This window comes from Leucoraja erinacea, chromosome 4, assembly GCF_028641065.1.
Source record: "Leucoraja erinacea ecotype New England chromosome 4, Leri_hhj_1, whole genome shotgun sequence".
In the NCBI taxonomy this organism is placed as follows: Eukaryota; Metazoa; Chordata; class Chondrichthyes; order Rajiformes; family Rajidae; genus Leucoraja; species Leucoraja erinaceus.
In genome coordinates this window covers 93,163,395-93,277,745 of record NC_073380.1, presented here as the reverse complement: position 1 = coordinate 93,277,745, position 114,351 = coordinate 93,163,395, and the positions used below count along the sequence as shown (strand labels likewise).

Here is a 114,351-nt window from a genome sequence, read left to right as displayed (position 1 = left end):
CAGCCTCTACTTTGACTGATAAGAGTAGTTAATCAATCAAAGGGTCCCAATTTGAAACGTCATCACTCCACTTCCCTGCACAGATGCTATCTAATCCACTAGTTCCACCAGAACTTTGTTTCCAGCATCTGCAATCTCTCATGTCGTCATTCCATTGTCAAGAGGTTTAATTATCATGTAACAAAATGGAACATTAAAATTGTTTTTAGGCCTGGTCAGATATTTCCGAGGACACTGGGAATCTAGAAAATAAATTTTAGGCTTCTGAGCCTTGGCTGAGGTTTACAAGTCACTGTTAAATACGGATGAGGTGCTGGAAGATGAGGGTGGCAAATGTGCCTCTATTTAAGAAGGGCTCCAAGAAAAAGCTAAGGAACTATAGGCCAGTGAGCCTAACATCTAGTTAGGGAATGGTTGGGAAGTTACTAGAGTATTCTTAGGGATAAGATATACATGCATTTAGATAGACAAGAACTGATTAGGAATAGTCAGCATGATTTTGTACTTGGAAGATCATTTACAAAAGTGATTAAGTATTTGAAGATGTAGGATGGACCAGCAGATTCTGGTTTACACCGAAGATGGTTGAATATTGCATTGAGGGGAAGAGGTTGCGTTAGGGGCACATTTTAAGCTTTACAAAACCCCACTTCGACAAAATCAATTTGCATGCACTGACAATTAGCAGCTTATGATGCCACAATGGGATCCCGAATCTCATTTACATAAAAGTTTGCTCTTTTCAAAAAAAATCTGTTACAATGTTAACAAAGACAAGAAAAAATACACAAAAGACTATCATAACATGCCTCCAGACTTATTGGATGAAGCAATGAAGACAAAGGCTGAATCAGCAAATCTAAATCATACTTATACAACATTATTTTAAATATAGAAATACCTACAACTGATGGTATTAGAAGAGACTGGGAACAAGAACTAGCTATAAAAATTTCAAAAGAGAGCTGGGATAAACACTATATGTGCATAAATGCTCGATCAACGTACGACATACTCTAATTCAATTCAAAACATTACATAGGCTATATTATTCAAAAACCAAAATAAATAAACTCTTCCCCAATGTCTCACCCACTTGTGATAAATGTCAGTCTCAAGAAGCTACCATAGCGCACTCTTTTATTTTTTGTATAAAAATCCAAAAATTCTGGAACAAAATATTTGAAATCTTCACAAAATTAATTAAAATAAAACTTGTACCAAAAGCAGAATGGATAATTTTTGGAATATCGGAAGGTAACCCCGAACTAAACGTGTTTCAAAAGAACTTACTTAATTACGGGCTAATAATGGGGAAAAAAAGCTTATACTCAAATTCTGGAAAAACTCTCCAATACCAACAATAAAAATGTGGATTTCAAACATGTTCGAAACATTACACCTGGAAGAGATGAGACTCCTAGCAGGCAAAGCAGACCACTTCCAAAAGACGTGGTCTGCATTTATGGAACTATTACAAGCATAAGGTGCAATAGTAATTTAAAAAAATAAATGGTACCAGGATCTGGTAACGGGGGTAAAAAAAACACGGTTGGTATATCCTTTTTTGCGGAGTTTTGTGTTATAATAGAGCGATTGTTTCTCCTTTTTTTTCTTTTCTTTCCAGGGTCTATTTCCTTTTTTTACTTCTCTAACTTCTTCTCTAAGGGGCTTTCTTTTCCCAACACTTTCCTGCACCTTCACGACTATTGCTCACTTTCCTTACTTCTTTTAGTTCTACCTTTTTTAAAGCTCGAAAAATGAAGTGGTACAACAAATGTAATAAGATATATGTGATCTGTATTACTGTCATTTACTGTACTTCTAATAAAAATAAATTAAAAAAAATCTGTTCCGATGTTAACAAAGACAAGACTCCCAGTGCAATGAGAGATTTGTTGCATTGTTGTAAGCAGAGGGAGGGAGTGGACATTTAATGTTATTTAAACAGATAGAAGGTGAGGAGGGTTATGGAGGGAGGGAGTGATTGAGGGGGTTATGGAGGAGAGGGATGGATAGGTGAGTGGGGGAGGGGAGGAGCAGAGGGGAAAGGAGGGTGAAGAGGAGGGAGGGCTGCAGAATGAGGGGAAATGAGCCGCGCCTGTGCAGTTGGGGGCAATGGGTGAGTGGTGGAATATTGTGTTGGGGAACGGGGCCCAACAGTCAATAGTCAATAGTCTATTTAATTGTCATTTGGACCCCTGGAGGTCCAAATGAAATGCCGTTTCTGCAGCCATACATTACACACAAATAGACCCCAGACACAACATAATTTACAATTTTACATAAACATCCATCACATAGCTGTGATGGAAGGCAAAAAAAAAAAAAAACTTATCTCTCCACTGCACTCTCCCCCCCCATGTCAGAGTCAAAGTCAAAGCCCCCGGCTGGCGATGGCAATTGTCCCGCGGCCATTAAAGCCACGCCGGGTGGTGCGAGGTCGCACACCGGGTCTTGATGTTGGAGCCCTCGGCGTGCGCTCACAGAGTCCCGCGGCCATTCTAGCCGCGCGGGGCAGTGATGTAGGCCCCGCTCCAGGAGCTCTTCAACCCCGCAACTCGGGCGGGAGAAGTCGCCGTTGCAGGAGCCCTGAAAAGCGGTCTCCCTCCAGGGACCCGTGGGCTCCCGGTGCCGCCGTCCACAGACCTGCCATTGGAGCCTCCGACTCTCCGGTAGCAGCAGCAGCAGCAGCAGCAGCAGCGCTCCTCCACCGCTCCACCCGCTCCGGACTCGGCCAGCCCCGCGACGTTGACGGTGAGTCGGCACCTGAGTCCCCGGCTTCTTCCCGTTGGAGGCCGCTCCTCGTTGCGGCCTCAACGACAACTGAGACCCGACGAGAAGAAGGTCGGGTCTCCAGTGCAGGGAGGAAGTTGAGGGGGTTTTCCCCCCCCCCTCCCACCCCCACCCCCCCACACACACACCCCCCAAAGGAAAATAACAAAAACTACATATAAACATAGAGAAAAAATAATAAAAACGCGGGCAGGCTGCAGAGGCCGCTGCTGACCAGAGTCGCGCCGCCTACCGTTGGGTCCCACTTGTTCTAGTATTTATATCAATCTACATACTTTTAAATGTATTGACTTGTTTGTCTGTGATCTTGAGCTATGCAAATACACAATAGCTCAAAATATTTTTGCAGAATCTTACTCAGCTTTTTCCTGTGGTTATTCGTGTCAAGTTTCTTCACATTTTCAAGATTCAAGAGTTTATTGTCATGTGTCCCTGATAGGACAATGAAATTCTTGACTTGCTTCAGCACAACAGAACATAGTAGGCATTGACTACAAAACAGATTAGTGTACCCATATACCATTATATAAATATATACACACATGAATAAATAAACTGATAAAGTGCAAATAACAGATAATGGGCTGTTAATGTTCAGAGTTTTGACCAAAGATCCTATAGGAGTAAGCAAGATGGCTTACTCTCACGCAAACGCGTAGTACGGTCATAGGCAGATTCATGGGTGATTATAGGACCCATTTTAGCAACGAGCCTCTGCCATCTTGTTCCGCCATCTTGCTCCGTCATCTTGATCCGCCATCTTGCTTCCGGCCAAAGATCAGATCTTTGCTTCCGCCTCCGCTCTCGTATCTTCGCTTTGGTCTTTGACTTGGGCGGGGAGAAGGGGTGCGCGGCCCAGGGAGAGGGGAGAAGGGGTGTGCGGCCCGGGCAGAGGGGGTCCGGGGCAGCGGGGAGTGCGGCTCGGGGAAAAGGGATGTGCGGCCCGGGGAGAGGGGTTGTGCGGCCCGGGGCAGGGGTTGTGCGGGGAGAGGGAGGTGCGCGAGGAGAGGGGCATAGGGGGGGGAGACATTGTAGTGTGGGGGGAGGCGAGGGAGGGGGGAGTGGGGGGGGGGGAGAGTTGAGGGGTGGGATAGGGCCTAGTGTGTGTGAAGTTGCGGGGAGGTTTACAATGTTTCTTATTTAATGTCCCTTGTCCTAGTCTGAAATAAAGTTCATCATTGGATATAAAAATCAGAAGAAATATAATTGTGTGTGTTATATGATTATATACATTTATATCACATTCATGTATGTGTGTTTATAAACATTTTATTCTTTAACAAGAATTAACAGAAGTATGAACTAACAGAATTATGAATCTAACCCTATATCACGCACAAAAACTTCCCCCGCAATGTCAATTACCCTGCGAGTCGGGTCGGGTCGGGTAGGTTCCGGTTAATACAAAATCAACTCAAACACTGCTTGGGAGCAATTTAAAAAGAAATGATTTAAAAAACATTAAAAAAGACAATCACCAGTCAAATTTTATTCTTGACAAGAATTAACAGAAGTATGAACTGACAGAATTATGAATCTAACCCTATATCACACACACAAACTGTTGCCCCGCAACGTTGATTACACTGCGAGTCGGGTCCGGTCAGGTCGGCTCCGGTTACTAAAATGGGCGGGGAACCCTTTCAACCATCGACCCGTTGATATAAACGGGACTGTGGGCCCCCATCCTACTCCTTCCAAAGTCCACAATCAGTTCATTGGTTTTGCTGGTGTTGAGGGGCAGGTTATTGCGCTGGCACCATATGGACAGCTGCTCGATCTCTCTACTATACTCTGACATCCCCATCAGTGATAAGTCCCACAACAGTGGTGTTGTCAGCGAACTTGATGATGGAGTTCGCACTATGACCGGCTACGCAGTTGTGAGTATAGAGTGAGTACAGCAGGGGGCTGAGCACGCAGCCTTGAGGTGCTCCCGTGCTGATCCCGTGACCCATTTCCACCAATATGAACAGACTGTGGTCTGTGAATGAGGAAGTCGAGGATCCAATTGCAGAGGGATGCGCAGAGACCCAGTTCTGCGAGTTTGGTAACCAGATTGGAGGGGATGATTGTATTAAATGCCGAGCTGTAATCAATGAATAACAGCCTGACATATTAATTTTTGTTGTCTAAGTGGTCCAGAGCGGAGTAGAGAGCCAGCGAGATCGCATCCACCTTTGATCTGTTGTGGCGGTACGCGAACTGCAGTGGGTCCAGGTGTTTGTCGAGGTAGGAGTTGATTTGCGCCATGATCAACCTCTCAAAGCACTTCATCACCACCGGCGTTAATGCCACTGGTCGATAGTCGTTGAGGCACGTCACCTTACTCTTCTTGGGCACTGGTATAATTGATGCCCTTTTGAAGCAGGTGGGGACCTCAGACCTCAGAAGTGAGAGGTTGAAAATGTCCGTAAAAACTCCAGCCAGTTGGTCCACACAGGTTTTTTTTTAACGCAACCAGGTATACCATCAGGTCCAGGCGCTTTTCGAGGGTTCACCCCTCTGAAGGACTTCCTGACGTCAGCCTCTGTGACTGAGACTGAAATACCATCACAGCGAATGGGGGCTCGGGAAGGCACATCAAAGGCACATTCTCCCTATCAAACCGTGCGTAAAACGCATTGAGCTAGTCAGGGAGTGATGTTTCGCCGACATTCAAGCTGCCTCCTGGTTTCGCCTTGTAGGAGGTGATTACGTTCAGGCCCCGCCACAGCTGCCGAACATCTGTCTCATCCTCCAGTTTGGAGCAGAAGTCCCTTTTGGCCTTTTTGATGGCCTTATAACCATATAACAATTACAGCACGGAAACAGGCCATCTCGGCCCTACAAGTCCGTGCCGAACAAATTTTTTTTCCCCTTAGTCCCACCTGTCTGCACTCGTACCATAACCCTCCATTCCCTTCTCATCCATATGCCTATCCAATTTATTTTTAAATGATACAAATGAACCATGCCTTACCAAGAGTCAAGAGTCAAGAGAGTCAATTTAATTGTCAATTGGACCCCTTGAGGTCCAAACGAAATGCCGTTTCTGCAGCCATACATTACAAACAAATAGACCCCAGACACAACATAATTTACATTTTACATAAACATCCATCACATGGATGGCCAAAAAAAACTTATCTTTCCACTGCACTCTCCCCCCCCCCCCCCGATGTCAGAGTCAAAGTCAAAGCCCCCGGCTGGCGATGGCGATTGTCCCGCGGCCATTAAAGCCACGCCGGGTGGTGCAAGGTCGCACACCGGGTCTTGGTGTGAGAGCCCCAGGCGTGCGCTCGCAGAGTCCCGCGGCCATTCCAAGTCACGCGGGGCGGTGATGTCAGGCCCCGCTCCAGGAGCTCTTCGACCCCGCAACTCGAGCGGGAGAAGTCGCCGCTGCAGGAGCCCTGAGAAGCGGTCTCCCTCCAGGGACCCGCGGGTTCCCGGTGCCGCCGTCCGCAGACCCGCAGTTGCAGCCTCCGCAGCAGCAACAGCAGCAGCAGCAGCAGCAGCAGCAGCAGCAGCAGCAGCGCTCCACCACCGCTCCACCCGCTCTGGACTCGGCCAGCTCCGCGACGGTGAGGTGAGTCGGCACCAGAGTCCCTGGTCTTCTTCTGTTGGAGGCCGCTCCTCATTGCAGCTCCAACGACAACGGAGACCCAACAAGAAAAGGTCGGATCTCCCATGCAGGGAGAGATTTAAAAGTTGCCCCCTCCCTCCCACCCCACCCCACCCCCGCCCCCCCACACACACACCCCAACAAAAAATATAACAAAAACTACAATATAAACATAGACAAAAAATAATAAAAACGCGGATGGGCTGCAGAGGCCGCTGCTGACGAGAGTCGCGCCGCCTACCAAGGTTGTATCTGAACTTCTTGTAGGCCACTGTAGTCATGAAGACCGTAGAAAGGCTGAAAAATATCACAATCCCTCTGCTGGACCATCTGCATTTTGCATATTTGGCCAATTGATCTGTGGATGACGCAGTCAATCTGGGCCTTCATCATATAACCATATATAACCATATAACAATTACAGCACGGAAACAGGCCATCTCGGCCCTACAAGTCCGTGCCGAACAACTTTTTTTCCCGAAGTCCTACCTGCCTGCACTCATACCATAACCCTCCATTCCCTTCTCATCCATATGCCTATCCAATTTATTTTTAAATGATACCAATGAACCTGCCTCCACCACTTCCACCGGAAGCTCATTCCACACCGCCACCACTCTGAGTAAAGAAGTTCCCCCTCATATTACCCCTAAACTTCTGTCCCTTAATTCTGAAGTCATGTCCTCTTGTTTGAATCTTCCCTATTCTCAAAGGGAAAAGCTAGTCCACATCAACTCTGTCTATCCCTCTCATCATTTTAAAGACCTCTATCAAGTCCCCCCTTAACCTTCTGCGCTCCAGAGAATAAAGACCTAACTTATTCAACCTATCTCTGTAACTTAGTTGTTGAAACCCAGGCAACATTCTAGTAAATCTCCTCTGTACTCTCTCTATTTTGTTGACATCCTTCCTATAATTGGGCGACCAAAATTGTACACCATACTCCAGATTTGGTCTCACCAATGCCTTGTACAATTTTAACATTACATCCCAGCTTCTATACTCAATGCTCTGATTTATAAAGGCTAGCATACCAAAAGCTTTCTTTACCACCCTATCTATATGAGATTCCACCTTCAAGGAACTATGCACGGTTATACCCAAATCCCTCTGTTCAACTGTATTCTTCAATTCCCTACCATTTACCATGTACATCCTATTTTGATTTGTCTTGCCAAGGTGTAGCACATCACATTTATCAGCATTAAACTCCATCTGCCATCTTTCAGCCCATTTTTCCAAATTGCCTAAATCAGTCTGTAGGCTTTGGAAATCCTCTTCATTATCCACAACACCCCCTATCTTGGTGTCATCTGCATACTTACTAATCCAATTTACCACCCCTTCATCCAGATCCAGATCATTGATGTACATGACAAACAACAAAGGACCCAACACAGATCCCTGAGGATCTTCCAGCACCTAGACCGCTAGGGGACCTATGTGAGGATTTTGGTTTATTGATTTTAGCTCTGCATACAACACCATTGTGCCAGAGCTACTACACTGCGCAGTTGGGGCTACGGGTCAGTGATGGGATATTGCCTTGGGGACGGGGCCCAAAGGTTTCCACTTGGTCTTGTATACTGTAACTCCCCCACCCTCCCCTATACCCTTCCCTTCTTTACCCCCCTAACCCCTCTCTTCCCCTATTCCAGCACCCTCTTCCCCCCTTACCCCCTCTCTCCCCCTCTCCCTGCCTCTGCCACCTCTCTCTCCACCCATCTCCCTCTTCCTCTCTCGACGTGCCTGCGAGTTGGGGGCTATGCGTGAGTGGATTGAATTGAATTGAAATGAATGTCTTTATTGTAGTTCAGACCTTACGGTCTGAACGTAATTTTGTGCCTGCAGTCATACATACAATCATACAATAATAACCAATAAACACAAATTAACATCCACCACAGTGAGTCCTCCAAGCACCTCACTGTGGTGGAGGCAAAAATCTTAGGGCTGCAGTCTCTTCCCTCCTCTTCTCCCTCTGCGCTGAGGCGCTACCCCACCGGGCGATGGTACAAACAGTCCCGCGGCTCACCGAACCCCGCAACGGGCCGGCTCAAACAATGCGGCCCGGGGTGGTCGAAGCTGCCGCCCTCCAGTCCAACGGACGCAGCCGCTGGCTTGCGGCTCAACCCCGGACTCAGGTCATAGCCACCAGAACGCCATCCCAGCCACCGGAGCACCGTTCCAGCCCCGAGTCGGATCGCCCTCCCATGAGTGCCGTTCCTCCCTCGAGCTGGGCCGCGCCGACGGGAGCGCCATTCCACCCTCGAGCTGGGTCGCTCTGACGGAAACACCGTCGACAGGGCAGGGAGGGGGTAAAAGGAGCAAATGAATAATATTAATATATCAACGGGGGTGGTTAGTGTTGGTGTGGGTGTAGGGGGGGGGGCAGTGTGTGTGTGACGCGCATTGTTCTAGTATAACTTTAAAACACTGATCTTAGATGTGTCTGTGTGTGTAATCACATAGTCGTGAAAAAACGACGTGGTAATGGTAATTTTTTTTACATATTTTACTCCAAATCGCCTCACCTGAAAAATTCATGCTTTATTTCTCGAGTTATTAATCAAAATGTTCAAAAATCTGAAAAGACTTAGAAAACAAAATGGCTGATGACAGCACAATCCCCCCCACCTCTCCCTCCTCCCACACCCCCCCCCCCCCCCCCCTCTCCCTCCTCCCCCCCGTTATTCAAAAGACGCTACCGGAGATGAAGTCGTTCGCCGCTCCTTGCTCGCTCCTCCCTCGTTTAAGACTCTGCCAGAGATTAACCCGCTCACTGCTCCCCCCACCGCAACTACATACTAGGCTAGTAACTACTAAAACCCCCCTCCTACTCCTCTCCCCTTCCTCTCCTCACCCCTCGCCCCTCTCTCTCCCCTTCTCTCCAATATCAAGGGGGTGGTTATTGTGTGAGGGGTGGTTAGTGTGTGTGTGACGCCGCAGGCCACCCCCACTGCAACCACTTCACCCCTGTTTAAGGCAAGACTCCAGTATGAAAATAGTGGACCCTTTCCCACCCCAACCAACACTTCACACCCACTCACAGCCTGACCTCAGTCTGCAAAGACTGGGCCCTTCTGCACCCACCCCACTCCAATCACCACTTCACACCCAATTACTCATTTTTAACCAGTCCCTGCAATGATGCACTGTCCGTGCCTGCTTCAAAGTCTCCACTATTGTCCCTGTACCCAAAAAGGTAAGGATTACTGGTCTTAACGACTACAGGCTTGTCGCACTGACCTCTGTAGTCATGAAGACCGTAGAAAGGCTGAAAAATATCACAATCCCTCTGCTGGACCATCTGCATTTTGCATATTTGGCCAATTGATCTGTGGATGATGCAGTCAATCTGGGCCTTCATCCTCCAGCACCTAGACCGCTAGGGGACCTATGTGAGGATTTTGTTTTATTGATTTTAGGGAAAAAGATTTAATAGGAATCTGTGGGGTATGTTTTTCACACAAAGGGTGGTAGGTGTATGGAACAAGCTGCCAGAGGAGGTAGTTGAGGCAGGGACTATCGCAACATTTAAGAAACAGATAGACAGGTACATGGATAGGACAGGTTCAGAGGGATATGGATCAAACGTGAGCAGGTGGGACTAGTGCAGATGGGACATGCTGGGCCAAAGGGCCTGTTTCCACACTGTATCACTCTATGACTCTATCTTTCCCTCTCAAACCCATTCTCCTGCCTTCTCCCCATTACCTCTGACACCCGTATCAATCAAGAATCTATCAATCTCCTGAAAAATGTATATTGACTTGACCTCCACAGCAATGAATTCCACAGTTCACCACCCTCTGACTTAAGAAATTCCTGCTCATCTCCTTCCTAAAGGAATGTCTTTTAATTCTGAGGCTGTGGCCACTGGTCCTAGACTCTCCCACTGGTGGAAACATCCTCTCCAAATCCACTACATCCAGGTGTTTACCAGGCTGGGGCAGACTGCAACAGCTTCACACCGTGTCCCAAAGCTCGTGTCCTGTCCTGCATCACCCAAGGCAGCAGAGACATTATAGGAGAGGGCAAGCACCGTAACAAAGTAGCTCACGATGGTTTGGATAACATTCAGGAATGTCTATGCATGTCACATCATGAATATTACTGAAGAACTGTCTTGACCCAAAATATAATCTATAGCTTTTTTCCAGAGATGCTGCCTGACCCACCGAGTTACTCCAGCACTCTGTGACATGTCACCAATCCATGTTCTGCAGAGATGCTGCCTGACCCGCTGAGTTACTCCAGCACTCTGTGAAACTTCGCCTATTCATATTCTCCGCAGATGCTGCCTGACCCACTGAGTTACTCCAGCACTTTGTGTCTATTTTCCCTTCACCCATCTGCCCAAGCCCACTCTCCCCCCTCCTTTCCTATGTTCCTTTCCACCCATAAACCTCTCTCTGCCTTTACATTTCACTCCTCTTTCAAATCTGCTCTACTTATCTACATGCATTTTTCTTCTTCACTTTTTAGTCATAGATTGACGCAGTGTGGAAACAGGCCCTTCAGCCCAACTTGCCCACACCGACCAACATCTCCCATCTAAACTAGTCCCACTCACACGCGTTTGGCCCATATCCATCTAAATCTGTCCTATCCATGTACGTGTCCAAATGTCTCTTAAACATTAGGATAGTCCCAGCCTTAACTACCTCCTCTGGCAGCTCGTTACATACACCTAGCACCCTTTGTGTGAAAAAGCTACCTCTCAGATTTCTGTTAATTTCTGAAATATTGGTCATAAATTTGTGCAAAAATGCTGCAAAATAAGGCTCAGAATGCATCAGAGAGCATCTAAAACCCCTGAGCTTCCAGGACCCTTAAGGGGGTCCTGGACCCTGGCATCGAGGGACTTGACACTTCGCGCTCGTGATGTGCGCAGCGCGCACATTATTTCATATTAAGTTTTTTGTAATCCTGTCATGCCACCTCCCTTTTTGGAATGCTTCGTACGGGCCTGTGGAGGTAGGGAGGGGAGTTATGGAGGTAGTGACTGAGGGTAGCGGAAAACAGTGGGATGGAGAGGTGAGGGAGTGGGGGAGGGGAGGAGGAGAGGGGAAAGAAGAGGGAGGGTGAAGAGGAGCCAAAGTCAAAAGTCAAATAATTTTATTCATCGCATACACCCGAAGGTGCAGCGATACACTTATAAAGAACACACATTACACAATAAGATTTAACACAAACATCCACCACAGCATTCTTCACTGTGGTGGAAGGCACAAAGTTCAGCCAGTCCTCCTCCCTTGTTCACCCGTGGTTGGGGCCATGAACGGTCGAACACACTCCGTGGCTTGGAGTGCCCGAATCGGCACTTTCCTACCAGAGACCGCGGCGGCTTCAATTTTAATTGATGTTATAGGCAACGAAATGCATTATGATGTTATAGGCCGCAGGCCAGCGGTCGGAGCTCTTCTCTGGTGAAGGATCCAGATGGTAAGTCCGTGCCTCGCCTGCAGCTAGAAGCTCCGTAGACCGCGGCTTCAGGATGTTATAGGCCGCAGGACGGCAGTCGGAGCTCTTCTCCGGCGAGGGATCCAAAGCTCCGCAATGGAAAGTCCACGCTGCGCCTGCGGTTAGAAGCTCCGCAGACCGTGGCTTCAGGATGTCGTAGTCCGCGGGTCAGCGATCGGAACACTCCTCTTTGGCGTCGCCCAGCAAGGGTTCGCCAGCTCTGCGATGGAAAAAGTCCACTTTGTGCCCAACTCCAGGAAAGGCCGCTCCAATCCAAGCTGTTAGGCCTCAAGAGGGGAGGCAGAGAAGCGACATGGAAAAAGTCCCCTCTCCATCGAGGGTGACTGAAGAATGGTTTCCACCCCCCCCCCACACGACACGCCGGGAAACACCCAAAACAAACACTTAGACAAACCAAAAAAAGTCGAAATAACAGACACGCTGCTGACAGGGCAGCCGAGTGCTGGGGGATGAGGGGGAATGGAGGAGGATAGGGGTTGGAAGATGGCGAGGCGCAGTTGGGGGAGGGTTGCCGTGACTCACGTCACACCAATTGTCTCTGGCATCACAACGGGAACCCGTCATCGTGCCTGCGCAGTTGGGGGCTACGGGTCAGTGATGGGATATTGCCTTGGGGACGGGGCCCAAATGTTTCCACTTGGTCTTGTATACTGTAACTCCCCCACCCTCCCCTATACCCTTCCCTTCTTTACCCCCTAACCCCTCCCTTCCCCTATTCCACCACCCTCTTCCCCCCTTACCCCCTCTCTCCCTGTCTCTGCCCCCTCTCTCTCTGCCCTCTCTCTCCACCCACCTCCCTCTTCCTCTCTAGACGTGCCTGCAAGTTGGGGGCTATGCGTGAGTGGACAGGGCAGGGATGGGGTAAAAGGAGCAAATGAATAATATTAATATAATATCAAGGGGGGTGGTTAGTGTTTGTGTGTGTGTGTGGGAGCGGGGGGGGAAGTGTATGTGTGACGCGCATTGTTCTAGTATAACACTGACCTTGGATGTGTCTGTGTGTGTAATCACATAGTCGTGAAAAAACGACGTGGTAATGGTAAATTTGTTTACATATTTTACTCCAAATCGCCTCACCTGCTTTATTTCTCGAGTTATTAATCAAAATGTTAAAAAATCTGAAATCACTTAGAAAACAAAATGGCTGATGACGGCACAATCCCCCCCACCTCTCCCTCCTCCCCCCCCCCCCCCCCCCCTCCCCCCCTCCCCCCCCCCCCCCCCCCATCTCTCCCCTCCTCCCCCCCGTTATTCAAAAGACGCTACCGGAGATGAAGTCGTTCGCCGCTCCTTGCTCGCTCCTCCCTCGTTTAAGAGTCTGCCAGAGATTAACCAGCTCACTGCTCCCCCCAACGCAATTACATACTAGACTAGTAACTACTAAAATCCCCCTCCTACTCCTCTCCTCTCCTCCTCTCCTCACCCCTCTCTCTCCCCTTCTCTCCAATATCAAGGGGGGTGGTTAGTGTGTGTGTGACGCCGCAGGCCATCCCCCCCCCCACCCCACTGCAACCGCGCGTTGAGGGGACGGGACCCAACGGGTCCCCTTAGTCTAGTAACTATAAAAACTCTGATCTTGTTTCGTTATTTGTGTGTGTGTGTTCATGTGTAATCATATATTTTCAAAAAAATCTATGCGGTAATGATAACATTTTTACATATTCCGGTAGAGATTTTTCCACTGGAGTTCAAAATCGACTTATCTGAAAATGTCAGGCTTTATTTCTCGACATTACTGAAAATGTTTAAAATACTTTGAATTTAAAATGTTTTTTCCTGTTAAAATCATTCTTCACAGCTTCTAACACGTTTCGATACAAAGTTGCAAGACAGGAACACTGGCTGCAATACTGAACTTTTCAGCTCAATGGCATCTCACAGCAAGTGCACATTTGCAACAATGTTGCCATCATAGCTCCTGGCAGACAAGAGGAGGGTCAATTGGTATTGCAATTGGGAAGATGCTATTGTGATTTTTTTTGTTCAACTCCAGTGCTGTGGGAGGCTCACGAGCTATGATGTTTGCTGAGGAGTGCTCGAATCTTCCCTTTGGCAACGGGTTGAGTTGGAGGACTACACTTCCCGTGGGGGCTACGGGTAGGGGACGGGTGCGTTGGGGGAGCAAACCCAACGGGTCTGCACTTGGATTTGTATAGGGTAAATGTCTACTCCAAATGTGGAGTATAGGGTAAATATCTCCTCTCAACTGAAACCCAGGTAATATCATGATAAATCTCTTCAGTCTCTGTGTTGCTTCCAATGGTGTAGCAACTGAACTGATCGTAAGTGCAGGGACACCGGGGGTGATGGCTGCCGACAGTCTGTTCGTCTTTTCACTCTTTTTGTTATTTTTTAGTTTGTTAAAAATTGTGTTTTAATGTTCTACGGTTTGTTTTATGAGGGGGGAGGGGATCGGGGGAAACTTTTTTTCAGGTTCTTACCTTTCCGGAGATGTGATCAATTTTAGGATCACATTCTCTGGGCTCTGCGGCCTACCATTGCTGGAGCTGGAAGTCTCCTCGGACTGTCGTGAACCCCATCACGGAGTGTGGACTTAACTTTGGAGCTGATCCCTTGCCTGGGATCACTCCCACCGCGGAATCAACATCAAGGACTCGCAGTCTCGGGTGAGGCCAAGTCGGGAGCTCCAACGTCGCGGAAGGTTCACCAGCCCCGAGGCGAGGTTCGATCGCCCGACGCGTGGGAGCTCACATCCCCCCGATGCAGGAGCAGATCACCTCGACACGGAGGGCCTGAACGCCGCCAGCTACGGGAGTTAAGATCATCCCATCTACGGGGACTTGAGGCCCACGACCGAGGAAGAACTAAGGGAAGGACTTGAACTTTATTTCGCCTTCCATCACGGAGTCACTGCGGTGGATGTTCATGTTAAAATGTGTTTTTGAAGTGATCTGTTACTTTTAATTGTATGACTGACCTGGCCAATGAAATTCCTCGTATGTTGCAAAACATACTTGGCGAATAAAGTATGATTCTGATACTCTAGTTAGAACACAATTGAATCAGAAAACTGGAATACTTATAGCAGCATAAATCTATCTATCTATCTATCTATCTATCTATCTATCTATCTATCTATCTATCTATCTATCTATCAATTTTTTTTACATATTATACTCGCCTCACCTGAATCGCCTCACCTGAAAAATTCATGCTTTATTTCTCGAGTTATTAATCCAAATGTTCAAAATTCTGAAATGACTTAGAAAAACAAAATGGCTGATGACGGCACAATCCCCCCCACCTCTCCCTCCTCCCCCCCCCCCCCCCCCCAGCTCTCCCTCCTCCCCCCCACCCCTCTCCCTCCTCCCCCCCGTTATTCAAAAGACGCTACCGGAGATGAAGTCGTTCGCCGCTCCTTGCTCGCTCCTCCCTCGTTTAAGACTCTGCCAGAGATTAACCCGCTCACTGCTCCCCCCACCGCAACTACATACTAGGCTAGTAACTACTAAAACCCCCCTCCTACTCCTACTCCTCTCCCCCTCCTCTCCTCACCCCTCGCCCCTCTCTCTCCCCTTCTCTCCAATATCAAGGGGGGTGGTTATTGTGTGAGGGGTGGTTAGTGTGTGTGTGACGCCGTAGCTCTGCATACAACACCATTGTGCCAGAGCTACTACACTCCAAACTTTGTTAGTTGACTGTGCCTGAACCCCTCTGTCGGTAGATCACCAGCTTTCTGACAGACAGGAAGCAGCATGTGAGACGGGAAAGCATATCTCGGACCCGCAAACGCTCAGCATAGGAGCACCATAAGATGCGTACTCTCCCCTCTCCTCTACTCTCGCCACACCAATAACTGCACCTCCACAGACACATCTGTCAAGCTTCTTAAGTTTGCGGATGACACAACCCCGATTGGACTGATCCAGGATGGGGATCTCTGTACTCTTTTCAGTTTGACATCTTTCCTATAACATGGTGCCCAGAACTGAACACAATATTCTAAATGCGGTCTCCCCAACGTCTTATACAACTGCAGCATGACCTCCCAACTTCTATACTCAATAGGTACACAAAAATGCTGGAGAAACTCAGCGGGTGCAGCAGCATCTATGGAGCGAAGGAAATAGGCAACGTTTTGGGCCGAAACCCTTCAGATTGATGGGGGGTGGCAGGGAGAAGAAAGGGAAAAGGAGGAGGAACCCGAGGGCTGAGGGATGGGAGGAGAGCCCGAGGGCTGAGGAAGGGGAGGAGACAGCAAGGGCTAACAAAATTGGGAGAATTCAATACTCTGATCAAGGCGAAAGTGCCAAAATACTTTTTAACCACCTAATATACCTGCGACACGACCTTCAAGGAACCATGCAACCATCAACCATTCCTCTGCCCACCTGGCTAATTGATCCAGATCCTGCTGCAATCTTTCACAAAAATCTTCACTATTTGCAAAACCACTCCTGTATCATCATCAAACTTTACCCTGTTCTGTGACGTTTCACAGAGTGCTGGAGTAACTCAGTGGGTCAGGCTGAGTATAGAGGTTGGGAGGTCATGTTGCAGTTGCATAAGAAGGTGGTGAGGCCGCATTCAGAGTATTGTGTTCAGTTCTGGGCACCATGTTATAGGAAAGATGTCATCAAACTGGAAAGGGTACAGTGAAGATTTACGAGGGTGTTGCCAGGACTAGAGGGCCAGAGCTATAGGGAGAGGTTGAGTAGGCTGGGACTCTATTTCATGGAGCACAGGAGGAAGTAGCTCCAGAAATAGTGGATGCATTAGTAATAATCTTTCAAAACTCTTTAGATTCTGGAGTAGTTCCTGAGGATTGGCGGGTAGCAAACGTAACCCCACTTTTTAAGAAGGGAGGGAGAGAGAAAATGGGGAATTACAGACCAGTTAGTCTAACATCGGTAGTGGGGAAACTGCTAGAGTCAGTTATTAAAGATGGGATAGCAGCACATTTGGAAAGTGGTGAAATCATTGGACAAAGTCAGCATGGATTTACAAAAGGTAAATCATGTCTGACGAATCTTATAGAATTTTTCGAGGATGTAACTAGTAGCGTGGATAGGGGAGAACCAGTGGATGTGGTGTATCTGGACTTCCAGAAGGCTTTCGACAAGGTCCCACATAAGAGATTAGTATACAAACTTAAAGCACACGGCATTGGGGGTTCAGTATTGATTTGGATAGAGAACTGGCTGGCAAACAGGAAGCAAAGAGTAGGAGTAAACGGGTCCTTTTCACAATGGCAAGCAGTGACTAGTGGGGTACCGCAAGGCTCAGTGCCAAGACCCCAGCTATTTACAATATATATTAATGATCTGGATGAGGGAATTGAAGGCAATATCTCCAAGTTTGCGGATGACACTAAGCTGGGGGGCAGTGGTAGCTGTGAGGAGGACTTTTTCACACAGAGAGTGGTGAATCTCTGGAACTCTCTGCCACAGAGGGTAGTCGAGGCCAGTTCATTGGCTATATTTAAGAGGGAGTTAGATGTGGCCCTTGTGGCTATGGGGATCAAGAGGGTATGGAGAGAAGGCAGGTACGGGATACTGAGTTGGATGATCAGCCATGATCATATTGAATGGCGGTGCAGGCTCGAAGGGCCGAATGGCCTACTCCTGCACCTAATTTCTATGTTTCTATGTATGAGGGATGATCTAATAGAGGTGTATAAAATCATGATTTGAATAGATATGGTTGAGTCTTTTGCCCAGAGTAAGTGAATCGAGGAGCAGAGGACATAAGTTTAAGGTGAAGGGAAAAAGATTTAATAGGAATCTGTGGGGTATGTTTTTCACACAAAGGGTGGTAGGTGTATGGAACAAGCTGCCAGAGGAGGTAGTTGAGGCAGGGACTATTGCAACATTTAAGAAACAGTTAGACAGGTACGTGGATTGGACAGGTTCAGAGGGATATGGATCAAACGTGGGCAGGTGGGACGATTGCAGATGGGACATGCTGGACCAAAGGGCCTGTTTCCACACTGTATCACTCTATGGCTCTATCTATTTTTCCCTCTCAAACACATTCTCCTGCCTTCTCCCCATTACCTCTGACACCCGTATCAATCAAGAATCTATCAATCTCCTCCTGAAAAATGTATATTGACTTGACCTCCACAGCTGTCTGTGGCAATGAATTCCACAGTTCACCGCCCTCTGACTTAAGAAATTGCTGCTCATCTCCTTCCTAAAGGAATGTCTTTTAAATCTGAGGCTGTGTCCACTGGTCCTAGACTCTCCCACTAGTGGAAATATCCACTCCATCCAGGTTTTTACCAGGCTGGGACAGATGGCAACAGCTTCACACCGTGTCCCAAAGCTTGTGTCCTGTCCTGCATCACCCAAGGCAGCAGAGGTGTTATAGGAGAGGGCAAGCACCGTCACAAAGTAGCTCACGATGGTTTGGGTAACATTCAAGAATGTCTATGCATGTCACATCATGAATATTACTGAAGAACAGTCTTGACCCAAAATATAATCTATAGCTTTTCTCCAGAGATGCTGCCTGACCCACTGAGTTACTCCAGCACTCTGTGACATGTCACCTATCCATGTTCTGCAGAGATGCTGCCTGACCCGCTGAGTTACTCCAGCACACTGTGAAACTTCGCCTATTCATATTCTCCGCAGATGCTGCCTGACCCACTGAGTTACTCCAGCACTTTGTGTCTATTTCCCTTCACCCATCTGCCCAAGTCCACTCTCCCCCCTCCTTTCCTATGTTCCTTTCCACCCATAAACCTCTCTCTGCCTTTACATTTCACTCCTCTTTCAAATTTGCTCTACTTATCTACAAGCATTTTTCTTCTTCACTTTTTAGTCATAGATTGACTCAGTGTGGAAACAGGCCCTTCAGCCTAACTTGCTCACACCGACCAACATCTCCCATCTAAACTAGTCCCACTCACGCGTTTGGCCCATATCCATCTAAATCTGTCCTATCCATGTATGTGTCCAAATGTCTCTTAAACATTAGGATAGTCCCGGCCTTAACTACCTCCTCTGGCAGCTCGTTACATACACCCAGCACTCTTTGTGTGAAAAAGCTACCTGTTAATTTCTGAAATATTGGTCATAAATTCGGTGCAAAAATGCTGCAAAATAAGGCTCAGAATGCATCAGAGAGCATCTAAAACCCCTGAGCTTCCAGGGCCCTTAAGCGGGCCCTGGACCCTGGCATCGAGGGACTTGACACTTCGCGCTCGTGATGTGCGCAGCACGCACATTATTTCATATTAAGTTTTTTGTAATCCTGTCATGCCACCCCCCTTTTTGGAAAGCTTCGTACGGGCCTGTGGAGGTAGGGAGGGGAGTTATGGAGGTAGTGACTGAGGGTAGCGGAAAACAGCGGGATGGAGAGGTGAGGGAGTGGGGGAGGGGAGGAGGAAAGGGGAAAGAAGAGGGAGGGTGAAGAGGAGCCAAAGTCAAAAGTCAATTAATTTTATTCATCACATACACCCGAAGGTGCAGCGATACACTTATAAATGACATACAATACACAATAAGATTTAACACAAACATCCACCACAGCATTCTTCACTGTGGTGGAAGGCGCAAAGTTCAGCCAGTCCTCCTCTCTTGTTCACCCGTGGTTGGGGCCATGAACGGTCGAACACACTCCGTGGCTTGGAGTGCCCGAATCGGCACTTTCCTACCAGAGACCGCGGCTTCATGATGTTATAGGCCGCAGGCCGGCGGTCGGAGCTCTTCTCTGGCGAGGGATCCAAAGCTCCGCAATGGAAAGTCCACGCTGCGCCTGCGTAGAGGCTCCGCAGACTGTGGCTTCAGGATGTCGTAGTCCGCGGGTCAGCGATCGGAACACTCCTCTTTGGCGTCACCCAGCAAGGGTTCGCCAGCTCTGCGATGGAAAAAGTTCACTTTGTGCCCAACTCCAGGAAAGGCCGCTCCAATCCAAGCTGTTAGGCCTCGAGAGGGGAGGCAGAGAAGTGACATGGAAAATGTCCCCTCTCCGTCGAGGGTGACTGAAGAATGGTTTCCACCCCCCCCCCCCCCCACACGACACGCCGGGAAACACCCAAAACAAACACTTAGACAAACCAAAAACAGTAGAAATAACAGACACGCTGCTGACAGGGCAGCCGAGTGCTGGGGGATGAGGGGGAATGGAGGAGGATAGGGGTTGGAAGATGGCGAGGCGCAGTTGGGGGAGGGTTGCCGTGACTCACGTCACACCAATTGTCTCTGGCATCACAACGGGAACCCGTCATCGTGCCTGCGCAGTTGGGGGCTACGGGTCAGTGATGGGATATTGCCTTGGGGACGGGGCCCAAATGTTTCCACTTGGTCTTGTATACTGTAACTCCCCCCCCCTCCCCTATCCCCTTCCCTTCTTTACCCCCTAACCCCTCCCTTCCCCTATTCCACCACCCTCTTCCCCCCTTACCCCCTCTCTCCCCCTCTCTCTGTCTCTGCCCCCCTCTCTCTCTGCCCTCTCTCTCCACCCACCTCCCTCTTCCTCTCTAGACGTGCCTGCAAGTTGGGGGCTATGCGTGAGTGGACAGGGCAGGGATGGGGTAAAAGGAGCAAATGAATAATATTAATATAATATCAAGGGGGGTGGTTAGTGTTTGTGTGTGTGTGGGAGCGGGGGGGGAAGTGTATGTGTGACGCGCATTGTTCTAGTATAACACTGACCTTGGATGTGTCTGTGTGTGTAATCACATAGTCGTGAAAAAAACAACGTGGTAATGGTAAATTGTTTACATATTTTACTCCAAATCGCCTCACCTGCTTTATTTCTCGAGTTATTAATCAAAATGTTTTAAAAAAATCTGAAATCACTTAGAAAACAAAATGGCTGATGACGGCACAATCCCCCCCACCTCTCCCCCTCCCCCCCCCCCCCCCCCCCCCCCCCCCTCCCTCCCCCCCCCCCCATCTCTCCCTCCTCCCCCCCGTTATTCAAAAGACGCTACCGGAGATGAAGTCGTTCGCGCCGCTCCTTGCTCGCTCCTCCCTCGTTTAAGACTCTGCCAGAGATTAACCAGCTCACTGCTCCCCCCAACGCAACTACATACTAGACTAGTAACTACTAAAACCCCCCTCCTACTCCTCTCCTCTCCTCCTCTCCTCATCCCTCTCTCTCCCCTTCTCTCCAATATCAAGGGGGGTGGTTAGTGTGTGTGTGATGCCGCAGGCCCCCCCCCCCCCCCCCCCACCCCCACTGCAACCGCGCGTTGAGGGGACGGGACCCAACGGGTCCCCTTAGTCTAGTAACTATAAAAACTCTGATCTTGTTTCGTTATTTGTGTGTGTGTGTTCATGTGTAATCATATATTTTCAAAAAAATCTATGCGGTAATGATAACATTTTTACATATTCCGGTAGAGATTTTTCCACTGGAGTTCAAAATCTACTTATCTGAAAATGTCAGGCTTTATTTCTCGACATTACTGAAAATGTTTAAAATACTTTGAATTTAAAATGTTTTTTCCTGTTAAAATCATTCTTCACAGCTTCTAACACGTTTCAATACAAAGTTGCAAGACAGGAACACTGGCTGCAATACTGAACTTTTCAGCTCAATGGCATCTCACAGCAAGTGCACATTTGCAACAATGTTGCCATCATAGCTCCTGGCAGACAAGAGGAGGGTCAATTGGTATTGCAATTGGGAAGATGCTATTGTGATTTTTTTGTTCAACTCCAGTGCTGTGGGAGGCTCACGAGCTATGATGTTTGCTGAGGAGTGCTCGAATCTTCCCTTTGGCAACGGGTTGAGTTGGAGGACTACACTTCCCGTGGGGGCTACGGGTAGGGGACGGGTGCGTTGGGGGAGCAAACCCAACGGGTCTGCACTTGGATTTGTATAGGGTAAATGTCTACTCCAAATGTGGAGTATAGGGTAAATATCTCCTCTCAACTGAAACCCAGGTAATATCATGATAAATCTCTTCAGTCTCTGTGTTGCTTCCAATGGTGTAGCAACTGAACTGATCGTAAGTGCAGGGACACCGGGGGTGATGGCTGCCGGCAGTCTGTTCGTCTTTTCACTCTTTTTGTTATTTTTTAGTTTGTTAAAAATTGTGTTTTAATGTTCTACGGTTTGTTTTATGAGGGGGGAGGGGATCGGGGGAAACTTTTTTTCAGGTTCTTACCTTTCCGGAGATGTGATCAATTTTAGGATCACATTCTCTGGGCTCTGCGGCCTACCATCGATGGAGCTGGAAGTCTCCTCGGACTGTCGTGAGCCCCATCATGGAGTGTGGACTTAACTTTGGAGCTGATCCCTTGCCTGGAAGTGATCTGTTACTTTTAATTGTATGACTGACCTGGCCAATGAAATTCCTCGTATGTTGCAAAACATACTTGGCGAATATAGTGTGATTCTGATACTCTAGTTGGAACACAGTTGAATCAGACTCAAAACGAGGGAATACTTATAGCATCACATAAATGTTTCACTATCTATCTATCTATCTATCTATCTATCTATCTATCTATCTATCAATATCTATGGAATCTATCTATCTATCTATCTATCTATCTATCTATCTATCTATCTATCTATCTATCTATCTATCTATCTATCTATCTATCTATCTATCTATCTATCTATCTATCTATCTATCTATCTATCTATCTATCTATATCTATCTATCTATCTATCTATCTTTAAAACTGTGTGCCAGCCTTTGATTTGTTGCTACGCCAACACCACACGCAGAAACGCCGAGATTTTTTCCATTTCGGTAGAGATTTCACTTTTCATTCCAAGTATCCACTCCTGATTACATTTCGTCGTGTTCATGTACGCATTTTTAATAAAATCCTTCTCCCTCCCCCCCCAAATTTTAAAATGTAAAAAAAAAACAGCTCTCACCCATAACATGTTGGTAAACGTTCCATCGTGTGATGTCACAATGCGCAATGCTCACAGATGTCCAATCGGAATGGAACCATTTACATATGCCTTTGCAGCAGCCCCAGCCCCAACTCCTTCCCCCACCCCCGCAGCCTGTGTCGAAGCACGTCATCACGTGTGTGGGAATAGAGAAAGAGGATTGGGGGTGATAGGGAATGGGGAACAGATGGACTGTCCCTACCCCTCCCCCTCCCCACTATTTCCCCTCTCCCCATCCCTCCACTCTTCCCCCTCCCTCCCCTACCCAATCTCCCTCCTCCCCTCCCTCCCCCCCTCCCCCCATCCCTCCCCTCCCCATCCCTACCTCTCTCCCCCTCCCAATCCCTCTCTCCCCCTCCCCATCCCTCACTCCTCCCCCTCCATCTCCTCACCCTCTCCTCCTCCCCTCCTCCTCTCCCACCCCCATCCCTCCCTCTCTCCACCACCCCCTTCTCCCTCCCAACTCTTCCCCCTCCCTCCACCACCCATCTCCATCCCCCCCCTCCCTCCCCCCCCTCCCCCACACCTCTCTCCCCCTCCCCTCTCTCTTCCCCTCCCCCACCCCTCTCTCCTCCCCCCTCTCCATCTCCCTTGCCAAAGACATTCTTGCCATAGAGGGAGTACAGAGAAGGTTAACCAGACTGATTCCTGGGATGTCAGGACTTTCATATGAAGAAAGACTGGGTAGACTCGGCTTGTACTGGCTAGAATTTAGAAGATCGCGGGGGGATCTTATAGAAACTTACAAAATTCTTAAGGGGTTGGACAGGCTAGATGCAGGAAGATTGTTCCTGATGTTGGGGAAGTCCAGAACAAGGGGTCACAGTTTAAGGATAAGAGGGAAATCGTTTAGGACCGAGATGAGAAAAACATTTTTCACACAGAGAGTGGTGAATCTCTGGAATTCTCCGCCACAGAAGGTAGTTGAGGCCAGTTCATTGGCTATATTTAAGAAGGAGTGAGATGTGGCCCTTGTGGCTAAATTGATCAGGTGGTATGGAGAGAAGGCAGTTACAGGATACTGAGTTGGATGATCAGCCATGATCATATTGAATGGCGGTGCAGGCTCGAAGGGCCGAATGGCCAACTCCTGCACCTAATTTCTATGTTTCCCTCTCCTCACCCCCTCTCCTCCCACCCCCCATCCCCTCTCTCCCCCACCCCCTTCCCTCTCCCCCACCACCCCACCCCCCTTTCCCCCCGCCCCCCCCTACCCTGTCTTCCACCACTACCCCCCTACCCCTCTCTCTACCCACTTTTCCACTTCTCTCACACTTACCCCACCTCCCCTCCCCTCCGTTCCCCTCTCTCTCCCCCCACCCCTTCCACCTACCCCTCTGACCCTCTTTCACCACTCCCCCTCTTCCGCACTCTTATCCTCCCCCCCCCCTCACCTCTATTCCCCCTCTCTCCCCCCTACCCCTCCCATCCCACTCTTCCCCCGCCCCCCCCTACTACTCTCCTACTCCCTCCACACTCTCCCCCTCTCCCTCCTCCTTCCCCTCCATCCTCCATCCTCTCCCCGTCCCTGACCACTCCACTCCCCCCCCCCCCACCCTACTCTCCTCCCCCCCTTCCACCCTCTCTCCTCACCCCTCTCCCTCCTCCCCTCCCCCCCCTCCCCACCACTCTTCACACCCCCATCTCCCCCCCCCACCCCCTTCCCGTCTCTTGTACCACTCCCCGCTACCCCTCTCCCACCGCCTACCCTTCCCCCCCCCTCCCCCCCTTCCTGCCTCCCACTCCCCACTCTCCTTCCCCTTCCCATCCCCCTCTCTCTCCCCCTACCCCTTGCTCTCTTCTCCCTCCCAAAACTCTCCCGTTTCCTCCTACCCCTCTCCCCTCCCTCCCCTCTTCTAACCCTCCCCTCCCCCCACCGCGTCTCCCCCTCCCCCCACCTGTGTGTTTGGGGGGTGGTTAGTGTGAGTGTGATGCCGCAGCTACTCCCCTCCCTCCCCCCCGCCCCGCAAACGCGCGCTGGGGAAACAGACCCAACGGGTCTGCACTTGGTCTAGTAGACAATAAAACAATACAGCAAAGGAACAAGCCCCCTCAACCTACAATGTCTGTACTGAACATGATGTCAAGATCACCCGTCACTCCCTCTTCACTCCCCTCAGGCCAGAGGTGCAGAAGTTTGAAAATGGATATCTCCAGGGACTGTTTCTTCCCAGTTGGCCTCCCACCAACTATTGTCCTGACCTCCCATCTACCTCATTGAAGACCATCAAACTATCTTTAATCAGAATTGATATTACACTAATCATTATATACTTCATCCTCTATCATAGAAACATAGAAATTAGGTGCAGGAGTAGGCCATTCAAGCCACTATCTGTCCACTATGGATGGCTTGATTGTAATAATGATTGTTTTTTCACTGACTAGATAACACACAAAAGGCTTTTCACTGTACCTCGGCCCACGTGACAATTATAAATCAGAATGCTATGCAGCCTACCAATTTCTACCTGCAGTTCAAGAGAGTATTCATTGATATACTGAATCTCCTCAAATGTTATAAAAGTGGTGGGAATTGTGAGCAAAAAGTGGTCTTTGCTAGTTGGACCCATTACAAACAGTGGGAGGCTTTAAATTTCGTTATGTAGAAACAAAGAACAGCAGTTGCTGGCTCATACCAAAGATAGACACAAAGTGCTGGAGTAACTCGGTGGGTCAGGCAGCATCTTGGTTCTTGGTTCTTGGTTCTTGGTCCTTGGTTCTTGGTTTCTTGGTCCTCCAAAATATTCCAAATGGAATTTAAACTGGAGGTGGTGAAGGGAGGGCTGAAGCCAGAACGGAAGGATGAGGGATATTCCAGCTCGCGACCTTTCTTCGACCAGAACAACTCTTTGCGTCAAAGATTATAGAGGATCTAGGATCTTTGCTTTACGTGAGGTTTAAAATGAAAAAAAATAACAATTGCAGCAGATCACCAGCGAGCCACGAGTGGCGCGGGTAGAGGAGAGGAGAGGAGGGGAGAGGAGGTTAGGTGAGGGGAGAGAGGTTAGGTTAGAGGAGGTTAGGGGAGGTTAGGTGGCTCCGCGCTTCCGGCGGCCGCTCCCAGGCGCGGACAAAGATCTTTGGGCGCGGAGGACGTGAGACGTGAGTGCGGCGGCGAGATGGCGGCGGCGGCGGCAGCGGCGGACGAGGAGGAGGCGGCGGCCAACATCGAGTACTCGAAGCGGCTACAGAGCCGCCTGGAGCGTGTGAGCGAACTGGCGAGGTTCACGCAGGACTGTGCCCAGGCCGTGGAGGGAGTCCTGGACGCGCTGGGCTGGAGCGCCGAGACCCACGAACGGCCGGTGAGCGGGGCCTGGGGCCTGGGGCCTAGCGCGGCGGGCACGTACTCTGGGAGACGGTCCCTAGCCTGTGTTACAGGGTGCCCACCCTTAGAGACGGTCCCTACACTGTGTTACAGGGTGCCCACCCTTAGAGACGGTCCCTAGCCTGTGTTACAGGGTGCCCACCCTTAGAGACGGTCCCTAGCCTGTGTTACAGGGTGCCCATCCTTAGAGTAGGTATGTTACAAAACGTACCTGAATCGTGGCTGAGCATCTGCCCCTCCCCTTGTGTGTGATTTTGGCGCTGTTTGGAGGGGGCGGGTTTAAAACGCGATTTTTACTAGGCTGTTCCAATCGCAGATGTTCAGCCTAGTAAATCATTAACGGAGAATCGCTGCAAGACCCGGTCCCAAAAGCTATTATTAGTTTTATAGGCCTCGAAGAGTAGATAAAATAAATTTAAAAGCTCTCGTTCATTCCGCAAGCTCTCGCAGCCCCAGGGTTTTATAAAGCAAACAATTAAAGGTATGTACCTTATTTTTACATTAAATGGGGCATGTATATAACCCTATAATTATAATTTTCTATAGCGAGTAGCTCATTTTGGGCTTTTTATATCCCCCAGTATTTTTCTCGGCACTTGAGGGCACTAATCCAGCGCGCTGTCAACATTCTAAACCTGCGCGTTCCACATGAACCCACTAGAAAACCGATTTATTTACAGCAATTGAACACTAAATTCCTTCCATTTGGCCTATAAATTAATGTAAATTAGATATAAAAATCATGTTATATTGTGAATTATTTGTGAATAATCTTTGGACACTTAGGCTATTTAAAAATGTTAATCTTTCCTTAAGAAATGTGCTTTTGACTATCTAAGATCACAGCTTTTTTGTAATGCCCATTGAAAATCAATAGGGAACAAGATGCTAATTTCCGAGTATGAAAATGGTCATAACTTTTTTAATACTTGAGATATGAAAGTGAATTTGGTGTCAAATTAAACTTATTGTTATGCTTTATCTGATGGGATAAATTGCAGACTTGATTTTTTAAATCTCAAAATTTTGTAACATTGCTACTTAGAGACGGTCCCTAGCCTGTGTTACAGGGTGCCCACCCTTAGAGACGGTCCCTACATTGTTACAGGGTGCCCACCCTTAGAGACGGTCCCTAGCCTGTGTTACAGGGTGCCCATCCTTGGAGACGGTCCCTACACTGTGTCATAGGGTGCCCACCCTTAGAGACGGTCCCTAGCCTGTGTTACAGGGTGCCCACCCTTACAGACGGTCCCTAGCCTGTGTTACAGGGTGCCCACCCTTAGAGACGGTCCCTAGCCTGTGTTACAGGGTGCCCACCCTTAGAGACGGTCCCTAGCCTGTGTTACAGGGTGCCCATCCTTAGGGACGGTCCCTAGCCTGTGTTACAAGGTGCCCACCTTAGGAGACCGTATCTACACTGTATTACAGGGTGCCCACCACAGGAAATGGACCTTACTCTGTGTCACAAGGTGCCCATCCTACGAGACGGTCTCTACACTATGTTACAGGATGTCCACCCTTAGAGACGTCCCTACACTGTGTTACAGGGTGCCTACCCTAGGAGACTGACCTGACACTGCTACAGGGTGCCTGGCACACCCAGGCTGGCTGTCCATGTTACCGAATCATTTCGGTCACATCTTTCCCTTGCAATTAATCATCACTTAGCCCCCTCCATTAATTCCTGGAATTAATTAGCTTGCTGACAGTATTAAATGTCGAAATGGTACTGTGCATTTGAAATCTCCATGTTTGTGCGCAATATAGTTGTGGCTACATAAAGTTCTTCCCCCTTACCACAAGTTGTTATTTGGGTTAAACATTGCCCCTGCAACTCAACTTCTCTCAGTCCTCAATAATTACCTGGGGTTCATTTTCTTGCTCAACTAACTGGCCACTTTTGAGGTAGACATTTGCCCTTTATATGCATTTGTTCCTGAAATTAATTTACTTACAGTATAAACTTGTGAATGGTAGTTCCATTTGGCCAGTAGCTCTGAACCTTTTCTATCATGTGCCTGTCTAAATATAATTTAAACTTTAACATTGTACCTGCTTCTGGGGTCTCCTCTGGTAACTCATTTCATATACACATTACTCTCTGAAAGAAGAAATTGCCCCTCAGGTCTCTCCTAAATCTTTCTTCTCACCTTATAAACTTCAGGTCCTCGTCTCCTCTACTTCAGGAAAAAGGATGACTATTATTTTATCGATCCTTAGAAACATAGACAATAGGTGCAGGAGGAGGCCATTCGGCCCTTTGAGCCAGCACCGCCATTCATTGTGATCATGGCTGATCATCCCCTATCAATAACCCGTGCCTGCTTTCTCCCCATATCCCTTGACTCACTAGCCCCTAGAGCTCTATCCTCGCATGATTTTGTTTGAAGGATAGGATTACCCACAGCCTCCCATGTTCCAGGGGATAAGACCCAGTATACCCAGCCTTATTTTTTTCACAAATCAAATCCTCCAACCCTGGTATTATCCTGGTTGATCTTTTCTGCATGCTTTCCAGCTTAATGATATCCTCATAGCAGAGCAAGCAGAACTATACACAACTGTACTCCAGATGTGGTCTCACAAGAGTAACATGATCCTGTACTCAATTATCTAATTGTGGGCCAAACGTTGCTGTTACCTCCCTGTTCAACTGTGTTGCCACTTTCAGGGACACGTGTCCTTAAACCTCTTGGTCTTTATGCCCCTCAATACACTCCAGTGCCCAACCATTTTTGGTGCAAGTCCCTCCCTGGTTTGACTTAATCTGCTGTTCCTGGTACATTTCCCCAGTTGATCAAGATTTGTTTACAAATATAGCCTTCCTCACTGTCCTCTGTACCACCAATTTTGGTGTAATCTATAAATTTATTAACAACTACATTCTCTAATCGTGGAGAGATACGAATGTAAACCAGTCCATAAAACACACCAGTCATCGACTCCTTGTATACTTAATGCTGCCTCGAGAAAGCAGCCAACAAAACAAAAACTATTTGCATCCCGATCATTCCCACTTCTATTTCCCATTGTCCAGAAGGTATAAAAGCTTGAAAGCATGTGCCATCAGATTCATGAACTGCTTATTACTCCCTGTTATCAGACTACTGAACAGTCTTCTCACAAGTTAAGGGCATAGTTGCGATCTCCCAATGTACCTCATTGTGGCCCTTGTACTTTATTTGCATTTTCTCTAACTGCAACACTGTATTCTGAATTTTGAAACCAGTTGGCTGACACACCCTTGATCGCGTATGGAGTAGCCTACCTTGTAGGACCTTGCCAAAGTTCTCACTGAGTCTATATAATCAGGCTCACTAGCCTACATCTCCCTGGCTTGTCCTTGCAGCCCTTCTTAAAGGTACATTAGCAACCCTCCAGTCTTCCGGTATATTCCACACCAATAGCAAATATGCAAACGGTTACCTATAGTTAACATTTTTCAATCATAAGACGTTCATAAAGATTTTATAATGAAACCAGTTAAAGGTGCAATTAAAAACGGTTTACTGGTTGTACTACAACATTTTTTGCAGTACATCAACTACTTTATTTAATTTAAAACGGTTATAAAAAAATAAAAAATAAAGAAAACGGTGATTCCCACAATAGAAAACTGCCTTGATGAGATGACAATGTTTATTTATTCTGAGCACTGAATTATTTGGTATAATTTTTTATTTGATGTTCCACCTGCAGATAATTATCCTTTTGTAGGAAAAGTATAATTGGCATGGAGTCATAAAGTACAAAAATGGGGCCTTCAGCAAACTCCATAGAAACATAGAAAATAGGTGCAGGAGGAGGCCACTCGGCCCTTCGAGCCAGCACGGCCATTCATTGTCCCCTATCAATAACCCGTGCCTGTCTTCTCCCCATATCACTTGACTCCACTAGCCAATCATCAAGTGTCTATTTACATTTCCCATTTTGATCTCCCCATTAACTTTATTTTCTTTCCACCTACAAAGATCCCATGATCCCATGGAGTAACCAAACCCCATAGTATCAGTCTGAAGAAGGGTCTCGACCCGAAATGTCGCCTATTTCCTTCGCTCCATAGATGCTGCCTCACCCGCTGAGTTTCTCCAGCATTTTCGATTTTCCAGCATCTGCAGTTCCTTCTTAAACAACCCATGGTATCAGTATTCAGTTATCTATTGATGTTGGCTGCCATACCGTAGACAATGAAATAATTTAAAATTATCATTTCTGAAGTGAAGCATTAAACAAGGGGTTTATATTATTTGAGATGTTTTGAATGGCATCCAGTCAACTATCTGCTTCTGGTTAATGGTTGTAGATTGGTGTTTTGTCTTTTCCTGCCCCCTTCTATGAGTAGTGACAAATCCATTTCTGGAGCACTTCTGGTATCTAATTAAAATTTTTAAACTGTCATTCCTTCTGTTCTCCAGTCCATGTACAACTAATACTTTGTTGATTAAAATCTCAGTGCTTGACTGAACATTCCCCATTTATCTGGATATGTTTTCCTCCACTTTTTCTTAAATGTAGGTAAACATGAATATTGTTCAGAACAAAACTATAGTTTGGAATATCTATTTAAAGCTATGCTATCTGGTTATACAGTAGATACCTCTGTTAATATGGAAATTGCTCATTATCATCTGTGCCCATGATTTTGGTGCAGTCAATCAAATCATCCCTTGGGCTTCTCCACTCCAAAGAAAACAAACTCAATTATTGCTGATAGTGAAGTGCTCTTCCTCAGAATGAAGGATCATACTGTTGAGATGTTTGAGTATTTACTTGAAAATCTATTCCAAAAGAGGTGAACAATTGTTTTTTTTTTGTTTAAACATTGGACATGGGTGGATTTATATGAAATTCCTTGCATTTTAACTGCCATTATCATCCATATTGCTTATCTTTTTAATCCTGTAAATAACTTGGCATCCCATTAAATTTTCCAGCCTGATCCAATCGCTACTTGTCCATTTGATGCAAATCACAGACTTCCGAAATCATCACTGGAGAAACATGTTGCATCCTGCAGGCTGAGAAAACTGGAATATTCTAAAGAGGAAGAGGTTGGTGTGATGTATTTTTTTTGTTAATTATGCACATTAGTTTAATATGTAACTGCTTTTATTTAATATCCTTGAAAGTTTTTTTTCATCTTTACTCTTTTTTTTCATCTTTCCGTTATTGCCAGATGGTTAGACTGGTGGGTTTTCTGTTGATTAAAGCTTTATCTGTCCAAAACTATTTTGTATGCCGTCGCGATTTCATGAAAGACATTCATATTTGAAGTTTGAACACAAATCTTACCCCAAATCCTTTTGTTAAAAAGCTATCATACTATGAATCTTCCTAATACTTGTTATTTCTGCATGTTCAATAACTGTGATTTGTTTATTGGGGTTCTTTTTCCCTCTGAATGGAACTCACAGTTCTTGGCTGCCGAGACAAATGCATTCTGACATGGCCAAACAGATTCTGTTTATCAGAAGCTCCCTGTGAAGTGGAATAGTCGTCTTAATGTAAGGAGACATTAAGTGTCATATACTGTAAATTAAGGCATTTGGCCCTGTTGCCAGTGGTTGGAAACATCTTAAATTTCCGATTTAAATAACTAAAACAGAAATGTAATTACAAACATCTTTAAAATGATAGCATATAATTAAAAACAAAGCAAAATGGGTAAACCACTTAAATAAAACACAAAGTGCTTAAGTAAAGCAATTAATCAGGCAGCATTTGTGGAAAAAATGGATAGGGGTCATTTCAGGTCTGGATCCTTCTTCAGATTGCTTAAGCTGTCTTTTTCAATGTAATCGTCCCCTTGTAATGAATAAGGCCTCAGATGTTTTTTAAGAGCCTGTTGTAGCATGACGTCAAGAGTGTGGACGTGTAGTACAATTTCCACCCATTTTCAGCCTATCAGCTGCTGGAATTAGCAGTAAGTCCAACAATGGCACCAGATCTCCAGCTTGCCTCAAATTTCTGTGTTGTCTGCACATGCAAAGAGGTTTGACGTGAGTTGATTCATAGACCAGCTAGCTTAGAAATCTTAGTGAAACTATCAGCTATAGGAATGGTCATTTTGAACCATACAACAAGACACCCAAATCTTTATCATATCTATATATGTATTTATAGTGAGTCATGAAGGCGATCAGAAAATTAATTATATTCAATATTATTTAATTTTAGATGTTTCAGGCTATTTTAAGTGAGGTCCCACTAACATTAAAATAGATGACTTTTCTCAATGCGTCAGCTGTGCGTCAAAATCCAACAATTTTTAGTTCTCGTCTTAAATGAGCAGTTAAATACTTCTGAGTTTTTATGTCAACATTTTAATTTTATAATGTTTCCTTAAATCCTGTGAAATATAGGCAGAGATGTATGACCCTGCATTTGCCTATGTGAACACTCCAGTGTCAACCTTTAAAATGGGTAAGTATATTGCCAATTTTCAAGGAAAGTAGCTTTTGCTTCAGCTGCAACTTTTAAATATTTTGCTAAAATAGTTTGCATAAGGTTAATAAGAATGTTATATTTACTGACTGCTCTTTGTATAAAATATATGATTGATACCTAACTTAAGCTGATCAGTATGCGTTTAACCCTTCTGTGAGGTCATTCCGAAGGGGCCACAGTTTAAGAATAAGGGGCAAGCCATTTAGAACAGAGACGAGTAAACACTTTTTCTCTCAGAGAGTTGTGAGTCTGTGGAATTCTCTGCCTCAGAGGGCAGTGGAGGCCGGTTCTCTCGATACTTTCAAGAGAGAGCTAGATAAGGCTCTTAAAGATAGTGGAGTCGGGGGATATGGGTAGGAGGCAGGAACAGGGTACTGATTGTGGATAATCAGCAATGATCACATGGAATGGCGGTGCTGGCTCAAAGAGCCGACTCCTGCGCCTATTGTCTTTTGTCTATTGTCATCCAGCAGTTATTTTTCTATTATGTTTGTTCGTGGAAGTTTTGTTACACCTCTAAAATGTCAGTAAATTCTTGCATTTTTCTGGGTATATCTAATTACTTTTTAGTTGGAGCAAAAAATCTGGAAGTAATACTTGATGCTATAATCTTATTAAAAACACATTTAAGCTATACTTCCTTAGCAAAAGTCAAATGAAAATCTCTGAATCAGTGTTTCTCAACCTTTTTGATGCCAAGCCTAGCTGGCTGCCCATCTGAACTGACATGGACCCCTCAGTCCAAAAAAACAACGCCTTTGCTTCTTCCGTGAAGCCAAGTCTATTTCCAGGCAGCTGAGTCTCCCTTCCAGAGCGGAGTACCATGCAGAACCTTTTCAATAGCCTTGCTAAAGTCCATACAAACAATGTCTATGGCCTTGTCCTTGTCCATCTTCATGCAAATGATAATTTGCATTTGTCGATGCAAAGGACCAGGAGGAGCAATGTTGTTGTTGTTGTATCTTCATCTGCAGTTGTTATAATTTGCAGTAGATTTTTTTTGGAATTCCACTATCTTGTGTCATTTGGAAACATTCAACATTTGCTAAATGTGGATTTTTGGTCTCAAGGTGTTGAATCATTTTGCCGGCTCTGTGTCATTGATTACAGTGGGAACACCCTATATGGAGGTTTGGTATACGCATTTTGCTTGCTTGGAATAACCTTGTATGTTGCATATTTAGTGCTCTATTTTCTGTTGAAGGTCAGTTACTTCCTTGTCGTTTCACCTATTCTTCCCTTATTACAAGGTCATTACATTCCTCATCTGTTACATATGTCCTAAATTTTTTTCGTTTGAAAAATACATCCAGTGTATTTGCTTTGCCAGAGAGTATGGGAAATAAAATCCTTGTTTAACATTAATTTATACTCCTGTTAATATCGGTTGAAAACTTTAATTTAATTTAAAAGAGTAAGTTCAAAGTCAAATCTATGGAAGATGGATCTCGAACTTTAACATTTGCTATTTGGCAATTTCTAAACTACCACTCCAGTCGAAAGTCCAATTAGTTTGTGTCATTTTTGTTTCCTTAAAATAATTCATATACTCATTATTAATCTCTTTTCAAAGATTTATGAGTACACCTGTGATTTGTGAACTGGTTGTTGAAGAAAAGTGCTATAGAGCATCCACTTTAAAATATCTTCTTTGACTTTATTTCATGATAGACATTTCCATATATGAAATGCCATTGTACAATGTTGTACAATAAGGTCTATATTATCTTGTTCTATTTAGACAAAGATGTGCAGACCCGGATAATTCAAGAAGCAAGAAGTAAAGCACCACTTGGAAAAGAAGAGAGAGTGTTTTCACAAAGTAAGTGACAATCCGCATCTGTTTTCCTAATATTTTGAAGATCACGAGTGATGTGATTGCAATGTAAATTTAATGTAGGTTCCTGGAACTGAAAACATTAGTCTTGAACTGGTTCTTGTACATAATTTGTACGACTGGAGCTTCAGTTATTTATCATATACCTTTACCAAATATTTTACTTTAATTACCAGGTATCTGTATTATTACACACAATAAAATATGAATATTAGAAATTAAAAATCCATCCGACCCATTAATGGATGCAACATACTATATGACTGTTCTCGCTTGACAACTGGGGGAGACACAAAAATGGTGGGCAAATAAATTAAACATTGGAATTTTTTCGAGAACGCAAATGACTCTTTCACACAGTATGTTATTGGATTTTCACAACATTTTCTTCATATTCCAAAAGACTATTAGGAACAGCAAAATGCTGTGCCGTTTGCACATCAAGACTGAATTTAGTAGCTTTCTTTAGGGTAAGGGTATTTAAGGATCAATTGTTTTCCATCTGAATGGCAGAGCAGGCTTAATGACTGCTTCTGCATCTATATTCCTACATGACAGCATTAGAGGCAACCAGAAGTCACCATCATCTGTTACATCGATTGCAAAGTTTGCAGATTTCTGGCTTTTTTTTTTGTAAATAATTTCAGTAGCTTTGCCTGGAACAGAGAAATGTATGTATTTTTAAACATTATAATATCTTTAGTGAAGAATTTTGTATTTGGTTATTGAGACGTGCTAATATTGAACATTAATATTAAAAATTACTCTGGTATTCTCTCTTCCCTTGTAGTCTCTATTCCCTTATTGAAGCTACCTAAAACTTCAATTATTTTATTTCCTGATGCGGAAATATTTCATTGTAACTCGTATTTCATTTATCAATCAAAAGATAACAAAAGAAACCAGGTTTAGGAATGAAAATTCATATATAGTTGCACTTTAATACAGTAGCCTGTGAAATAATTCTTCACAATTAACTTTTGTTTTAATTAAGATTGAGGTTTATCCTTGCTGCTGTCATTAAAGTGTTAAAATTGGGTAGAAAGCTAATTTATGTTTACAGGGGTAAAGGGTTGTTGAAATATTAATTGGTAATTTTGTTTCTTTAAAAAACATAGTGCATTTCAACAACGTGACCTTGTTTTCTTTATGATGTAGAACAAAATACTTTAAGTCGAATTTCTCCCTTTATTAGTCATTAATTGTGTTTAGTGTATTGGACTGATGGAGTTGAAGGTTGATATTTCTCATGGACCCTTGCAGTTTAGAAATAGGTTTCAGGAGATTCATGCAAATCTGCAACTGTGGCTCTGCTGTGGTGACGAATAAGAGTTCCTCCTTTGTTCCAAAGAAAGGTTTGCTTTATTGAAGGAGTGCACAGTTTACATGTCCATGCTAAAAATATTTCTAACAAATTGAATGATTCATTTTGTTTCGAGCTATAGAAAAATGCAAGTAACATGCAGTGTTAATTCAGGTTTTCTATGCAGTATGAGACTCCATTCCCATAATGTTTTCCAGAAAAAAAAGTATCATACTTGTAGATGTGTCATGTTAACTTTTTGAAGATCTTGAGACTGTCATACATAAACCACTGGATGCTAATCAGCATTTACTTCTACATTATGTTCCAATCTGTTCCCCTCTGGGTGACACTTGACTGCAGATTGATATTGGACCAATCTAAATGTGTTAGATTGCCTAGGTGCGGTTTAATAAATCAACATTTTGTGTAAACAAAAAAATATCAATAAACACAGTCCAATTGGCTTGTACCTTTTTTGCCCAATGTCATTGAAAGATTTTGGCCATGGGGGTGTGATTGAAGTTTGCTTGTTGTACATCAGCTGTTAAATTTTAATTCCTGGAATTTAATCTAAAATTTAGCTGATGCATAATATTTACACTGTGACAGTGAACTATACTGTAATTATGATGCACATTTCATTAAATATTTAATTTATTTTGAACATGATAATTTAAACTTTTTGGTTTTTCTCTTTCAGTAACAGGGGTGAGTATATTTGACAGAGGAATGATGAACATGAAAGAATGTTCTCCTCATGTACAGATTTGCACAGAATTTTACTTGATGTCATACAGTATCCTTTTAATATTATTATATCCTTTAAAAATGGACCATGAATGGATTGATTAAATGGAACTTCAAAGATCGTATTAAAGAATATTAATCTTTGCTTATTGTTTTCCAAGTAACCTATTTAAACCAATAAAAATCATTAAATATTTTATCCGAGCAGGCCTGCACTTTAGTGGCCTGCTGTATCTCTTTTCATTAGCTGGAGGATATAAAGTGAAAGGTGTTAACTCCTTTTCACTTTTCAAAACGTAGTTTTTAATTGTTGCATAAAGCAATTCCTGCAAGAAATACCTATTTTAACATTTCTTTATAAAGTTTATCTTTAAAGATTTTATATCTTTAAAATTTTGTGGAGTTCGTCACAGGAAATCTAAAGCAGAGTAGCATCAGCAATGTTGCATTTACGAAGATGCTTGAAGGAACAAAATTGATTGCGATCCAAAGATGACATATGATCATAGAAGCAGATTTTGGTGACTAGTTCAATTGTGAAATTTTAGGAGTGAATTCAAGAACTTGGAATCTAGACAGATGCAATATGCTAATCATTGAGTTATGCATAAAGTGCGGGATGGGCAAAAGACTATAATCGGAGAGAAATTGGATTCACATTTTATCATTACAGACTTAGAAAGATGTAGAGGTTAAGCGCATGAGTGATTTTGTTTTGAAGTTTTAAAACCAAGTAATTTGGGATCTAGGAGCCAATGATGGTCAGCAGAAGGATGGAACTGATCTTCCTGTGCTGTTACACAATGGGTGCTACAAGGTTTTGGATGAATTTATCTTCAAAGCGAGGTAGAAGTGGGAACAATGTTGGCAGCCAAATGAGCATTTAGTTGTTAAATCTGGAAATAACTTTGTTCATGAGTGCTTCAGTAGCAAATGGATTGAATAGGGTGACATGAAACAGGAAGTATCCTTTGCACTGGAGTGGTTGGGGTTCAAACTCTCTTCTAGTGCACATAGGAAGACACGGTTGGAAACTTTTTGCATTGTGCTAATTAAAGCATTCATATAGTTAATGTTTTCATAAATAATCAATACTTGAAGGGTAAGTAAGGTTTATCTGAAGTAGGGTCCAACCCGTAACGTCACCTACACGTTTGAAGAAAGGTCCCGACCCGAAACGTCACCTCTCCATGTTTTCCAGAGTTGCTGCCTGCTGAGTTACTCCAACACTTGGCTAATTTTGTAAACTAGCGTCTCCAACTAGCAACTTTGCCAGTGATTAACGGATAGTAAATGCATTTTGAGTAAGCATTAAAACACTGACTATTTTCAATTTCATGGGTGACTTTATTGGGATGGAGTAGAATTAGCATATTTGACATTATTGACTAATTTGCCATCACTGGTGCGTGTTAAACTGTCAATCTTAAATTTTAAATATAAAACCTTAATGTTTTTTTTAGAGGTAATAAACAGATTCTTTTTTTTTGTGAGTCTTTTATCCATATCTTCAGTGCTTCACAGAGACCATTATATGACTTTTAGCTTATTTTGACATTGAAATATATTGGTCACCTTTTACTCAGAATTTTTAAGCTTCAGTTATCCGATTTGTTGCGACAAGAGTTCATTGTTGTTCCACTAAATCTGTAGAACATCATTTAAATATTTGGCAAAATGACTTTTTTGTGAACCTTTTAATTACCTCAATTCATTACGTAACATGAATTGTAAAAATCTAAACTTGCCATATTTACTCATTGCATTTATTTGTAACTGCTTGTTACCCACGCTTTCTGATGCATATTCATAGCTGCCTCTTCACTGGTCCTTTACCTACAGGTGCTATGGGGCATTGTCTGAATTTGAAGTTGACTTAATTTTTAGTTAATTGTATGTGATCCAGTCAAATGTGTCAATTTATTTGGATGGTTTTTATTTAAAAATCTAGTAACTCCCAGTGTGGCAAATTGATGGATGAAACCAGGAACTTAACGCTAAATATAGTTTTGAAAACAATTCTGTCTTTATATTTCATTGTTGGATGAAAAATCCAACGGCTTTGCAAAACGTAACGACACCTTTGCTCAGTCCGCCTTGGTCTACGTGATCTCTCAGTTGCCAAATACTTTAACTTCCCTTCCCATTCCCATACTGACCTTTCTGTCCTAGGCCTCCTTCATGGTCAGAGTGAGGCCACATGCAAATTGGAGGAACAGCACCCCATATTTCGCTTGGGCCGCTTACAACCCAGCTGTATGAATATTGATTTCTCTAATTTTAAGTAAGCCTTGTATTCCCTCTCCTTCCCTCCCCCGCCCTCGTTGTCCAACTAGTTTCACTGTCGACCTGCTTAGTTTCACTGTTTGTATCCATTCGTTATCATCTTTTCCACAGCCAATGATGCACCATCCTGGGCTCCATCATGCATTGATCCCTTCCTTGCTGGTTTTGATTCGTTCTTCTCATACATTTCATTCATCTGTCCTTTGTAGCTTTTCATACCTCTATTTTCCATCTCCTTTGACTCTGCATCTGGAGAAGGGTCTCGACCCGAAAAGTCACCAATTCCTTTTTTCCAGAGATGTTGTTTGAACCGCTGAGGTACTCCAGCATTTTGTGTTTATCTTAAGTTTTTTTATGTTTGATTATTGGTAAGAGTGTATGAATGGCTCATCACTCACCAAAGCAGTCAGAACCTTGGGACAAATGTTCTGTCGAAATTATCTCCTTAATTTGCTGCTTCCAATTGGGAATGCATTGAGGAGATTGCAGGCCATGTCTAGACTTTCTAAAGATGTATTCTAGGTCTCTATTAGTTGCTGGAATGATAAAAAAACTGCGCAGTTAGTGAGTTTGGAGGAGATCTTCCAATTGAAAATAACACGCTAATTCAGGAAATCACCCTCATGACTTGGTCAAGAGGTGACAACACTGTTGTTTTAAGGATTATAACAAATGCGGGATCACCACTAAGGTTGTGATTTTAAAACTATATTCATTCAAAATGTCTATTAATGGATTACTAAATATCTTCAGAGATGTATCTATAATAAGCGAGTTGGGTATTCTGAAAAACGCAAGGAATCATGGGATTTGTCAAAGGTCATTCGCGATAAAGAAAAAGCAAATGAAGCGCTGGATTTATAAACTTGCATAAATTCTTATCTTTATTCATAATTTATGTGTAAAAATATATTTAATCTGAGGAGCGGGAGAGCGGGGTGTAACATTGAGAGGGGTGGGCAGATGCGAGTGGGAGACAGGGAGAGACTGGACCGGCGGAGAGACATTCTCGGCTGCTGCACGCACACACACCTGCGCCTCATCTGCAGCGAGGATCGAACCCGGGTCCCTGGCGCTGCAAGCGCTGCTGAACTGCCACTGGACCGCCCCCGTCTCCCACTGAGTCCCATCCCTGTCCGGAGGCAGCCGGAGATGCCCGGGGCGACCCCAGACCAACGGGACACCGGCCCGGTGCAGCGGTGGCCTCAGGCCCACAGCCATCGCAGAGAAGAAATGCCAACTCCAGCTCAACTCCACCTGCCCTGCCGGGCCAACCGACTGCCCTGTACCGACGGGACACCAGCCCGGATCAGCAGCGGTCCCAGGCCCACAGCCAGCGCGGAGAAGAAGCGCCAACTCCAGCCCAACTCCAAAGGAACCCACTCCCTAACGTGCCAGGGACCACCAGCCGCAGCTCTCGCACCATCCAGCATCGTTGGCCAAACCGCCTGCGAATGCCGAGCACCAGCCATCAACGGGGACTCACAAAAAAATGCCACAGCAACCCAGTGGGACAGTCGGCATCCTTGGAGGTAAGGAATGGGTGATGTTTCGGGTCGAAACCCTTCTCCAGAGATGTTGCTCGACCCACTGAGCCACTGTTGTACCTCCTCGGGAGCCGGAGCAGAGCCAAGCTGGAGCCAGCGCCTCCTCTCCGCATGGGCTGCAAGCCCAGGGCTACCACTGCCCCGGGCCGGCGTCCTGCCAGTCCAGGGCCGCCTGTCAACCCGGTTGCCCCCGGGCAGGGACGGAACACCCGGGTAGGGATTGGGTTAGCCCAGCAGCAACTTGACAGCGCCAGAGACCCAGGCCCGTTCCCGACCACGGACAAAACGGAGGTCTGCACACTTGCAGTAGCACAGTTGCCAAGAATGTTTATCGCGAGTGACCTATGATCTGGGCATGCGCAGTTGGAATACCGATCTCGCTTATTGTAAAGATATAAGAATTTAATTTTTTTTGTTTGCCAACACACTCTAGCCCATTTTCCAATACTTGAAGTTATACATTTGCAATATTTTTGGAAAATCTGTAAAGTTTAGAAGTAATTAAATAAATTATTGATGTACCTAGGTGATTATTCATCAATACCTATTGAAGTTCCTGAGAATCATCAACGTTCTATTTGTGACCTGACTCCGGCGGATCGCCTGGCTATTTATGAACACGTTGTCAAAGAAACCGGTCAGCAGAAAACCAACTCTAAGTCTTTTGAAAATGACAGTGATTTGTACGTGGACCTTGCGGCAAAACTCGGCAGAGGTTTGTACTTAATTTGTTATTTAACAATTGCAAAGTTCAAACTAGCTTGCTTTTTTTTAACTAATATTGTCTGCAAACAACACAAGGAAATTCTGGTTTTAAATCCAAGGTGAAGCTGACCCTAAAGTGTAAAAATAATATGAGTTTAAAATGTAAATGAGTTGTGAGTAAATGAGATGACTAAAACAAGAGTTTACAAATTAATTACATATTAATGTTAACTAATATAGTTTGTACGAGTTGAATAAAGAGCTGTACACCTATATTTGTGGTAACATCAAATTAGTTGGACACGCAAAAATGCAAAGGAGTATTAATAGAAATTGAAAGAAACTGGTGATTCCACTTTCAACCCTAATTGATGAGGGGATTTTCTAATTCAAAGGTTATTGAGATGTTTGTCTTTATCTCCAAGAAGCTAAAATACAACATGTATATCTGTATAAATCAATGGATGGGCTCCATTTAAAACCTTGCCTCTGGTTCTGGGTATTACACTTCAGGAAGTTGCATATGCGTATAATCACCAGAATACCAATTACTTAAAATATTAGGATCGGCTGCACAAGAAATACGTAGTTCTTCATCTACATCTTTCTTTTCATTAATACCTCAGTTAATGAGTGCCCCAACTGAGGTATCATGAAAGGAAATATGAAGATGAAGAACTATTTCCTTTGTGGGGGAGGGGAGTGAAGAGGTCGCCATATTGCATTTCCTAAAATTAGAAATTTTAATGGATCGAATTTGCTGTCCATGGCACCAAACAATGTTCACAGCAATCAGCTGTTCAAATTGAAGTAAGTCTCAGACTTAGACAAAGCAGACACACTGTTCAGGGGTGATGTCAAGAAGCTTTTTTTACATGGTAAAATTCTCGAAAATTCTCCCAATATCCCAGTAAGCAATTTGTCTAGGTCAGTTGAAAATGTAAATAACGTGATTGATAGGTTTTTCTTTGGCACGGAATCGCAGTAGACAGCCTTTCTCCAAAATGCTGGGTAGGTGGCAAAACCTTGCATGGAGCTTTGCTTTCTCAAGCTGTTAAAAGTTTTTTTTAATGGCATTTGGAGTCAGTGTAAGTATCTACAGTTGAAGGAAAGAATATTAAAACAAAATTAAAATACCAAGAGTCATGTACTTGTCTAAATGTAGTCTTCCAAAAAAAAATCCATTACTTTTCATGCGAGATTATGTTATATTTTAAATTGTGCTAACGATGTAAGTAACAGGTCATTCCACATTTCTGCCTTGGAGCTGGAATCACAGGTGCATTCTAATGACGCAACGCTAGTTTGTTTTTGCAGTCAGCAACTTCATTACACACAATAATTGCCTGATAAGGTATGCCATGATTCCATGTTTTGTACGTAAAATTCTCTTCATTCCGATGTAGATGACGACCAAAATGAACCAAAATCGCACCTTGAAATTCTTGCTGAAATGAGAGATTACAAGCGTAGACGCCAATCCTATAGAGCCAAGAATGTTCATATCACCAAAAAATCGTATACTGAGGTAATGTGTAAACTTATCTATTGTATTAAAAATAGTCAGTGGTATATAATTTTGCATTAAGTTTTCTATTCCAATTTTCTAATGCCATTTAATTGATTCAATTTCCATTGTCTTACACTAGGAAATAACAGGAAGACCACCAGAAAGATATTAGAAGGACAAAATGAATTGATTTTGCTGATGGTGCCGTTATTTCTAGTGTAGAACAATAGAAATTGGCAGATATTAGAGACATAGACATAGGCATAGAAAATAGGTGCAGGAGTAGGCCATTCGGCCCTTTGAGCCAGCACCGCCATTCAATCTGATCTTGGCAAATCATCCCAAATCAGTACCCCGTTCCGGCTTTTTCTTCATATCCCTTGTTTCCCTTAGCCCTAAGAGCTAAATCTAACTTTCTCTTGAAAGCATCCAGTGAATTGGCCTCCACTGCCTTATGTTGTGGAGAATTCCACAGATTCACAACTCTGGGTGAAAACGTTTCACCTCATCTCAGTCTTAAACTGTGATCCCTGGTTCTGGACTCCAACATTGTGAACATTTTTTCCTGCATCTACACTGTCCAATCCTCTAAGAACTTTATATGTTTATATAAGATCCCCTCATCCTTTTAAATTCCAGCGAATACAAGCCCAGTCGACCCATTCTTTCATCATATGTCAGTCCTACCATCCCGGGAACTAACCTGGTGAACTTCAACAGCAATAAAGTCCTTCCTCAAATTAGGAGACCAAAATTGCACACAATACTCCAGGAGCGGTCTCACCAGGGCCCTGTACAACTGCAGTAGGACCTCCTTGCTCCAAAACTCAAATCCTCTTGCAATGAAGGCCAACATGCCATTCGCTTTCTTCACTGCCTGCTGTATCTGCATGCTTACTTTCAGTGACTGATGTACAAGCACGCAGGTCTCGTTGCATCTCCCCTTCTCTTAATCTGGCACAATTCAGATAATAATCTGCCTTCCTGTTCTTGCCACCAAACCTCATATTTATCCATATTACACTGCATCTGCCATGCTTCTGCGCACTTACCCAACCTATCCAAGTCACCCTGCAGCCTCATAGCATCCTCCTCGCAGCTCACACTGCCACCCAGCTTTGTGTCATCTGCAAGCTGAGAGATGTTACATTTAATTCCCTTGTCTAAATCGTTAATATATATTGTAAACATCTGGGGTCCCAGCACCGAGCCTTACGGCATCCCATTAGTCACTGCTTGCCATTCTGAAAAGGACCCAGTAATTCCTACTCTTTGCTTCCTGTCTGCCAACCAGTTCCCTATCCATGTCAATACCAGTACCATGTGCTCTAATTTTGCACACTAATCTCTTGTGTGGGACCTTGTCAAAGAGTTTTTGAAAGTCCAGATACATCACATCCACTGGCTCTCCCTTATCCATTCTACTTGTTACATCCTCCAAAAATTCCAAAAGATTGCTCAAGCTTGATTTCACCTTCATAAACCCATGTTGACTTTGACTTCTTCCCAATAACCCTTTCTGGCTTAAGCCCTCCCTTCACCACCTCCAGTTTAAATTCCATTTGGAATATTTTGGAGGACCAAGAAACCAAGAACGAAGACCGATCCAATCACTGCTTTCCAAATGTACTGCTATAACATCTTTGATAATCAACTCCAGCATCTCCCCGCTACTGATGTAAGCCTAACTGGTCTATAATTCCTCGTTTTCTCTCTCCCTCCTTTCTTAAAAAGTGGAGTTACATTGGCTACCCTCCAGTCCACAGGAACTGATCCTGAATCGAGAGAACTTTGGGAAATGATCACCAATGCATCAACGATTTCTAGGGCCACCTCATTGAGTACTCTGTGATGCAGACCATCAGGCCCTGGGAATTTATCGGCCTTCAGTCCCAACAGTTTACCAAATACCATTTTCTGACTAATGTGGATTCCCTGCAGTTCCTCCCTCCCAACAGATCCTCGGTCCCCTAGTATTTTTGGGAGATTGTTTGTGTCTTCCTTAGTGAAGACAGAACCAAAGTACTCGTTTAACTGTTTGCCATTTCCTTGTTTTTCATTATAAATTCATCTGTCTCTGACTGTGGGGATCTACATTCGTGTTCACTAATCTTTTCCTTTTTATATACCTAAATAAACTTACAGTCAGCTTTCACAATGCACTCCATAATGTTTGGGACAAAGAACCATCATTTATTTATTTGCCCGAGTATTCCATAATTTGAGATTTGTAATAGAAAAAGACATATGTGGTTAGAGTGCACGTTGTCAAATTTTATTAAAGGTAATTTTTATACGTTTAGTTTTCACCATGTAGAAATTACAGCAGTGTTTATACATAGTTCCCCCCATTTCAGGGCACCATAATGTTTGGGACACAGCAATGTCGTGTAAATGAAAGTAGTCATGTTTAGTATTTTGTTGCATGTCCTTTGCCTGCAATGACTGCTTGAAGTCTGTGATTCATGGTCATCATCAGTTGCTGGGTGTCTTCTCTGATGATGCTCTGCCAGGCCTGTATTGCAGCCATCTTTAGCTTATGCTTGTTTTGGGGGTTAGTACCCTTCAGTTTTCGCTTCAGGATGTAAAAGGCATGCTCAATTCGGTTCAGATTGGGTGATTGACTTGGCCACTCAAGAATTAACCGTTTTTTAGCTTTGAAAAACTCTTTTGTTGCTTTAGCTGTATGTTTGGGATCATTGTCTTGCGTTAGAATGAACCGCCGGCCAATCATTTTTGAGGCGTTTGTTTGAACTTGAGCAGATAGGATGTGTCTATTCACTTGAGAATTCATTATGTTACCACCTTCACCAGTGTATCATCAATTAAGATAAATGAGTCATACCTTCAGCAACCATACATGCCCAGGCCATAACACCCCCACCACCGTGTTTCACAGATGAGGTGGTAAGCTTTGAATCTTGGGCAGTTCCTTCTCTCCTCCATACTTTGCTCTTGCCAAGTCAAGTCAAGTCAAGTTTATTTGTCACATACACATACGAGATGTGCAGTGAAATGAAAGTGGCAATGCTCGCGGATTTTTTGTGCAAAAGACAAACAACAAAACAACCAAACAAATTATAAACACAATCATAACACACATATTCTTTTACATAATAAATAATAGAAGGAAAAATGTTCTGTAGAGTTAGTCCCTGGTGAGATAGGCGTTTACAGTCTGCAACAACAAAGGGAGCTCGGCTGCAAGTAAAACCCAAGAAAAGCCATCACTCAGATATAAGTTAATCATCGGCTCATCTGCACAATACCCTTTTCCGGAACTGCGGTTGCTCTTGAAGTACTTCTTGGCGAACTATAATTGGCCATCCTATTTTTGCAGCCAGCCAGTGGTTTGCATCTTGCAGTGTAGCCTCTATTTATGTTCATGAAGTCTTCAGCGGACAGTGGTCATTGACAAATCCACACCTGACTCCTGAAAAGTGCTTCTGCTCTGTCGGACAGGTGTTTGGGGATTTTTCTTTATTATAGAGAGAATTCTTCTGTTATCAGCTGTGGACTTCCTTGGCCTGCCAGTGCCTTTTCGATTAGTAAGCTCTCCAGTGCTCTCTTTCTTCTTAATGATGTTCCAAACAGTTGAGTTCTAACAGTTTTGTTCTTGTTTCCCAGTCTCATAATGGCCTCTTTTGTCTATTGTCTTTGACTTTTGACTTTCTTTGGCACAACTTTGGTCCTCATGTTGATAAACAGCAATAATAGTTTCCAAAGGTGATGGAAAGACTAGGTGCTGAGCTCCCTTATACCTACATTAAGGAGACAATTAACTCACCTGAGCAATTACAAACGCCTGTGATGTCATATGTTCCAAACATTATGGTGCCCTGTAATTTCTACATGGTGAAACCAAAATGTATAAAAATGGCCTTTAATAAAATCTGACAATGTGCCCTTTAACTGCATGTGATGTTTTTTTCTATTGCAAATCTCAAATTGTGGAGTACAGAGGCAAATAAATAAATGATGGGTCTTTGTCCCAAACATTATGAAGGGCACTGTATATTCCCTGCAAGCTTTCTTTCGTGTGATATCTATATCGAGCTAGCAGGTAAGAGGTCAATTTTCAAAATAGATTTACAATATATAAGAATTTCACGATGAGCTTAAAATTATATCCTGTTTATATAATTTACAGATAATTAAGGATGTTATTAATGTACATATGGAAGAATTGTCAAGACAGTGGAAAGACCAGAATGAATCTGATAATGTAGAAGAAGAAGAAGAAGTAGAAGAAGAAGACCAAAGCTCTTTATTGTTTAAAAGCCCCACCAGTACACGGAGGTGTGTAGACCACTTTATGCTTGTTTCAGTTTGATTGTGAAACAGATCGAAAAAATCCATTTGGAGTAAATGAAATCTGGGAATAAGTGAACTTGCCTTTTTGTGAAGGTGTATACCTCCACTTTGTGTTTCTGAATATCCCACAGCGAGGTGATAGCATCACTAGTAGTTGGCTTCTCCTTCTGTTCCGTTTGCTCCGGTTTATCCCCTTTTATTTGCTCTGATAGCTCTTCATCTATTTGTTCCAGTTCTGCTTCCCAATGCTCTGGTAGTTCTTCTTCAGTGCGAAGTGCTTCAGGATGATATTCCCTGCACTTATAACAAATATCTGGCTCTTACAGTCTCTCACAATATGTCCTTTTTTTCAAACATCCAAAACAGATTCCCTTCTCTTTCAAGAAATCCATCTTTTCTTCATATTCTTTCATCTTGAATCTTCGACACCATCTTATGGTGTGACAAACTTCATCACATAACAAACAAAATACTATTTGCTTGCTAGTAGATACATTTCCTTTCATTCCATCTGTCGTTTCCACAGGTCTGGTTGTGATAGCAAAACTACTTCTCGATAGATTCTGATCTTTCTTCAGTTTTGGTAAATGTAGAACCTTTGTTAGTTGCAATTGGTTTATTATTTTAAATAGTCCCGTAGTGTGGCTCTAACATGTACCGTACTTCCTTGTTCAAGAAATCCACCAAGTCTGGTAGCCTGGCTACTTGCTTCCTCTTATCCAATATTCCACCTGCCTTATCTCTCCACTTTTCTCTCAGTCTTCTGGGCATCTTGTTAATGCATAAAATGAATAATATTTGATATATGTAGGAAGGAACTGCAGATGTTGGTTTAAACTGAAGATAGACACAAAAAGCCGGAGAGACTCAGCTGGACAGGAAACCCTAAGAAGTCTGAAACGTCAACGCGAGATACTGCCTGTCCCATTGAGTTACTCCAGTTTTTTGTGTCAATCTTTGATATACAAATTCTGATACAATTCATTGATATATGATGGATAACTGATCTTTAAAAATGTTTCCCATTCGCTAAGACAAGCATAATACCAAAAATATTAATGTTGGTACGTTTGAAGAAAAGAAGTCAAATTATAAATTAATGATTGAACATGTAATCGCTTTGATTTGTTGGGATCATGTATTCACTGAACCATCTAGGGAATCTTGGTTGAAGTTATATACGTAAATATTAAATGTGGCAACTTCATTAGTTTGTCAAAACAAGCTTCTAAGGTTGACTGGAATGGTGTGAAAGAGAGCAAAAGGCCAAATGGTGCATTTCTTTTACCAAATGTGACCGGACTGGGTTGTGTATATATTAGCATCTAAGCATTAGATTGCATTTGTCAGAAAATTGTAGTGGCTGATCACATCTCTATTTTAGACGTTGAAAGGGCCAGAGAATCCTTGAGGAACATGCAGAGAATAAATATGTTTATGCAGCCATATGACTGGGGATACTGCATTGTTTCATTCTATAGGGAATTAATATACTAGATTTACCTCTACTGAAACATTGATGATTATTGTTGCAGGAATGGCCTTGCATTTTTGAGTGAGCATGTTTTTTTTCTGTTGTAGAAGAAGATCAAAAGACAAAATATCTCCTTCAATTGAATCTCAGTCTTCTGGAAGTGATAAAACTGCAGATCGAGAGAAATGGAAAAGCAATCACAGCCGAAGTCCACGAGAACGTAAAAGAAGCCCGGAATGTAAAAGGGAGAGAGATTCAAAGAAAAAGCATGAGAAGTGAGCACATCCTATATTATTAAACAATGTATTTTTTGTTCCACTGGCACAGATATAACCTTTTTTTATGTACAATTTCAGACAACATCAGTCTCGCGATGAAGACCGGCATCGAAGTTACAAGCGACGGAAGTGATTTGGAAACACCGATGGAAGGAAGAGCTGAAATTCATTAAATACTAATGCTGTGTACGAAAACTGATCTTTTTTTAAGCTCTAACTTTAAATACATGTTGCTGTTGGCAAGACAAAATAATGGTAAAGTTTCAGTGGAATATCATTATCTCTATATAGCCACTATTATTTGATATATGATGTCTCCAGCTATAAAAACAAGGTCAAGACATTTCCCATCACAGTATTATAAAAGTGGATGTACAGGAATGAATGTAAAACAAGCATTTGCATTTTATTTCAGACAGTTTACATAGCATTTCATATTTTTTGGCATTGGTGAGAACTGTTAAGTTGCTGCTTAGAAATCGGTCCTAAAGTGCCGATTATTCTGATTTCTGTCAACTGTGAAAATGTTTGCCTGTTTTTTAATTAGCTGCTGGAAGTCAAAATATATTCAAATGTTGAACCTGAAATAACACTTCCTTGTGACAGATTGCAAACTTTTAGTTAAGTGAAAAATAAAGGTTGAATTTTACTAAAGCAAAATATCGCAGTGCTGAAAATCAGGAATAAAATCAAGTATTCTGAATCGAAAGAAAATGGTGATTTTCAGCCAATTTCCTTTTCCATTACTGGGCGACTAATATTAAAAACGTAATCTACTGGATTTACATGCCAACGGGTAAACTGGTTAAAAATGGAGAGGGAAGATTGTTTGCCTTTTAATATAGGTGCAATTATTCTTTCTCCAACACATCTGAATAAATCAATGTATGAGCAAAATCCGATAATACACAGTACCCTACGCATTTGGAAACAGTTGAAATCAAACCTCAAACTGAGAAATTTCTCTCTCTTACCAATCGCTAATAATCCCTCGTTTAAACTGTCTACTTTAGATAAGGCGTTTGCACAATGGAAAAACTCAGGAATTAAAACGGTGGGAGATCTTTACGAGAAGGGGATTTTCCTCTCGTTTCAAGAATTACAGGAGAAATATCACTTGAAAGCAAGTAATTTTTTCAGATATCTTCAAATCCAAGACTGTGAAAACATACACAAGACTGTCACTCTGTGGGTCCAGATATACTAGATGACTGCATGAATAGACGTGTTGATACAAGCAAGTTAATATCCTACATTTACAATAGGATTGGATTGGATTCCTTTATTGTCATTCAGACCGTTCGGTCTGAGCGAAATTTCGTTGCCTGCAGTCATACATATAATAATAAATAACAAAACACAAATTAACATACTACAGTGAGTTCACCAGGTACCTCCTCACTGTGATGGAGGCAAAAGTCTTAAAGTCTCTGTCTCTTCCCTCCTTGTTCTCCCTCTGTGCTGAGGCGATCCAGGCTTCCGTTGTTGTGACCCCGCCGGATGATGGTAAGTAAGTCCCGTGGCTCAACCGAGCTCCCCAAACGGGCCGGTTCAAGCTCCGTGCCCGGGGTGGTCGATGCTGCCGCCCTCCAGTCCAGCGGACGCAGCTGTAGTTGCGGGAGCTCTGGAAAAACAGGTCACCAACCTGTGACCAGCGAGCTCCTGACGATGTTGCCCACTGGCCCACGGCCGAGCCCCAAATTCAGGTCGCCACCGCCTCAGCCCCAAAGCTGGGCCAATGCCGCCGAAGCCCCGAAGCCGGGCCACCACCACCGGAACGCCGCCTCAGCCCCGAAGCCGGGCCACCACTACCGGAACGCCGCCTCAGCCCTGAAGCCGTGCCGCCGGAACGCCGCCGCAGCTCCGAATTCAGCCAGCCTCGCGTTGGTAAGTCCTGGCTGGCTCTGCCTCCGGAGCCTCGAGGTCGGTCGCAGTTGGAGGCCACCAGCTCCGCCTTTAGACCTCAGCGCAGATGGAGGCAGAGAAGGGGGATACGACAAGAAGAGTCGCATTCCCCCGAAGGAAGAGACAAAAAAACATGTTTCACCCCCCCCCCCCCCCCACACACACATATACACAACCTAATAAACTAAAACAAGACAAAAGAAAACAACAAAAAAAAAAAAAACAGACGGACTGCAGGCGAGCCGCAGCTGGCAACAGCGCCGCCACTTCCAACACAGTCTTTTAACTGCCTTCATCCCATCTTCTGAGAGGCATAGGCGAGCATGGGAAGACGAATTGAGGTTATTCATTTCAAAAGATAGCTGGGAGGAAAGCCTACAATACATACACTACTGCTCTCTTAATGTTCGGCACTCCCTGATACAATTTAAAATACTGCATAGACTACTATTCAAAGACCAAATTAAACACGATCTTCCCAAATCTCTCTTATTTGTGATAAATGTCTCCTCCAAGGAACGACTATAACCTTCACCTCCTGTATAAAGTTACAAAACTTCTGGAGGGGAATATTTGATATCTTCTCCATATAAGACTGATCACTTCAGATATGTCAGATGCATACTCTAAATTAACGATATTCCAAAGATGTTTCCTCAACTACACCCTAATAACAGTGAAAAAATTAATAATCAAATTCTGGAAACAGATTATAGTCCCTATAGTGAAGATGTGGATTACAGATATGTCCAATTCACTACATTCGGAAAATATTAGGCTTGTCTTGGCGGAAAAAGCAGATCAATTTCTTGAGACATCGTCCCCTTTTACTGAATTTCTGAACAGAATGGTTAAACACAAATTTAAACTCGATGCCAGGGATGGGTGAGGTGGGGCGGGTGGGGGGAGGTAAATCTCCATCTTCTCTTGTTTCTTCTCTTGCACTTCTTTGGTAGCTTAGGGTCTTTTTCTCACTTTTTCTTATTTTACTTCTCTTTCTTCATTCTTTTCTTTTTTCTCTTTTTCTTTTGATTTAGCTTCTAACGTTAAAAATGAAGCTGTACAATAATTGTATAACTTATGTCGATCGCCTTATCCTTGTACAATCGCTTCTAATAAAATAAATTAAAAAAAAAAAAAAAAAAAGTATTCTGGAAATGCACAGATTAGTGCTTATGAAGAGAGAAACTGAGTTACTGGTCTGGTGAAAAGTCATCAACTTTTCTCCAAAAAGAAAACTTTTATTGTAAATTGTGGAGGAAACATGTGATGCATCATGTTAAATTTAACTTCCTGAAAATAAGTACATTTTTACGCAAGCACTTTAGCTGCACAGTGCAGAACAGGTGCCAGGTTTATCTTTGAGATTAGACCCAAATTGACAAACCTAAACCAAAAAAACTGCAGGTGCTGAATGTATGAACAGGAAATGTGGATGTCAGGACTGTCTTATGAAGAAAGACTGGATAGACTTGGTTTATACTCTCTAGAATTTAGGAGATTGAGAAGGGATCTTATAGAAACGTACAAAATTCTTAAGGGGCTGGACAGGCTAGATGCAGGAAGATTGTTCCCGATGTTGGGGACGTCCAGGACAAGGGGTCACAGCTTAAGGATAAGGGGGAAATCCTTTAAAACCGAGATGAGGAGAACTTTTTCACACAGAGAGTGGTGAATCTCTGGAACTCTCTGCCACAGAGGGTAGTTGAGGCCAGTTCATTGGCTATATTTAAGAGGGAGTTAGATGTGGCCCTTGTGGCCAAGGGGATCAGAGGGTATGGAGAGAAGGCAGGTACGGGATACTGAGTTGGATGATCAGCCATGATCATATTAAATGGCGGTGCAGGCTCGAAGGGCCGAATGGCCTACTCCTGCACCTAATTTCTATGTTTCTATGTTTCTATGAAATGAGTGGAATGAGCTTCCAGTGAAGGTGGTGGAGGCAGGTTCGTTTTTATCATTTAAAAATTAATTGGATAGTTATATGGATGTGAAGGGAATGGAGGGTTATGGTCTGAGCGCAGGTATATGGGACTAGGGGAGATTATGTGTTCGGCACGGACTAGAAGGGTCGAGATGGCCTGTTTCCGTGCTGTAATTGTTATATGGTTATATGGTTAAATGTTCTATACTCAACACGTCAGGCAGTATCAGTGGTAAACAAAACATTTAATATTTACAGTTAAAACACCTTATCAGAACAATGTGGCTTTTTATGAATTACTATTATCCATAATTTGAGGACTGATTATAAAAAATGAGGACATTTGCTTTTCAGTTCTGCATGGAAAGCTCTGAATTCAAATACAATACATTGATAATAATCTAATGTTTTGAACCCAGGGTCCATCACTTCTGTGTACCATTTTATAAATTTCGAATGACTGGATGTTTTATCTTAGGAATTAATGTCCCACTCAGTCTAGTTAACTATAAAATGAACAGTGCATACAACTCTCAAATATCCACTTTAACACGTGTGTAACTCTGAGCGGTCTGTTTCCAACAGTGGGGAAATCCGTTTAATTTATATCCTCATTATTGACAAGAAAAGGAGTCTGGATTGTGACAGAACTAATCACTGCACAATTGAATTGAATGCACAAAGACCAAAAAGCTGTTGCAACACAAGGTATTTATTTCCCCACCTTGCTGCAACCTCCCCACAGTCTGGCCATGTCCTCTGTTATGCAGTCCTTAGCTTTTGTAAGTAGTCTGGATTTGATCATAATCAGGAAGACTGTAATGACACAGCTGCAGACTTGTGTTAATTTATAGTGTCACTTTGTGCTCCTTGATGAGATGTGAACATCATCACACAGCACCCATTAATTTATGTAGGATGAAAGATTTAATAAACAACACAGGTAGGTATTGTCAATCATGTTGCCCAACTTATACCTTTTCCAACATCCTTCCCTCTGCTCCTCACCCTGGTTTCTTTTTGGCTTTTAAAAAAAAGCTTTTTCTGTGGTTTACCTAGTTATTGCAAATTTTTATAATTCATTTAAGTAAAATAGGGTGGAGAAAATGTGATAATAATAGGCTTTCAAATTGAGCATGAAGCGAGTGTTTCTTACTTCATTTTAAGCAATATGCTATCTTGAATAGGCAATAGCTGAATCAGTAGATAGGCCAGCTGAAAATTGATGACAGGTTAGAGATATTTAAAAATGACCCGAACAGAATGTTTGCATTGGAGAACTCAAGAATTTCTCACATGGGCCTTGGAAATTGCAGGGACAGTTAAAACGTGCATGGAAGCTGCCTGCCACAAGAGAATGAGACTGTTTGGCTTGGGAAGAACATTTAAAAATACTCTACTGTGCTAAATTATGAATAAAGACATTTGAATTATCAGAGAGCCATTGTGTTGGTTGAATTTGGTATGTGGATCAAACGAATGGCTGATTGGAATGCGCAGGTAAGAAGAATTTTGCCATTTGCAAATAGTAAAAATATACCCGGGAAGCCAAATTTATCTGTTATAAACACACTTTGTGCTTCCATAATACTTTGGTTTTCAAATACATGGCTTTAAGTAGTTGCTTATTTCGAAGCTTCTAAGTTCGAAGCTTCTAAGTTTAGATGAAGTCCAGGTTGTGGGTTAATGGTTTACTTGAAGGTTTACTAGTCATACTGTAATAGACAATTATTGTAATTGCATTGCATCCCAAAAGATGGTGGAAATTATTAAAGTAGTAACAATTAAGTCTAGTTCGAAATTAAGTTGGCTGCTTTCAATATAAGCAGACAGTTTAGCATCTAAGAATCTTTGTAATCAAAAATGAATTTGTGTTCATGCTTTGAATTCAAAATGTGTTGTATTTTAATTGTTGATAAGCTGTGATCAATAATTCTGAAATTACATTATACTCATTATACAATCACACTCCCATTAATTTATCTTCACTTTCTAAACTCAATGTCCCACCAATGCTTTCTTGTTTTGCAGTTATTTGCAGATGCTTGTGTCTAGCGACAGCTGATATTATATGGTTATTTGGAATGTTTCCAAAAATGTTAAAATATTTTATGGAGCAGTAAAATATCAATTTGATAGGTGTAGCAGGATAACATTTAAATTATTGTGTCATCATTGTAAAAGGAAAATAATGGAAAAGAGTCTGTACATAACTAATTTGAAGATATGTTTGAAGATATGTAATTTGAAGACAAGTCTGTAGAGTTTATACATTGTTTTGTGGGAGTAGGTGGGCAGCTTTTTTTTAGTGTTTATTAAAGTCACTTAATTATGCACTTGGGTATTTAAGGATTTCTGGATATATAACTAAATCTTTCTGAGGAACAAATGTTAGTGACCAGTAGAGACCCAATTTAATGTTCATATCAAAACGTGTCACAACATGAGAACGAAAAAGAATTTGGATATCTAAGAATAGGTCGTTGCATTTAGAGCCTACAATTGAGTTTATATGTCAAAATAAGGTTATTTTCGTGCTCTAGTCTGTAGAAATAACATGATCTATGAAATAGTTTCGGGTTTGATCATGATTGTTTGTATTATTAATCGCTTAACTACCATAAACTAATACTTGTTGGCTCTCCATATGACCACGACATATAGCTCTCACCCAGCTTAATTCTGTTATCTGGTTGGAATACTACTGTGGTCCAATGGATTTGCAAACTGGGATTTTGTCTGCCTTACCTATTGCCCTGGAGGGCAAGAGACCTCTGGAATCTAGAGCAACAAAGAATCTGCTGAAGAAACTGAAGATTTGCAGTGGAAACTGAAATCAAAATCTTGGTAGGCTAGCGAATTGAAACAAACTCTGGGAATGAAGCCGAACTTGATATCAGATAGAAATGATATGGACTGCTTTGGCTGGTGATGCAGCATACATTTCAGATGAGCACAAGAATAACAATGGGAGGGATTTAAAGAATGGGGGCATATTCCCTTTCCTCACACCTCAATCAATCTGAATTTCTTCACTGCACTGACCTCATGGATCAAGATCAAATATAAGAGCATGGATCTGCTTTTAGGTGTATTTAGGAATGAATGCTATAACAACATGTTATTTAAATAATAATGAATGCAAATCTGGTTTATTGGTCAAGTATAGTTTGGAAAGTATAGTGTTCATAAGATTGTTGGATAGTAATATTTCAGTTTTTCTAACAGTCCCATCATTATGTAAGAGCATTGAATTTCCTAACTAGTCATGTAGATATAGACCTGAAGTTTGACTTGACATTTAAACGTCAGGCCATTCAGGGATAATATTTGTGTCAGAAGGAACTGCAGATGCTGGTTTGCACTGAAATTACACACAAATTGCTGGAGTAACTCAGCTGGACAGGTAGCATTGTTGGAGAGAAGGAATGGAGTGATCTTTTGGGTCGAAACCCTTCTTCAGACAAAGGGTCTCGACCTAAAACGTCACCCATTCCTTCTCTGCAGGAGGTAGTTGAGGCAGGCACTATCACACCATTTAAAAGACATTTGAACAGGTACATGGCTAGAAAGGTTTTGTGCAATAATTTCAGGCATGATTTATGCATAAACTGAAATACCTGTGAGAATACATTTCAGTTTTTAGGGAAAGGTATATCAAATTTATTTTACAAAGCGTAAAAGGCATGAAAGAGCGACTGCCTCTTTGTATTTGCACTAGTATTTTGTTTGTTTCACAAGGTAGAGTGAAGGAGCTAAAGCAAAGGGGCTGAAACAAAGATATCGCATCCCAACGTTCTTCATTTTGTGCAGAATGTATATCCTGCCTGGGAAATGTCTCTGGTCTTGTTCTGTCCTGGTTTCTCAAACTTTGTACTCACTTTGCACCACATTAACTGAATCTCTCACAAAACTTGGCAGACCTGTTTACCTGATATTTGTTCCGGGAAATGGCGAAATGAGGCATTATAGAATATTTTTTAATTTGAGAGGACACCTCATTCAAGCTTTGAAATGATAAAATGTTCGATTATAAAAATGTTATCATTTCACACTTTTCAGGTTGGAATCATTCAGGAAGACAGCTGCTCCTTTTGCTTCCAAACTAGGATCAACTTTGAAGCATGCTAATGTTTCTTACTGATTTTCTTTCCATCTCCCATTTTGAAAGTTTGACTCTACGCTGGTTAAGTTCCATGAAATTTTTGACCCAGAGCTGTTTAAAAGAATGTTAACAAAAAAATGAAGTTGCTGGAAATCTGAAGCAAATATGGAAGATATTGGGAACACTCCAAGTCAGATAGCAACACGTGAAAGGGAAATAGTTGATATTTTATTTCGGAGACCCTTCATCAGAACTGGGAGAGAAAAGTAATTTTACTTTTCTTTCCACAGATTTTCTTTCCACTACCTGACCTGTGTGCTTCTAACATATTTAGGGTTTCTTTCAAAAAGGGGGAGAAGGAGTGGAGACACTTTTAAGAAGCCAGACAACTTTAAATAACGTTTAGCGGGCTTTCAACATTACCGGCCGGTTTATTTTCCTTTTTTTTCTCAACGAGCTTTACCTTCGACTACCTTCGACTACCTTCGATTACCTACGACCTACTACGACCTACCTCCACTAAACCTATGAGTGAAAAAAATCGATTTTTTCCATGGTGACCTTTTTTTACTCGCGGGCATTTTTCAGCATGTTGAAAAAAAAACACCGCGACCTAGATGAGGCCTCTAGTACGCGGGGACTACTCTCGAGCATGAAGAAGAGTTACAAAGACCTCCTAGGACCTCGGGTCGACCATGCTGTGACTATGAGTCGAGGGCAAACTCTTCTAAACTCGTGAATTAGGTCGCCGCAGTGGGACAGGCCCTTTATTTCACACAGAGTGGTGGTTATTTTGAATAAGTTACCAAAACAGGTGTTAGAAATAGATACAATTACAATGTTTAAGAGGCATTTGAACAGGTACTTGGAAAATCAGAGAAGGATATGGGCCTAATGCAGGCAGATAAGGTTAGCATAGATAAGCATCATGGTGACCATGGTGAATATAGATAAGCATCATGGGGCGCTGTCCTGTGCATGGCTGCCCAGCCAGCAGCTGTCTGTCTCTTCATCTTTTTATTTTTTATTTTAGTTAGTTAAGTGTTTTGTTTGGAGGTCTAGACTTTTTTTTATGTGGGGGGTGGGGGTGGGGAGGGGGAAACTACCTTTCTAGGTCCCTACCTGGTCGGAGAGGCAGCTTTTCTCCGGGCTGCACCTTCGACCCATCCCCGCGGCCTACCAGCGGGCCTGGAGCGGCGTTTCCTGTCGGACCGCCCAGAACCTCGGCTTCGGCGGCGGCACAGCGCTGGAGCGCTATCGCGGAGTGGACGATACCTTGCCTGGGTCGCCGCGCTGGAGCTCCGGTGAGCTGAGACCGCTGGGTAAAACATCGCGGAGCTGCGGGACTGTGGAGCGACCAGCTGCGGGCGGCGGCGCTGAACTTTACACCGGGAGCCTTGAATCTCTAGATGAGATCACCAGTTATGGAGCTCCAACCGGCGCGGCCTTGTTGGCTTCAGAAGCCACGGCCTCCAGTGTGGAAGCGGCTGTTCCAGGGTTCCCAGGCCGCTGGGAGGACTCTCCCGACGCCAGAGCAACATCACCCGGCGAGAACGGCCTGGAACATCGGGCCTCCGTAGAGGCAACTGTGGAGGCCTCAATGGGCCCAACTATGGGTGAATTGGGGTTGGGGACTGGACTTTGTGCCTTCCCTCATGGTGGGAACCATTGTGGGGGGATGTTTTATGTGTTTAAGACTTTTATTGGTGTTACATCTGTATTTTGTTTTGTGCGCTGTAAAATGGCAAAAAGCATTTCACTTCACTACACCTGGGTGTGTGTGAATGTGACTAATAAAATACCTTTGATACCTTTGATACCTTTGATAAGGTGGGTTAATAGGGCCGATTTCTTTGGTGTACATTTCTGTGTTTCGATGAATGCTAGAAAGGGCTTGCACCTAATGCCTTGTTTCTGTCACAATATTAACTCATTGTTCAAGACTTGGCTGAGAACAGTTAATTAAACCCAGGATGGTGATTTAAGTACGTTTTGATCCATGTTGTTTTGTAGTTTACAATAATCTGGAGGTTCTGCTTAGTTCTGTCATGATCTGGGCCAATTGGTTGATGCTCAAAATGTGCTCCTCCATTGGAGCTTGTGTGGGAAACATGAAAATCAAATTGTAGATGCATAAAATCAACAAATCAGTTTTTTTAAAATCATTCTGCAATGTGTCACACCAGTTTAGTGAAGTTACAGAGTTGTGAATGATTTGCTGACATATATTTATCTGGAAGAGTTTTTTCTATTAAACAGTGATATAGAAGTGATCACCAGTCAAATGCCTTGTTTTTAAAACTATGCTGATTATTATCACTTTAAGATGAGTCACTAAATTACTCGCATAAACAGCTTTATTATTCCTACATTTAATATTGAGACCCAAAAAAACGGTTTTCGAATTCCCCCACTTTTCTGGTTCTGAACTCAGTAATGAATGGTAAATGTTAATGATTTGTGAAAGGGTTCAGAGTCTGGATGATAGATTTTTTTCACCTTAGGCACTATTGGAATGCAGCATGGATGAAAGCAGTCTCTAATTGCTGGCTGTAACAGGCCCATGTAAAGTATTTTTCAACATTTGCGATGAGTATGCACCAATGCACTAGGAATGTTGAATCTAGAAAGCCCAAGGGCACTGGCCACCTGGGAGGTCAAATGTACAGTTTGTGTTGATGTAGGATGGAGGGCATTTCTGAAGCTGAGAAAGTAAAGAGAGCATTACTCCTCACACGGGTCACTTATCAGATTATGTCATTATTTTCATAACATCCATGTGCAAAATAAGCACAGATGCTAGAATTACCGTATTAGGAATTTTACTAAAGTCCTCGCCTTACATGGTCAGGAGGCATCAAGAGATCAGTTATTTGAGTAGAAAGAGTATGGAAATAGCATCAGCAGCCAATTCAGAGACTTTGCAAGTAATAGCAATGTTACAAAATTTTGAGATTTAAAAAATCAAGTCTGCAATTTATCCCATCAGATAAAGCATAACAATAAGTTTAATTTGACACCAAATTCACTTTCATATCTCAAGTATTAAAAAAGTTATGACCATTTTCATACTCGGAAATTAGCATCTTGTTCCCTATTGATTTTCAATGGACATTACAAAAAAGCTGTGATCTTGGATAGTCAAACGCCCATTTCTTAAGGAAAGATTAACATTTTTAAATAGCCTAAGTGTCCAACGATTATTCACAAATAATTCACAATATAACATGATTTTTATATCTAATTTACATTAATTTATAGGCCAAATGGAAGGAATTTAGTGTTCAATTGCTGTAAATAAATGCCCATTTAAATCGGCTTTCTAGTGGGTTCATGTGGAACGCGCTGGTTTAGAACGTTGACATAGCGCTGGATTAGTGCCCTCAAATGCCGAGAAAAATACTGCGGGATATAAAAAGCCCAAAATGAACTATTCGTTATAGATAACTTGATATTCAGGGTTATATATATGCCCAATTTAATGTAAAAATAAGGTACATACCTTTAATTGTTTGCTTTATAAAACCCTGGGGCTGCGAGAGGTTGCGAAATCAGAGAGTAATTTTAAAACTATTATAACTATATTATCGAGGCCTATAAAACTAATAATACCTTTTGCGACCGGGTCTTGCAGCGATTTTTCGTTAATGATTTACTAGGCTGAACATGTGCGATTAGTACAGCCTAGTAAAAATCGCGTTTTAAACCCCGCCCCCTCCAAACAGCGCCAAAATCGCCGACATGGCTGAGGGCAGATTCCCAATGACGATTCAGGTAGGTTTTGTAACATACCTACAAGTAAACGTATGCTTTCACATGACTTGCAATGAAAATGCATACATTAAAGAATCCTGAAGGTTCTGTAGCAAAATTAGGAATAGTTGATAATGAGTTAAATTTGGTATCTAGTAGTTATGCCTCTTTGTCTAGACTCTCTATCATGGGGCAGATTCTCCTGTTCCAGGCAACTCACAGAAGCACATGTTGATGCAATGGGAGCATGTTATTTCTTCCAGCAAATCCCTGGGTGCATCCTTGCAATGCAAGGGTGTCTCTAGGTGCTTGATGAGGCCCTGCTCAGGACAGTTTTGTTATCTTCTTCAGCATAATCTTCAGAAATCAGTACCTGGTGGGATTATCCCATCTTTACACTATGCTTTTGCTGTAATATGTGACGGCTTGCTACCTGATGTAAGTTAGTTTAGGAACCACTTCGATGCTAGAAAGATCTATTTTATCTTGCAACAAAAGATCTGGAGGAGGAACTCCGCATCTCTGAGTGGAAAGGAATTGTGATTTTTTTGAATTAATTACTTGGTCATTCCTGATGTTGGGTTTCAACCCGAAATGGCGACCATTTCTTTCCACACACAAATACTGCTCAACTTCCTGAGTTCTACCATAAGGTTTTTCCTCAACATTCCAGCGTCTGATGTCTCTTGTGTCTCCATTTGTGTGCGTGTGCGTGTGCGTGTGTGTGTGTGTGTGTGTGGGTGATAATCTACCTCAATCCCATGTACATCCCAGTCTTATCCCATATTCCCATTGAATTTAAAAAAAGTTTCTTAAACATTTTTTTACTTGCTGTTTTACAATCTGTGAATTTTTCCATTGAGATTGGCTGCTCAACCAATCACATGGGATCGCGGTTTCAGGATACCAAGATTCTCTGGAACCAATACTTGGGAGCATTGGGAACGGGACTGTCTATAGCAGAGAAACCATAGTGAGCAGCTTTCCTTGTGATCATTGCCCTGATTTGTCTGGGATTGGCCATATAATTTATTTAGCTCTTGAAGGAAAAGAGTACAATCTCTAACCTTAGATTCTGCCATGCAACATAAATGGCAGTGCGATGCTTGCAGTATGTGGGAGGTCAAGGACACCACTGGTGCCTCTGGCTGCTACAAATGCGAAAAATGCATCCAGGTAGAGCTCCTGAAGGGCCGTGTTGGGGAACGGAGAAGCAAGTGGATGACCTCTGGTTCGTACGAGAAACGGAGTCGTTCCTCGACAAGTCCTACAGTACGATTGTTACACCTAAGGTACTGGAAGAGAGAAGGTGGGAGACAGTGAGAAAGGGAGGGAAGCATGGAATGCCAATGTCCCTGGGTGGTGTACCTCTTGTAAACGGGTTCATCCGCTTAGAAGCTGTTGGGACAGAAGACGTGATTGGCGGACTGGCTTGCGATGCGAATAGGGCTGTTGAGCCAAAACCAAAAAGGCCTAAGGCAGGCAAGGCCATTGTAGTGGGAGACTCCATCGTGAGAGGTATGGACAGGGGTTTCTGCGGCAACAGACGGGATGCGAGGATGGTGTGCTGCCTTCCCGGTGCCAGGATCCAGGATGTCATGGACAGAGTGCAGAAAATCCTCAAGGGCGAAGGTGAACATCCGGAAGTGGTAGTGCATGTCGGCACAAACGATGTCGGAAAAAAGGGGATGAATATTCTGCAGCGTGACTTTAGAGAGCTCGGAAAAATGTTGAAAAGCAGGACCTCCAGGGTTGTTATCTCCGGTTTGCTTCCAGTTCCCCGTGCTGGCGAGAGCAGGAACAGGGAGATACGGGACCTGAACGTGTGGCTGAGGAACTGGTGCACGGGGCAGGGATTTAGATTCTTAGATCACTGGGATCTGTTTTGGGGTAAGGGGGAAATGTACAAAAGGGACGGATTGCATCTTAACAGGTGTGCGACCAGCATTCTGGCAGGCAGGTTTGCCACTGCTACACGGGTGGCTTTAAACTGAATAAGGGGGGTGGGGTGTCGAATGGGATAGTGGAGGATGGAGTTAAAGGGAAAGGGTTTCTTAAATGTGTGAGCGTAGAGACCGAGGGGTGTAAAATGAGGGTAGAAGAAATAGGTAGCAAGGTGAAAAGTAAAAGTGGCAGGCAGACAAAACCAGGGCAAAAATCAAAAAGGGCCACTTTTCAACATAATTGTATAAGGGGTAAGAGTGTTGTAAAAACAAGCCTGAAGGCTTTATGTCTCAATGCAAGGAGCATTCGTAATAAGGTTGATTAGTTGAATGTGCAGATAGCTATTAATGACTATGATATAGTTGGGATCACGAAGACATGGCTCCAGGGTGACCAAGGCTGGGAGCTGAACGTCCAGGGATATTCAATATTCAGGAGGGATAGACAGAAAGGAAAAGGAGGTGGGGTAGCGTTACTGATTAGAGAGGGGATTAATGCAATGGAAAGGAAGGACATTAGTTTGGAGGATGTGGAATCGGTATGGGTAGAGCTGCGAAACACTAAGGGGCAGAAAACGCTGGTGGGTGTTGTGTACAGGCCACCTAACAGTAGTAGTGAAGTTGGAGATGGTATCAAACAGGAAATTAGAAATGCGTGCGACAAAGGCAAAACGGTTATAATGGGTGACTTCAATCTACATATAGATTGGGTGAATCAAATTGGCAGGGGTGCTGAGGAAGAGGATTTCTTGGAATGTATGCGGGATAGTTATCTAAATCAACATGTAGATGAACCAACGAGAGAGCTGGCTATTTTAGACTGGGTATTGAGTAATGAGGAAGGGTTAGTTAGCAATCTTGTTGTACGTGCCCCCTTGGGCAAGAGTGACCATAATATGGTTGAGTTCTTCATTAGGATGGAGAGTGACATTGTTAATTCAGAAACAATGGTTCTGAACTTAAAGAAAGGTAACTTTGAGGGTATGAGATGTGAATTGGCCAAGATTGACTGGCAATTAATTCTAAAAGGGTTGACGGTGGATATGCAATGGAAGACATTTAAAGACTGCATGGATGAACTACAAAAATTGTTCATCCCAGTTTGGCAAAAGAATATATCAGGGAAGGTAGTACATCCATGGATAACAAGGGAAATCAGGGATAGTATCAAAGCGAAGGATGATGCGTACAAATTAGCCAGAAAAAGCAGCATACCGGAGGACTGGGAGAAATTCAAAGACCAGCAGAGGAGGACAAAGGGCTTAATTAGGAAAGGAAAAATAGATTATGAAAGAAAACTGGCAGGGAACATAAAAACTGACTGCAAAAGTTTTTATAGATATGTGAAAAGAAAGAGATTAGTTAAAACAAATGTAGGTCCCTTGCAGTCAGAAACAGGTGAGTTGATCATGGGGAACAAGGATATGGCGAACCAATTGAATAACTACTTTGGTTCCGTCTTCACTAAGGAAGACATAAATAATTTGCCAGAAATAGCAGGGGACCGCGGGTCAAAGGAGTTGGAGGAATTGAGTGAAATCCAGGTTAGCCGGGAAGTGGTGTTGGGTAAATTGAATGGATTAAAGGCCGATAAATCCCCAGGGCCAGATAGGCTGCATCCCAGAGTACTTAAGGAAGTAGCTCCAGAAATAGTGGATGCATTAGTAATAATCTTTCAAAACTCTTTAGATTCTGGAGTAGTTCCTGAAGATTGGCGGGTAGCAAGCATAACCCCACTTTTTAAGAAGGGAGGGAGAGAGAAAATGGGGAATTACAGAACAGTTAGTCTAACATCGATAGTGGGGAAACTGCTAGAGTCAGTTATTAAAGATGGGATAGCAGCACATTTGGAAAGTGGTGAAATCATTGGACAAAGTCAGCATGGATTTACGAAAGGTAAATCATGTCTGACGAATCTTATAGAATTTTTCGAGGATGTAACTAGTAGCGTGGATAGGGGAGAACCAGTGGATGTGGTGTATCTGGACTTCCAGAAGGCTTTCGACAAGGTCCCACATAAGAGATTAGTATACAAACTTAAAGCACACGGCATTTGGGCTTCAGTATTGATGTGGATAGAGAACTGGCTGGCAAACAGGAAGCAAAGAGTAGGAGTAAACGGGTCCTTTTCACAATGGCAGGCAGTGACTAGTGGGGTACCGCAAGGCTCAGTGCTGGGACCCCAGCTATTTACAATATATATTAATGATCTGGATGAGGGAATTGAAGGCAATATCTCCAAGTTTGCGGATGACACTAAGCTGGGGGGCAGTGTTAGCTGTGAGGAGGATGCTAGGAGACTGCAAGGTGACTTGGATAGGCTGGGTGAGTGGGCAAATGTTTGGCAGATGCAGTATAATGTGGATAAATGTGAGGTTATCCATTTTGGTGGCAAAAACAGGAAAGCAGACTATTATCTAAATGGTGGCCAATTGGGAAAGGGGGAGATGCAGTGAGACCTGGGTGTCATGGTACACCAGTCATTGAATGTAGGCATGCGGGTGCAGCAGGCAGTAAAGAAAGCGAATGGTATGTTAGCTTTCATTGCAAAAGGATTTGAGTTTAGGAGCAGGGAGGTTCTACTGCAGTTGTACAGGGTCTTGGTGAGACCACACCTGGAGTATTGCGTACAGTTTTGGTCTCCAAATCTGAGGAAGGACATTATTGCCATAGAGGGAGTGCAGAGACGGTTCACCAGACTGATTCCTGGGATGTCAGGACTGTCTTATGAAGAAAGACTGGATAGACTTGGTTTATACGCTCTAGAATTTAGGAGATTGAGAGGGGATCTTATAGAAACTTACAAAATTCTTAAGGGGTTGGACAGGCTAGATGCAGGAAGATTGTTCCCGATGTTAGGGAAGTCCAGGACAAGGGGTCACAGCTTAAGGATAAGGGGGAAATCCTTTAAAACCGAGATGAGAAGAACTTTTTTCACACAGAGAGTGGTGAATCTCCGGAACTCTCTGCCACAGAGGGTAGTTGAGGCCAGTTCATTGGCTATATTTAAGAGGGAGTTAGATGTGGCCCTTGTGACTAAAGGGATCAGGGGGTATGGAGAGAAGGCAGGTACGGGATACTGAGTTGGATGATCAGCCATGATCATATTGAATGGCGGTGCAGGCTCGAAGGGCCGAATGGCCTACTCCTGCACCTAATTTCTATGTTTCTATGTTTCTAAATAACAAGATGGACTTCAGCAAAGCATTTGATAAGGTTCTGCATGGAAGTGTCACTGAACAGTTGGATCACATGGGATCCAGGGAGTGCAATCTAATTGGCTACATAATTAGTTTGACAGTAGGAAGCAGAGTATAATGGTGGAAGATGTTTTTCAGACTGGAATCTCATGACAAGTGATGTGGACCCTTTTTTTTTCCATCTATAGCAATGATTTGGATGAGAATTTACAAGACATGGTTAATAAATTTGCAGGTGACACTAAAATAGGTGATATCCACGATAGTGAAGAAGATTATCAAGAATCACAGTGGATCAGCTGGGTAAGTGGGCTGAGGAATGGCAAATAGAGTTTAATTCAGATAAGTGCAAGATGTTGAATTCAAAGTCAAACCAGGGATATGATCTTCACAGCGAATGGTAGGGCCCTGTGAAGTGTTGTAGAACAGAAGTACATAGCTCCCTGAAACTGGCATCACAGATGGACAGGGTTGTGATAAAGACTTTTGGCACACTAATCTGTGTCAATAACGGCACTGGCCATAGAAGTTAGGACATTATGTCACAGTTAAATAAGAACTTGGCGAGGTTACACTTGGAGTATCCTGTTCGTTTTGGTCACCAGCTGTAACAAAGATGCTATTAAGCTGGAAAGAGTGTAGAAAGGATTTATGGGATTTCAGTACGTGAAGTATTGGGAGAGGTTGGGAAGGTTAGGAATTTATTCTGTGGGAATTTAAGAGATTATGGGATGATGTTACAGAGGTGTACAAAATTATGAAGGGCTCATATAGGGTGAATGCAGTCTTTTCCCCAACGGGGAATCAAGAGTTAGATGGAATAGCTTTAAGGTGAGTTAAAAAAGGTTTAATAGGAACCTGAAGGGCAAGCTTTTACAGAAGTTAATATATATGTAACAAGCTCCCAGTGGAAGTGATTGATGATGCTACAATAATGGCATTTAAAAGCCCCTTGAGAAGGTATATGGATAGGAAAGATTTAGATGGGTCAAGTAGGGCCAAACTGAACTAGAGCAGATGGACATCTTGGCTGACATGGAACAGTTGGGCCGAAGGACCTGTTTCATGCAATATTATTCTGACACTAAATTTGCTAAACAAGACACTTCTTTCATGGTTGTTTGAATTGGTGGCCAAACAGAGAATGGATAATGGTAACCGGATTGTGGGTGGACACGGTGGCGCAGCGGTAGAGTTGCTGCCTTACAGCTCTATCAGCACTGGAGAGCGGGGATCGATCCCGACTACGGGTGCTGTCTGTATGGAGTTTGTACGTTCTCCCCGTGACCGCGTGGGTTTTCTCCGAGATCGTCGGTTTCCTCCCACACTCCAAAGACGTACAGGTGTGTAGGTTAATTGGCTTGGTGTAAGTGTAAATTGTCCCTAGTGTGTGTAGGATAGTGTTAATGTGCGGGAATCGCTGGTCGGTGTGGACTCAGTGGGCCAAAGGGCCTGTTTCCACGCTGTATCTCTAAACTAAGCCCTTGCTAAGTTCATTAACTAAACTGAGGTCAATTAATGGTATAAGAGAAAAATCATGCCTGCTGCTGTATCAGAGACACGTTAACTTGGACAAAAAACATTATAAACAAATTATACATAAATTACATAACATTTCCAACATTTTAAAAACTGCACAAAAGAAGACATTAGTGCAAAAACATAATTAGAAAAATATTAAATCCATGGTAGTGCAAGAGGCGGACTATAGCATTCTTTTTTTCAGTAGGATTAGGGTCGCATAGGTTGGTTCAAGAACCTAATAGTTATAGAAAAGCAGGTGTTTCTGAACCTGCTGGTGTGGGATTTCAGGCATGTGTATCTCCTGCCCGATGTGAGAAGTGGGCATTGCCCAGATGGTGGGGATCCTTAATGATAGACGCCTCATGTAGATGCTTTCGTTGGAGGGGAGATCTGTGACCAGGATGGACTGGGCTGAGTCCACCAGCCTCTGAAGCCTCTTGCATTCCAGTGCATTGGAATTGCCATACCAGGCCATGATGCAACTAGTGAGAATACTTTCTACAGTATATCTGTAAACATTTATTTTTATTATTCAGAGATGTACCAAATTTCTTCTTCACACTATATCTTATTTTGAATGTGAAAGGCAAAGCTTGCACTATTTCTTGGTTATTCACTTTTTAGCATAAATGTGATTTCTAAATGAATATCTCAAATAACTTCCCTCATTGCATAGTCATTAATTTATCATTATTTTTAATCCAAACTTACAGATTTTCTTCATGTCTTGGAAAAACCGTGCACTGTGGCTGGTTATTTATTTTCTAATTTCTCAGCATTTACTTGACGTTTATTGTCAAGAATATTCAGGCTCTGTTTCTGGTGAGTAAGATCTGTGCAACCAGTTTACTGTTATCTGAGCTGTGGCTGCTTCCTCCACTATCTTGCATGTGCTGGGCTTCTGCTTGTTTGTTTCCTGATTTTGGCTACATTTCTGTAGAAGTATTGTAGTTTTACATCCATTTAATGTTTACCATCTGATCTTTTTCTAAAGCAAACGAAGTATAAATAATGAATGCAAGTATTATGATCCATTTCCAATAATTAACATTTGATAATCCATTGTTGTTATTTCAAGTATGGAACAGTTAATCAATTTTTACGTTACTACAATATACTCAGTGGATGTTAAATATTTGGTTAAATTTTTGTTGGATAACACCCTGGTGAAGCATTTTGTTACATTTTTGATCCTTTAACGTCCTTTTTAAATGGGAATTGTTGATATGCACTTTGTTCATCCATAGCTGCCAATATTCATAATGTTTTCCTGGTTGTGATATTAATCTGAGTTTTTGCCTAAACTGTGTGCAATTTGCACAGCTTATTATACTGTTAATAATTTCTGGTAGACAACAGAATGCAATATTCTCAAAATCAAAATTATTTAGAGAGGTCGGGTTGGAAGGCCAAACTTGTGTTTTTCCTTGTAGCAGCAGTTTGTTGCGGATAGTTACTTGATGACCAGGAAGTGTGGAAATGTGTACTGTATCTCCTTCTAATGAAATGAAAATTCCTGACCGTGTACACTTTCTGCAGAAATATATGATTTATATAAAATTTCCAGATGGACAAAGTTGATTAAGGACTGAGAATAATTCAAGGTTCCAGCAGTGCGCATCATCAAATTGTAGTGTTGATGTAACTGGGTGTTAAATATCTTGCATTTTAAAATGACAAAATCCTCAAGGACAAGCACACAATTAGTTTTCAATCTTTGCTCCCTGAATTTCAAAGGGTGCATTTGTTTTTATTTTATTTAGTTCTAGATGACTATTGCTCCATTAAATGTTATGATTTAAAAAAAGATTGAGGTAATAAAGTTCAATTAAGTTGCAAATGACGGGTAGCATTGGCAGAGGGTTTGACATCCTTAAATGGCCTAAAAATATCCCGGTCACAAATGCCCACAGCTGTTCAGTGATGAAGTGTTGCAGTCCTGTTAAGCAGGTATTGGAGAGGGACAGAGTATATCTTGCTCCAAAACGGATTCAATATTTGCCTACTCAGCACCAGAACCTCCCTTATACAACAGCAGAGAGATTGGGTGGAGATTTCAGACCTACATGTCAACCAAACTAGATTTAAAAGGAGGATTTAAAAGGAGTGAACTGGGACATTTTGTTTTATAGGAAAGATGTAGAAGAGAAATGGAGGACATTTAAAGGGGAAATTTTAAGAGTACAGAATCTTTATGTTCCTGTTCAGTTGAAAGGAAACAGTAAAAATTGGAAAGAGCCCTGGTTTTCAAGGGAAATTGGACATCTTGTTCGGAAAAAGAGGGAGATCTACAATAATTATAGGCAGCATGAAGTAAGTGAGGTGCTTGAGGAGTGTAAGGAATGTAAAAAGAATCTTAAGAAAGAAATTAGAAAAGCTAAAAGAAGGTATAAGGTTGCTTTGGCAAGTAAGGTGAAAGTAAATCCAAAGGGTTTCTACAGCTATATTAATAGCAAAAGGATAACGAGGGATAAAATTGGTCCATTGGAGAGACAGAGTGGACAGCTATCTGCAGAGCCAAAAGAGATGGGGAGATATTGAACAATATTTTTTCTTCGGTATTCACCAAGGAGAAGGATATTGAATTATGTGAGGTAAGGGAAACTAGTAGAGTAGCTATGGATACTATGAGGTTATAAGAGTAAACCTAGCAATTATAGACCTGTTAGTTTGACGTCAGTGGTGGGCAAATTAATTGAAAAGATACTTAGAGATAATATATATAAGCATCTGGATAAACAGGGTCTGATTAGGAACAGTCAACATGGATTTGTGCCTGGAAGGTCATGTTTGACTAATCTTGAATTTTTTGAAGAGGTTACTAGGGAAATTGACGAGGGTAAAGCAGTGGATGTTGTCTTTATGGACTTTAGTAAGGCCTTTGACAAGGTTCCTCATGGAAGGTTGGTTAGGAAGGTTCAACTGTTGGGTATAAATGCAGGAATAGCAAGATGGATTCAACAGTGGCTGAATGGGAGAAGCCAGAGGGTAATGGTGGATGGCTGTTTATCGGGTTGGAGGCAGGTGACTAGTGGGGTGCCTCAGGGATCTGTGTTGGGTCCTTTGTTGTTTGTCATGTACATTAATGATCTGGATGAAGGTGTGGTAAATTGGATTAGTAAGTATGCAGATGATACCAAGATAGGGGGTGTTGTGGATAATGAAGAGGATTTCCAAAGTCTACAGAGTGATTTAGGCCATTTGGAAAAATGGGCTGAAAGATGGCAGATGGAGTTTAATGCTGATAAATGTGAGGACAAATCAAAATAGGACGTACATGGTAAATGGTAGGGAATTGAAGAATACAGTTGAACAGAGGGATCTGGGAATAACCGTGCATAGTTCCTTGAAGGTGGAATCTCATATAGATAGGGTGGTAAAGAAAGCTTTTGGTATGCTAGCCTTTATAAATCAGAGCATTGAGTATAGAAGCTGGGATGTAATGTTAAAATTGTACAAGGCATTGGTGAGACCAAATCTGGAGTATGGTGTACAATTTTGGTTGCCCAATTATAGGAAGGATGTCAACAAAATAGAGAAAGTACAGAGGAGATTTACTAGACTGTTGCCTGGGTTTCAACAACTAAGTTACAGAGATAGGTTGAATAAGTTAGGTCTTTATTCTCTGGAGCGCGGAAGGTTAAGAGGGGACTTGATAGAGGTCTTCAAAATGATGAGAGGGATAGACAGAGTTGATGTGGACAAGCTTTTCCCTTTGAGAATAGGGAAGATTCAAACAAGAGGACATGACTTCAGAATTAAGGGACAGAAGTTTAGGGGTAGCATGAGGGGGAACTTCTTTACTCAGAGAGTGGTAGCGGTGTGGAATGAGCTTCCAGTGGAAGTGGTGGAGGCAGGTTCGTTGGTATCATTTAAAAATAAATTGGATAGGCATATGGATGAGAAGGGAATGGAGGGTTATGGTATGAGTGCAGGCAGGTGGGACTAAGGGAAAAAAAGTTGTGTCGCAACGGACTTGTAGGGCCGAGATGGCCTGTTTCCGTGCTGTAATTGTTATATGGTTATATGGTTATTAGGTCCAACAGCACTGGAGCCAATGGAAATACTAGTTCCACTATTACTTCACATCCACAATCAAAGTGTTACCGTACAAATACCAGCAGCAAAGCTTCACCTGTTCTACTCCTCTTGGAACCACATCCCCGGTGCTATCGCCTGGAATGGGCTGGGCAGTGATGCAACAGTTAATGCTGCTGCCTCACACCATCAGTGACCCACTTTCCATTCTGTTCTCCAGTGCTGTCTGTGTGGAGCTTGTATGCTTTTTCTTGACTGTGTGGGTTTTCCTTGGGTGCTCTGCTATGAAATTAGCCATTGCTTGTGTGTGTAGAGAGCTGTTGGACATGTGATAGAGAATAGGTTACAAGAAAATAGGAGGGTGTATGGGGATGTTCAGAGGGTTGTCATAGACATAATGGGCCAAATGGATTCTGTCATAAGTGAATATGGACATTGGATCAAGTATATGCAAAGCTGCACAATGCAATTAAGCATCATCATGCACCAGAGATGTAAAGCATTGGGAGATGTTGAAAAGGTCTCAGCGTCCCCACTTGGCTGATTCTTGGGTGTATCCTGACATAAATAGAATATTTGGTACAAATCCAAAATTCAAGATTACCAAAGGTTGCTGCTGAAGTTATCTACTGTTTTAATGAGGGATGGTGGTTGAAGCAATACTGGATGGCATTTAAGCTTTTAGATAGACACATGTATAGGTTGGGAATGGAAGGATATGGATAATAATAATAATAATATCTTTTATTGTCATTGCACATAAGCGCAACGAGATTTGGTATGCAGCTTCCATCCGATGTCATAACATAAATAACTAATAACATTTAGATTTAGATATCCCGAGAACGTGGATTGTAAAAAGAACATTAAAATAGTCAAAACAGTTCAAACAGACTAAAGTGCAGATGTGTCTGTGCGACGTGACTATCCGAGGGAGACAGTCCAGGGGGGGGGGGAACTCAGCAGGGCCGGTTCAGAGCCGCTATAGCTCTGGGAATGAAGCTGTTCCTGAGTCTGGAGGTTCGGGCGTAGAAGGCCTTGTAACGTCTGCCGGAGGGAAGTAGTTCGAACAGTCCATTACAAGGGTGTGAGGAGTCTTTATGGATGCTGACGGCCTTCCTGAGGCACCGTGTGTGGTAGATGCCCTCCAAGGCTGGTAGCGGTGTCCCATTAATCCTCTGCGCTCTGTGAACGACGCGCTGAAGAGCTCTCCTCTCTGCCTCCGTGCAGTTGAGATACCACACAGAGATACCATACGTTAATATGCTCTCTGTGGTGCAGCGGTAGAATGTTGTCAGCAGATGGATCACATGTAGGCAGATGTGGGCAGTTTAATTTAACACAATGTTTGGCACACACGTTGTGGGCCGAGCGGTCTGTTCCTGTGTTGTATTGTTCAATCTTCTCTCTTTCTTCTAGGAGATGGTGGCCCACATGCCTTGGAAGGGTCTGCTGCTAAAGATTTGTACAGACAGTCGTCAGAGAGAAGAGGATCGGGAAGTACTTCCACCGAGGATGAAATGTCTGGTGATCTGCACATGGCCACAACCAACATTTCCAATATCATTAACACCTCACTCAGACTGTTTCCTGAAATTTCAGTTCCTGACCCATCTGCCATAACGTCTGGAGGTCCAGACCAAGAAGGAAGTGGCTCCCCCATGGGAGGTGTGCAAATGATGACAGGTGGAGGTAATACTTTTTATCTCCTACTACAAATTGTTCACCACCCTTCAGCCCCCACCCCTAGAAACCTTTCCATCCCTGTCAGAGCAGTTTACTCATCTCATAGCCAGAAGTCCGTACACATATCCCAGGGAACATTGGATGTGGCAATATAGTTGCTTCCAGTCTGGGAAGCTGGCTATTATACCGAGGCTCAACCCATCGCCACAATCCTATATGTTCCAATGAACCTCTGGTTCCTGCAAAGAGTTAAGGGCCTGTCCCACTTTCCCGAGTTATCCACAAATTCTCCTGAGTTATTCACGATTTCTCCCGAGTTTTCAAACTGGCAGAATGTTCGTAACGAGTCCGTCGGAGTCCGTGGATATATCGTAGAGGCTCGTTATGCCAGCCGCATGTACTCGGGGCTATTTTTTTACTTGTGGACATTTTTCATCAGGCTGTAAAAAACGTCCCGACTTACCTGATGCCCCAAGTACCTATGGCTGGCGTAACGAGCCGCTACAATATATCCACGGACTCCTACGGACTCCTACGGACTCTTTACGAACATTCTGCGAGTTTGAAAACCCGGGAGAATTCATGAATAACTCGGGAGAATTCGTGAATATCTCGGGGAAGTGGGACAGGCCCTTTAGCCTGCAATTTCCCATCCAAATTGTTTATACACAAACAGAACGGGGCTAGGTGCAACTTTGGTGATTTGTCTCCTAAAGGTCTGATCCTCAGACCTCCTTTTAATCATCCATCATCAAAAACATTTACATCCACCTCAGATAATATGCATCTTTCTCACTACCTTTGTCCCTTTCACTTTCACTTTTATCCATTACTTTGCCATTTTCAGAGGAGTCAGCTGACGTTTGACCTGTTATTCAAATCCCTATATACAATGTGCAACTCTGAAGTAAGTTTCACTTCATTATCTGCCAGACTTTCATTTTCTTTCTATTTTTTCCAAAAGATTTAGTCGATAATATTTTTCTGATATCAACCTTCCCCCAACCTTCTACTTTATTCCTGTATCTTCTAAAACTATGGTTTTCAAATATGAATGTGCAATATACTGGAGCAAATGAGTATAAAAGAAAATGATTTGTTTGTTTCATAGATACCTCAATATGTTCACCATTGCTTCTTCTTCTTGCGTATGGCTTGCACAATCTAAAGTTGTGGGACAACTTGTTCTATTTGATCTATTTGTTTGTGCATGTCGGATTGATTGCATTAGTCCAAACAGGGTTGACCACGTGAAGTTTGCCATCACTCACCCCTTCACCATTGCTAATGATCTGTGACTACGATGTTTCTACCCTCATCCACGTTATTTCCCATTTTGTGCTGGAGCCATCAGTGTCCAATCACCTGGCCTTCCTAATGTCAAATAGTAGAGGTTTAAGGTGAGAGTGGAAACATTTAAAGGAGATGTGGGACTTTTTTTTTAAGCGTCTGAGACGAACTGCCAGGGGAGGCAGTAGAAGCAGATACAATAGCAAATATAGGTACTTAGACAGGCACATGAACAGTAGAGGGATGTGCAGGCAGGTGAGATTAGTTAGATTGTTATTATGGTCCGTGCAGACATGATGGGCAGAAGGGCCTATCCTGTATGGTGTTGTTCTATGTTCACTGTTCTCGGCCATTTATCCTGCATTGGAGTGTAAATGCAACTGCTATTATTTTCAGATTCCTCAACATTTTCACTGCTACTGATAATTTTTAAACATGGAAGATGCATGAATTGAGATTGGTAACCAAAACATTAAGCGTTATGGCTGGAGATCTGAGAACTCTGACACGCCTTTTACAGTGGTGTTGTGGAGGACTACAATAATTGCACAAGTCAAACATTTTGTTTTCAAATCAGAGCTTTTTGTGCATGTTTCAACACACCTGGTGGTGTGATGTGTTTGAATTTATAGGAGTTAATCACAAAAAACTGAAAATTATGGAAATATTCGGCCGGTCAGTGTAAAGAGAAACAAAATTAATGTTTATCAATTAAATTATTAATGATGTCAATTATCCATCATAAAAATATGTGGACCATGCAAAAATAAATTGAAAATTGAGAGATATAACTGCACAAAAATGTTAAAAAGTGAGCAATTTTAAAATCAAAACCACATTTCTTGTAAATTTCAATTTTAACAAAATTGCTTTTGTATGTCATAACATTGTAACTGTGTTATTAAATTCGCAAAAAATGCACTGAGAATGAAACTAACCAGTGTTAACTTCCCAGTTGGATTTCTTTATAACAGAAATGCATAGGCTCAGACAACTCGGCATTGTAAACTACACAATGTACTAATTTTAATAAAACCAGTGCACTGTATCCTCCATTCATATTTTATCGTTAAGTGTCAACTCCTGGCACATCTAAATTTATATTGTTCATAGCCTTGCTCACGACCTTTGAGATCCTGCCCAGGGCCCTTATTATTCATCACTGGATAAAGATGACTTAGGAACAAGTCCATGGAAGAGTGAGAGAGACAGATAGAGACAGATTTACCAAGGGGTTTAATGTATATCTAACACATAATATTTAAGGATGTTCTTGCCTTATAGGTGTATGATCTCAACTCATCATTTTTTCATATAGAAACATAGAAACATAGAAACAGGTAGAGTAATTCAAGCCTGCACCGGATGATAGGCCATCCCGTCTGGCCCTACCCTCTGAGCCTTAGCAAGGGCCACATCACTCCCTCTTAAATATGCCAATGAACTGGCCTCTATGGCAGAGAGTTCCAGAGATTCACCATCTCAACTTCGGAGTCACGTGAGGGACTCCATCCCGCTTACGACGCTGCCTCATATCTCTCAGAAGTACGACGTCCCTGAAAGGCAAAGAAGCAGGTAAGAGACTGCAAAATTTTTCCACTTACCTTGCAGGCCAAATACTAAGCTGCCCTCTGTAAATGTTAGCCAACCAGCAGCACTGCAGCCTAGCGGGGACCTCCGGAGAGGACCCAACGGCTTTGTGCACACAGAACAGCTGTGAGAGTTGCTCCAAAGAGACTGCTTCTAAGCTACACGGCCCGGGAGTTTCTCAAGTGTGTCTATTTTTAGATGCAGTCGTTCGGCGCTACTGACTAAAGCAGCTGCATTACCAGATGGCAAATAGTGAACAGCAAATGCCTGAATCTCAAGGGCTTTTTTTACGTGGTTGTGAATCTTCAAACCTAGTTTTATTATTTGTATTGTTGATTTGAAGCTCCGAAAAACGCAGGCTTGAAAACCAGTACAGGTAAGAAGAACAAATTTCCCTTACCTTTTTTGGTGCTTTTTTCCAGAGTGTTGCTGTCTTCTGAAAGAGACTGGTTGTGTTGCTGGAGCCAGCTAGGACTCTTGCAGGTTCTGGTTTGAACAGCAACAACTTTCAGTATGCTCTGTTCTAAACCAGATCTTGACGAGTGCCAAACTTCACCCTTTTTGAGGACCAGGACCAAAGTATGCCCGCATGGGGACGGGCTTTTGTGTCAGCAGAGAGGTTGCTGCTCTTACCCGCGACGAAGTGCCCGAGAGCATGTTCAGCGGTTTGCTGGAGTAAAACCTTCAGTAATAGCCACAGTGGGTTATTACAGCCTAAAGCTGCATGAAATGTACTTGCAGATGCTGACGGGGGAAATATGATGGAGCCACTGTCCCCTATTGAAGGGGGGGGAAAACACGAACATCTGCAGAGTGAAGATTATTGACTGTGTGTTCAAGCTAATAGTGTTGGCAAGGCTTCTATACCCCGGAATATTAAAATGCATTTGCAAATGGGAAAATGGGAAAAGTGAAACATTTCTAGTCCTTTCCGCACCCAAAACAATCACAAGGTGCCATCCTCAAAGGGAATAAGCGATGTTGCAAATAAAAGACCGTTATTGGGGGGGGGGAATGCTAAAAATATGAGGGAATGTTTGTGTCACTTTTCCATTGATGCTGTATCGTTAGGCTAGTTTCTGCCTGATACCCTTCTGAGATGAAATTGTCCATGGGCAATGCTTAGGTTGGAGTATCGCTTTATGGAGTGGATAAACAGCTAAAGGCCTAATGCTAATTATGCTTCTGCTGTGTTCCAGTTATTAACATGTTGGAAGCATTAAGGGTAACAACCACAGCTGGAGTCCACGTAGTGGAAGGACCACAAACTGGCTTAATGGCCTATCGTTTGCAGCCGGGAGTGCAGTTTAGGAGAGAAACTAGGTATGTAATGTCAAACGGAATGGTCAGCCTGATATATATTCTACAATTGTTGCTAAAATCTATGTTCTCATCCTCACCACTATCAAATAAAAAGACCACCCTCTACATAACATTCAATGCACCATGCACCTCCCAATATCTAATTTTCGGTACACATTACTTCTTTAAAATGTAAAAAATAATTTACACTGGTGGATGTTTTTCCTATGGATCTATTACATCCATAGCATTTCACTTCCAAAAGTTACTGTTATGGTACTTTACACAGATGGAGAATTGTACAGTCGACATCCCAACACGGATAACATGGTAAGAGATTTTACACAATGATGCCTCCTGCACTGGGATAATAACCATTCCTGCACCAAATCCCAAGAATCACATTAAACTGCTTGCTATTTGAGCTTCATTTTTATGGCCCCATTGCATCAATTTATTTCTCTCTCAGAACATCTGGCCTTATTAAATTGGCGTGGATTATTAGGTTAGTGCCAAAGATATGAGTTCCATATTCACTTGGAAGCTGAATTTGAACCAAGAAGTTATGTGGCTTTAATAAAAATGTTTGGATTCCATCAAAACGTGTTAAGTGTTTAATTATCTGTAATTTCTTTAGGGGAAACATTTTATTATTCCAGCAAAGAGTATGTGAGTCAGATATCCCTGATGAACACTAATTCTGGAAGAACTGGAGACTGGCAGCATTGAGAGGAAAAAGCTTCAATTTTCCATAGCATTGTTCATAACCATGTGATGTTCCAAAGTTCACAGAATGTTGCACGCGTATAAATGAAAGAACAATGTCCTTAAAATTCAATCACATAGTCCTGTTTTTTTTAATTTCCCCTGGCATAACTTAATTGAAAATGTATTCATTCTGTAGTGAAAAGAGGTAAAAAGCATTTCCAGATTGTTTCACATCCAGTACATTGCAATTTAACCTGACCAGTTCGCAATGTGATGTCCACATCAATGGCGTGCAATGTGATAATATTCACTGCCTAATCATCCTTTTGCAGCAGTGAGTAACTTAGTCAAAAATTGTGCTAGCTGTGACTGTTGCTGGTGACTCCCATGATGCTATGTTTTTTGGAACACCCTGGATTGCTTCCGCTGCACTGCATGTCCCTTATTGAAGACTGAGAATCCACTCCCCCCAATACCCACTAATTTCTGATCCTCCAATGTAGCCGCACCCCAGATCCTACTCCCAATGTCCCAACACATCAAGGCGTTGCACCCTTGTTCCCTGGCCTCAATCCTCTGCAAAAATTGTTTTAAATATCTGGGAGTTAAATAACTGTTTTAAATATCTGGGAGTCTACATCTCTGAGGATATGACATAGTCATCACACGCGCCGGGAGTGCAGCCTGAAATTATGTAATCGGCAAACGGTTTGGTCAGCCTGATATATATTCTACAATTGTTGCTAAACCCTATGTTACATCCTCACCACTATCAAATAAAAAGACCACCCTCTACATAACAGCATGCACCTGGTGAGTATCTAATTTTCGGCAACTGGGCATGCTATGGTCTATTATCCACCTCAGGCAAATTGAGGAAAGATTCAGAGTGTCTCCGAGGATCCTGGGTGCTTCTACTGGGCAGGGCGGCACTGGGTGGAAAGCATCTTGTCCGGGAACATTACCATCTGGTTCGGGAATTGCTCTGCCAAGGACAAGAAGGTTCCTATGCAGAGAGTAGTGCGTTCGGCCGAACGCACTATGGGAACTTCACTCACCCCCCTGCAGGAACTATGGCACAACAGGAGCTGCAACTCCAGAGCAAACGAAATCATGAGAGACCTCTTCCACCCCTCACATAACGGACTTTTCCTGGCCGTTTACGGTCAGGTTAAAACGCCTCCGTACATTGTAATTTGCCATGCAGTGAGAACGGAGAGGTTGAGAAGGAGTTTCTTCCCAGAGGCAATTCGGACTGTAAACGCCTTTCTCACCAGGGACTAACTCTACAGAACGTTTTTCCTTCTATTATTTATTATGTAAAAGAATATGTGTGTTATGATTGTGTTTTAAATTTTGTTTGGTTGTTTTGTTGTCTGTCTTTTGCACAAAGTCCGCGAGCATTGCCACTTTCATTTCACTGCACATCTCGCATGTGTATGTGACAAATAAACTTGACTTGACTTGACTTGAAATATACCTAACTCCAAGCCATTGGCATCCCTTCCACCACCTTGTTCTTAGCTGCTGGATGGTATTTGTCTATCACTGAGCAGTTTCTATAACCTGCCCACAGCAAGAGCAGGACCATCTGTAGGTTCCCAATGTACCAGTCATTCGACCCAATGATCAGCAGAGGCACAGTTTTATTAAATTTGATAGATCCTGCTGACTTCACCTGTTGAGCTGGTGTCTCAAGCTGCATTTATTTTCTCCAAGCAGTCTTTCAAAACCTTTTGGCTGATAACCAAGCAATATCTTTGGAAACAATAATTGGATTTGTGTTACAATGAGTAAAGCTTATCTTCATGGTGTACAATTTTGGTCGCCTAATTATAGGAAGGATGTCAACAAAATAGAGAGAGTACAGAGGAGATTTACTAGAATGTTGCCTGGGTTTCAGCAACTAAGTTACAGAGAAAGGTTGAACAAGTTAGGGCTTTATTCTCTGGAGCGCAGAAGGTTAAGGGGGGACTTGGTAGAGGTTTTTTAAAATGATGAGAGGGATAGACAGAGTTGACGTGGAAAAGCTTTTCCCACTGAGAGTAGGGAAGATTCAAACAAGGGGACATGACTTGAGAATTAAGGGACTGAAGTTTAGGGGTAACATGAGGGGGAATTTCTTTACTCAGAGAGTGGTGGCTGTGTGGAATGAGCTTCCAGTGAAGGTGGTGGAGGCAGGTTCGTTTTTATCATTTAAAAATAAATTGGATAGTTATATGGACGGGAAGGGAATGGAGGGTTATGGTCTGAGCGCAGGTATATGGGACTAGGGGAGAATATGTGTTCGGCATGGACTAGAAGGGTCGAGATGGCTTGTTTCCGTGCTGTAATTGTTATATGGTATATGGTTATATGGTTATATGGTTCATGAGTCCATCACTTGTTCAGGTCCTGCTGCAGTGTACCAGTCCTTCATCGTGACTGACTCTGAGGATAACACTGGAGGGAATTCCCTTACCATCCAAGCAAGCTGCGTGGCAGAGATAGTGGCAAAACCCAATAGGTGCATGTTGAGGGCAGAACCCAAGGCATAGTTGGCCACAGACTAGGAGTGTAAGGTCTGCCTCTAAGGAGTCACTGATGTCTGCTCCTTTGTCTCCTTTGCCCTTGATGATCCTGGGTTGAAACAAAGAATACAGAGATAATTTGATGTCTAATTTTGTTTTAATATGTTTGATTTCGGAATGTAATCCAAATCAATTATTTTGTTATTTATTTGTTCATAAGTTGTAGATGTCTTTGGCAATGCCAACATCTATTGTCTCTTCCAAATTATCCCCAAACTGAGGAGACAGTTGATAATTAATCACATTGCGGGGGCTGGATTCACCTACAAGCCAGACAGGGTAAATTCAAAAAATGTCCTTCCCTTAAGAAAACTGTGAAGCAAATTGATTTTTACAACAATCCAATAATGTTCATGCTGCCACTGCAGACACCAGCTTTCTTTATATAATTACCTGAATGTAAGCACCCTCTTGGGTTCACTTCACTTCAGTAAGGTTAGAATACAGAAAATACAGCATAGGAACAGATCCTTCAGCTCACAGTATATGTGCCAAACATGATGCCAAGATAAAATAATCTCACTTGCCCGTGTTGTGCAAAAACAATCCTTGGCAGACAATCCCTGCAATTGTTCCTCTTTTCTCCTGAAGGTGATGTATGTTTACCTTGCCAATAACTGAAAGTCATTGAGATAGAGCCTGTACTGGAAATAGAGTTAAAGAGGTTCTCATTATCTGCCACTTGCAATATCGCCTTCCTAATGTTCATTATCTTCCCTGAAGAGGATACAATGTGAGGGCCACTCTTCAACACTTGATTAACAATTGTGTGGAAAGACCAATTCCTACTCTACTGAGCAAAAAACAAACTGTTAAGGAACTCAGCGGGACAGGTAACATTTGAGAAGGGAAATGGACAGATGATGTTTCAGTTTGGAACACTTCTTCAGGCATGACATTGTTTTGGTTAAACTTGTATCCTGTCACTCTGCACATTATTACACAAATGATGAGTAAAATTAGAGTCAAGCATGAAAGCCATGTCACTTCATTTTTAAAAGGTTTCCTCATAATTACACTGCTTTAAAAAAAATGTATATATATTTTTGTGATCCTTACAGACTTGTGCACCGATTTGGATTCCCTGAAGAGTTCTCCATAGTCACAACTTTTAGAATGAGAGAAAACACTCCCAGGATAGTGTGGAATCTGTGGGAGATAACGGATAGATATGGCACTGAACAGTTCCGACTTCGTCTGTACGGTGAGACCAATGCTGTTGAAGTCTACATCGTAACAGCAGTGGGAGAAGAGATCACCACCTTTGAGAATGTAGGCCAGCTGTTTAACCAGGCCTGGCACAAGCTCTCATTTGGGGCCACAAGGACCCAGTTGACTTTATTTGTTGATTGCCAGCAGGTTGGCACGGCTCCCATTCAACTGTACGGCACCATTGCCATGGATGGAGTTACTGCTATTGTTAAAGAAGCGAAGAGTGATGCAACACTTCCTGTAAGCACATATTATTCCATGACATTCCAGTTGCTGCCATTAATTCTTCATCCCACAGAACTTCGCATAAGTAAAACAAATTTAATTATTGTTGTTTGAATCTGCAATATCTGCAAGTGGGACCGTATTAATAATTGCCCATGTTCTGGGGGCTTTAAATCTAAAGTTAATATCTTGATGATGCTTGAATTAATTACCTTTTTACTTTTCAGTGTTGGGACGTTTTGACAGGGGGGATTTGTAGGAAGTGGAATTTGTTTAACTTTCTTTACTTCTTGCGGAAATGAGAAGGCAGCTCAAAGGCATTGGGGGATGTTGCAGTCAATTCTTTATGGGTAAAAAGCAGATACGTAATGTTAGTAAAATTCCCTCTTTATATTTCAATAATATACAGGTAAAGTTGCAAAATATTTAACTATTTGTAACTCATTTAGTTCAAATGGCTGAAATTGTTTGATTATTCTGTGGTTATACAACATATTAGTCATCTACAGATATGTTAGTTACCAAGGGAAATGCTGGCAAGTTAATCTGTTCACTGCTTGTCATTCAGAGTGTTAAGCCAAACCAGTTTTTGTCATCTTTGTTCATGTGTACAGTGGTGCAGCTGTTAGAACTGCTGCTTCACTGCTCCAGCAACCAGGTTCAACCCTGATCATGCATTCTGTCTATGTGGAGTTTGCATGTTCTCCATGTGACTGAGTTTCATTTTGGTGCTGTGATTTCCTCCCATGTTCTAGAGGTGTGTGGATTGGCAGGTTAGTTGACCACTGTAAATTGCCCCTACTCTATAGGTGTGCAGTAAAATCTGGTGGACGTTGACAGGGATGTGGATGAGGAGGTTAAAGAGATAATAAATTAGGGAATGGGGTGTTCTGTGAGCTGGCATAGACTGGAAGGCCGAGTGACTTTCTTTCATGTAAGGAAAACTAGAAATGTGAGTGTATGCTTCTCTTCAGATTCATCTGACTACTTCTTTTACAACTCAGGTGGATGTGCAACAGTTCAAAATCTACAGCAATGCCAGCAAGGCAGCTGATGTAACCTGCTGTGAGCTACCTGGTGCCGTAAGTACAACCCTCACAGAGTTCACCATCGATGGGCATATTCCCTCTGCCCAATGATGAATCTGCAAACTCTTCAAATTAAAAAAAAAATTCACTGTGATTTACGTTCACTTCTTGTTTGAGGTCATGATGTGAAGCTGCATTGTCCTCATGAGTTTTTTAAACCAGGCATCTGATCACAAAGGTCAAGTCCGGAGTGAGGGAACAACCCAATATTTGGAAAGAACCCAATGTTTGGGTTTCTTCCCACATCCCAGAGATGTGAAGGTTGGTGGGTAAATTGCCCGCTGTCAATTGCCCCGGGTCTGTAGGGAGTGGTAGAATGTGGGGGAAGTTGATGATAATATGGAAGAATTAATGGATTCATGAAGGATTCATGTAAATGGGAGATTGCTGGTCAATGTGACCTCTGAGGGTCAAAGGCCCTGTTTTCATCCTCTGAGAGGATGTCCATCAGGGCCGGATTTACGTATAAGCTTCACAAGCTTAAGCTTAGGGCCTCGAGATCTAGGGGGGCTCGGCAGGGCCGGATTTACCCAGAAGCCTCATAGGTTGTAGCATAGGGCCTCAAAATCTAGGGGGCCTCCGGCCAAGGTGTTTTTTCCCCAGAGTAAAAAAATCCTGAGAAAAAAAAATTTGAGCGCTATCAGCGTTTCCACTTTGACGGAAATTATTCAAAATTCTGGTTTGGGCCCAGTGGAAATTTTTGGGGAAAAAAATTGCGACCATCCTCGCCTGCGCAGTTGGGGAAAGCCAGTGACGAAGTAGCGAGGCAAAATGACGCTGTCTCTCCACGCGTGCGCAGTGGGCCTGGGCGGGTTCAGATCTCCATTTGTGCTCCACACAATCACCTCGATGCCTCGTGTCTACTCCAGGTAAGTAGTGGAATATTGCGTTGCAGGAGAGCCTGTTTCTTAGGGCCGGGGGAGTCTGCGGCGCAGAGTCGGAGCCTCGCTGAGTGGGAGGGTGAGCGAGGGGGAGGGAGGGATAGAGAGGGGGAGATGGGAGAGGGGGGGAAAGGGGGGGTTGAGACAGAGAGGGAGGGGGGGGGGGGGGGGAGGGGGGAGGGGGGAGAGAGAGGGAGAGGGAGGGAGAGAGAAGGGAAGGGGAGAGGGGGGGGGGAGAGAGAGAGGGAGGGAGAGAGAGGAAGGGGAGAGGGGGGGCAGAGAGGGTGAGGGAGGAGGAAGGAGGGGGGAGGGAAAGGGAGATTATCTTTAGTGAGATTGCAAAATTAATGTAGGTTTTAGAGCAATTATATTTTCTCCTCCATATGAATAATATCACACAATTGGAACTGCTTTCTTTTCCTTGATAACAAAACTGAAAAATATGTATTACATAGTTTGCGACTTTCATTTTGCATGATATTTTTAATGTGCACACACTAACACAGTTGAACAGTAACAGGCAATCAAATCAACACACAAAACATTTTCTAAAAAAAGGTTTTATTTACTGCAAAAACTCAGTTTTTTTTTGCAGTGTTTGCATGCTTCTTTATAACATTTTACAGTACAATTTGATTATTAAAACAAGGACAGCTTCAATTCTTGATTTAAAAAAAATGTATACAACAATGACCCCAATCATCCCATTCCAGCCACTCATTACTTTTGACGCAACGAAAACTATTTCTGAAATATAGGTCATAAATTTGGTGCAAAAATGCTCCAAACTAAGGCTCAGAATGCACCAGTGAGCATCTAAAACCCCAGCTTCCAGGGCCCTTAAGAGGGTTCTGGACCCCAGTCGCAAGGGTCTTTGAGCTTCAAGCTTGTGATATGCGCTGCGTGCACTTATTTCACATCAAATTTTTGTAATCCTGCCATGCCACACCCCCTTTTTGAAAAGCTTCGTATGGGCCTGGTGTATAATATTTTTGACACTGTCATAGGCCTTTCTTACATATGCTGTCGCAATGCACTGTAGTCTCTAAACAACACTTCAGTAATTTTCCTTGCCCTCCATTTCAGAATAACAGTGTTTTAAGCCGATAACTCGACACTAGCACTGGCAATAAACAAAAAGTACAGCTTTCCAGCCCATTGGCCACACTCGGCTGCACATCGGTGTCAATCTGGTGGACTCTTCCATCTTCCTCTCGTCGTGGGGGTGGTGGATTGGGAGGAGCCTCACAAGTGGAATAGCCTAGGGCCTGTCTTCATCTAAATCCGGCCCTGATGACCATATAGAACTCCCGTTTTTCTGTTTAGTTCTCCCAACACAGGCTGGCTCCAGAACATTGTCCACATCAGAATCACCTAGCAGACACAATAAGTCATGTCTATGATAGGCCCCATCCATCGTCAGCCTTTTCAGTCTGAACTAAAATGTTGGTGATTCTGCCTGTGGCTTCCTCCGTTCACCCACCTGTGTTTCACATCCATTTTATGCTCTTGTGCATCAAAAATCCATTTTTCTCAGATTTAAAATTTTTAATTGGGCTAGCCGCTTTTACATTTTGTGGGGGAAAACTGATAGGGTACAATACATTCTAATCTCTTGAATGACTCTCTTTTTAAGGTGAATGGCTTTCTTTTTAAGGTACACTTCCTTCTGTGAGAAATTACTTTCTCAAGGTGCTAGTAAAATTGAGATTTTTGGTTGCAAGCTAAAAATTGTTACATTATTTTTCTTTTGAACTTTCATTTATGAAGTGCGGAAGATCTGGGATAGAAGGCACGATGGAATGTGACTGTGTATCTTCAGTGGTTGATTTCTTGGGATTCTTTGGGCCAGAGGTAAGGCTCTCCCATTTCAAGAACATTTTCCAAGAATAACCTTAGTAAAGCAATTAATAGCTTGCAGCATTGTGTCAACTGATGCAGGAGAGTAAGGTACATGGGATCCATGGTGATTTGGCAGATATGATAGCAAGGTTTAACACACATTTAAACAAGCGCATGGTCGGGCAGGGAAAGGAGGGATTTAGTCCATGTTCAGGCCAATGGGATTAGTTTAATTTGGTCTCATAGTCGATCAAGCCTCTAAGCTGAAGGGCCTATTCCTGTGCTGTTTTATATTCTAATAACCATTAGAAAGGCTTGTGCTGGCCAAGCTAAAAATATCACAAACCTCCTGCTGGACCCTCTGCAGTTTGCATATCTGGCCAATAGATCTGTGGATGACACAGTCAACCTGGGCCTGCACTTCATCCTCCAGCACCTAGACCACCAGGGGACCCATGCGAGGATTTTGTTTGTTGATTTTAGCTCTGCATTTAGCTCACCATTGTGCCAGAGCTACTACACTCCAAACTTTCCGAAGTGCCTGAACCCCTCTGTCGGTGGATCACCAGCTTCCTGACAGACAGGAAGCAGCATGTGAGGCTGGGAAAGCTTCGACCCACAAACCCTCAGCATAGGAGCACCGCAAGGCTGCGTACTCTCCCCTCTCCTCTCCTCTACCTGCACCAATGACTGCACCTCCATTGACTCCTCTGTCAAGTTTCTCAACTTTGCGGATGACACAACCCTGATTGGACTGATCCAGGATGGGGAGGAATCTGCCTACAGACAGGAAGTGACATAGCTGGTGTCCTGGTGCCATCGCAACAATCTGGAGCTCAATGCTCTTATGACAGTGGAATTGATTGTAGACTTTAGGAGAGCTCCCCCTCCCCTCACCCCACTCACCATCAACAACACCACAGTCACATCTGTGGAGTCTTTTAAGTTCCTGGGAGCCATCATCTCCAAGGACCTTAAATGGGGGGCTACCATCGACTCCACATTCAAAAAGGCACAACAGAGGATGTACTTCCTGCGGCAGCTGAGGAAGCACAATCTGCCACAGGCAATGATGGTCCAATTCTATACGGCCATCGTAGAGTCTGTCCTCACCTTCTCCATCATGGTCTGGTTTGGCTCAGCCACCAAGCACGACATCTGGAGGCTGCAGCGAATCGTCCGATCAGCTGAGAAGGTTATTGGCTGCAACCTTCCCTCCATTGACGAACTGTACACTGCAAGGGCCAGGAAGCGAGTGGGTAAGATCATCTCTGACCCCTCTCCTCTGGCCACCAACTCTTTGAATGACTTTCTTCTGGAAGGCGACTCCGGACTGTCAAAGCTGCCACAGCCAGACATAAAAACAGTTTTTATCCACGAGTAGTAGCTCTACTCAATAACCAAAAATCTGTAGCCTCCTTTTGCTCTGGTATCTTACTTAATTCACATGTTTATACAATAATGTTTTATTATTAATGTTTAATGTTTAATGTGTCATTCATAGAAACATAGAAACATAGAAATTAGGTGCAGGAGTAGGCCATTCGGGCCCTTCGAGCCTGCACCGCCATTCAATATGATCATGGCTGATCATCCAACTCAGTATCCCGTACCTGCCTTCTCTCCATACCCCCTGATCCCCTTAGCCACAAGGGCCACATCTAACTCCCTCTTAAATATAGCCAATGAACTGGCCTCAACTACCCTCTGTGGCAGAGAGTTCCAGAGATTCACCACTCTCTGCGTGAAAAAAGTTCTTCTCATCTCGGTTTTAAAGGATTTCCCCTTTATCCTTAAGCTGTGACCCCTTGTCCTGGACTTCCCTAACATCGGGAACAATTCCTAACTGTCATTGTATGTTGTGTTGTCACTTGCGGGCAGAGCACCAAGGCAAATTCCTTGTATGTGAATACTTGGCCAATAAACTTATTCATTCATTCATCTTGTGCATACATGTTTTTGCATTCCGTTTTCATGAATGTAAAGGTACTGAGGTAAACATCATTGTTACAGGTTTACCCAGGTGATAAAGGCAATCGTGGATTTCCTGGAACTCGGGGAAGGAAGGTAGGTTCTAAATCATTATGAGCTTGGAACGTTTACTTATACCCTGTTACAATGGGGAAAATAAGTTGCTTGGGCCCCATTCAATAGGTGGAGCAGGCCCACAAATGCTGATTTGGAAACAAGTTCATCCTGCAAGACTCAAGTGCTTCACCCCAGCTTGTAATGTGTTTTGCTCAATAGTATGCATGGCTTGTAACACATTAACACATTTTCCAACAACTGGATAGATGTGTCACACTGTACTATCCTCACTGACTAATCCAAGCTTTGTCATTAAGAAAATGTTCAATTTCAGGGGCTGTCTATCTCTCCCTCAGATGCCAGTGCATTGAATTGCTTACTCTGTACTTGGATTCATCATTCAGGTCCCAGTGTTGCAAGTTTGAGTTAAAAATGATTTAAATTTTTTTTTTATTGTCTGGTTATATTTAATCATTTTTTATAGTTTGCAAGTACTTTTAAACACTTAAAACAAATATTTAGACAGTTATTTTTAATGCTTTGATTATCAAGGCCTTTGACAGTGGCGAGCTGTCGAATGGCCTTCAAGGTGGTCCTGGGGCAGGGCTTCAGGATCCACAACCCGAGGCCTACTCTTCCTCTCAGGCACTATCGGGTCAGCTTGGTCGGTCCTCAACATCTAGATCCAGTTAGTTTGGCAGGCAACCATTAGATATTCCATGGAACATGCCCCCACAATTTACCCCCTACCCCTACCCTGCCCACCCCCCCCCCCCCCCCCCCCCCCCCCCCCCCCCCCCCCCCCACCCACCACCCTTAGCAGTGGACATGCAATGTACAAAATGAACCACTCTTGAATACTCATGAATCCCTCCCTAGTAGATTCCCTGAATCACATCTTTTTTGGCAGTAGATTCCAAATTTTAACAATATTCCAAATAAAGTGGATGTTAAAAGTGTAGTAAAAGCACTGATGGTGTGATTCCAATTTTTTAAATAAAGGATTAAGCAGAAAAAGTTGTCTGACTAGATTTTTGGCACCGATTTATGAAGTACATGCTTTTTCATTCATATTTTCAATAGGATTTAAAATGAAATGATTTATGTGTTGTAGGGCTATCAAGGGTTTAAGGGTGCCCAAGGAAGGAGAGGTGATCCAGGACTAAGGGTAAGTTACAATTAGAATCCTAAATAAGTATCCTCCAGCAGGAAGAGACCATTTACAGCAAAGACTGAGACATGTTATTTAGGCTGCATTCTTCAGCTCTGATGGAAAACCGCAGAGAATAGGGTGGCTGATTTTAGCAATTGTGATCTTAATTTTTATAGTTTTTCTTAATGTAAAGCTCGATATTACCTTTAATTGTTCATAAAATAAACTCATTGGATTATTACATTCCACCGGGTGGCGCCACTAATGGCTGCCTTGCCAACAGTCTGTCTGTCCCTTCCTTCTTTTAGTTTTAATAGTATGTGTTAAATGTATGTTTTTGGTATTTGACTGCCCCGACTGCGGGAGAATAAAGACAATAGACAATAGGTGCAGGAGTAGGCCATTCGGCCCTTCGAGCCAGCACCACCATTTAATGTGATCATGGCTGACCATCCCCAATCAGTACCCCGTTCCTGCCTTCTCCCCATATCCCCTGACCGCTATTTTTAAGAGCCCTATCTAGCTCTCTCTTGAAAGCATCCAGAGAACCTGCCTCCACCGCTCTCTAAGGCAGATTATTCTACAGACTCACCACCCTCTGTGAGAAAAAGTGTTTCCTCGTCTCCGTTCTAAATGGCTTACTCCTTATTCTTAAACTGTGTCCCCTGGTTCTGTACTCCCCCAACATCGGGAACATGTTTCCTACCTCTAGTGTGTCCAAACCCTTAACAATCTTATATGTTTCAATGAGATATCCTCTCATCCTTCTAAACTCCAGAGTGTACAAGCCCATCTGCTCCATTCTCTCAGCATATGTCAGTCCTGCCATCCCGGGAATTAACCTTGTAAACCTACACTGCACTCCCTCAATAGCAAGAATAGCAAAGAGGAAGAAGATTGGACTTTTTTTGCCTTCCATCACAGTGACAAATGTTGCTTTTTTTTTTCGTATGACTGTATGGTAATTCTCAGGTCAGTACCTTAATTGGTACATGTGTCAATAAAATACCTTTGAAACCTTTGAAACACTCTGTTTACATATGTATATAAACTCTGCAGTGTTTGTGGAATATAAGATACGCAGTGGTACAGCTAGCAGAGCTGCTGCCTTACAGCTCCAATGACCTATGTTCAATTCCAGCCTTTACTGTCTATGTGGAGTTCACATGTTCTAATTGTGACAATGTGGGTCTTCTGGTTTTCTGGTTGCCTTCCAATTGCCAAAGACGTCTGGGTTGATAAGTTGCCCTTCGTGTGGTGGAAACTAGGGGGAGTTCATGGGAATGTTGAATAATAAAATGAGTTGAGAATAATGCCTGTGTCCCACTTAGGAAACCTGAACGGGAATCTCTGGAGACTTTGTGCCCCACCCAAGGTTTCCGTGCGCTTCCCGGAGGTTGCAGGTGGTTGCCGGAGGTTGCAGGTAGTGGAAGCAGGTAGGGAGACTGACAAAAAACCTCCGGGAACCGCACAGAACCCTTGGGTGGGGAACAAAGTCTCCAGAGGTTTCCGGACTATAAGGAATACGTTTCTGATAGTTTGCATTTTGGCTTCATTTGGCAAAGCTGGTGGTTGTGCAACAAGGAAACCAGAATCTGTTTCATTATAATAATTTGTAAAATGCATATTTGATTGGGGAACAGATTAAGATTGTTCCTTAATACATTTTACCTTGCTTTTGGAGATTGTATTTTTAGCATTGAAACAAAGGAATTGTAGAAACAGAATGAAAAAGCATAAAAGAGTAAAACCTTGGGTAATTCAGGGAGGAGTTAAGTAAACAGTACAAGGGGGAAGTAAATCGAATTCTCAAAATTGACTACATATATAGTGTGGTTAATTTTGATTAAGTTGTAAAAAGCTGAATATCTTGATTGCACGGTTACAAGACAATCCTTCTGTCATTTATGCCTTCCAGGGAGAAGAGGGTGAAGAAGGTTCTCATGGAGATCCAGGTTACTCAGGCGCTATGGTACATCCCACTGCCCATAGGAATTGAACTATGCTCGTACTTGATGTTGCAGGAAATCCTATTAAAATTGCTTTCATATTATAGGGTCTTCCTGGACTTCGCGGAGAACCAGGTGCTCTGGGAGAACGAGGGCAAAAGGTATTGAGAAAATATTGTACTAATAATTTACTAATAATTTATCAATGTCCCAATGCTTCTTGAGTGCAGACGGACTGATATTAAGTCATTGTAAGTTTGGTAATTGCAGTAAGGGTAACATGTAGAAGAACTTTCAACCAAAGTTCAAAATAACTCCTCAATATGCAGAAATTGTCCCAATTAACCCATCATAAACATTTGTGATTGATAAGGCTTAAAAAAAAGGCAAGATTTTTTCATATTTATTTTAATAATCTCTGAAATCAAATTAATAGCAAAGATACTTAAATCCTCCTGTATGATCAGAATTATTTACGGGGAACATCACGCTCTGATTAATCTTTTCCAATGATTCATTGGAAAAAGATTCACTTTGACTTTCTTTGAATTCCACTCTTGGAGATTTAATTAGGCTTCTGCTGGCTTTACTGAGGCCAACATTTTTCTGCAAAGAAAATATATGGATAACAAAATAGCGATTAAAAATGTCTCAGTTTGTGATATAAAATAAATGCAAAGTATTAAGCAGGAAATGTCCACAGCGATTTATACAGGTGACCCCCATGTTTTCAAGGTAGGTTGCTTTTATAGAGAATGATCAGTATTGCGATTTTCCACAATTGCAAGCCACGTTTTATGTGCATGAGTCAGAAAATGGGAGTTGAAAGAAAAACTATTTATTTACTTGTTTTTCACAAGTGCCGTAAGAGCGTATTTTATTCGGCATCTCAAATCTTTCAGGAGTGATCTGTGAATTCTGTAAAGGTGGATTTCCAAATGGATGTAAGATGGGGGTTGATTGTACTCACAACTACAAACAAAGTAAGGTAGACAAAAGTGCTGGAAAAACTCAGCGGGTGCAGCAGCATCTATGGAGCGATGGAAATAGGCAACGTTTTGGGCCGAAACCCTTCTTCAGACTGATGTAGGGTGGGGAGAAGAAAGGAAAAAGGAAGAGGAGGAGCCCGAGGGCTGAGGGAGAACTGAGAAGGGGAGGAGACAGCAAGGGGTACCGGAAATTGGAGAATTCAATGCTTATGTCGCTAGGGTGCAGACTGCCCAAGCAGAATATGAGGTGCTGCTCCTCCAAACGTTGCCTATTTTCTTCGCTGCATAGATGCTGCTGCACCCCAGCTGAGTTTCTCCAGCACTTTTGTCTACTTGCGATTTTCCAGCATCTGCAGTTCCTTCTTAAATACAAACGAAGTAAAATGTACTTCAATATTATTCTTTGATAATTGGTCTTTGAAAATTGACAAAGAGGAGGCATTTATAATGTCCAAAATTCCTCAAATGTTCAAAATATCTTGCGACAGAAGAGGGAAACATTCTGCGGGAGTCAGGACTTGCCCTTGAACATGCACGATACTGACCTGCTATAGCTCTGATCTCTTTGAACAGTCGAACAGAATCAAGGCACTGATTTAAGGCCTATATCTGTACATAGTCATGTCATAGTCATATAGCACATGAACGGGCCCATTAGCCCAACTTGTCCATGCCAACCAAGACGCCTCATCTAATCTATTACATTTGCCTACATTTATATAGAAACATAGAAATTAGGTGCAGGAGTTGGCCATTCGGCCTTTCGAGCCTGCACCGCCATTCAATATGATCATGGCTGATCATCCAACTCAGTATTCCGTACCTGCCTTCTCTCCATACCCTCTGATCCCCTTGGCCACAAGGGCCACATCTAACTCCCTCTTAAATATAGCCAATGAACTGGCCTCAACTACCCTCTGTGGCAGAGAGTTCCAGAGATTCACCACTCTCTGTGTGAAAAAAGTTCTCCTCATCTCGGTTTTAAAGGATTTCCCCCTTATCCTTAAGCTGTGACCCCTTGGCCCATTTGGCCCATAACCCACTCATCCTTTCCTATCCACATACCTGTCCAAATGTTTTTGAAATGTTGGTATTTTACTTGCCTCAACTACTTCCTCTGACAATTCATTCCGTTTACCCCACACCCACTGAGTGAAAAAGCTGCCCCTCAAGTTCCTATTATATATTTTCCTCCTCATCTCATAACTATGCCAGTTCTTAATTCCTATGCCCTGGGAAAAAGATTCTGTGCATTGATCCTATATATTTTTCCTGAGAATGAGTACTTTATACGCCTCCATAAGATCACCCCTCAGCCTTCTGCATTCCAAGGAATGAAATCCTAGCTTGCCCGCTCTCTCCCAATAGCGCAGGCCTTTAAGTCATGGAGTCATACTGTCAGAAAGTCCTGCACTGAGGTGGAAAAACCTCAGTGGTCGTACTCATTGGTAACTCCTATAGGTATTGCCAGTGACATGGGAGCAGTCACCAAGAGTGCTGGTTATTTGAGAGAGCATGTAACGTAAAGGACAAAGTGAAAAAAATGACCTTTCAAATTCCTGAGGTTTAATTCATTGAAGAGAATAATTTGCTTCCGATGGGATTTGGGGGATAATTTCAAATTTTACCCTGCAGTGCAGGATTTGCTAGTGAAATCCTCATTTTAAAAACACTTGAAATTCTTCTCCCATTGATATCAGAAGACATTCTGGTGGTCAATTGAAATGGCCTTCATTATCTTGAAGTCCTTCAGATAAGTTTTGGTTGATGAAAATGTGTTCTGTTTTACATGTTGATAGCATAAATCATATGATGAGACATCAAAAAGTGAGATAATAGTTTTACTTATTTTACTTATTTACTCAGTCTGAAGAAGGGTCTCGACCAGTACCATCACTCATTCCTTCTCTACAGATATGCTTGCTGAGTTACTCCAACATTGTGTCTGTCTTTGCTTATTTGCCTTACAGGGCGCTGTCGGATATATGGGCCCACGAGGGGGGCCAGGAGACAAGGGTGAGATTGTAAGTATCTCAGTAAATGTCATCAATTATGTCAATCTCACATTAACAAGGACTTATTATTAAGAGAGCAGCAGGGTTTATAATGAATAGTATAGTGATATTGTAAAGTTCATTTTAAGGGTGAAATAGGAGGATCGGGTGAAGAAGGCAGTGGAGGTTCTTCTGGCGAAACGGTAAGTGAATCTTCAAAAAATCATCACAACAATATTATCTATTAAAAATAATCTACAGACTCAAGTCACTTGTGAATTTATTTGCAAGCCGATGCTAACTATACTTGTTCACAATAGGGCTCTCCAGGTGACCCAGGTCTACTAGGAGCGCAAGGCATTCCAGGATTAAAGGTGATTGCCAACACATCACTGGCCTTTTTGAACAGTGTACCAAATGTTACCCACGTGGAGGAAATCGATACATATTATTGCTTTAAACAACTGCTGCTGGATAAGACCAGATCAATTAAGTCGGTAGTGTTTAATTGTAACGTGCACTGGCAACGGAACAACGAAATTCCCGCTTTCTGCAGTTTTACACACCCATTAACGCAATAACATGCATAAATATATAATAACTTAATAATCAGTAACACTCGGTAGCCAGATCAGAAATAGCACAAAAAAGTTCATAATTGTCATGCAACAAGCAACACTAACTCTAGGTGATGAGACTGCGACTATTTGGTTTGGGAATTTGAGAATTTCATAAACGTGGTATTAATCTATGCAAGCTTATAGTGAACAATGCTGAGTGGAACTCTAGTCAGTGGCAGGCGGCTCCTCTGTACACAGCACGGCTTGCAGTTTCTCTTGGCACTGGTCACGACCCAGCCCGAGGGCAAAGTCCCAAGCACTGAGCACCACCCAGGCTGTGCTGCTATACACTTTCCTTATCAGCGAGATGTCACAGTAATTCATGGTAAATACATCACAACGCATCTGTCTGCGAAATATAATTACTCAAGGTTGCTACAGAATGTTCACTCAAGATTGCTACTGAATGCTCCCATTCCCTATTGGCTAGAATCCACTGTAGCTCCGTAGCCATTCTCTAGTTGCTCTCTGTTTCCCATGCTGTCCCTTTAACCCTCTTCATCCAAGGAATTATTACTCAACATGTTACATCCTAAACATTTCATTATAATAATGCAAGCAAAACAGAGACCCGAGTAGATTATCGTTGCTGTGGTACGGTTGTGGTTAGTGCTGTGCAGTGTTCAAGAGCCCGATAGTTGTTAAGTAACAGCTGTTATTGGACCTGGAGGTCATTGTTTTCAGGCTCCTGACCTTTCTTCCCAATGGAAAAGCAAGATGTAAGTGTGGTCAGGGTGATGTGGGTCTTTGATATTAGATGGTTTTATGAATCAGTGCTCCCTAATTCTCTTCAGTGGCAGGAGCTCAGTACCTGTGCTAGACCAGGCAATGTCCACTGCTTTCTGAGGCATCCTTAATTCCTGGGTGTATGGGTTACTGAACCAGGCCATTGATGTAACCGGTATGCTCTCTGCCGTATACCTGTAGAAGCTCAATAGAGTATAGAGCAACATACTGAATTCCTTTAACCTTAGACCCAAGCAGTCGTTCCAGGTGCGACAGAGGTTTACCTGCATCTCTTCCAACCTCATCTATTGCATCCGCTGCTCTAGATGTCAGCAGATCTATATCGGTGAGACCAAGCGGAGGCTGGGCGATCGTTTCGCCGAACACCTCCGCTCGGTCCGCAATAACCAACCTGACCTCCCGGTGGCTCAGCACTTCAACTCCCCCTCCCACTCCGTATCCGAACTCTCTGTCCGGGGTCTCCTCCATGGCCAGAGCAAGCAACACCGGAAATTGGAGGAACAGCACCTCATATTCCGCTTGGGGAGTCTGCATCCTGGGGGCATGAACATTGAATTCTCCCACTTTTGTTAGTCCTTGCTGTCTCCTCCCCTTCCTCAGCCCTCCTGCTGTCTCCTCCCATCCCCCGGCCATCGGGCTCCTCCTCCTTTTTCCTTTCTTCTCCCCACCCCCCACCCCCCATCAGTCTGAGAAGGGTTTCGGCCCGAAACGTTGCCTATTTCCTTCGCTCCATAGATGCTGCTGCACCCGCTGAGTTTCTCCAGCTTTTTTATGTACCTTCCCTTAACCTTAGGATGTAGAGATGTTGATGGGCTTTCTCTATGTTTGCATCAATGTATTTAGATGTAAATTGACGGACATACATTTGCAATAACAAGATAAATTGTTCAGTGCCTCTAAATCAGTTAATGAGATTGTTCACGGTTGGCTAATGAGCAGCTGTCACTGATAGCAAGTGGCCCAAGGCAATTGGCCAAGGACAAGATTTGCGTTTGGACCAGGGAGCATCTGTAAAAGGGTAAGTTTGGGGAGGGTCAAAGTTTGGAAGCAGGACGTGGGAAACATGGCCAAGACATGATTAGGGTAGAGGAGGCAGGTTTGGTGGTTAGTGAAACAATGTGGGTGTTAGGTTTGGGAATGAAGTTGTGACTATGAAACTATTGGTTGAATGGGTTGGGAATGATGGCTTTGGGGGTTAGGGGTGAGTGGTGGAGAGAAAAGTATACAAATGTCTTGGAAGAGATGGATGTTTTATTTTAGGTGGTTAGGGGTCAGGTGAGGTAAGCAGGGTTAGGTAAGGTCAGCTGGATGGTGGGTGAAGTTCATGCTTGAGGTGAAGATTACAGTTTAATCTAGGGCAGTGGGAAGGGGGAAGTGGGATCTGAAAGAACTTCACAGTGCCTGCGACTGTGGCATGCTTTCAATCACTATGAAAGTTTCTGCATGCAAAGCCCATGGACACATGGCCAGCTGAAACCTACTGATGTGACTTCAACATGTGCGGCTCATCACTTGTTGCCATGGTACATGTCTTGCATCATTTCTTTGTCACTGCATCAAACATGCAGGACCCAAAAAGAAAGTCATACACTGTGCAACTTGCACAGAATTCCACCTATTCCATTTATAATGGAAATTGTATTCCTACAAATGTGACGCTGGGAGATTTCTAGGCAATATTTTGTTTGTTATGCAAGAATGGAGGAGCAGAATTACATTACAGGTTGAAACTTTCTGCTCCGGCATTCTGTGGTCAGGCAACTCCCTTGATCTAGAATGTCTTGAATGTGGTGCGGTTAAGGGGCTGTCCCACTTGGGCGACCTAATCTGCGAGTTTAGAAGAATGTCTTCGACTTTCAAACTCGCATGGTCGACACCTGGTCCTAGGAGGTCCTATGAGGTCGCTGGAACTCTCCTTCATGCTCGAGGGAAGTTCCCGAATACTCGTGGCCTCAACTAGGTCGCGTTTTTTTTTCAGTATGTTGAAACATTTTTCGCGAGTAAAATTTGGTCGGCGTGTTTCTTTTTAACTCGCAGTGCAGTGGAGTGGGGTCGCTATGTAGTTACAGGCAGTCGAGGGCAGCCATAGGCAATCTCCTTCGCTGACTGGGCATTTTGATTGGCTCATTGGAGTTTTCAGGACCAAGGAAAACCGACCGGTTGTTAAAAGGCCCGCTAAACTTTATTATGCTTCTTAAAAGTGTCTCCATTCCTTCTTCTCTCCCCCTCCTCTCTCCCCCCTCTCTCCCCCTCTCCCCCTCCCCCCCCCCCCCCCTCCCCCCCCCTCCCCCCCCCCCCTCCCCCCCCCCTCCCCCCCCCTCCCCCCCCCTCCCCCCTCTCTCCCCCTCTCTCCCCCTCTCTCCCCCCTCTCTCGGTCGTGCGATCCAGCTCGCGGTTTCAACGTGGTCGGTCGATCCATCTCGAGGCTTTCCAGGCAAGTGCCCTCGAGCTTGAAGGCCGAAGACACTCTTCTTAACTCGCAGATTGGGTCGCCCAAGTGGGACAGCGCCTTAGGTTTGCAAGCAGCCACAAAGTATTAGCATTTTGTATTAGCTGCATTTGAAATGTGCAATAAAAATTGACATATGGAGTTTGTGAAAATGCACAATTTATACAGAGAAAGGATCTAGTTTACCGAGGACAATGATGGCAGTCTGCTGTTCATTTAAGGAATGTGCGAAGAGAATGGCAAGTTTAGGGGTTGTGCATATGCCTACATAGGAGGTTCTCAGGGTAATTTCTATGCTATGGCACCAGTCAGTTTCCAAGGGTGCTGGACTGGAGAGTTTCAAGGTTTCAAGGTCAGTTTATTGTCACATGTGCCAATTAACGTACAGTGAAACTCAAATTACCATACAGCCATACTAATAAAAAAGCACCAAGACACAACTACATAAAAATTAACATAAACATCCACCACAGCAGATTCCCCACGTTCCTCACTGTGATGGAAGGCAATAAAGTCTAAACTTCTCTCTTCGTGGCGATCGAAGCTCCCGTACTCGTGGCGATCGGAGCTCCCGTAGTTGGCGATCGGAGCTCCCGTAGTCGTGGCGATCGGAGCTCCCGTAGTCGTGGCGATCGGAGCTCCCGTAGTCGTGGCGATCGAAGCTCCCGTAGTGGCAATCGGAGCCCCCGTAGTCGTGGCGATCGAAGCTCCCGTAGTCATGGCGATCGAAGCTCCCGTAGTCGTGGCGATCGAAGCTCCGGTAGTCGTGGCGATCGAAGCTCCCGCGTCGTGGCGATCGAAGCTCTCGTAGCCGTGGCGATCGGAGCTCCCGTAGTCGTGGCGATTGAAGCTCCCGTAGTCGTGGCGATCGAAGCTCCCGTAGTCGTGGCGATCGAAGCTCCCGCGTCGGGGCGATCGGAGCTCCGGAAGTCGGTCTCTGACTTAAAGTCCGCAGGCTCCCGCAATTGGAGCTCAGAGGTCGATCCCCGACAAAGGGATCGCGGGCTCCACGATGGTAAGTCCGCAGCTCCCGTGGTAGAGCTCTCGAAGCCGGTCTCCAGCAAAGGCCGCCAACTCCTCGATGTTAGGCCGCAGTGCGGATGGAGATACGATACGGGAATAAATCACATCTCCATCGAGCTAAGAGATTAGAAAAAGTTGTCCCCCCTCACCTCCCCACATAAAACAAGCTAAAGAACACTAAAACATACATTTAACATATACAAACAAGCAACAAAAGAAGGAAGGGACAGACAGACTGTTGGTGAGGCAGCCATTGCTGGTTTCAACTGTTTAAAAATATATAGTTGTAGATTTAAATCAGGTACTAGCAGAGTGAAGATATTTACAGGGATAAGCTTTGCACACCAGCGGCTTCAATTGTCCTCATTTTTTAAATGTTCCCGTGTCACTGAATTGCTAACTTTTTTTTCTTTTAACCTCCAAATGTGACAGGGATTCTCTGGAGATCCAGGATTCTCAGGAGATGTGGGTGATCCCGGATATGTGGTAGGCCTTTGAAATCCCACACTGCTTACTCCGGCAATACATTTGCTATAGAGTGTGAACAGGTTTATGATTGTTACTTCAGGATTCATGTAGTTATGATCTGATGTAGTATATTACTGAGGTGTTGAAAATAAATATTGAAGATAAAGCAAGTCATATGAAAGAGTTCAAAATTGCAGACACTGGGACCCCATGAACCACATTGGACTGAGCCACTTGTTGCGATTTACCTGAGGGTTTATCTGTGTGTAGGGACGTGGGATATATTAAAGAGCTTCCGTATTAGTTTTAATTCAACTAGTCTGAAGAAGGGTCTCAACCTGAAACGTCCTCTATTCCTTCTCTCCAGAGATGCTGCCTGTCCCGCTGTTACTCCAGCATTTTGTGTCTATCTAATAGGAAACATTATTTTAGATATGATTTTTACTAAATATACAATTTTCCTGGATTCTCCTTCAATACCACTGAAAGTTTGACTGTGCAAGAAGCCATGGTTGATGTTACAAACATCGACTTTAATTGCAGCAGAATTGTAAATGTTTAACATCTCCATTACAAATAATTTACAACTCTGTTGCAAATGATCCTGTCATGGCATGTCTTAAATATAGTGTATGTTTTTTTTAATATGATTGATGGGGGATCTTATAGAAACATACAAAATTCTTAAGGGGTTGGACAGGCTAGATGCAGGAAGATTGTTCCCGATGTTGGGGAAGTCCAGGACAAGGGGTCACAGTTTAAGGATAGAGGGGAAATCCTTTAGGTCCGAGATGAGAAAAACATTTTTCACACAGAGAGCGGTGAATCTCTGGAACTCTCTGCCACAGAAGGTAGTTGAGGCCAGTTCATTGGCTATATTTAAGAGGGAGTTAGATGTGGCCCTTGTGGTTAAAGTGATCAGGGGGTATGGAGAGAAGGCAGATATGGGATACTGAGTTGGATGATCAGCCATGATCATATTGATTGGTGGTGCAGGCTCAAAAGGCTGAATGGCCTACTCCTGCACCTATTTTCTATGTTTCTATATTGACTGTCAAATACAAGTTACGCATGTAATATTTTATGTCATTTTCTAGGGATATCCAGGATCAATAGGGGAGAATGGGATTTGGGGCATTGAGGTAAGTAGGAAGCTTTTGGTTCTGATTCATTAACACATAGGCATCACAGGCCTGAAGCTTTGTTTATGTCTTCCTTAGGGTTCATCTGGATTTGCTGGAATCCCTGGTACTGATGGTTTTCCAGGTGGTGATGTAAGTTGAAATTATTTTTAAAAAATGTTTTAAAAGAAAATGCACAAGGGAAAGAAAAAAAAATCTTATTATTTGACTTCAGGGCCCTCAAGGAATCCCAGGAATACAAGGTGAAAGTGGACAAATGGGACCAAAGGTACTTTTGCAGATCTAATTCTGCTGCATATTACGGCTTTGGATCTCTTAGCTCAGATATTGGCTTATCAAAGGGATTTATATTCTCTATAATTTGTACCTAGGGAGAAAGAGGAGATCCAGGATCCAGAGGACCACAAGGCCCACGTGGCATTCCAGTAAGTAAACGTTTTATTGCAAAATACAAAATATTGTGCTGGCTCTTTAAAACCCCATATCTAGTAGTTCATGCTTGAATGTTCTGTCACTTTTCCCAATTCCATTAGATGTCATAATAGAGGAACAGTAAATACATGTTGGCAGCAGCTCCTTATTAAAAGTTTTAATTTATCTTTTTGAATGAAACTCTTATTTTAAAATATTTGCTGTGACACACCAGATCTCAGGTGGTAGGGTGGAGTTGGATTTCTTCCCAATGTTTGGAGACTGGATGTACAAATTCAAACAGGAAATTGGATCAGGTTGTCCCGTATCCAACCTGCTGCCTGCATCTAATCTTTGCTGCTCTGTGGAGACTTTCGTACTGTAGGCCCTACTGCAGCAGACATCCCATGAGGCAGATTGGTCTGTCAATGGCTACTGGGTCTCCGTGAAACCCGAGGCTCTGAGGAATGTGAAGATTTAAAACATTGGCTTCATTATTTTGAAAACAGTGAGAAATTGCAATGTAACAAATGATTAATGCAGTTTTTTTTGCCCTCAGGTTTTTTTAGGCTATTTAAGGATGATGTTTTTTGTTCTTATTCCCCAGGGGCCAAAAGGTGATCCAGGAGATCCTGGAATACCTGGGAAACCAGGATTCCAGGGGGTGAACGGCTTCCCTGTGAGTACATTTGTCATTGACCTTTTAGGTGAATACAAAGATTTCAAGACTTTTCTAGCTAAATACAAGACGTATCTCTTTTTTTTTTTTTAATTACAGGGTCAACCAGGTGAAATGGGCCCTGTTGGCCAGAAGGTAAGAACTCAGTGATGGGCGAGAAAGGAAACCTATCAGCCACATTGGCCTGATGTGAACATTAACTCTTTACCAGGTTTTCCAATGGAATTGTGACCCTCAGGCCTAACATAACAATATGTAGGACATACTGTATCTCCCAGGGTCAGGAGCAGGATCATGGTTCTAACAGCCGTCCCTTAATGCCCTGAGTACCTGCAACAGCAGGTTAAGATGGTGATAAGGCCTGTGGGAATCAGAGACATTTAAAACTGTTAAAAGTGAAGTCAAAGACGTTTCATAAATTTTACATTTCTAATCTACGAATCTCAAAACACATTATGGATAGTCACTAAACTAAAGCAAGATCATGTTCTTAAAAGTAACTTCCCTTCCCTGTTACTCCCAATTCTTTATCCTGCAGTTCCTCTTGAAATTAAAAAGGTTTCAGATTTTGGCACAGCTTGTGAGAGGCTCTTCCCAGCCGTAAGTTCTCAAATATACCATGTGCCACTGAAGCTCAGGTGAATAACATGTTTTTGTAACGTCCCCAGTTTTTATGCACTTGATCATCTACATTTGGCTAGTTGGGTTGCAAGATTAACCCAACAATCATCAGCTGATGCTACTGTGCTATCAGACAAATGGAAATGTTTAAGAATCATTGGGATGAAGCAGACTATCCACCAACCTTTTTCCCCCCTCGCAACTTTTGCAGCACAGCTCAAGTCCAAGGTATAAGTGAGAGTGGAACTGCATATATGTTATGGCCCTGTCCCATAGTATGAGTTCATTCCAAGAGCTCTCCCATGTTTAAAAACTCGTAGTAAGCACGGAGAATGAACGTCGGAGTACGTCGGAGCACGTCGGAGCTCTGGGACGTCTCTTAGCGGCTCATAACGCTAACGGCAGGTACTTGGGAAGACTCGCTAACGGCAGGTAAGCACGGGAAGACTCGGGAAGATTTTTCAACATGTTGAAAAATGTCCACGAGAGCCCCGAGTACCGACGAGTGGCCATTACCGTAAATCTCTGAGTTCGAATCGGGGCAAACTCGGGAGAGCTCTTTGAATGAACTCCTACCGTGGGACTGGGCCATTAGGCAATGAACATTACAAGCATTCACTGCATAGCCAGATGCTTTTGGTATAGTTATAATCTTAGGTAGTTATAATCTTTCTTTCTCCAACTTTTTAAGAATGAATAATCAGGACTTTTTGTGCTGTCCGAAAATGATAACTTTACAAATCTCTTTATCAGGGTGAGCCGGGAGAAGTTGGAACTAAAGGAAAATCTGGACCCAAGGTATTTTGTACACAGTAGACATAAGATCAACAAATTCTGTTTGAAATGCTTCAGTTTTATACATATTTATTTTTCTTTCTTCATTTAGGGTGGCCCAGGCGATAAAGGTGACAAAGGACAGGTTTGTAATTACATTTTCAAGAGGGGTCACATTAGGTACAGACATTAAGAATTATAGAGCATAAATATTTGCATTGCAGTTTGGTATTTTTAAAAGTTCAGTTGGAATTATCCTGTAGGAACTTCCTGCAATAAAATGTTTGTTATTGTGTCTCTGCCATGAGAGTCTAACCAGCTGCCCTTCAATGCCCCCAGTATCAACACCTTATGGGCTGCCACTGAGCAGAGGCTCTATTGGTCCAGCCTCATTATAGTTTATGGCTCTAAGAGGTTAGAGGTATTCTGCAGCCATTGACTAACCTCCTGGCACCTTCAGGCTTTTCCACAATGTGCAAGGCATAGGTCAGGAGCATGATAAACCAATGAACTGATAGTGGACTTTGGAAGAGGAAGGACGAGGACTCACATCCTCATCAGGTGGATGGTGGAGAGAGTCAAAAACATCAAATTCCTGGGTGTGCATATTTCAGAAGATCTTTCCTGGACCCAGCACACATATGCAATTATAAATAAAGCATATCAACACTACAACACTACTTCCTGAGAGGATTAAGGAGATTCGGTAGGTCAAAGAGGATTATTTTGAACTTCTACAGGGGTACAGTAGAGAGAATATTGACTGGTTGTATCATGGCCTGGTTCTGAAACTTGAATGTCCAGGAGCGGTAAAGACTGCAAAAAGGTTGTGAACACTGCCCAGTCCATCACCGGCTCAGACCTCCTCACCCACCATCGAAGGGATTTATCGGAGTCGCTGCCTCAAAAAGGCAGCCAACATCATCAGAGACCCGCACCATCCTGGCCTCACACTCATCTCACCACTGCCATCCAGAAGAAGATACAGGAGCTTGAAAACTGCAACATCCAGGTTCAGGAATAGCTTTTTCCCTACAGCCATTAGGCTTTTCAACACTGCAACCTCAAATAAGCTCTGAACTACAATAGACTATTATTATTATTATTATTATTATTATTATTATTATTGCACTACTATTGTTTGTTTTTTGAGTGTATGTGGGTGTGTGTGGTGTATATATGTGTGTGTGTGTGTGTGTATATATATGTGTATATATATATATGTGTGTGTGTACTTGTGAGTGTGTGTGTGTGTATATATACACACTGAACATTTTTCTCTCGTTTATCATATTGTTTACAGTGTACTATGTTTACATATTCTGTTGTGCTGCAGCAAGTAAGAATTTCATTGCTCTATCTGAGACATACGACAATAAAACACTCCTGACGTCTCTCTTGACATCTCTTGATCCATACTTTCCATTCGTCTGGATATGTGCAAGTCCAAAAACACTCAAAAAGCCTGTCATCATCTGGGATAAAGCAGCCCTCTTGATTCACACCCTGTCTACAACTCTAATCATTAATTCCTCACTTCCATCACTGGTCCAGTATAGCAGCAGCATGTACCATCTTCAAAGTCTACTGTAGCTACATGCCAAGGGTATCTTGACAATGCTTCTCAAACCTATGATCTCGACTACCAAGAAAGACAGTCAGCGGGCACAAGGAACACTAAACTTGCAGATCAGAAGCTCTCCTTGTGTTTAAAGCCCCATGTCCCACGTACGTGTCCTTGGCACGCTAATTACGCGACCTCGTGGTCGCGTTGAGGGGAGATGGTCCCACGAAGGTCGCGTGCGACTTCATGCATCCGCACAGCCGTCTGGAGCACGTGATGTCATTTGAAGATGGACACAAAATGCAGGAGCATCTCAGCGGGCCTTTGGATATGACCCAAAGTCATATCTCGATCAGTGGTCCAGAACTCTGCCTGCGAGCCTAGTAACGTAACCACTGTGCCATAGCACCTGTAGGACACTTAAACACGTAGCAGATACATTCTTGAACGATGAATTGGTAGCTATGGGAAGCTGGCACAGAAGAGGAGATGAGATATGGGGCAGATCGGCCGTGATCATACTTTGTTCCATTACTATGGAATGGTGGGGCAGGTTTGAGGGACCAAGTGGTGAACTTCTGCTTCCATTTCCTTGTGTTCATATGGGATGCAGTGAACAAGGGAGAGGATTCATTCAGAAGATTGAAAGTAACCAGATGCCAAATATATAGAAAGAGAAACAGAGTCAACGTTTCAGGCTGAAGACCTGGAATGTTAACCATATTTATGTTTTCCACAGATGCTGCTTGATCTGCTGAATGTTTCCAGCATTTTCTGCTTTTATTTAAGAGTCCCAGTATCTGCAATTATTTTTCTAAATTCCAGGTGCCAGGTTTATTCACTTATCAAATGATTAAGTTCATTAAAGACAATAGGCAATAGACAATAGGTGCAGGAGTAGGCCATTTGGCTCTTCGAGCCAGCACCGCCATTCAATGTGATCATGGCTGATCATCCTCAATCAGTACCCCGTGTGCAATGTGCAAACAAAGTTGGCTGCATTGTCAGTGTTAGATAGATGGGTGTATGCCCCATGTCAAGTTAAGGCAGAGCTCCTCTCGTGCCTTGATATTGAACTTGGGCTTTCTGTCAGACTTCCCAGTGCATCAAGCAATTTGCTGTGGATGACCTTCAAACTTCTGTAATTGCCTCACTGAAATCTTTACCTTATCCCCAAACCTCCCAGGCACCTCCGCCGGACCTGTTTACTGTCTCGCCACAGGTTACACCTGTCCAGCATCTGGCTGCATCAGTTCTCCTTCTGTATTATCTAAATTGTCAGTATCAATGTTTGTGGATGCTCGTGTGTGGCTGAAGTGTCTTCTACATCTTTATCACTTGGCTGTACTTCCATTCGCTTACTGCCACTCGCAGTACCAGGGGTAATTGGGTGGGTATTAGGTTTGGGGCTCGGGAGGAAACATTAATCGATACAGGTTATAAATCTGAGAAAAACATGATGATGGGATGTGACAAGGATGATTCTAATATTTGGTCTTCAGACTAACGGTTGGCTTCTCTTGAGCAACATTTCTCCAAATAGTGTCTGGTGTCCGATCAAGACATTCTGACAAGCTATTTGCCCTCTTCTTTGTCCCTGCTACCCTTGTTTTGCATCACTGTCACTTGCAGGGAAATGGGTAGTGTATCGAGTGTAGTAACCAGTGTGGTGTGGGTCTTTGATAGCTGCAATTCTTGAGCTAATATTTTTTGTAGACCCCTTTGATGGTGGAAAGGTCAGTACCATTGATGGACCAGGCAATGTCCACTACTTTCTGAAGCCTTCTTCACTTTTGGGCATTGGTATTACTGAACCAAGCTATAATGCAACCAGCCAGTATGCTACGCACTGCACACCTATGGAGGAAAAATAACAGCAATTAGTAACATTTCAAATTTCCTCAAACATAATGCTTCATTGAGGACACAAACAACATTGCTCATAACTGTCAGAGAGAGGAATAGAGAACTGTTAATCGGGGGAATATAAACATGCTCAATGGCACCATGGAAGGAATTTTTCAGAGAAGCACAAGAACATTAATAATAATAATAATAATAATAATAATCTTATTTATATAGCACATTTTCAGTCAACTTGCATTGACCCCAAAGTGCTTCACATAATTACATTACATTACACAAAGGCAAAGGTGGGTGAAGTGTCTTGCCCCAAGGACACAACGACAGTATGCACTCCAAGCGGGATTCGAACCGGCTACCTTCTGGTCACCAGCCAAACACTTAGCCCATTGTGCCATCTGTCGTCCCACGGGAACAGAAACTTTCAGGGGATTAAACATGTATCACTAATTTCAGGCACCCGGGCAAAAATCCTGAGATTCAGGGTGCAGCATTGAAAATTTGGGTAAATGCTTGTTCTACAACACAAAGGGATCAGCAGGGAATGATGTGGAGAAAAGGAGTTAAGGAAACATTTAAGGGAAGGATTGACTAGAAAAATGGGAATTCCAGAGCAGAACAAAGCAAGAGTAATAATTTTAGGGAAAATCTCCATTTAAATCTATCTTGGGGAAGCTTGAGGCTAATGCCCCTGTCCCACTTAGGAAACCTGAACGGAAACCTCTGGAGACTTGGCGCCCCACCCAAAGTTTCCGTGCGGTTCCCGGAGGTTGCAGGTGGTTGCCGGAGGTTGCAGGTAGTGGAAGCAGGTAGGGAGACTGACAAAAACCTCCGGGAACTGCACGAAAACCTTGGGTGGGGCGCAAAGTCTCCAGAGGTTTCCGTTCAGGTTTCCTAAGTGGGACACGGACATTAGTGTAACTGAATGAAATAGGCAATTGCAGTATCTAACTTCTGTAACTTTGCCAGTGGATCTTGACAGTCTCTCAAGCACAGAAGAAACATCCTCTACTGACCAGTAAGCACTTGCTCAAGTGAATCTATAGCTAACAATCCCTAAAGCCATTGTCGACCCCCCCACAACTGATAATAAATACTACAGGTTTTAAATGAGCGGCTAATGTTTGCAGTTGAACACATGACTTGTTGGATTGCATATTAGCTTCGAGCTGTTGAATGTTATTTCCTATTTGTTTTACTTTAGCCTGGTGTACGTGGTCCACCAGGACCTGTTGGAAGTCCAGGAAGTGGAGGTGTACCTGGAATACCTGGCCCCCCGGGATTCCCAGGACCCATCGGAGTGACCGGTCAACGTGGTCCAAGAGGGGAACCGGGACCTCTAGGAATACATGTGCGTTCAAATGGGTCACATAATAACTCTATGGAAGCAGCATTCTGTTTAATCTGTGTTTGCCAAAGAATAACATTCAGGCTATTCCAGTGTTATGGCCCTGTCCCACTGTACGAGCTCATTCAAGAGCTCTCCCGAGTTTTAAAAAAAATCAAACTCGTAGTAAGCATGTAGAATGTACGTAACGGGTACGTCGGAGCTCGGGACGTCTTTTAGCGGCTCGTAACGCTAACAGCAGGTACTCGGGAAACGCAGTAAGCTCGGGAAGAGTCGTGAAGATTTTTCAACAGGTTGAAAAATGTCCACGAGAGCCCAGAGTACCATTACCGTAAATCTCCGCGTTTGAATCGGGGCAAACTCGGGTGAACTCTTGAATGAACTCGTACAGTGGGACAGGGCCATTACTCTTCCTGATTCTCTTTTCCAGAAGTATAACAACAATCTAAACATATTCAGTTGAAAGAGTTGGACTGCCAACATACACTACCTTAATCAGTTGGCTGGCCTGTGCTCAGTTTAACAAAGTTCGGTCTGAATTAATTGAAGAAACTCTACTGAACTTGTCAGACTCTATTTTACATGTTATTTCACATCTACTTTGTAAAGAGGGGCACAGATTAACTACTACAGCATGTCAGATGTAACCTGATAAATCTTCAAAATTATGTACTAATCAAACCTTTTCCAGTTGACGAGTACAATTCAGTTCTAGTACAATAATTTTTATTTTACTCTGTGAATGTAATCTGATAACAAATTAAAGATTTTAAGTATTTAATACATGAATTAAATTGTTGGGCAGAAACTTTTCTTCTCAATATGGCCCTTATCTTTCTCATTTGTTGGCTGGCACTAAAATTTTGGACCCATTATTTCACTTCTGAAAACAAAGGTGTCAATCTCCAAAGTTGATCCTAGGATCGAATAGTTGCCAGTGGTGAATAAAAGGATTCTGGCCCTCTGGTGCTGAGTACCATCCTCCTGGTGCCCACACAGGTCTAGAGTGTTGGGCCAGTGGGTGAGATCAGCAGGAAACAACATTATGATTTGAGACTCAAGTAAGGTCATAAAGAATAGGAGTAGAATTAGGCCATTCGGCCCATCAAGTCTAATCCGCCATTCAATCATGGCTGATCTATCTTTCCCTCCTAACCCCATTCTCCTGCCTTCTCCCCATAACCTATGACATCTGTACGAATCAAATGGAAAAAAAGATGAGATATTCTCACTTCAAAAGTGTTACGGCTTGGAAAAATCATTGGATGGAAACGTAATTCCAAGAACACAGTCAGCATAAGGTCAATGAAATAAAGATGTGGTGCAAATCCCATATATTTGCAATGCTCCCATGAGACCAAGTCACCCACACAGATCTTCTCCTAATATATATTTATAAAACACAATATTTTGCATTCTGATAAATAAATAAAAGTACTTTATTCTTTAGTGTTCTCTGAAACAAAAAAATGTAGTGTAGAAACTGCAATTTGTCATAACAATTTAATGTTCAAGGGGGTTCCCGCAGAGTATAAACAAGATCTAGGGGGTCAACAGCTAAAATTAAAAAGTTCATAGCATATTGATATAGTTACTAAAAAAAAATGCATTTCTCTGATGTTTCTGAGGAATCTGTAGTGAGTCTGAAATCACAATATTCCCTTAAATAGATAATAATAGAATTAGAATTTAATTATTGTCATTCAGACCTTTCGGTCTGAACGAAATGTTGTTGCCTTGCAGTCATACATTTAATAGTCATACATATATATAAAAATAACAAAACACACAATAAACACAAATTTAACATCCACCACAGTGAGTTCACCAGACACCTCATCACTGTGATGGAAGGCAAAAGTCTTAAAGTCTTTGTCTCTTCCCTCCTTGCTCTCCCTCTGCGCTGTGGTGATCCAGGCTTCCAATGTTGTGACCCTGTCGGGTGATGGTAAGTAAGTCCCGCGGCTCAACCGTGCTCCGCGAATGTGTTGGCAACTGTGTTTCAATAATGAGGTTATTTTGCATTTGGGTTGTTAAAAGAAAAGATATATATTTTCAGCCAAACTCTTCAGGTAAAATAATTGTTGTATGTGTAATTGTTTTGAGAAAACAAATATTGCACGGTTTTGAAGGTGCAAATTCTGTTTGAAATGTCCACTAAATGCCTAAGATGTATTTGTGTTTTTTTCTAGGGACCAGAAATGCCTGGTGACCAACTGTATGAGTTGTGTGAACAAGTTGTGAATGAGCAAATAGCCACATATGCATCTGCAATCCAGAGAGTTTGTACAAGGGCCTGCCCAATCAACCATGCAACATTGATAGGGCCCCCAGGACCTCCTGGCTTACCAGGAGAACGAGGAGAGCAAGTGAGTTACTCCCCACTAGCTACAGTTATGTTTGTGTTTTATATGTACAGTAAATCTTCTGAAATTTGCTGTCCATCTATTTTGGAAATCTTTGTGGCACCTGAACTTCCTTCCATTCTCTGGTGTCCAGTTCCCATGCTGCATTCCATTCATGAAAGCCCCATCTTCCGCACTCTCTTCCACTCATTGGGGTCCCTGTACCCTGTTTCACTCACCAGGGATCCACTTCCTAATCTTCCATGCACTAGGACCTGGATTCCCACATAGCCTGATTCAGTTTCCCGCTTCCTTTAAATTTATTCAGTTCTCTAGAAACTTTATATCCGGAGTATCAGTCTAAGTGGAACTAAGTTAGTCTAACTAAGCAGAAAAAGTGAATTAAAAGTGTTGGAGAATTGGCTGGAGTCTTGAGTGTGCTGGATCAACAGGGTTTTAAGGAGTTATATTATATTCAATATGGACTGAATTGTACTATTCCTGGCCCACTACCTAGACTCATCTCCTCTTAAGCTCCCACCTTTCAAGTTGCAAATGACAAGCAAGCTGACCCTCTCCACTCAACATCTGGGGCAGTGGGGAGTGATAGTGATGGGTTCCACAAGCTGGAGAGGGCTGAAGCTATTAGTAGTCTACATACAATGGTTTAGGATTAGTTTTATTATCACATGTGTGGGGTACAGTAAAAAACCTTTGTTTGTGTGCTATCCAAATAAATCAGACAGTACTATACATAGAAAAATAGAAAATTAGGTGCAGGAGTAGGCCATTCGGCCCTTCGAGCCAGCACCGCCATTTTCTCTTGAAGCCATCCAATGAATTGGCCTCCACTGCTTTCTGGGCTGGGGCAGAGAATTCCACAGATTCACAACTCTCTGGGTGAAAAAGTTTTTCCTCATCTCAGTACGAAATGGCCTACCCCTTATTCTTAAACTGTGACCCTTTGTTCCTTTGTTCTGGACTCCCCAAACACCGGGAACATTTTTCCTGCATCTAGCCTGTCTAATCCTTTAAGAATTTTATATGTTTCTTGAAGATCCCCTCTCATCTAAATTCCAGTGAGTACAAGCCCAGTTGACCCATTCTTTCATCATGATAATCATATTTATCATATGATAAATACAATCTGGTCAAATTCAAGTACAATAGATAGAACTAAGGGAAGATACAGTTCAGAATATAGTTCTCAGCATTATAATACGCCAGTTCTGTAAACTAGTCCAATGAATGTAATGGAGCGGAGGAGAATCAGACGATACACTAGGCTATGAAAGGACAGTTTCTAAATGTTTCTGATATTTAAATAAATAATCAAATATTTTTAAGTAATTAAAATATGTAACGATTATTAAATTAAAAATATATAATTAAGATACTAACACATAATTTATAGTTATTAAGTTGGGTTTAGCCATTATGTTTTCTGGCTTGTTGAGTTTTGGACATGCAGTATTGGTAAGGTATTGCTTGGCATTAACACTGGAGGCAGAGGCGTAACTTTGGCTTGGATTCCAGCATCAGGGTACATCGTGTACCTTTGACTCAGCACAGGTCTATGCTCGTAGATCTACTGACTCAGTTTTGATGACTCAGTTTAATTAGATTAGGGTGGATGAATCTGTCTTTTTCCCAGGATGGAAATGTGAGATACTGGAGAACATACATTGAAGGTGAGAGAGGAAGAGTTTAAAAGAGATTTATGTGGCAGATTTTTTTTTTGGACAGAGGCTGGTAGGTGCCTGTGACACACTGCTATGGATGTGGTAGAAGCAATTATGGCAGCAACAATTAAGAAGTATTTAGTTAAACACATGAACAGGTGGGGAATAGAGGGTTAAGGAGGCTGGCATATGTGATTTGTTTAGATTTGCATCATGGCTGGCACGGACATCGTGGACTGAAGGGCCTGTTCCTGTGTTGTAGGCTTTAAATTCTATGTAATCCTGTCCTTTGCTGCGGTCTGTGTGGATTTTACACTCTCTTCCTGTGGCCATGTGGGTTTCTCCCAGGTGCCCCGATTTCCTTTCACTCCCAGAAGACATGCAGGATGGCAGGCTAATTGATTACTATGAATTGTCTCTCATGTTCGGGTGTGTGGTGGAACCATGATGGGAATGAAGAGAGAATAAAAGTAGGATTAATGTATGTGGGTGCTTGATGGTCAGCATGGATTCGGGTTAAAGGGCGTTCTTCGGTGCTGAATGACTTTAAGATGCTTGGAGGACTTGAACCATGGTCCCAATCATATTGTACGTTTAAATTGATACTTGTGGTGCAGGATTCACTGACGCGTTGATGTCAAAATGCTCTCCACTCTTGAACTAGCATAGGCGCTGATATTTTTATGATGTTGGCCATCTTTTTTGTAAGTCTTTTAAATTTAAGTTATGTTTACGTATGTTCAAATAAACATACACAGCGAACTTTTTTTTTTACCAACAGGGTGATTCTGGTACACTAGGATTGGTTGGTGAACTTGGACCAGGAGGTAGAACAGGATTGCCTGGACCTATAGGTGCTCCAGGAGAGAAAGGTGATACCTGATTGTTAGAACTCAATGTACATGCATACAAATTCTCCCTCGGGATCACTTTTGGTTATTTTAACCACAATTCTGCCCTATTTTAGGAGATAAAGGTGAAAAAGGACCCGTTGGAGCCCAAGGGGTTGGACTTCCTGGAGCAGATGGAACACAAGGACCAAGAGGTTTATTGTCTTGTACTTTTAAGAGCAAACCCCAGTTCTGTCTAATCTTGTCATTTTCCAAGTCCCTTTACAAATATGAGTTTTAGATGGTGGGAGAGTAAACACTTCTGGTCAGAATTTTTCATCACACCTAAAACTCACAATAAACCAAAGAAATTTCCTTGATTACAGTATAATAATTGTGAAAAAATTGATATTAAAATTTTGGAAAAACCCAACAACCCCCACAATCAAGATGTGGATTATGGAGATGTCGGAGACCTTACATTTGGAAAAAAATAGATATGTCTTAATTGTCAAACCAGAATTATTCATTAGAATATGGTCTCCATTTATAGATTACTTGAAGGGGTAGATCGGACCGGTGCGGAGGCCGGACTGAAGCCTGAACCCAGGACTAGATGAATAGTTATGTTCTCTGACCTACGGACCTATCTCCCAAGTCGTATTATTGATATTGATAATTTTATTCCTTCCTTTTCCTTCCTTCCTCCTTCCTTCCTTCCTTCCTTCCTTCCTTCCTTCCTTCCTTCCTTCCTTCCTTCCTTCCTTCCTTCCTTCCTTCCTTCCTTCCTTCTTCCTTCCTTCCTTCTTCCTTCCCCTTCCCTCCTTCCCTCCCTCCCTCTCCCTCCTCCCTCCCTCCCTCCCTCCCTCCCTCCCTCCCTCCCTCCCTCCTCCCTCCCTCCCTCCCTCCCTCCCTCCCTTCCTTCCTTCCTTCCTTCCTCCGATTATGGAGGATCCCAGCTACTTTGGTAACTGGGTGCCTGGAAACCTGGATACTTAATATATAACCATTAAACAAAATCTGTACTGGTTTGGATTATGATATGCAGATGCCTCTAATAAAAATTTATTAAAAATAAATTAAAAAAAAATAGAATTTTTCATCACAATTTTTCATCATCAAATATTGCACCTTATTCATTGAAAAGAAAGTAACTGATCTTCTCCTTATCTTTTAGGATATCCTGGGTGTCCAGGAGCTGCTGAAGACGGGGAACCAGGCCCACGAGGACCAGTTGGATACACTGGGCGTTCAGGCGCACCAGGATTGCCAGGATTTCCAGGAATTCGTGGAATTTGTGCACCTGGAAACTGTGACATTTATGTTGCTGCTCTGCAGACTCAACAACAGAAACATGAAAGGTTCAAAACATTAAGTGTTCCGCCACAGGCAAATGCTAAAGTTTGAACTGTATAACCTAAGAGAGCAGGAAATTATCATTGTTTTGTATACGGATGCATGCAGTAATATATTTTATAACTTCTGAATAAAACAAATATTATGCAAGGTGATAATATAGCTGTTTTAAAAGAGACAAACGTGTAGCTCAGTGTTTAAAGGCCCTGTCCCACTTTCCCCAGTTATTCACGAACTCTCCCGAGTTTTCCCCTTGATTCGAACTCGGAGAATTACGGTAATAGCCATGTGTAGGTACTCAGGGCTATTCTTTTAACTCGTGGACATTTATCAACATGTTGAAAAAACGTCCCGCCTTACCTGATGTCCCGAATTCCTACGGTTGGCATTATGAGCCACGACGAAACATCTACGGACTCGCTACCGACATTACCCGGCATTCCCCGAGTTCAAATCAAGGGGAAAACAAGGGAGAGTTCGTGAGTAACTAGGGAAAGTGGGACAGGGCCTTAAATCTGCATATGATGAATATTTTTCAAATTATGTGCTTAAGTAAATAACTAAAGATCTTGCGCTTCAATATTTTTGATTTTATTTTTTATCCAATAATATCTGTAACATTATGTCCATTTAACAACTCAAAGTATTTTCAGGTTTTCTAAATTTTAAAAAGTGAGTTGGGCAAAATTATATATCCAAATACCCAAGTAAAAACCAACAAAAGTTATTGAAACAAAAGTTTAGTTTGAACATTGTTAAAACTCAAGAAAGCAAAAAAGCTATAAAAAAATATATATATATATATTCGGGGACTCGGGGCTGAGGCGGCATTCCGGCTTTCGGCGGTGACCCGACTTCGGAGCCTCGGAGGCACGGCCGCGGGCCAATGGACGTCATCGTCAGGAGCTCACAGGTCACAGGTTGGCGACCTGTTTTTCCAGAGCTCCCGCAACAACAGCTGCGTCCGCTGGACTGGAGGGCGGCAACTTCGGCAGCTTCGACCACCCCGGGTCGCGGAGTTTGAACCGGCC

At 43.0% G+C, this 114,351-nt stretch overlaps 2 protein-coding genes across 2 annotated transcripts; both read left to right on the top strand.

The window, feature by feature from the left end:
* The first annotated feature begins 25,784 nt into the window (after window positions 1-25,784).
* Window positions 25,785-49,200, top strand: snrnp48 (small nuclear ribonucleoprotein 48 (U11/U12)). Its single transcript, XM_055634807.1, has 9 exons — window positions 25,785-26,025; window positions 30,983-31,099; window positions 32,411-32,471; window positions 34,237-34,317; window positions 40,745-40,933; window positions 42,330-42,451; window positions 46,584-46,732; window positions 48,329-48,496; window positions 48,578-49,200. Exons 1-9 carry the CDS (start codon window positions 25,843-25,845, stop codon window positions 48,630-48,632), a joined length of 1,125 nt encoding a protein of 374 aa, XP_055490782.1. The 5' UTR covers window positions 25,785-25,842; the 3' UTR covers window positions 48,633-49,200.
* Window positions 49,201-49,337: 137 nt separating this feature from the next.
* On the top strand, window positions 49,338-113,741 carry LOC129696686 (collagen alpha-2(IX) chain-like). Its single transcript, XM_055634806.1, has 28 exons — window positions 49,338-53,828; window positions 67,567-67,675; window positions 72,311-72,583; window positions 76,657-76,780; window positions 81,099-81,489; window positions 82,479-82,556; window positions 85,214-85,297; window positions 87,299-87,352; window positions 88,428-88,481; window positions 90,385-90,438; window positions 90,523-90,576; window positions 93,375-93,428; window positions 93,548-93,601; window positions 93,719-93,772; window positions 98,670-98,723; window positions 99,803-99,847; window positions 99,926-99,979; window positions 100,062-100,115; window positions 100,219-100,272; window positions 100,866-100,937; window positions 101,037-101,072; window positions 102,312-102,356; window positions 102,445-102,477; window positions 106,964-107,110; window positions 109,300-109,476; window positions 111,916-112,006; window positions 112,102-112,179; window positions 113,142-113,741. Exons 1-28 carry the CDS (start codon window positions 53,793-53,795, stop codon window positions 113,369-113,371), a joined length of 2,643 nt encoding a protein of 880 aa, XP_055490781.1. The 5' UTR covers window positions 49,338-53,792; the 3' UTR covers window positions 113,372-113,741.
* The last annotated feature ends 610 nt before the right edge of the window (window positions 113,742-114,351 follow it).

What these genes read in the sequence shown, in the direction of transcription:
- LOC129696686 (XM_055634806.1), top strand. Translation starts at nt 53,793, where the DNA reads ATGTGGATCAAACGAATGGCTGATTGGAATGCGCAG. An exon ending in CTGGAACTCGGGGAAGGAAG is followed by an intron (nt 87,353 to 88,427) that starts GTAGGTTCTAAA and finishes TATGTGTTGTAG; the next exon opens with GGCTATCAAGGGTTTAAGGG. An exon ending in GAGGTTCTTCTGGCGAAACG is followed by an intron (nt 93,602 to 93,718) that starts GTAAGTGAATCT and finishes TGTTCACAATAG; the next exon opens with GGCTCTCCAGGTGACCCAGG.
- snrnp48 (XM_055634807.1), top strand. Translation starts at nt 25,843, where the DNA reads ATGGCGGCGGCGGCGGCAGCGGCGGACGAGGAGGAGGCGGCGGCCAAC. An exon ending in TGCGGCAAAACTCGGCAGAG is followed by an intron (nt 40,934 to 42,329) that starts GTTTGTACTTAA and finishes ATTCCGATGTAG; the next exon opens with ATGACGACCAAAATGAACCA. An exon ending in AGCCCCACCAGTACACGGAG is followed by an intron (nt 46,733 to 48,328) that starts GTGTGTAGACCA and finishes TTTCTGTTGTAG; the next exon opens with AAGAAGATCAAAAGACAAAA.